Below are 144,179 nucleotides of genomic sequence, written 5' to 3'. Positions count from 1 at the left end.
ACCTATCATCAAAGTTTCTATAGCCACGCTCAATACAAATAATATATGCATGTTTTTTTAGTTCCCTATTGTCCTCTAAGTTCATAAGGAGCCATGGAGCATGTCAAAAGAATAATACATCTCTTACCAAGGGGAATCTTGGGGACAAAGATGAAGTGTTAAATATAGCAAACATGAAAAACCTGGGTTCAACATTATGAGTTGTAGAATCCCATAGAAACTATTCAATATCTAGCCAAATTTGATCCTTATGACTAAATATGGTTACTACCTACAAAATGCATGTAGTTGTCACAAGAAAGTAACAATATTGAAAAAGCTATACTTGATAAACTAGAATGTTTCGTTTTCTTCTATAATTGAAAAAATCAACCATCGTTGTCTACTATGCAAAATAGGGTATTAGGTGCCCCAAAACTCAAAGACTATTAGCTTTATGTTACAATATGAAACATAGAAAATCAAAACTACATTTGGATATCATGAAAGCCACCAAAAAAATCATAGAAGAGCTAAAATTGGCTAAAAAACAGGATTTGACAATTTTTGTAATTTGGTCATAACTTACAACTTTAACATTTATTTCTCCCTAGAAGCATCAGGACATGTTGAGGACTACTAAAGATAGTTCTCTAGCATTATAGACCTCACAAACATGAATTCTAGAGTGGTATAGTTGCAAAAAGTTGTGAAATGTTGTGCAAGGACAAGGTTAAAGATGGAATTCATATTCCAAAAAAATGGCAAGTTTTTTTCAGGTCACGAGACAACTTTCTAGACAGATAGCACCTCAAAATTCATTTTGAAACTCTTGACATAATTCAAGGAAAATGGTCACTTAACACGACATAAAAGTGTCCCAGGACATAAAAGTGTCTCATTACCAACCTAAAGTTAATGGGCCCCTTGGCATCTTGAATTGGTATCTTTTGGGAAGGGGGGCACCGCCTTGTTCTACCTCTCTCTTCTTCACTCTTTGCACTTGGGAGGGGGGCATTAGCGATGTCTCTATTGCCCCCTAGCTTTTTATTTTTTATTTTCTACCTTTCATTTTTTACCCTCTTTAGACTCACCTTATGGTGCTCAATTTTGACTTTGACTCTCTCCCTCTATCCACATCCGACTCCTCCTTGGCCCCTTTTGCTCTTTGGCTCACTTGGTCTTGCCTCTGCCCGGACAACCTTTGATTTGGCCCATTTGGCCCTACTCACATGGCGTCTGCCGCCCTCGAACTCTCTTCATCTCTCTCTCTCCCTTTCTCTGGCTCTATGCTTGATATCCGCACTGTGGGACCTTTCTCTTACCTGAGGGGGGGAGGCAATAGCGATGTTGCTATTGCCCCCTCCCTTCTCCTGAAAATTTTGGGGCCCCATGGGTCCGTGGGAATTGCCCCTACCACATCATCAACCAGAACCACGGGCGCCATTGCACCTTTCTCCGCCGCGGGCGCTCCACCTGCGCCGTCGCCCCACTCGCCAAAACTGGCCCATTTCCACCCCGCAGTGCCAGCAGCGCCGACACAGCACCCTCCGGGGTCCAAGCCATAGCCAACTCCACGAGAGCTCCAAGGCCTAGCTTCACCTTGTGATGCTAATGAGGGTAACTCGCCCCAGTCCATGCAGGGCGCACTCTTCTACCTCCTCTCCGCATACGGGTTTATCAGGCGGCCACGTGTGAGCATGAGTGACTCCCCCTTGTGATAGCTCCAAGGCCCTCAATTTTTTTAGAAAAAAACTTCCAAGCTCTTAAATTCTTTATCTCCTCGTAATCTCTTAAGCTCACATAATCAAGCTCTTAAGATCGTTAATCTCCTAATTTTTCCCTCAAGCCATATTAAACCTCTCAAAACTCCTAAGCCCTCATTAAGAACCTCGTAAGCTCTCTTTAATATCTCTTAACCCACTCTAAGCTAAGCTTCGATTCCGAAGCTCAGAAGCAAAAGCCCTCTGAGCCGGGACTACCAAGGTTAAGAGTTTATTAACCACCAAAATCCTCAAGCTTAACTTCCATTAGCCATCCTAAACCTGCTCGAAGCCTATTAACCACTCAAATTGAGGAGCAGAAGGCAGAGTAAGCAGAGTTTCATCATTTTCTTATTTAAGCACCTGGTTTAAGGGAGGTTTCTTCTTGTAAAGAGCATTTAAGCCTCCATAGTGATTTATTAATCATGGATTCTGTCAATTAGCTTGAATTAGGTGAACTGTTTGTTTTGAATACTGCTGTTTGTAATTGCATCTGCTACATCTTTTTTTCCCGCACCTCTCATAGCAAGGGGCCCGGTGCCTTCCCGATTCACCTTTCGCACAATTATCCCTTGACATTCTTGGTGAACCCGACACGAAATGAGCCGGGGTGAGCAGTGTGGTGAAGAAGGACGTCGACACCGCAAGAGGCTGCCATGCAGAAAATGATGCAGTAGTTTGCTGCTTACATGCAACAGTAGCAGGTTGCCCAATAGCAGTACAATTTGCAAGAGAGGATCCGTAAAGCTCGGCACACAGTTATCGAGAAATTGCATTGATTTGAAGGCCGGGATATTAGCAAATTTTGCAATATCTATGAACAGACAATGGAAGAGAATGGCATTGATGATCATAATGTAGTTGAAGGGTTCCATTTGATTATGGAGCCGGAACTTAGGAGTCGAATTAGAGAGATTCAGGTGCTTCAAGGCCCGAAGCGGCAAGATATCAAGAAGGGGCTTCAGGAGGAATACTTCCTAGAGGATTCGCAAAGAGTAACCAGACAAAGTTTCATGAAATGGGTGCAGAAGAAGAACAAAAATCTGTCAGCACAAGAGTTATTCCGGGAATTTGAGAAGAAATTCAAGCAACTATCCTCGACAGAGCAATGTTCAATGAGGGACAGAAGGTTGAGCTGTTCATTCAAGCTATTGATCCTCGACTTCAGAAGAGTTTAATGCAGTTGCTAGAGGATCCAACTGGAGAATTAGGCTTAACATCCAACTGGAAGGTAGTCACCGAAGCAGTCAACATGATCGTGAAATGACAAATGAGAGTCGATAAGTTGATCGTGGCTGACATCATGGATGTTGCGGAGGAGGAACCTAAAGAGAAAACAACCTCGGCAATACCCAGAGTGGAGGAGCCAGTTGTTGACAAATTGGTAAAAGGTATTCAAGAATTGAATTTGAATTTTAAAACTATTAAATTTGATGGAATAGCTACAAAGGGGTCTACATTTGAGCCTAGACAGCAGCCACCATGCAAAGGCTGGGACCGATGCATGTGGTGTGATAGTGAAGACCACAAGAAGGTTAAAGAATGTGATGATTTTGAAGAAGCATATAAAAGGAGCGTGGTGTTCTGGAAGGACAAGAAGATACACCTTAGGGCAACAGGTGAGATGCTCCGCCTGAACTTCGGTAGGGGCGGCATGAAGAAGATAGTTGAAGAAATTCAACATAATGTTGCTCTTGTGGAGGCAGCTACATATGGGCTGCAAGTCTATGGGAAGGGTGATGAAGATGGTGCAGGTACTAAGGGTCAATTATGGCCTTATGCTTTGAAGACAACAGAAACTAGACAAGTAACTTATGGAAAGCTACGGCAAGTAGGGAATTCAATTCGAGAAACCACAGGGTGGACTGATCCAGTGGATTCCCTCTCGGTGTATGCATTCATTGAGAAGTCTCAAGCTAATGAGGCTATGGTGGAGGAAAAGAGGAAAAGAGATGAAAAAGCTCCTGGGACATCGAAAAGGACAACGAGGTTCAACAGCAACAAAGAAGAAAGTCCTGCCCTTAAGCCCGCTCCTGAAGTGGTGATGGAGGAGGTACTTAAGGACAAAAAGCAAGGTAAACGCAGGGGACCCTCTTATAAGCTCAAGTCTGACATTGAATTAGCTACAAATTTAAAGAAAGTCTTTAAAGATCGAATTCTAAATAGCAAGGTGGAGCTCACATTGGGTGATATATTGGGCATTGCCAAACGGGAGTTTCATGAGGAGATAATAGATATCATCAAAAGTAAGTGGCAAATACCAAGTGAATAGGAGCCGGAGTCAATGAAGAGCTAGGCGGTATGCCACATTGAAGCAATTCCAGACGACTATGAAGAGTATTTGGCGAATCTTGAAGAAGAAGAAGAGTCGAGGTCTGTGGTGGTGTCAAATCCAACCGTACATGAGGTAAGGCATGTTCATTTCAATGAAGATGAAGATAGTGAAAGCATACCAAGGAGTCACTTTTCAAGGACTCATTGCGCAAGAGCAACAACCGAAACTGTTGTAAAGCTTGGCGACATCAAAGAACCGGTCTTAGCACTCATAGATCATGGATCGAAGATCAATTTGATGGATAAAAGCTTGCACAAAAAGGGGAAATGGCCTATTGATGTGGACCATGGTTGGTGGATTCGAGCTACCAATATGCTTACACGCGACCTTTATGGTGCATGTGCCAATGCTAAGGTAACTGTAGGGGATGTCTGTGATGAGCAAAACTTCTTTATACAGGAGAATTCCTCTTATCCTTAAATTCTAGGGCAACCATACATTACTGCTGTGCGAATGGAAACCAAAGTGTTGGATGATAGCTCGGCCTATGCCAGGGTTTGAAGCCGTGATGGTAAGAAAGCATCACAATTCTTGACTGTATGTGTTGACCATGCCAAGAATAAGGACAGTCTACGTGATCATCCAATGCCGTAGATACACAAGGAGTTTAGAGAACACAGGTTTACACAGGATTTTCTTGGAATGCCATTATAAAGCAGGACTATGGTGGTACAAGTGAGGAGAAGTTCTCGCAAAGAGAAGCTTTCTCTTTGGGGTTTTTGGGGTTAACATCTGAAGGTTCAGTCTCTTTCAAAAAAATTAATGATTTGCCAAAGTGGAAAAAACAGTATGTTTCAGGTATCCAAAGTGAATTGCAGGGTTGTGATGTGCTTGAATCCGATGATGTGATTTCAGTAGTCTTTGAAGAGGTATCTTATGTAGATACTATGTCAGAGCTTGAAAAGATCAGGCAAAACAGGTTACAAAGCGAAACTCAAGTGGTCAAGGTCCGTTCAATGGACATGTATGATGAGTTAAGTATATATGAAGCCCTTATGCATATTGAAGATGATTCAGGTGAAACTGTTGAAGCACTGGTAGAGACAAAATACAAGACTGCTGCAAAGAAAGTGAGGCCAGTGGCTACACCGCTGCCAGAAGGAAGTGATGGGATGATAAAAAAGGCTTCTTGACAACCTATACTCAGATATCCAAAGAACATAGGGCATAAGTTTACTAAGGAGACACTACATCAGCTGAAGGTTGGAGAAGACGGTTTCCTCAATGAAGAGGAGATCAATTTTTTTCAAGGTATGCGCGAAGAACATGGTAAAGCTTTCGCTTTTGAGCCAAGTGAGATAGGGTGTGTGGATCCGAGTGTTGTTTCACCAATGGCTATTTTCATTGTTCCACACATGCCATGGAGCTTGCATCCTATTCCAGTTCCTAAAGCTCACTTGCCAAAGCTCATCAATTTCCTTAATGAAAAGATTCAAATGGGAATTTTGGAGCCGTCATGTGCTCCGTATTCTAATCGATGGTTTACTGTTCTGAAGTAAAATGGTACATTAAGATTCATTCAGGATATGCAACCGGTTAACAAGGTAACAATCCGCAATGTGGGTATTGGCCCAATTGTGGATGAATTTGCTGAGGCCTTTGTAGGTAGATATATTTACTCCATGGGTGATCTTTATTCAGGATATGATCAATTCCAGTCATTCAAGATATGCAACCGGTTAACAACGTAACAATCCGCAATGTGGTTACTGGCCCAATTGTGGATGAATTTGCTGAGGCCATTGCAGGTAGATCTATTTATTCCATGGGTGATCTTTATTTAGGATATGATCAATTCCAGCTAGCTTTGGAGAGCAGGGATCTTACTACAATGCGTACTCCTTTTGGTTTGGTAAGGATGTGCACTCTACCACAGGGTGCTACTAATTCAGTAGCTCATATGATGAACGGCATGAATAAGGTATTAAGGGACTTTATCCCACATGTTACTATGCCTTTCATTAATGATCTACCAATTAAGGGATGTAAAGAAGTCTCAAAAGATGAAGCAAAAGACCAGAGGGGGTGCCGAGAGTTTTTTGCTCGACATATTGTTGACTGTGATGCTATTTATCAAGGCTTGAAGAAGTTAACTTAACACTTTCAGGTCAAAAATTGACTTTTGGAGCTAAGGAGGTCTTAATTGTGGGACACGTGTAGTTCTGAAGGAAGAAGGCCAAGTCTAGCAAAAGTCAAAGCAATCCAAAAGATGAAGGATACATGTTCTTCAGTTACTGAGGTTCATCGATTCTTAGGTGCATGTGTGTTCTATCGTATTTGGCTGCCACACTTTGCTTATGTTGCAGAGGTGCTGTATCAATTGCTACAAAAAGGTAAAAGGTTTGTTTGGGAAGAAGTTCACACACAAGCTATTAAGAAATTAAAGAAGATGCTTCTTGAGGCTCCGACCTTGAGGAAAGTTGATTATAAATGCGACATGCCAATTATTTTAACAGTTAACACTAGCCCGACACGTATTGGATGGGCTATAGGTCAAGATGATGCTGAAGGACACAGGTATGCAATGAGATTTGGAGCCAAGGTGCTCAATGCTCCTCAACGAGGATATCCATAGGTTAAGAGGGAGATTTGGGGCGGTGCTATTGCTCTAAGGACCGATAAGGAATACTTTTTTGGAGCTTTCATTGTGGTAGAGACAGATTGCTTTCCACTGATAGGGATGATTGCAAACTGCTCTACTCCGGACATTGCCATGCTACGATGGATAGCCTATATTAACTCGGTAGAGATAACCCTGTTGGACATATGTTATCAAGAGCCAGGTTTGAAGATGAAAAAGAGATGTTGACCACAAGTGATGATGTTGGCTTGAAGTTCTACACGTCTTCTTATCTACATGCCAATTGTGGTAGTATTGCTCATGTTTTTGAAGTCTTTTCTGAAGAGTTTTATGATGGAGAGTGGCTTATGATTGGCCGCTACCTAAGTACTCTCACTAGAGAAGAAGGATGGAGTGATCAAGAATTCAAGAAGATCACGAAGAATGGCTTTTTCCTAAAAGAGGGACATTTATGGAAGCAACCGAAGCGCCTAGGAGGGTACCACAACAAATTATTTGCGACAAAGCAACCCAACAACAGGTGATTAAAGAGTTTCATGAAAGTCTATGGGCTCGACACAGAGGAGCCTGGGCAACCTTTGTCAAAATTAAAGACCGATATTGGTGGAGAGGTATGTACAAAGATGTGGTTCAATTTGTGGAATCATGCTTAATATATCAACAGTACTTTAATGTGAGACATAGAGATGGGTTGCATCCCACCTATCCGCTATGCACTATAAGTGGGTGTTGGACCTTATTACAATGCCAGTAGGAGTGTGGTAGATGAGATATATTGTTCTTGCTGGGGAAGATCTTACTAATCAGGTGGAAGGCAGAGCTTTGTGTACCAAAGCTACTAGTTCAGTATGCAAGTTCTTGCTTGAAGAGGTTATCTCTAGGTATGGGTGTGTTGGCAGAATTACTGCAGATAGAGGAGAGCTGGATGCAGATGAAGCTCGAGAGCTTTTTGCTCGTATGGGCAGTAAACTCGCCCTCACCATAGCATATAATTCAGAAGGTAATGAGAAGATTGAAAGAGGACATCCGTCTATTATCAAAGCTTTAGCAAAGGCGTGTGAAGGAAATATTGGTGATTGGCCTAAACTCTTGCCATTTGCTTTATGGGCTCATCGCACTACACACAGTTCAGCTATAGGATTTATGCCGTTCAAATTGATGCAAGGGAAAAAACGCATTATGCCTACAAAGGAAGTAGTTACAACTTGGACCATAATGCCATGGGAAGAAGGTATGTCTACTGAAGACTTTCTTGCTCTACGTATTCGGCAACTTGAGAGGCGTCAAGAGGATATTGAGCAGGCTAAGAGAAGCTTAAGGAGGCAAGATTGAAGAACAAGGTAGCATTTGATGGAAAGCATAGATTACGACCACATGGTATCAAAGATGGTGATTGGGTACTTGTCTATGACAGTAGCTTGGATAACCAATACTCTGGTATGGGAAAAATGGTTAAAACGGTGGTTTGGACCATATGTGGTGCAACATGTTTTTGATAATGCGACATATCAATTATGTGAACTAGATGGTACTATGCTTAAAGTGCCATTAGGAAATTTCGGAGGTCATTTGGAGGGCCTTTTAAGAAAATGTATTTTTCACACTCTCTCTAGAAAATATGGCGAATAAAAGAGGTGGGTCTTTCATGGTAAAAGTTCAAAAAGTGTACTTTAAGTAGATTCTTTACTCTTATAAAAATTCGTTCATAATGATTGAGGAATAATCTTCTTTTCATTTGCATTGAATGAACCTCGTCAACATGGAGGGACAAAGGCGGGTGCGCCTTCGCCTATTCACTTTCCATTAAACCTGCACATTTGGCTAATGGCACAAATGTTATGCAGAAACGAGCCAAATATCACCTTCACATTGATTTGGGCAATGAGTACCAACCATTGATAAAGCTTAGTAAAGCAAACACACATATACCTCCCGCATCCATAGACACGCTCAGAGCTCAAGGAGCTAAACACATAGATATCTAGACGAGAGGCTCTCTCTATCCTAAGAATCCAATGACTAATTCATCTCCATCATTTGTCAATCCTACAAGCTTATTGACCTTTGCTGGTGATGGAGAAAAGGGCCTTCTGGGTTATTGTAAATCTCTTACAAGGGAAGCTGAAACTTATAAGGGCATTCTCCAAGCTCAACAATGTGAGATTGTTCGTCTTTCACATTTACATTCTACAGATCAGGTTACCATTTTGCAACACAAAACAGAGGTACAGGAACTGAAAGGAAAGGTACGAAGTTGTCACATGAAGGACACCATCTTGGGTGGTCGTATCCGAAAGAAGAAATTGCGCAATCTTGAAACATTGCAGGTTGCATCCGGAGGTCTCAAGAAAAGAATCCAAGCATTAAGGTGATGCTTCTTGGTTGGCTAAATTGTCTTAGTTAAGTAATTTTTCTGTTTTTTCTTGTTATGCATTGTTTCATGTGCCTAAATAGTGTTAGTGAAGTAAATTTTCTATTATTTATTTATGCATTGTCTTCATATAGAGATTCAATATATCCTGACAAGGAAAACATTGACCCCAAAGCCAATATAGGAAAGAGATTGAAGACACTTATAAGTAGAAGCCTTGCAGCACATATAGTACACGACAAGAAGTTTAAGTTCCTACAAAGAAATGTAGTGGACCATTTTATTTCAGAGAACTCAGTGTCAGCAAAAGAGATACAAGGCACACTTGATTCACTTGGTGTAAGCAAAAGAGGTTATTCGGCTATACAAAAATCTGTCTCATCCATCTTTGTTAAGAAGGGTATAAAATCCAAACTTTTACCATCAGCCTCAAGTGTTTGGAAAGAGAGGCTTCAGCTTAACGACGCACAGGGAGAATATCTTGGACAACCCGTTCATATTAAAGCAACTTATAGTGGCCATGGAGCAAACATGGCATATGATGAGTTCAATAATATTTTTATGGACCTGCAGATGTTGCAGAAGAGAATGGTGGAGTTTTACAACATCACATTTGAAGAGTCACGAGGGGTATTACATTTTGTGTTAAAACTAGATGAGTGTGAGCTTGTTACGAGGGGTATACATTTTGTGTTAAAACTGGATGAGTGTGAGCTTGTTAAAGAGAAAAAGCTAGAGCGTGTTACTATTACTTTAATGAATAGAGACCTCTCAAAGTGTCCCGATGATGATCCTTTGTATTTTAGTGTTCAATCAGAATCTAACATATGGTGGCTTGGTGCGTTTGAGGTAAGTGAGATTCTCAGGTAAGCTCAAATGTTCACATCTACTTCAGTCTCATTTATTTTGTGTTGCAAGTAAATAAAGAAGATCATGAGATTCTATATTGGGTGTTCCATCAAACTAATGTTCCAGAGGTGATTGATCGATAGACTAACCAGGGAGAGGTACTACATCTAGATGGAAGGGGAGACTTTCAAGTTTAGTGGCATCTTGCAGGTGACCTCAAAACATTAAAGTGCATGTATAATTGTGGAATGGGTGCAATGGCAAAGTCGCCGTGTTTGTTCTGCATAGAGCCTGCAAAGGTCATGGACCCAAAGTGGTGGAGAAAATCTCCAACACGTCACATTGAGGACCCTGCTTTTCGACCGGTTTTGAAAATACCACTTGTGAATGTCCACATCTGTACAATGCATGCCCTTTGTAGAATTGTGGAGAAATTGGTCTACTTATATATCAGGTTTGCTTGGAAAATCAAGAACTCAGCCGAGCGACAAGTGGCCCTGCAATGCTTAGAATTGCTGGATATGGGGATTCATGGTGGCAATGTGAAAATCCAGCGGGATGAAAAGAGATCAACTGCTGAGAAGGATGTCCTATGCAAACCATCCATCGGTGGGGTGAAGGCACAGAGGTTTTTATCTAAACCCCAAGGAATATGAGATTCGAAGCTAACAAAACATGGAAAAATATATAACGCATCTTATGTTAGCAAGGTAGATTATCAAAGCTGAAAAAAGGTACATATTGCAGTCAAAGATCAAGAACCAACTACTCGTAACGCGAAGGCTGAGGTTTGGCGATCAATAGACATCCTATTCTTGATGTGCGACAAAGATGATTGTTCACAAGGTGATTTGAACAAGTTCAAGGAGAATCTCAACCTTCTCAAAAAATCATTCAAGACAGCATGGACAAACACCCGGATTACTCACTACATGGTATTATTGTGTATTTGATTCTCTTTTATGTGTAACTATGTGAGTGTAAAACATTCTAAGTAATCTGTTTTCATATCCAGCACATCATTTTCAATCATTTACCATATTTTATACAAAAGTATGGGAACCCGGAAATATGGAATACCCAAAGGATGGAAAAGTCTCATTACATGGCGAGAAATGCTTATTTCAGGCACACACGACATGGTGGCTCTCAAATCAAGGCTAACAGTTTGAGAGAACTATTTGAATGGTTCTATCCTAGAATCATTCATCGAATGCAGGCAAAAGAAGTCTTGGCCTCTTCAGCAACAATACAAGCCATCAGACATTTACAACAACAAAAAGTTAAAAGATCAATGGCATACAACAACTCCGGTGCTCGTGAAGGTCCACGAAGGTGGAGAGAGACAATAGTGTATGTGAACCACAAGTGGAGAAAGATACTCTGAGTGGATGACATTGCACAAAATTTTTGTAATACATGATCTTATACAATTTCTACTTGAAGTGTATCAAGATTTTGAAGGTTCAATTTTTTTTTTTGGCACATCACCCTTGTAACAAATCATGAGATGTTTGCCATACTCTAAAAGTTCATATGGGTTTTGTCTGCAAGAGCTAGTGCCATTGCTGTGTAAGTGTAGTAATATGCTGCCCGACCACCTGTATAGCCCGGGCAGTAACCAAAACAATCTCTGAAAAACACTTTGTCCACAAGAATGACTTTATTTGCACTTTTGGGCAGCACGGGTCCACCCAAGAAGCGTGATAGTGTCTTTAATGTGTAAGTTTCTATTGAACCCTCTTATGACATTCCATTGTGAAAAACTACTATTGGCGACTCGCAAAGCTTTGAAAGGTACTGTGCTAGGGCCGCATCCCTTCCACGATACTCTCGAGTCTTCTGTCGAAGGAAGTCATCCTTGTCAGCAATCCAAAACTGCACATATCATGTCTGAGTAAGTGACACACACACACACACACATAGAGAGAGAGAGAGAGATAGAGAGAGAAAGAGTTACCATAAAGCTCTCATCCTACAGAAAGAGGTTTTCCTGCCACAGGTCTACAGATGTAGTTGACCCCTGACCTGAATGGTTAAACCAATCCTCCACTTCTTTGTGACTTGTTGATGGTCTTAGGCTTTGTCTTATTGCTTGGAAGGTGGCTTCATCCGGTAGTGTCTCCTTGTATTTTTCAGCTTTCTCAAAGCATCTTCGGAGGCATTCCCTTGGATTGCTGGATGTTTCCATTGCCTCATCATCACTACTATCCTCTGAAACAAATCCACTTCTCTCCTCTTAGACTCTGGAAATGATAGCTAGGGAGAAGTCCTCCCTTAAATAAAAGATGCTTTGCACATCATGTAAAAAGATATAGGTCCTGTCTCCAATCCTGAAGTAAGGCACAACAGGCAGCATCATTTGAGCATGCTTCTCAGTGAAGTTACTGACATCCAAGGGTAGTTTGATTTCTGTTGTTTTCACAGAGAGCATCTTACTTCTTTGTACTTCAATTGCCTTCGATTGTGTCTTCAACCTCCTCGACTTCTTATATATGTGTTGTCTCCTCGCATTCTTCATCTGGTGCTGCATCCTGCTCCTCTAACACCTCATCAGGATTCTGCATGAGGAATCCAAATAGGCTAATCAGGTAAATCATAAAGCCAAAGGATTCCTCAATAAGTTTGCACTCTTTTTGGTGCAAAGGGCACGTTGAATGTCGGAAGCAGGTGGTAATTCCCTATACTTCTTCAGTCCTTGTCCTTCTCCACCGTAGTCATTTAAATGAACGACAATCATACTGGGCCGAACAAACCTCCCTACCTACACCATCAATTCAAATTTGTCTCTGTAGGACTGCAAGAATTCACTGTGCTGAGCTAAAAGGTCTTCAATATCAAATTTTGGGTTAAACATAGAATGGACTAGATCATATTTGTCTCTAGCACCACAAGATGCTGCAAAATCGAACACCCTCTTATCAGCTACAGGTGGGTCTTCTAGAGAAGGCACATCCTCTTTGGCTTTACCTTTACTTGCACAAGGAATACTTGCTGGGATATCTGCATCATGTGAGAAATCTATATTTCTCTTTCTTGTATTTTTCTTGACAAGTACTGTAGATGGTGAGGGACCCTTGTAGGGTGAGGGGTCCTCTTGGCATGTTGACCTCTCTGACTCATCTTCACAAATTGACTCTTCTTGATCATTGTCCTGACAAAAGTCAACAGTTCTTTTGGCAGAAACGCTAAGCAACTGAGCCTGCAAAGGCTGGAATCCTGGCACAAGCTCTAGGTCTCATTTTAGCCTCTTCTGCCTACTAGACCTTAATCCTATTCATCAGGACACATGTCAAGTCTTTGTTCTCTCTCTCTCTCTCTCTCTCTCTCTCTCTCTCTCTCTCTCTCTCTCTGTACTAAAGGTGCGCAGAGACAACCACAGACTCTTTGCAACTCTCTACGCGTGCCTTTTGAGAGAGAGAGAGAGAGAGAGAGAGAGAGAGAGAGAGAGAGAGAGAGAGAGAGAGAGAGAGAGAGAGAGAGAGAGAGAGAGAGAGAGAGTATGTGTCTATCTCTGTGTGTATGTGTGTGTGTGTGTTGAACAATATGGGTTTTTCTTTGTTTCCACACACACACACACACACTATTTGCTACCTATTGTTAGAAATACAGAGAGAGAGAGAGAGAGAGAGAGAGAGAGTGAGAGATCACTTTTTGTTGGTGGAGTTTGCAGAAAATCCATGGAAGCTGTCTTCTCCATTGCTCTCTCGTTGCTTTCTCTCTGTCAATCTCTCTCTCTCTCTCTCTCTCTCTCTCTCTCTCTCTCTCTCTCTCTCTCTCTCTCTCTCAAAATGACACTTATAATGGTTACCCTTGGCGGTGCCCACGTGGTTATTAAAAAATAGAATATAGTTGCATGATGCCGCATGTGCGGTCATTTATTGGGCCCGTATCCTTTCGTACGTCACATATAAAAGGTATGAGAGAGAAAGTGACACACCGTGAGAGTCAAAGAGAGTGAGAGAAAGAGCGCCCGAGCCTTCTTCTGCGTCTCCGAAAGAAAGCAGGTCTGCATCGTAAGAAGGTTCGGCCCTCTCTGTCCCACTCTCTCTCTCTCTCTCTCTCTCTTTCCAAAAGGTCAGGTTGTGCTTCTCACTCTTTTTCTCTATCACCATGTCTATTTCTCAAACATATCTGTGTGTGTGTGTGTGTGTGTTTCTTTTTCTCTCTCTCTTTCTCTCATAGTAAATTTCATATATATCTCTCTCTTACACACACACACACACACACACACATTCCACCTCTCTCTCTCTCTCTCTCTCTCTCTCTCTCTCTCTCTCTCTCTCTCTCTCTCTCTCTCTCTCTCTCTCTCTCTCTCTCTCTCTCTCTCTCTCTCTCTCTCTCTGTACTAAAGGCGTGTGGACACAACCACCTCCGATTTGGATGTCTGTTTGCGCGCCTTTAGTACTGTGGAAACCCAAGTAGAACGAGTGAGAGAGAGGGAGTGTATCCGTGTGTGTGTGTGTGTATACTTTGGTCTTGTTTGAGAGAGAGAGAGAGAGAGAGAGAGAGAGAGTATAGAGAGAGGAAGGAATAGTGGAGAGACTGAGGAAGGGGGGAGAAAGAGAGAGAGAGTCTTTCTGTTCCCTTATACTAACGGTGCGCGGAGGTGTATTTTGGGGTCAAAATATCTTTCACGTGCGCCGTTAGTAATGGGATAAGTTTTGGTGTGTGTGTGTGTGTGTGTGTGTGTGTGTGAGAGAGAGAGAGAGAGAGAGAGAGAGAGAGAGAGAGAGAGAGAGAGAGAGAGAGAGTATTCTATTTTTATACAATGGAATGGCTAGAACAAAGGCCACTACAAGGAAGGCAGGCAAGGGACCAGGGTTAGCAGCTAAGGCAAGTAGCAGATCTGCAACCCCAAAGAAGAGACCTGGAAATTCGAATAAAATTTTGAAAGGTCCAAGCGTGAATAAGTTACAGAGCTGCATGGGACTTTTTAGAGAAATGAGGAAGGCACAAAAATGTGTTGATTTGTGCATACCAAAGTTGCCCTTCCAGAGGATGGTGAGGTCCATTTGTGAAGAAGCTACCTGGGGCACTAAAAGGTGGAAAGTGGTTGCATTGATGGCTCTATAGGAAGCAGCAGAGGACTTCCTGCTTAAGTACTTCAGTGACATGACCATTGTAGCAGCCCATGCACACAGGGTGACTGTAATCGACAAAGATAGTGAGACACTAAAAAGGGTAAGGTGGAGGTATGACAAACTTCTGGTCCCCAATGTCTGCAGGGATAAGAAAATAAGGAAAATTTTGCTATACCCCCCTGAGCTATTGCCACAAGTCACAATTGTAGATGTCACACATGATGTGAATACATGGGAAAGGGCAGAGATGGTTGCTCGCCAAACAGAGGACATGAGGGAAGCAGAGCTTAAGGAGAAAGAAAAAGTAGTAGTGGAGTCCTAGAGGCAAATAGAATGCAATGCGACCCTGTCCATAGAGGCAAGCAACAAAGAAACTCTACTTTCAATGAAGGATGGTTTGCTTGCAGAGATATCATTTATAGATGGAGCGAGAAAGATGGCTCTGGAAAAAGTGGACATTAATTTATTACTGAATCCAGATGCTTAGATCTCAGATACAATTATCTATGCTTGTCTTAAGTAAGTGTTACTATCTTTCTAACTTTAAAAACTCAGATCATAGGTGTACTAACTCAGGTGCACTCCCTACAGTTTGATCAAAAGTCAACTTCCACCACACACCCACATGGAGGTGTTTCTTCTTGATCCACAAATGTCAGTGATTATTAGACAGAAGAACAGTCCATTTGGCACATTTGAGAGTTGGTTTCTCCACTCTGTTATGCTGGAAGTAACTATCATCATCTTCCCATATGAGAACAACCATCACTGGAGTCTCATATGCCTTGATGTTGAGCAGCCAACAGTGTGGGTGTTCAATTCAATAAAAGGAACCCACCCTGAAATTAGGTTGTAAGTGTTATGTATCAGAAAGTGTTTCTTATAGATATCCATGTAAATTTGAAAGCCTCAAGCTAACATCTTGATACTCCTTTGTGCAGTTGTATAAAGAGGTTTTTGCTTGCTTATGGCAAGCTATATGGAAGGTATGAACTATACAAGGCCCCAATCAAAGATGTACTTGTACCAAATCAAACCGATGGAAATTCTTGCGGCTGGAGATGTCTTCTCCATGTAGAATATGTCCTGCAAAGCTACTTTGCATTAAAACCTTTCATGACTAAGGTAACCATTTGGCAATGCATTCAGACAGTTTTGGTTTTCTTTATACAATACTTCTCACCATGTATTCTTTCAAATTTGCAGAGTGTTATGCAAAACTACACATATGATTATTTGCAAAGATATCGGGTAAGTCTAATACAGCACCTGCTCACTATGTCGAACCCCAGAGAGCCTGAAGATAGCCGCTTGGACGACTGCACAATTGATATGACAATACATGACGAGCCACCACGACAAACTCCTGCATCAGATACAATGGAATCACAACGGGCTGAGGGGGTCATATCAGCCGAAGATGAAAGAGCTGAGGATGAAGAAAGGTCAAATGAGCATATGGAAGGTGCTAGTGTACAAGCAGAGGGGCTTATGGAGGAGACAATGAAAGAGCCAAGTAGGCCACTAGAGGATCCAAAAGAGCCCATGGATGAAACCCTGGATGAGGAAAGAAGGCCTATGGATGAGCTAAAGGATATGGATGAGCTAAAGGATATGGATGAGGCAAGGATGGATGAGGAAAGTAGGCCAAGGGATGAGAAAAAGGATATGGATGATGCAAGCCGGCCAACAGAGGCAGAGGAAAATACCTTGGAGAAAACCCTGAATGAGGCAGAAAGAGCCATGGGGGAGACCCTTGATGAAGATGAGAATGATGACTACGATGATGAAGCTAAATCAGAGGATAGCAACAATGACAACAACACTATAGAGACCCAGTATGGACCCTTGCTACCGGTAGATACGGTTGTTCTGGTAATGTCTATTCAAGTATGGCAAAATATGTTCAGCTTCTAACTACTTATATGTACTTGTCAACTTTTGCGGAAGTTGATTATCTTGGACATCAATGGATTGCTGCTAATGTGCGTGCCTTTGGGTATAGCAGACCCCTTTGAGGATTTGCAAACATTTTGGATGGGAACTTGTCGAGTTGTGGTTCGTCCAGGAACCAAAGAATTTATTTAGTTTCTTCTTCCGTGCTTTAGAGTTGCCGTATGGTCTTCAATGCAAAGCAAAACTTAACGCCACTAGTTACAATAGTTTGCGGTGTATGCGGTGCTCACGCGTCAGATTTTGCCTTTTTGTATGATCAAAGAAAATGTGTTACCATCGAGGGCCACTACCACCCTAGAAAACCACACCTACCTCTTTTGTACAAACTGTTTAGCCAAATCAATGTACCCTTTGATGCAAATAATACACTACTGATTGATGATACTCCTGAAGGCTAAAAGCATGCTTTGGTGGTACAAAAAGGACTGTCCTTCACAGCACCTTTGACAAATCTTTGAGCTACAATTTCTACATGTCACATGAAAAACTACCTATCATACTATATATCAATGGATAGATCTTCAAAAGAAGAATCTAAAAACACAAGGTCCGAAAAGTTTTGACCTAAACTACAAAAATTTTACCAGTCCCTACTTTTTCATTGGTAGAAGTAAAATAGGTCCTTTTTTTGTACCACCAAACCACGCTTTCACCCTGAAAAGGGAGAACTAAATCCACTAGGAACAACTATCTCACCACCCTCTTTTGAGGGGCATACCTTTGATTTTTACCTTGAAGACATTTTGATTCCATACTTATAAAAATTGTATCTCAGTCCATTGTTCACGGACGAGTTTGAACTTTCTAATGAATTAAGATGACTCTTCTATCATGTCTTTGTCTTGCCTAACATTGAGAGAGCGAGAGAGAGAGAGAGAGAGAGAGAGCGAGAGAGGTGGCAATGGCTAAAGAAATGTATTTCAAGAACACTTATATTCATAGAGCACAATTGACAAATGAGCTCAAAAAACTTCATGTATTGAAAGTCATTCGTATACACTTGGGTTCACAAGAATATTTGTTACATTGACACTATTTCAACTTGCTTTGCACAAAATATCTTTTTCCCTACGCCGCACCACCTTACGGCCAGCTAGGAAAAAGCAAAAATCTGAAAGGTACTTGTCCATTGACTCTTCAATTATGTCGTGCCGCAACTGGAGAAGACTGCATAGCTCCCTTATTGTAACCACCAACATTAGGCCTTGCTCTTTATCAATCACTTCCACATCCACAGCAGGATTATCTTCAAAACCTGCAGAAACCTGGTCCATACGAATGTACTTACCTCTGAGCATTTGTGATCGCATATACCAAAAGGAGACTAACAGTGATTGGCTTGCAATCATGTACTTGACAACTAGAGTGTCAAGCGCGACCTCGCACCGTATGCCAATCTCTTCCTTTACATACCATCCTCTGTCAAGAAGTTTGTCACACGATGACTACTGAAATGACTTGGACATGAACATAGTTTTTGTAACACGTATATTGTAGTTATGAAACAACTCTATGAACAGTGCAGCAGGACAAAAGTTTGCAATTCTTACCAGTTTGGTGGGAATAGAACTATGTAGAGACCTCTGTATATCCTTGTAGAGCTTACTTCGCATTGCCTCCACCATTGTTTCCTCAGGAACTTGGTAGTCCACAGTGTTCCAGTCGGTTGGTAGAGGCACTTTCACCAACATGCCATTCTTATTCCCTGGGTAGAGTTGGTAGAAGTGGTCATAGAAAAATATTCCTTCATCAGCCAAGCTTTTGTTGCTTCTCGCTGAATACTGTAGAGAACCAATGTGGGCATGAACAACAAGGAAGAGGCCTATTATGCACTCCACAGGCTCCCATTGCTCATAAGAAGAGGGATAAACATCTGCAAAATATATAAAAAGAGTTAAACTAAGAGTATCAACAAGTCAAAATGACAAACCTAATGTAGTTGAGATGTGAGGAATGGAGCCGTTGCTCATAAGAAGAGGGATAAACGTTGCAAAATATATAAGAAAAGTTATAATGAGAGTATCAATAAGTGAAATGAAAAATCAAATGCAGTTCAGATGTCAAGAATACTTACAATTGCAATGTGGCTGATGTATATCTCACACATTTCCACTGTTTACTATCATGTATGCATGGGTAACTTCCTTTACAGATCTTTTGCCGATTTCAACTTTGAAATCCAACACTCTGGCCTTCCATGCTGAGCGGTAAACATTGATAGCACTAGACCTCTTGGGTCTTCTTGGTTGCATGACAACCCATGAACCTTTGTTTATCCTTTGTCCAACCCATTGGTTCTCTGCACTTATTGAAGTTGATATTGTAATTGAGAATATGCTACTCCTTGGCCTTCTAGGCAAAGTGCAGATGTTGGTAGTTGGTGTGAGAGACCATAAACACCTAGAGCTTCTTGGGCAAGAAGACGTTGATCCGAGCCTATCACAAATTTTTGTTTACTATATTTTGTTGGTTTTCTTTGCTTCTAGAGGTTTACAATAAAAGAAATAGTGAGAACAACCTCTTGGAAAAATTCAAAAAATGATTTGATGGGAATTTTTCCTTGACTAGTTCACCGGAGGTGAAAGGGAGAACCTAGTGGTAAAGGGAAGGGAAATATGTAAATGTGAAAAGAAAAGATATGATGTGGTTGTGGAGCCATACACCCATGATTCAAGGGTCATGAGTGGCTCATATCATCATGGCTTTGGAGCCATATGATGATTCAAATAGATGGGACCCAGGTGGAAGACTTGGTAAAGGAAGGAAACAGACACATGATTTTGCTGGATTTTTAAAAAATACTTCCACTCCGATCCAAGAAAAGTTGTCTTCATCAAAGTTGTAGCTGATGAGCTGGAGATTCTGACCATATTTGTTTTATAATTTTTGCATCTACGGTCTAGGATATATGGCCAAAATGGCGGACGCCAATTTTTTCAACTGTGGTGGAGACCACCCCCTCTACCTTTACACACACCCCCTTCCTTTTCCACATTGAGTCCTTCTCTAAAAATCAGCCATTAGTCTTCTCACCCTCCCCTCCTTCCTCCTTTCTCTCAAGCTCAAAAAACCATCACAAATTCCTCTTCTAATCACCTCTCAAATCATGCTTAATCTTGTTGTAATTCATAAGTTCTCATTCAACCCCTTTCTATTATTACTAGATATGTATTGATTTTATGTAGATTCTTTACATTTTAAAATAAGGAAGCTCTTGGACTCAAGCTATGAAGGAAGGAGTGAAGACAACACAAGTGATGATGGAGCCAATTAGTTGCAAATTGGTCAACAAATCCCTTGGAAGGAGCTTCTTCATTGGTGGAATGTCCCTAATCAAGCTTCATTTGTACAAATTGCACTTGGATCTTAACCTCACTCCTAATCACTCTCCTGCCTATATAAAGAGGCCCCTCCCCTTTGTAATTTCAAGTCTCCCTCAGCCCCATTGAGTCTTTGTCACTCACCATGAGCCCATAAAGCTCATTTATTCACTCTATTCTTGCACATTCTAGAGTGCAAATTTTTTTATGCTAGTAACCTCCCCTCTTGTTACTTATGTTAATTAAGAGAAATCTTTTATGTGTGTGTGAGAGTGCTTGATGTGATTTTGGCTAATTCTTGAGTTGTTGTTTAGTAATCTACATGCTATTTGTGTTGGGAGTGCTTGAAGTTATCCATTCCTTGTACACACACTAAGGTTAATGCTTCATTCATAGTGATAGCTCTCTCTCTCTCTCTCTCTCTCTCTCTCTCTCTCTCTCTCTCTCTCTCTCTCTCTCTCTCTCTCTCTCTCTCTCTCTCTCTCTTTGTGTAGCGGTCCTAGTCCACGCTTCCAAGACTAGGTGGTGCCCTCATCTCATTTCCCTTGTGGCGCAATGGAGTTTGTTTTGGTGTAGAGGCCGCCATTCCAAATTTCCTTCGTCATAAATTGGTGCCCCCACGGAGGAGTTCTCAAGCAGCGCTCTTTCAATCCTATGAAGGAATATCCATCAAATTCTCCGAGACTTCCACTATGGTCTCCCCAAGAAGCTCGAGAAAAGAAGCGTCTTTATCGACAAACGACACGTATGCGGGTAAAGAGAGTTAACTACATACACCCTTCTTTGCTTCAAGGAAAATCTTGTAGTCATCAAGTCCCTAGGTCAAAGCATTGTGTTGAGTGTTTTGTGGCTAGTGTGAAGAAACTTCCTTTGAAGCCTCGACTTCAGGTGGTGAAAGCACTCTGAAACTCGGGTATTAACAAGTTTTTGGAGGGGGAGCTACACATCAATGGGGTGCGGTATTTGCAAGAGGCTACATATGGTGATGCACTCCAACTACTACTAGCAAGAAGGCTCAAGGTGGTTGCGAGGGTAGCCATTGAACCCTATGAACTCTACAAAGCTGAAGATGGTCACACCAAAGCTAGGCTAATCACTGGTGAGCAAATTCTTCTTATCTCTCAAATGGTGGGATCCAAGAGAGCTCAAATTCAATGAAGTGCTTCATGGAAGTTTGTATTTAATGCACCAATGAATAATCCCATTTTCTACAACTTTCAATCAGTTCAGAATATTAGGGTGAATGTGCGCATTGATAGAAAGATTTTTTTCCAACAAAGATTGGTCTTCTATTTTGGAGCTGAGAGGTTGAGAGAGATATTGTTGTCCCGTGACCCTATAATATTTCCTATTTTGGAGTATAATGTATCTTTTGATGTTCACATCTTCATCTTGCTTTAAGCATACTCCATGAATCATAGGGATTTATATGGACCTTTCCAACCTCTTGCTAGACAAACTGTGCATATAATAGTTAGCACAAAGCTTAGGTTCCAAAACATCATAAGGAACTTACTAGACCCTTGTCGTCTAGCTGAGATTAATGCATCTATCAATCCATTTATTCTACCCTTAATAAGATATGATTTGGGCCTAGACGTTTTCATCTTTGTGTTGTATTGAGAGGAAGGCAACCCATTCTATGATGGCTTTCCCTAATTTTTTTGAGCGTAGTGGGGAAAATGCTGGGGATTTTTTGGAGATGGCTTTCCTTATCTCTGGGAGGGATGACGAAGCATTGAAATTGAGAGCTTTTCTTTTGGTGCTCAAAGAAGAAGCTAGGGTATGGTTCCAGGCTCTAGATCCAACCCAAAGAGCTGATTGGGAGGGATTGAAGGCGGCTTTCCTACGAAGATTTCAACGAGCCAATTCGGCAGAAGAACTATGGCAACGGCTTCTGACCCTTCATCAAGTTGACCCTCATGGTTATGCAACCTATGAGGAAGGTTTTCTGAAACTTTGGGGGCAATGGTCAGACTCACTAAACCCTGGTGAGCGAGCTCCCAATTGCCTCCAAAAGGATCGATTTATCTCAGGTTTGTACCCCTTGCGAAGGGAGAAGGTAAAGAGCAAATTTCCAAATACTTTTGAAGATGCCTTGAGAATTGCTAGGGAAAAGAATAGAAAGATTCTCTATCAAGCCCAAGCTGGCCAGCTAGCTTTGGGAGGCAATATCACAACTATGGAAGCTTCTCACGTACCTCCAAATGTGCCTAATGCACCAGACCTCAATAGAGGTCAAAAAGAAGATATGATCCAACAAATAAACAATCTCACAAACCAGCTAGAGGGTTTGAGAGTAAATCTTGTGCAGGGTACAAGAAGGCCTATTGAGGGGAATGGTGGGAATCGACCACCAATGCGATGTCAAGCAAGGGAAATGTTGTGTTACAATTGTGGGGAAAATGGCCACGGCATGTATAATTGCCCTCATCCCAGAAGATATGACTACCCTGTCAGAGGTCCTCGACAACAAGTAAGTCCTCCCCGTGCTAGAGCTCAAGCACAAGAGCAACCACAACCTCAAATTTTGCAGCCACCTCGTGCTCAAGCTCAAGCCCCTGCTACTCAACCAAATGTGAGCATCATAAGGATGGATGAGGTCATCAAGGGCAGAAGCAACCAGGAAGAAATAGCTAAAGGGAAGATGAAGATAGATGAAGTAGCTACAATGCCTATCAAGCGTGTGCGTGTCCAAGATGAAGTAAGTAAAGAAACAAGCAAGGATGCAAACAATGAAGCAAGTACATCTCGGGCAACTAAAGATGAAGCCAAGAAGAGAAAGACCCATACTAGGTCTCAAATTGACATCTCTGATTTCCCTATGGGATCTCGGACACAACCTTATGACTTGACAATTGATGTGAGTTCTCAAGGACCAAAGATTACTTGGCCACAACTACTTCATATCTCCCCAAAGCTGCGACGACAATGGTCAAAAATGGTGAGCACGAGGGCAAAGCAAAGTAAGCTCGTAAGTGTAATCAAATCATATGGTCTCAACGATATAGTGCCTTTGGTGGAGGCTCAAATCAAGGGACAACGGATTCCAAAAACTTACATTGACAGTGGAGCAGAGGTTTGTGTCATGACAGAAAATCTAATGCATCAATTGGGTTTAGAGGTATGGAATCATAAAACTTTAGGGCAAAAATGGCCAATAATGTCTCTGTCACTTGTGTGGGTGTAGTGAAAGCTTTGAGAGTTTTTGTTTTTGGAATCACTACAGAGGTTGATGCTTATGTGATGCCAGTAAAGGGAGAAGGATACCCCCGTATTTTAGGAAGACCTTGGCTCATGGGTATAGGAGCTAGGCAAGATTGGGCAATAGGAGACTTGGAGTTGAGGCCTCGCGTGGGTGGCCATAGTCGAAAGGTGGTTTATAACTTGAAGAATGGGCGACAAGAGAACCTTGAACTAGAGACGTCAGCTGATGAGTGGAGCTCAAGTGCATGCTCCTCATCCATGGACGAGGAAGAGAGTTCAAGTGAAGAGAGTGATAGCACTCTCGAAGTCATGGGCGTCACCATAAAGGAAACTACCTCATCAGAAGACAACCCAAGGATCCAAATGGAGAATGTGTGGGATGCTAGCCTAGAGAAGATGTTATCCAAAGATATAAAGGAAGAAGAAAGGGAGGGTTATGTAAATGTTCTCAAGAAGCATGCATCATTGTTTATTTCTGATTACACTCACATTACAGGTGTCACTGCAGTGAAGCATCATATCCATCTAAAAGAAGGGAGAAAGCGAGTAGTACAAAAACTAAGAAGATTAGGAGTTGTGCAACAAAATGCACTATTGTCCGAGGTGAAGAGACTCTTAGAAGCAGGATTCATATACCCAGTAGAAGATTCAGAATGGGTCTCCCCAGTAGTGGTGAGGCCAAAGAAGAATGGTAAATGGCGAGTGTGCGTGGATTACAAGCCACTAAATGCTGCAACAAAGAGGGACCACTTCCCTCTCCCATTTCAAGATGAGATTCTAAATGAAGTAGCAGGCCATGAGTGATACACAGTGTGTGATGGCTACTCCGGCTACTTTCAAATACGCATTGCAGAGGAGGACCATAAAAAGACTACTTTCATCACACCATGGGGTTTTTTTGCATTTCGAGTCATGCCTTTTGTTCTCACCAACGCTCCAGCCACCTTTCAACGATTCATGAACATGGTCTTCCAGCCTTACTTTGGTAAGTCCATAAGGGTTTTCATATATGACTTTTGTATTTACAGCTCTAAAAGTAAGCATCTCGGCAAGATTGATGAAGGATTTACTCGTTTAGCTAAGCTGGGTGGACAACTAAACAAGGACAAATGTCACATTGGGGAAAGCAAGGTTACACTATTGGGGCATGTAGTGTCCATTGATGGAATTGAGGTAGATCCTGAAAAGATAGAAACATTGCTAAATCTACCTTCCCCAACTTCCATCAAACAATTAATCTCTTTCTTGCAAAAGCTAAGATATTTGAGTAGATTCATACACTTACTCTCCCAAGTGATATTTCCTCTACAATAGCTGACTCGTCAAGAGACGCTTGTTTGGAGCGAAGAAAGTGATGCGAATTTTAGAGAGATAAAAAAAATGTTAGGGTCACTCCCTGTAATCCTCCAACCTTGTTGGGAACAAACATTCTTTGTAAACCCTAGTGTGGGAGAAGAGGCCATTGGTGCTGCCCTCCTACAAAAAGATCCAAAAACATCCTTTATGAGGCCTGTGTATTTTACTAGCCGCCTCATGGAAAACACAGAGAAGGCCTACACCCTGATGGAACAGCTAGTGTTAGCTCTCATGTTTGCAGTAACCAAATTTCGGCCATACTTGCTGCCGAAGAGGTTTGTAATTATCACTGTGGAGGATATGTTTCCCTATGCACTACAACATATGGAAATCTCTAACAAAATAGCAAAGTGGGTGGTGCGAGTTCAAGAGTTTGATTGTACAATACAGGTTGAAAGAACAACTCGAGCATCCCTAGCTGACATTCTAACAAACAAGTGCTATGAAAAAGTTTTCCATTTTAAGAGAAAGGAACTTCTACCACCTCCACCTCTAGAGGCTCTGGTCAATGCTTATAGCCTCTACTTTGATGGAGCATACAAGAGAACCAAGGATAAGGCAGCTGCAGGCATCGTAGTCTTATCTCCATTGGGAGAGGGGATCCATGGTGAAGGGATCACTCTAGAAGATGTCCACTCCAACAATGAAGTAGAATATCAAGCTCTAATTCATGGCCTTTGTTGGTGCCTGGATAATTCAATTGAGAGATTAAATGCTTTTGGTGACTCCATGCTTTTGGTAAGGCAAATGAAAGGTACATGGGCTTGCAAAAATGCCAATCTCTCTACTAAAATTAGAGAAGCCAAAGCTCTTATGAGGAGATTTAGGGAGGCACAAGTACATCATGTGCCAAGAGACCAGAACAAGGAGGCAGACCACCTAGCATCATCGAAGTTAAATGAGTCAATAGTGGGAGCAGTGTCCATATAGCTTCCACTTCAGCAAGGAAAGGAGGACTTAGAAGATATTATGCACATTTTGGAGCAAGGAGAGGCTCCTAAACACATGAATGCAGGGGAAAGGCGATGGTTAGCTAGGAAAGCTACCAGGTATCGCATAGTAAATGATAATTTGTATTGTCTTGGTAAGGATGGTGTGCTTAGGAGAGTGCCTTTGAAGAGTGAAATTGAAGAGATTTTAAAAGCTTGTCACGATGATGTGTGCGGAGGACACTTTGCACACGACATCACTAGTAGAAAGGTTCTACAAGTTGGGTTTACTTGGCCAAGTCTTCATCGTGATTTCAAATACTGGTGTCAAACATGTGATGAATATCAGAAAGCAGAACCATGACGGCTCATAGCAGAACCTCAGAACCCAATAAAGGTATATGGGCCCTTTGAGAAGTGGGGAATTGATGCCATAGGGCCTCTACCACGCACTCAGTCAGGTAAAGAGTACATCATTATGGGAGTAGACTACATGACTAGATGGGCTGATGCTATTCCAACCAATAGAATTACTGCTAAGGATGTGAGTCAGTTCATCTTTGACCACATCTGTTGCCGGTTTGGCACCCCTCTTGAAATACTATCTGATAGAGGACCAAGGTTTAGAGTAGACGTGGTAGGAGAACTCATGTAGAAGCTAAATATTCAGCACCAACACTCTACTCCGTACTACCCTCAGTGCAATGGCTTGGTGGAAAAGGTAAATGGAATCATTTGCAAAATTCTCACCAAACAGGTACATGCCAGGCGCCAAGATTGGGACAAACACCTGAATGGAGCCCTATGGGCCTATAGAACCTCCTTCAAAACCGCATTAGGGTACACACCCTTTCATTTGGTGTATGGAATGGAGGCGCTTTTGCCCATTGAAGTGAAGTTAACAAGTTTTCGAATATTGGGTAGCCAGGTAGGCTCTCAAAAGGAGAAAGTACATCAAACGATCATGGATCTAGAGAGGTTGCAATTGGATCGTGAAGAAGCCATCAACCACTATTCTCAAGAAGCAGAGAAGCGCAGAGAAAAGTTCAACAAAAAGCTAGCATCCAAAGACATCAATAAGGGATCTCTGGTGCTTCGATATGATAATCGCTTCGACACTCGTAAGGATGGAAAGTTTCTTTTTCGATGGGAAGGCCCGTTCTTGGTCACCAAAAAGTTCAAAAATGGCTCTTACAGACTTCAAGACATTGATGGTAAAGTGCACAAGACCGGGACAAATGGATGGCGTCTAAAGCCTTATCACATCAGGATAAGGTCAACCCAAGATCAAAGAAAGTAGGCTAGAGGCATAAATACCCCTAGCCAGGTTTGGGGGGGCTATGATCCGAGCCTATCACAAATTTTTGTTTACTATATTTTGTTGGTTTTCCTTGCTTCTAGAGGTTTACAATAAAAGAAAGAGTGAGAACAACCTCTTGGAAAAATTCAAAAAATGATTTGATGGGAATTTTTCCTTGACTAGTTCACCGGAGGTGAAAGGGAGAACCTAGTGGTAAAGGGAAGGGAAATATGTAAATGTGAAAAGAAAAGATATGATGTGGTTGTGGAGCCATACACCCATGATTCAAGGGTCATGAGTGGCTCATATTATCATGGCTTTGGATCCATATGATGATTCAAATAGATGGGACCCAGGTGGAAGACTTGGTAAAGGAAGGAAACAGACACATGATTTTGCTGGATTTTTAAAAATACTTCCACTCCGATCCAAGAAAAGTTGTCTTCATCAAAGTTGTAGCTGATGAGCTGGAGATTCTGACCATATTTGTTTTATAATTTTTGCATCTATGGTCTAGGATATATGGCCAAAATGGTGGACGCCAGTTTTTTCAATTGTGGTGGAGACCACCCCCTCTACCTTTACACACACACCCTTCCTTTTCCACATTGAGTCCTTCTCTAAAAATCAGCCATTAGTCTTCTCACCCTCCCCTCCTTCCTCCTCTCTCTCAAGCTCAAAAAACCATCACAAATTCCTCTTCTAATCACCTCTCAAATCATGCTTAATCTTGTTGTAATTCATAAGTTCTCATTCAACCCCTTTCTATTATTACTAGATATGTATTGATTTTATGTAGATTCTTTACATTTTAAAATAAGGAAGCTCTTGGACTCAAGCTATGAAGGAAGGAGTGAAGACAACACAAGTGATGATGGAGCCAATTAGTTGCAAATTGGTCAACAAATCCCTTGGAAGGAGCTTCTTCATTGGTGGAATGTCCCTAATCAAGCTTCATTTGCACAAATTGCACTTGGATCTTAACCTCACTCCTAATCACTCTCCTGCCTACATAAAGTGGCCCCTCCCCTTTGTAATTTCAAGTCTCCCTGAGCCCCGTTGAGTCTTTGTCACTCACCATGAGCCCATAAAGCTCATTCATTCACTCTATTCTTGCACATTCTAGAGTGCAAATTGTTTAATGCTAGTAACCTACCCTCCTCTTACTTATGTTAATTAAGAGAAATCTTTTATGTGTGTGTGAGAGTGCTTGATGTGATTTTGGCTAATTCTTGAGTTGTTGTTTAGTAATCTACATGCTATTTGTGTTGGGAGTGCTTGAAGTTATCCATTCCTTGTACACACACTAAGGTTAATGATTCATTCATAGTGATAGCTCTCTCTCTCTCTCTCTCTCTCTCTCTCTCTCTCTCTCTCTCTCTGTGTAGCGGTCCTAGTCCACGCTTCCAAGACTAGGTAGTGCCCTTATCTCATTTCCCTTGTGGCACAATGGAGTTTGTTTTGGTGTAGAGGCCGCCATTCCAAATTTCCTTCGTCAACATGGAAGCCATAGCTCTGAGAGAAAAGCTTTAGTGGAGGGAGATTCACTTTGAAAGCATTCTAATGGAGGGAAAGTGTTTTAGAATTCCAATATCTTGTGCGGGCTTAATGGTCACTCTCCAGTACGTTAATGACCATAAGAGAATATCAGCAGTGGGACCACACACACACCTAAGAGCTCTGTAAAAGCAAAGAAGTTACGATGCCACAATCCTAGATTCGTGAAAGTTTTTAGGATATTTTCCTATTTTTTCAGTCTTTCCACGTAAATTTCCTACATAATGTAGCCCTGCTACTCATTGGACGCGGTCTATTTTTCTCTCTCCTTCATATGGCCCTCCAAATGACCTCTGAAATTTCCTAATACTATTGCAAGAAAAAGGATCAAGGTGTTCAAGAAGCGATAAGGCGAGATTGTTCTTAAAGATTCCCATCTAGATCTACCTCTAGAGGATCATGTTATGTACACATCAGATGATATGTATGATGATGATTTTAATGAAGCTGATTAAGTGCAATTGGCATAGACTGGAGGTTGTGCAGGTTCAAAGGGGGTGAATGTCGTGCTGCTCCGCTCCCATGCAAAGAAAGATGCCAGAAAAATGCACATTAAGTTTTTTTGAAGCTTATATGTTTAATGGATAGTGATTAAGGGCTGGTTGCCGGCCGAGTTCAATGTTGAATGTATATCAAATGCGGCTAAAAGGGCCAAAACATGCCTTAATGATGCTAAAAAGTGTTATGATTGAAGTGAACACAAATGGGGTATTGTGTCTTAGAACTATAGTGCTTGATGTGCTCCACCTGCCTGTCTTTACGGCTCGTCGATTGGAGCTACGATGAAGAAGTTATGGCAGTTTAAAGTTCAAGTCGATAGCACATCCGTGCCGGATTGGGCAACAACAGCTGAGGGGATAAAAATGAAATGAATGCATCAGACTACAGTGCTCACTTTGTGGAGCGGGTTGGTCTTTTCGGATCGGGGATTGGACTTATGGTTGCCAAATTATTGATTGTTTAAGATTTACCGGGGGCCGAGTCCGCACTAGCCCGGTCCACTCGGTTGGAGTGACATCTCGAAGTATTTGTCTTCTTCCGGGTTTTGGAATGCAAATATTGCGGGAAAAGGCCAACACTACCTTGGCCGGAATGTATACAAAATGATGTGCTTGACAATGCCTTAGCCGATATGTATGCCAAATGTGGTGCCGTTATGAAAGCACAAAGAGCTCTTGATGAGCTCATCATCCAAAATGATGTATTGTGGAGTGCATTGAGTGTAGAGAATTTTGACTTTTTTGGTGCCTTGGTTAATATGTATACTAAATGTGGTACTCAAGGGTGGTGCCCAAGGGCCAAGCCAATGCAAGGCGGCCCACTAACTTAAGGCCGGCCACCCAAGAGCTTTTGAAATTAGTGTGGCCGCCCACTAAACCATTCAAAAGGGGTTTTTTTGTAAACCTAATGGGAAAGTAAGATAAGCCATGGCGTGGCTGCACGCTGAGGGCGCAGGAGGAAAAGAAGGGGACGCGCTGGGCACCACGGTGCTCGAACGAGTCCGCCACAGAGATGAAGAATGCTCAGGGCCTCCTCATGCTCAATTCGGCATTAGTCACGTCGAATTCCGTGCTACTCACCCCGTCAGCTGCCACGTCAACAATGGCTAGGACCCATTAGCAACGTCGCTAATGGGTGCCTAGCTATTTTAAGCAAGGGAAATATGCATCCATATAAAGAAGGAAGTCGTGTGATTTGGGGGTTCGGCACCTCATCATCTTGTGTCTCCTCCTCCTCATATCTTCAAGCTCTTGAGCTCTTAATCTCTCTAATCTCCCAAGCGTAAGGAAATCTCGCCCTTAATTCATCCCTAAATCTCTCTAATCTCCCGAGCTTAGCATATTTCGCTCTTATGCCATTCCTAAACCTACTCGGATCCTCATAAGCTCCATATTCTTAAGCTACTCCTCATAATCTTCAAGCAAACCTTAAGCTCTACGGGCCCTCAAGCTTAAGCTCATCTTAAGCTCTTAAATTCTTAATCTCCTGGTAATCTCTTAAGATCTTAAGCTCTTAAGCTCGCATAATCAAGCTCTTAAGCTCGCTAATCTCCCAATTTCACCCTCAAGCCATATTAAACCTCTCAAAACTCCTAAGCCCTCATTAAGAACCTCGTGAGCTCTCTTTAATATCTCACTCTAAGCTAAGCTTAGATTCCGAAGCTCAGAAGCAAAAGCCCTCTGAGCCCGGACTACCAAGGTTAAAAGTTTATTAACCACCAAAATCCTCAAGCTTAACTTCCATTATCCATCCTAAACCTGCTCGAAGCCTATTAACCACTCAAATCGGGGAGCAGAAGGCAGAGTAAGTAGAGTTTCATCATTTTCTTGTTTAAGCACCTGATTTAAGCCAGGTTTCTTCTTGCAAAGAGCATTAAAGCCTCCATAGTGATTTATTAATCATGGATTTTGTCGATTAACTTGAATTAGGTGAACTGTTTGTTTTGAATACTATAGTCGGTAATTGCGTGTGCTACACCTTTTTTTCCCGCACCTCTCACATCAAGGGGCCCGGTGCCTTCCCAGATCACCTTTTGCACAATTATCCCCCGACAGCAGTTGATTTGCTAGCCTATCCAAGAGTGGTGCAAGATGAAGCCAAGGAGGAGCCAGATTTGGAGGATGCCTTTACAATGTGGTTCAACGGAGCATATCAAAGGGTAGTACAAAAAGCAGAAGGAGGTGTGGTGATACACAACCCACACGGCAAAGCTTTATTTTCAAAGGTGTACAATCTGGATGATGTCCACACCAACAACAAGGTGGAGTACCTCACTATACATTTAGGTTTGAAGCAGTGTATAGAGTTTGGCATTTCGAGGTTGGTGGTGAAGGGAGATGCGTTGCTAGTGATCAAGAAACTGCTAGGCCAATGGCAGGTAAAGTGGGATTCTTTGAAGCATTGGTTCTTTTCCATCAAGAAAATGCTAAAGTCTTTTGAAGAGTTCAATTCAAGAATATGAAGAGAGAGAAAAACCAAGAGGCACATTAGTTAGTAGCAAAGTGCAGGTGCATGTTGCAGGTTTATATATGGCCCCATCCACTTATGTAGGTTGGGAGACTCTAAAAGAGATTGAAGGGTTTTTGAATATAGGGCAATGTTCAGAGGGTTTGTCCAAGTTTCAAAAGAAAAGAGTGGTACAGAAGGCCCGCAAATTTACACTCGTAGGTGAAGATCTCATGAACTATGGACGTGTAGGAGTGCTTAGAAGGGTGTTGTGCAAAGAAGAGATAGGAATGGTGCTAGAGCAATGCCATGAAGAAATTTGATATCAAGGCAAAGACCACATTTTATTTTGAGTGCTTAGAGCAGGCTTCTGGTGGCCTTCCATAGTGAATGACATGCATTATTGGTGCAAGAGGTGCCATAGTTGTTAGACTATAGGTGAAAGACGAATGGTAGTGGAGTCACAATGTGCCATCATCGCACAGAGTGCTTTTGAGAAGTGGGGTCTAGATGCCATAGGCCCTCTCCCAAAGTCTAAGAGTGGTAAGAAGTATGTGGTGGTAGCCATTGACTACCTTACAAGGTGGGTCGAGGCCAAGGCTATGAAGGAAGTAAATGCTAATGTGGTGGCTAAGTTTGTGTTCGATAATATCTGTTGCCATCTTGGTGTTCTGTGGGTGTTAGTTCCTGATAGGGGTCAGGGGTTTAGAAGCAAGCTCATTGGTGCATTAGTGGAAAATCTAAAGAATCAGCACCGGTTCTCGTCACCCTATCACCCCCAATGCAATGGTCTAGTAAAGAGTGCCAATGGGAAAATTGTCAAAATGTTAACAAAGTACGTGTACAACCAAGAAGCTGAGTGGGAAAAAAATCTAGAAAAGTGTCTCTGGGCGTATAGAACGTCCTATAAGGTAGCTACAAATTTCACTGAATTCGAGCTAGTCTATGGTAAGGGGCCTGTGTTGCCTGTGCATGCACAGCTAGGTGCTTTGAAGGGTTTGTGGCGGGTCAGTGCCACTCAACAAGGAGTTCTACAGGATCGAATAACCAGTTTGGAGGCTTTGCAAATGGATAGAGAGACGGCAACAGACTACTATGTGAGGCAGAGAGAGAAGCGGGTTGCCAAGTTGACTAGACAAGAAGATAGAGGAAGGAGACCTGGTCATGAAGTATGAAAGCTACTTGGATTTCACATTACAGAAGAAGCTAAAAAAAAGTGGACAGGTCCGTATAAAGATAAAAAGACCTTTCCGAATGGGACCTATCAGCTGGTAAAAGAAAATGGCAAGTTTCTTAGGAACAGGGTGAATGGTGTGCGGCTCAAGCTGTATTTTGAGAGGGATCTAGTGCCCGAGGTACATCAAATTGTAGTCAAGGGGGTTGGGAAACCCACCTAAAGCATGCGGTGTGAGAGGGAAGAAAAAACAGAGATTTTTTGCATAGCCTGTACATAGGATTGCAGTCTTTGTGAGTGCTTTCAATTGTCAGTTTGATGTCCCAGTTTTGAAGTTCTGTACATATACTTTCGGTCGAACATAAATGTTCGACAAGGGGGCTAGGTAATGATGGTACAGCCAAAGTCAGTCCAAATTGGAAAGAGGTCTATGCCAGGTAAAGGCTGCAGGCAGGTGAAGTGCAAAAGTCTAAGGTAGGTACCAAGGTCTTGGGAAGCCAAAGGGTAGCGGAAGAGTATGCTCAATGTGGTTTTTTAGGCTGAAAGAGCTAAGGGATGGTCCAGATGGGATGGCAGATGAAGGTGCCCAAAGTGCCAAGTCAACACTCTGTAATGTAGTGTTCGGTGTGCTCTAGAAGCTAGTCCAAATGGCTCGTCAAACGGAGCCCCGGTGCTCAAGATATTGCATTTCAAATTTAGAAGGTGTTGCAGATCCCTCATGGATAGGGCATTTCAAATTTAGAAGGTGTTGGAAATCCCTAATGGGCAGGGCAGTTGGGGATAGGTGGCGCAGGTAGATGTCAACGGATACATGTGTAGAGCTCCAATTATGGAGCATGCATGTCTTCTCGGATTGCGAATCGAAGCTCGAGATAGCAAGTTATGATCAATTGAAGATTTTCCAGGGGTAGGGTCTATGCCTACTTGCTCGCATTGGAGGATGTATCATCTGGCATCTTTTTGGCCTTGCCAAGGTTCTTGGTGATAGTATGCCTCATGTGGAGCTAACACAAATTGACGGCGCATCAATCGGGTTCTTGGTCAGTAAGATATGGCGAGTCAAAGTTGGTGGCAGGTGCTAAGGAGAACAAAGCAGATGATTTTCTTGGTTTTCCACCGTATCGGTTGAAAGGACCGTCAAAGCCAAAAGGGGGACAAACCGAGAGATTTCAAAGTTAAGGGCTTGATCTTTCGGCATAAGTTTGCGGCTCGGTCACCCGATCGATGGACCTCAAATGGAAAGGGTTCAAAACGAGGATGAAAATTTTTCTTTGGGGTTCTTTGAGGGATTATAAGCCATTCAAAAGAAGGAAACCCTATAGTGCTGACACGTGGTGGGGTTTAACCCCACATGCTCAAGGCGGCCCTGGTAGTCTAGTCCATATAGGCCAAGGGGCACCCTCTATTCGGGCGTCGAAGAGAGAAAGGGGGAGCTCCCTATTCGTGGCGATGGTGGGCCCTTCTGGGCGCTGTGGGTTGACGTTGCCAGGCATGCACAGTGGCATAAGCGGTTTTGGGGTGGTCGAAGACGGCGTGGTAGTGGGATGCAGGTTATGCGTGCTGGAGGCGGGGGGCCATTGCCGACTGATGATGTGGCAGTGCTTGGCGAAGATGTCATTCTTTCAATCCTTGGGGCCCATCCATTTTTGAAGAGATGCGCCCCCCCCCCCCAATAGCAACATCGCTATTGCCTAAGGGAGGGGTTCCTGCGACCAATGACAAAGAAGAGAGAGGGAGAGTCACAAAGCCAACAGAGAGGCCAGTCCCGTGGGTAGTGAGTAAGAGAGAGAGAGAGAAAGAGCCCGAGGGCTGCCCAGTGAAAGGGGCAAGTTGGCCATTCCAAGGCCGACGGAGCAAAATCAAAGGCAAGAGCAAGGGAAAGCCAAGACAAAGCACAAGGATGGAGCCTGACCAAAAGGGCAAGTGAGAAAAGAGGGAGAGAGAAGACAGGTGTGAGCCGGACAGAGGTGGTCAAAGGGTTTTTAAAAAAAAGAGAGGGCGCAAGGCTAAGCCCCCAAAGGGGTAAAAAATGAAGGAAAAAATATAAAAATAAAAAAGTGCCTAGGGGGCAACAGCGACATCGCTAATTCTCCCCCCCAAGTGCAAAGAGAGTAGATAAAAAATGAAGCGGCTACCTCCTCCAAAGATGCCAAATGTGAATGCCAGATGGTCCAATGAAAGGGTAGTTTCCAAAGTGGAGACCCCCCCTATAAAAGTCAAATTTTAGTCAAATTAGAGGCTTTTTTCTGTGCCATTTAAAGCCTGCAAAGTGGAGTTCTATGACAAGCTAACCCCTTTGTAACTTTTTCTTGAAAATGGCCATGGTGATGGCAGTGCAAGCCTTTGTACATGCCTTTTGAAGTGCAATCAAGCCGCTGTTGCCCCATCTTCTTGTTGTTTCCCCTTCTCCCCTTCTCTTTCTCCTGCTTTCATGTTTCCCCTCAGTGTCGACAGTGAAGATGTGTGTGCCCCCCATACCGACAGTGTTTTGTGTGAGAGAGTGAGATTGAGCGGCTGTGTGTGTGTAAGGGTGGAGATAGAACGTGGCAGTAGGTATGCTTTGTGTGCCGGATTTGTGGAGTGTGTGAACAGTGGAAATTGAGAAGGCGGTGGTCTGCTAGTGTAAAGTGTGTTTTTGAAGGTGTTTTTTGAGAGGATAGAGGTGTTTTGGATACCTTGAGCTATAGAGAGGACCTTGTGTTTGTGCAGGCATGTTCCCCCCTTCCCCCTCTCTACCGTACTCACCAAAATAGTCAGTGAATCAAGAAATGATTTGGATCAAAAGCTACACACAACCTTATGGGCTTACAAAGTAGCTTTTGAAACTTACATCGGCATGACTCCCTTTAACCTGGTATTTAGGATAAATGCAATCCTACCATTGGAATTCTTAATCAAAACCCAAAGAGTGGCCACACAATTAGGATGGATGGGCCATGAGCTATCGGAGAGACTAGATAACCTGTAACAATTAGATGAAACCCGACTTAGAGCGATAGCTGGGATATATGCTAAAAAAAAAACAAATGAAGGCTTTCCATGATCAACACGTGATTAGAAAGGAGTTACAAAAAGGGGGATTACATTTTAATGTATACCCTCAAACAACACTCCAAAAAACTCACAAAGTGGCGCCATCAAGCTTGCAACATTAGTAGGTGAGGATATGCCTAATTGGACGAGTGGCTCTAGATTAAAGAAATATCTTCCTCCGTTGACACCAAAAGAACTCGAAACAATACATACAGCAGCTCAGCGCAGAAGTCAAGCACATGACATTCGGGAATAGGCACATCATAAAGCCAAAATAAGAATATTAAAGCTCAAGGAGCAATAAAACTTTCAAAGAAAATCACATCAGAACAATGATATCGATACTACTTCGATAGCATCCATACAAATGGCTGCTACATGGTTAGGAGAAATGGATCTACGCATTAATTTACAACTTGCCAATTGATCCACCGAGCGAGCATTAGTGGACATTGGGGCCAGAGCTAATGTAGTTAACTACTCCACTTTCAAAAAAATCACGCGGGAACCTCTAATGCCAAACATGATGGGGTTCAAAGTAGCAAATAAAGGCACAATGGACAGTCTGAGCCACATAAATTTACCAATCACTATTGATGGAACAATTTATCCGCATCAGTTTCATGTGGTCATTGATCGACATCTTAATGAAACAGTTACTCTAGAAGTGCCATGGATGCGCACTTATCTAGCCACGACAAACTGGCAGGACAATACCTTATAGCTCAAATAAGAGGACCAATCTTTTGCCATGCCCTTTGTACAAACAGACCATGTATGGAAACTTCTACCATCGCCACATACACCAATTCAGTGGTATTACACAACCGTGGGCAAGAAAATATGGGTTAACCACCTAAGTAGATCTTACTACACCAGATTTGACAGGTATGGCCATTAACCTTGCGAGAACATGTGTGTATGCCCCATACTGCATCAACATTGCCAAAAGAACAGATTAGAGTAGTATGAAGTCACAAAATTGGAAAACTAATAGGGCCAATGGGGAATTCCAAAACTCATAAAAAACCAAAAATATTTCACCAGTAAACCCCAAATAGCTGGTAGAATCAGGCAGCAGGACAAAAACAACATCAAAATGTGTTGGAACATGGATCAAGATCCATGTTCCTCAAACCCTAAAATCAGAGAAATTTGTATAGGAGCACCCATAGATGGCAAGGAACAAACTCCTATAATCGGATTTTCAAAATGCATCCCAACATGGATCGTGATCCATGTTCCTTTTTGCCAAAATCAGGGCAGGAGTGGCTCATTAGCTGGGGAATGCAAAAACATTACTGGTGCTGCAAAAATAATCACAAAAATTGCTCTTAAGATCATCAAATCCTCCTGGTTTACAACCTTCAGTCTGCAAATGGTCTTTTGGTCATTTTCAAAGGGAAAAAGGGTAGGATCCCAATAAAAACTCAAGGAGAGTACATATGGTGGGATGCCAGGAGAAAAACTTATGAAGAAGGGCTAAAAGCAGAGTTCTTGACAAGTTTCAAATTGTTGTTTAAGCCAGCTGGGAGACTTCACACTCTCCTCGGAGCCTATCAACAAGGAAATGTAACTGAAGGATGCTTGTACGATCAAAACCAAGCAAATGATTACTTGCAAAATGGTGAAAATTATCAAAATCAATTTTTCTCCTCAAAAGGATTCAAATTCTGATGGAATGTGACAGGGAGCCAGACAAAGCTGTGAACTACTATAGACCCAAATCATCGGGAATCAAGGCAATGACAGATATCAAGCAAAACATGTACCCAAAAATGGTTACAAGAAATAGATATGGTCGAAATGGAAAAAACATGTCCATAAACTAGAAAATGGGGCAAACTAAGGAAAAACATGTCCAAATTTGAAAATATGTCACCAATGTATTAGGAAGACCTATGGGAACATATGTGCAAAGGAATTGTATCAAAACTCTTCCCGACATGGACCGCGATCCATGTACCCTTTTGTCCAATCAAAGATGCCATTTGATCCAGTATGTTCAAAAAATCCAAGCCATGAAGTTTCAAGAGTTTCAAAATCCACTTAAAATGCCATAATTCTCTACGTCTGCAAAAGATTTTGGAAGAAATAGCCCAAGTGTCAAACCATTGATCCAAATCCAAAAACATTTTGGACCAGGCATCATCTAGATAAACCCTACCAGATGGCATCATCAGATTTCCAAAATGTTGCCCAACATGGATCGTGATCCATGTACCTCCAACCCTAAATCCAGAGAAAATTGCACAATAGCATCTCCATATGTCTAGGAATAGCTTCCCCTAGTTAGAATTTCAAAATTCTTCCCAACATGGATCACGATCCATGTTCCTTTTTGCCAAAATTCATCACATTATATTCTTATGCCTATAGTAATCCTAGATGCACTGGTGAAATTTGGTCAAATTTGGGGTAGTTTTGACAAAGTTATGCTCATTTTTTCATTTTATGGTCAAGTTTGTAACTTTTTGCAGACAGTCCTGATCAATGGCTAAAACCTGGTTTCATTGCTGAAATTGACTGTAGGATGCCTCGAAGAAAAGCACAAAGGGAGTGGAATTCTGCACCAACAGATATCTCCTCAAATGAGAAAGCTCATATCACAAAACAAGTACTTGAAGCAATATCGGCTAACATCTTCATTGGAAGGTTTTAAGCTGAAGAGGGAGAAATAGTAAAAGCCACTATCTTCCCACTGGAAATGTGGACACTGCACCAAAATTTAGAAGTGCAATCAGGTGGCAAATGCCTACAATTAGATAGCTTCCTACGATTACCTCCCTGGGGAACAGGCGCATGAGCTCATAAGTTTAATTCAGTACAATGGGGAAGCAACTGTGACCGACAAAGATGGGGTAGTAGTTAAGGTAAAGATCACAACAGAAATAATCAATGAAGCCCTCCACCTGCAACAAGGGATGCACAATCTATTGCAAAAGATAAAGGCAATAGATAATGATAAAGATCTCCTAAAGCAAAGAGGCCACAAGCTGAAATATATTGATATATTCAAAAACTGAATTGCTGTTGCGCCTTATATTGCAACAATTCAAAGTACAAAAGCCACCCAAATATACAAAACCATTGTTGCACATGGCAGTAATAATGGAAATGGGCTTGGTAGAGAGAAGAGTGGTCAGTTGCAACTTCGGAAATTATCTTCTTGACAACATTGTCGAAGCAAACCTAAGGGGGAGCCAAAAAAGCAAGGCCTACATGAATGCGGGACCAATGCTGACGCGGATTGCCTATCAGGCACTAGGGATGATTGAAGATCTACCACCCATAGAAGCAGAGATAGATCTGATTTAAAGGTCTAAAAGAGCAGTAAGACCTGTGGCTCAACCTCCGAAACCAGAAGCTAAGCAAATGAGGCAAAGCGCAACCTTAAGAGATTCTAACAGCAAAAAGATAGAGTCGGATCCTCGGAGTAGCCAGGAAGTTGGGTCCCAACAGAGAGACACTCCTTTGGAGTACCAGTCTTCAGAGGAGGAGCACGACAGCTAGTACTCTCTCGCATATACATGATTGAGGAAGAAAATTGTGCACATGGCTGAAGCTATCCCAATTACTCATGCCAGGAGGAAAATGAAAGAAGCGCATGCGTTGAGGAAAAGGATCCACCAATAGAAGCACAAAGAAAAAAGAACCCAAGGAACAAAAGCTGATGATGAAAAGGAGGAAGTAGAAGAAAAAAACATTCCACTGCTACGCAAGAAGACAACTTCTTTGGAAAGGATCAAGCAACAGAAAATGCAAAAAGTCGAGGAAAAACGAGAGATTGCCAGCGCCATGCAACAACAAATCCATAATGAGCTCAAGTGAAAGATGGAGCAAAGGGAGAAAGACGAAGCATAGAAACCACGCGTCGATAATCTCGAATCATCTGACAAATCTACTCAAAGTAAAAAAGAGCAATGTAACTCACAGGGGGAGGAACAGAAAGACACTCATGACTAGCAGGGTCACGAGTTTGATTCTCCCAAGGACACTGGGGTATCTCCAGAGACTACAATAAAGGAGAAAGAAAAATTTGAAGACCTGCCAAAGCAAGAAGAGGCAGTCGGAACAAAAGACATATCCAAAAATGGAGGCAACACAACCAAAGCCTACCACAACTTGCGTAGCTCTAGAAGATCCAAAACTAAAATAAAAGAAAATTGATGAGGCTGAAACATCAAATTAAGGCCAAAAAAGGCAGCACATGCCAAGATCACCTCAATTAGAAGCTCTAATAGAGAAAGGAGTGTAAATAATTGAGTCACTTGACATTGATGCTCACTTAGAGCACATCAAGCTCCAGTTTAAATGCTAAAGGGTTCTTTACAACCTGCGGAGGCTGGAATAAGACAATACTAAAAGAGACGCATCTAAGGTAGCAGAAGATGCTTTGCAGCTAAAGCAAAGAACAAAGGCATTAGAGAAAGAACAGCTCCAAGCCCAATCTGAGTAGAAAATGGAACAAGAAAATGCAGCCTACTATTACAAGGAGGTGCAACAATTTAACGAGGCAAACTCCGCATTGCAAGTCGAGCAGCAACGCCTCGAGGAGGAACTAACCAAAGAAAGGAAACAGAATGAGAAGCTGAAAGGATCATATGTTGTGGTTAGCAGGACTCTGACTCAGCTCCTTGCCATAGAGGAGACCCCCACCTCCTCAACGGTGACTTCAAGCTCAACCTCCTTGAACCAAGAGGTTAAAGGTTTAAAAGAAGCCCTGGCTCAGGAAAATAAGATAGACAGATCATGACAGTAGGACATAGGGCCCTAAAACGAGCCAAAGAGGAAGAAATTGAAGAATTAAAGAAGTAGTTGGCTGAGGCAAGAGGGGACTTAGACACTATGAGGGCCAATCAGGTAAAGCATCAACAAACAACCACTGTAGATTTTGAGCAAGAAGGAGGTTTTGAGCATTCCACATTTGAGGCTCATCAAACAGAGGTGCCCACTACCAGCACTGGAAAAGAAACACAAGAATCTGTAGATATGACACGACATCAACTTTGGATTCAGCCAAGGACAAAATTTAGCACTGGATCTCAGAAGTAAAGGATCCCTCACACAAAGCCTATTTGTAGTACAACTTTCAATGATATAGATGCAGCAGAGCATCCCTGGCAAATCTTTGTGGAAGGCACGAGAGGCATTTGCTGCAATATGGAGACAAAAATCCCAAGCAGGAACGTCATCATGGGATTATATGCAAGAGTCATGTTCCCGCCCTCTCATTATATGCAGACCTTTGAGGAGGCGTTCATGACCGGCTTCTTCAAGGTGAACTCCTCCATATTCAATCCCATGACAAAAGATCTGCCAGCACTTCATATCGCATATCAAAGTACTCTCAGCAACAATCCTTTTAGAGAGTTGGCCACCAAAGTAGAGATTGAGGCAAGAGTGCATGAGTTCAAACACCTCACTGTAGTGCTTGAGAGAAGACATTAGACTACACTAAGAGATGGATTGCACGAGGACGTGCAATGAATAGGAAGGGGGGAATGTTTAGTGGATATAGGCGGATGCACACCAAACCCTATAAACACTCACTCAATTTTTTGCAAGAAGCCGTGTAATTCAACTTATGACGATTTGCAATTGTAATTTAATTTGACATACCCTCTCAGCCTCTTTGAGTCTATACCCGTGTAAGTGGTCGAATGGCCGTGGTAAAGCTCCCTTAACCTTGAAGTCAAAACCCTTAGTTTTGGACTAAAGAGATATCATTAGTAAGGAGGATTCTGAAATGTTCACTGTGAGAGCTTCTTGCTGCTACAAATTGTAATCCTCTTTTCTCTTGGATTGGTAATCAGAATTCAATTCCAAATAGCACATTGCGTTCCTTGTCTCTTGCTCTACAATCTAAGTATAACCATTTTCAATTCTTATGTGGTTTGCCACGCTTTTCTTGTGAGCTAAATGCATTGATTTGAAGGTTAAAATGGTTGTTTTTTGATGTTTTGACCATGGATAAGTGTTTCTATGCTTAAAGGGACCTTTCCGAGTAGTTTTGTTTCAATTTTCTGTACATTTTTTATGATGGATCGTGATTTATGTACCTTCCTAGATGGTGATAGAACTTGGTAGGATTGTGCCCCTAGGTGTTCTCATACGTCTCCTTAAATTTCATTGCATTCAGAATTCGTTTGGATGTCGAAAAGGAGTGATGACCTAGAGCGGTGAGATTGGATGCATACTAATTTTCTGACTAGAAAGTGGTTGATTTTCTTTTGTCGTAGAATGAGTAGCCCTCTGAGCTCACTTTTGTGAGACTGAGACTCTCAATAAGTCTCCGTGCCCCATCCCGAGTCGCTTCCTTGCATATTGACATTATGTTAGTACAAAAGATTTATGCTGCAGACATCCATCATGGCGACGTGCTAACAGCAAGTTGAGTGTACTTTGGGTACAAAGCTAGAAAGAATCAAGGCAACTCTGCTTCTTTGGAAGGCGATGCATACATAAACACCGGGGAATCAAGTAAAATCTCTATGAATCTAATTACCTAATAATCGTCCTACTGCATCATCTTTATAGTGATTTGAACCAGGTGGTAAACGCTTTTGAGGTTGACCTCCTGCTCTTTGAGAGACAGCCCGAGAGATAGCGAATTCTTGAGCCCTTTGCTATTGGTGGCATTTTCTTCTAGTAGCATCTTTATTTTTTGATCAAGGACTCTTGTAGGAATTTGTAATCTGACAAGTGTATCTTTGATTTTAGTCCTCATGTATTTCATACATCTTTATGTTGGCATATTGCCCACCATTAGCATATCAAGCTGTAACCCCAAACTCCTAAATTGACTATTGATGGGTCCTTGATTTTTGGGATCACAAGGGTGCCAACATTGTTCAAGAACCATTGTGAAACCTAGTCAATACTTGAACACAATTGGGATGAGATGGTAACTGACAGATATTCACATCATGGTATTCATCAGCTTCTAGTCTTTAACCATTCTTCTAGATCCTACAAATAGCATCTAGAACCTTTCTTGATTAGTATAGAGTGTTTCATCATGGAGCAACTCCTAAATCTATAGGGTCCTTTGCCTCCTCAATTTCTTGTTAAGTATTATCATCTCAATAGAGTAATTTGGGTCTAAATCTAAATCTAAGCTGGAGTCGTCTACAATGCCTTTGCCCTTAGCATGGAATTGATTTGCTGGTATGTACTTCTCAATAGATTGCTTGTTCCCTTTTTTATTTTTCTACTAATTTTGATCAGATTATATTTTATCCTCATGTTGTTACCGATTGCCAGCCTCTCCATCCTTCTAACTATCTGGCCTGGCGCCAATGTTATTCTGATGCCCACCAGTGTCTAATTCTGGAGGTGGACATTGGTCATTATGATCGTTGTCATTGTTATCATTTTTGTCAGTGTGATGACTCACTCCAGCTCCAATCCTAATGATCTTGGTCTTCTTCTTCAGCTTTTAGATCTTCATTTGGCTCTTGGTTCTTCAGATAATCCATTAGTGCTTGGTTGACCAGAGCCGCTTTGTTTTCCTTACCTTTATCCTCCAAATCAAACTTCATAGAGTCCACTAGGGTCTATAAGTTTTCCATGTTCAAAGTGAGGTTTTATCAACCAAAGAATGATAAATGTGTTTTTTCAGCAATGGCCTTATTTAAAGTGCTATAAGCTCCATGTAGTGATTTCAAGCCAGTTTCTTTCTCATTTAGAACACCTCTGAGTATTTATTTTGCTTCAACAACTGCTTGCTTTTCTTTGTTAGATGTCTGTTGTCATTCTTGAGTGTCTCTATCTCTTTTTGATGTGTATCTATCAGCCTTGCATGCTTGTTTTGGCTCATTGTAAGCTCTAGCATCATACTTCCTAATTGATCCATTTCCTTTTTAGATTTTTCAAGCTCAGTCTTTGTTTCTTGGAGTTCTTTTTGTAGAGCAACTAGTGCTAAACTGTAAACAAATTTTTGGGCATCCATTATTTGTCCCATGGCATTCACTACGGAGTTCCATCCAGACATAATTATAGCCACATATCCATCGGTAATTGTGTCTACATAATCTTGGGTTCTTTCATACACTATCACAGGGGTGTGATAAGAAAGAAGCTCCTTGGCAGCTTTTTAAATAACCTTCTTCTTGTGGAGAGGCTTATTTTGAAACCTTTGTAGCGTATCCATCTGAATTGGTTGTATAGGTGTGTGGGTCTATAAAGCTAGCTGAGTCTGAGATGTATTGTCTTTTCAATTGTCAACAGGTGGAACTTGTTTCTTTGTAGCAATCTTCTCGTTTTTAGAAATTTTCTTTGGTGGAGTATGAGCCAATTCAATTGGTTTGTCTGCTTAGGTGCCCTTTACGTGACCAACATCAACAGGAAAGATGCTATATTCAGTTTTTTCATTTGTTGCTACACCAGATGTACCAGTTACAGACTTATCTGCTTCTGATTGTGCTGCTATTCTACTAGATCTAGATATTACTATTTCCAACTCATTTTCCTTTGCAATAACTTGTTTTGTTTCTTAGACTTCAATTGTTTCTTGCTTAGTGGTTTGCATACTTTCACCATCTTTTCTCAAGGCCTTCTTCCAGACCTTGTCTACATTGAAATGAGCTAGAATTCTTGTTGCCTAGTACAAGAACTACCAAGTATACCATGCTTGAAATACATTGGGAGTATTTACCTTGGCTATCTATTGAATCAAACTATGCAGAATGTGCTTAAATTGATATCTACCTTTGGATTCTTGATTCTAGCCTGTAGCATACCATTTTTTTTTCGAAATATATGTGGGGTGTTTTTCAGACTATGGCCTCGTCTATGAACTTGTATATTGGTTTGAATTCCAATGTCCCTATTAAAACTCCTTGAGCATCCTTTTTTTGTGTCTCTTTTTGGGTTTCTAATCTTCTTCTAGGTATCGACCGACTTTACCAGCTTAACAGGGTTTGGATTTGGTGACTAATGATTAGTGTAGTACATGAGAGAGGGATGCTACTATGACTTGCATCAATCGACTATTGATTTTTATAATACTACTGTTAGTGTCAAAAGTATGGATGACCTACTAAACGTTCCAACATCAAAGTTCAGCCTGGTGGCCTCCAACACTATCTTTAAATCCTAGAGTTTTAGAAGGCTTCTTTTTGCTTGGTGAAATAAACATTTTTTGAGGCTCTTATGGGGTATAAAGAACCCTTCTTGAGTCTGATTGAGCAATGTCTCCATTTGATCTGTCGATTGACATATATGTATCTAAAGATTTCTTGAAATTTTCTTGGTTTTGCCCATTTTTTAGTCATGTGAACATTCTTGTGAGGGAGAAGACTCACATCTAGTAGATAAGGAATAAACACAGGAAACCCTAAGGATTTTGGGCTTGATTGTGATTGCAGTGGAAGTGGAAGGAGAGGGCAAGGATGATGCCTGCTGCTTTGGATTTTGGGTGGAAGGTGAAGGCACAGGATGTGGTACATGAATCTTTGCACTCCAAGGAGAAATTTGTGCAAGGCATTGAGCGTAAAGTGTGGGATTGCACACTCTACGCATAGTTATGCGTATTCTTTCCATGAATGCTCCACACTCTTGCTTGGAATAGCTTGCCCAACAAGTAGTTTTTAAACTTTGTGGTATTGAAAACAATTCCTAGTGCTTCTCACTCTATAGTGCAGTATCCTTGTTCAGCTAAAATAAACCAGCAACTGGAAAAGTAGATTGGATAGTCCATCTTCCCATCAGGTTGGGCTAGTATAGATCCCATCGATCTTAATCATTCTAGGGTTCATATCTATGCCAATGTTCCATTCTTCTACCTCTTGATCATCAAGGAGCAACCAATTTGAAACTCCTCCCTTTTGTTTTGCTAGTGATTTTGTTTCTTTTCTATACAAATTCTAGCTACATATTCATTGAGTGGGTCAACTAGCTCTACAAGTCCAAGCTCCATCTTTGTTCTTCTAGCAACTTGATCTAAACTCTTTGTATCTGTCTAAGTTGTGCTAATGGTCTAAAATCAAACTTCTGTTGATTTGACTGTTATGGTGTGTTCCCATCTAGATAAACTGTCCTTTCCGTAGTGTTTGACTCCATGAGATGATCTAGGTACTACTTTATCTGCCTATCAGTCTACTCTTTGTCCATTAGAATAACAGTCGGGTTTATCTCTATGAGTGGAAAGATATTCATTGAGGCTAAAATCCTCTCAATTTTATCTGCTTCATATTTCTTACAAAACTCCTTTGGTCTTAAATCCTTTTCCTAGATTCTTATATTGTTTGCCTTAATCTAAATTCTCTTGGTACCCCCTAAATGGTTAATCTATGATAGGAATAGTTGTGTAGAGCCCTTGTAGCTCTGAGTCACGGTCTACCCAACAACATTCCATATGTTCCCTATACATCCAAGACTAAAAAGATGGTTTTGAATTTTTCTTCACATGTTTTCAATATACCATGTGGCCTTGACTACCCTATGGTCAGCCATCCTTACCCTAAATGGTGTTGGTTTTAGGTCCTAATTTCTTAGTTTTTGACTCAAATGTTCCCCAAGAATATTAACTTGAGCTCCCCCATCTAGCATTGCTCTAGACAATGGTTCCCTTTTTTTTTTGAGTTTGTAATCTACTTGAATTATTGGAACCTCATCATCCCTTATGGATGCCAAGCTCACTGCTCTTGCTTCCTCTTTTGCCTTCCTCTTTTGTCTAATGAACTTTCAGCTTCTGATAATGTGTGTCTGATGTCATCCAGCTCTACTAACAACTTTTGGATTCTCTCATAGACCTTAGCATATATATTGTCTTGTTCACTACCAAAACTACAATCTAAACTGGAGGATTGCTCCTCCACTTGGCTATCTTCACAAATTCATTGAGCAGACTTTCCTTGTATGGTAGCTGGCTAATCCTTTGATGGACTCTCTGGTTGATCCTTCACCAATTTAGTACCTCCAACATTGGTCAAGTCTGATATGACTTGCCTTACCTTTTCAACCAAGCTCTAAATTGTAGCTATCATGGACTCATCCAATCCAAATGTTGCTTTCTCCTTGCCAAATTGCCTGAGTTGCTTCTCTTCTTGAGCCCTTGAAGGTTGAGGCTATAGTTTTTGAATTATTCGAGCATCTAAACACTTTGGCTATTCTAGCATCTTCTTTGCTAGGTTCTCTATAATCTTGGCTCTTGTTGTTCTTGCCATTCATCAACTACTTTCCCTTTGCCTTTTTCCTTCCATGTGGATCTCTACTGCTCCCACTTCTTGGTTTCAACAGTTTGCTTGTTTTTGGGCTCTTTTGAAATCTCTTCAATTACTACACCTCTACTTCTGGTCACTACCCTCACGAGCATTGGCTTAGGTGCTTTCTATTCAGATCCCTTTGGTCTAAAAGCCTCTAGGCCTTGAACTGCAAAGTGGCCATATTCTGCCACAAGTATAGCAATTTAAAATCCTTTTTCCAAATTCATCTCTTCCTCTATCTCAAACAATACCCCCTTGGTATCTGCCTCTACCACCACTAGTACTTGTACTGGTCTCACTCTCTTTGAAGCCAAATTTGCTTTCATTGCTGCTAGGTTTGTCATCAGTGCACAAAATCGCACAAAATGTCATCATCCCCCTGTTATCTGAGTACTCCAATGAAAATTCTTTAATCAATTTATTATACAATCTCAACTATCATAATACCACCTTCTAGCTACCTTCTTCAGTGTTTGAGAAAATCCTCTCCCCATTCATCCACATCTATATCCTTCATCTCATCGTGTTATTCAAAAGCCTATATGTGTACATCTGGGTCATTGTTCTTTCCCCCCTTGAAGAATGGAAATGATTTCTTCATGTCAAATAGTGCTAGAGTTCAGTTCCCTATCCCATGGTAGCTCCAAAGCTGCATTATCTCCCATGTAACTGATTAGGGAGTGAGGGTTCTTTTGTGGCTATGTCCGCCATACTAGAGGTAGACATACCTATTTACAATGGTGCACTTCATTGTGTTGCTCACCCAGCAGGCTAGCATCAGGTGAGGCTTGCGTTCCTAGGGTTACTTAGGGTCACGGTCTCTAGCTATCTGCAATTCAGCTACTAAATATTTTTCCCAGGAGACTTTTAGTGAGTTTATATATTTATTAGCATTTTCCCCAGCTATTAGGATCATGGGGTTTTCTACCAATAGGTAGGTGCAATTTCCCAAGTTTCTTATATAGGCCAGGTAGCCCCTCCACTTGTATTATTGGCATGTTGATTTAGTGTAGAGATCCAGTGTTTGGGCACACTCTCAGGACACTCTCTCTCTCTAGCATTTTCTGTTTGCTACCATTTTGTGTACACAAAAACCTACCTCTCTGTAGAGTTTCTCTCTCCATCTGGTGTTTTTTCCTTGGATTCTCATCTCTTTTTCTAGTGCTTGCCCTCCACATCATGTGGATACCCTCTTCGATGTTCCATTGTTTGTGGTGTGTTCTCGTGCCCGTTCGGTTTGGCGAAACTCGCTAGAACCTTAATGATGAAGAGATCCATCATCATAGATACAAGATATATTGGCTGCGTGATAGAGAGAGGTGGTTTGATCATGGTTGCACACAAGATCATCACTTGATTCACCTTTTTTGTTGAACCTTTGACATAGTATTAGAGCCGCCATGATGTGCTCTTGAATCGGACATCTGTGCAAGTTTCTGGTGCTGATTTTTATGATGAAAAGAGACGATTTTTTTTTTCATTGTTTACTCTTTTGGGACTCATTTGCAGATTCTATATTCTACCTTGACCTAGTCTTATCACATGCCTAAATTCTCCAGCACCATGTAGAGGAGTGATGATTTTGAAACCAATTCAGCCCGTCATGATGATGTACATCATGAGGAGGAGACTGGTGGCGGTGAGACCATCGTCAATGAGGAATGGGGAGATTGGTCCTAGTTTTATTTTGGCGTAGGTGATCAACCAATCAAGATACCTACACTCCCTATCTTCCCCTCCAATTGGTAATGGAATGGAGACAGCTATGCCATTTGGAAAGCTACCGTTGGAGAGGGGGAATGGGGGAACACGCCCAACACAAACAAAAGGGCCTCTCTATAGCTCAGGGTATTCACAGCACCCCGATCCTCTCAGAAAACACCTTCAAAGAAACACCCTTCACTAACAGACCACCACCTGCTCAATTGTCACTGCTCACACACTCCACCAAACCACCACACAAGATACACCCACTACCACTACCTGTCTCCACTCTTACACATGCTCACAGCCACTCAATCTCACTCTCTCACTCAAAACACCATCGGTCCGGGGGGGCACACACTTCCACATAGCCTGCACCGAGGAGGGACATGAAAGTCGGAGAAAGAGAAGGGGGGAAGGGGAAACAACAGCACGGGAGGCAACTGTGGCTTGATTGCACTTCAAAAAACAAATACATCGGCTTGCAAAAGTTACAAAGGGGCTATCTTGCTAGAGAACTCCACTTTGCAGGCTTCCAATGGCACCTCAAAAGGCCAAGGAAAAAAGCCCCAAATTTGATTCATTTTTTACTTTTATAGGAGGGGACTTTAATTTGGGAATTTACAATTTAATAGGTCCACCTGGCACCTTAAATTGGTATCTTTTGGGAAAGAGGGCACCGCTTTGCTCTATCTCTCTCTTCTTTACTCTTTGCACTTGGGGGGGGGGGGGGGGGGGGGGGGGGGGCATTAGTGATGTGGCTAGTGCCCCCTAGCTTTTTTTTTTTATAAAAAACCTTTTATTTTTACCCTTTTTGGTCTCAAATGCTCCACACGCTTCACTTTGACTCCCATATTTCTCTATCCGACTTCTCCCTAGCTCCTTTTGGTCTTGGCCTACTTGGCCTTGCTTTTGCCCGGACATCCCTTGGTTTGGGCCCCTTTCACCTTGCTCATCTTTGCCCACCTGGCGGCTTCGTAGCTCATCCCTTTCCTTCCTCTTTGCCTTGCCCTTGGTCTTGATTTGGATGGCCTCTTTGGTCTTCCCCTTTGCCCGCTTTGGTTTCCTCCGAGCTTCTCGACCTCCTTCTCTGTTGCGGGACTCACCTCTTACCTGAGGGGGGGAGGCAATAGCGATGTCGCTATTGCCCCCTAGCTTCTCCTTTAAAACAAGGGCGCCCCATGGGCCGTGCCGCGGGAACTGCCCATTTGCCACGTCATCTACTCCAACTCGCACACGAGCGGACCAACGCTGCGGGTACGCCCCTGCAGCGTCGCTGCGCGCCACCGCCATAGCTCACGAGCTCCAAGAGCTCTCCACACCTTCTCATACACCCAATGGGACTCACTCCCTAGCTCATATAGCCCAGAATTTTCACCTGCACCCCCCCATGTGGGAGTTTACACTGCCACATGGCGGCCCCCGGGAGAGCCCCCCTACAATGGCCCCCAAGGCCTTCAAAACCCATTTTTTTCTTTCTTTTTTTAAACTAAAAAAACTTCCCCTTTTTGCCTGCACTGGGTACTCTGCTATGCCACACTCAATTGGCCTATGCCATCCGTCAAACCCTACCAAAATCCACCGCCTTTATCTTCAAACTACCTGCCCCTGGTCCCACTTTGAGATTCCCAAGGCTAACATCCAGGCCGTAAAAAATGCCAAAAGGCATCTGCCACTTTCCTCTCTACATTACCTCCCAAATTCGTCCTACCACATCTAATTGACCGAGTGTCCGATTGAGGCACCGTTGATTTGTGCTAGCTCCACACGATGCACCCCTCCACCGAAAACTTTGGTGAGGCCCAAAAGACACCAGCTGGCACGTTTTCCAATGCAGCCAAGTGGGCTCAGACTCGGCCCTCGAAAAATCTTCAACCGACCATATCTTGCTATTTAGAGCTCCGAGAAGACATGCATGCTCCATAACTCGAGCACTACACATGTATACACTGACATCAGCCCGGGCCACTGTCCCCAGCTGCCCTTTCCGTCGGGGATCTGCTACACACCCTTTCTTTAAACTGCAATATCTAGAGCACCAAGGCTCTATTTCACGAGCCGTCTGGATCGGCTTCTAGACCACGATGAACTCTACATTCTAGAGCTTTGACTTGGCATTTTGGACATCTTCATCTGTCATCCCATCTGGACCATTCCGTAGCACTTTTGGCCTAAAAAACCGCATCAGGCATACTTTCCCGCTATCCTTTGGTTGCCAAGGGCCTTGGCACCTGCCCTAGCCTTCTGCACTGCACTCGATTTCTGTCTTGGCCTGGCATAGAACATCCGCTAGCTTCAACCAACTTTAGCTGCACCATCATTGCCCAGCCCCCTCGTCGAACATTTATGTTCGACCAAAAGCATATGCACAAAACTTTAAAACTGGCACACCAAAATGACGATAAAAAGAACTCGTAAAACCATAACTGTATGTACAGGCTCCGCCCATTGCTCCGCCTCGGTGTAGGTAGCCTCTCCTAGGCTAATCACCCTGCTCTCGAAGTATATGGGCTGGTAGCTTCTCCCTACCTTTTGCAATAGAACTGCTCCAATAGCAACTGTGCCCACTATCATAGACACATAGAAGTTGTCCTCTCGATTGGTAGGACACACCGCTGGCAACTGACACAAAATCTCTTTGACCCTATCAAAATCCTCCTGAGATTCCTCATCCCACTCATAGCCATGCACTTGTTGAGCCCTCTTTTGAAGAGTATGCACATATTGCGACAGCATCCAAAAGAAACGTGACAAATAATTCAACCTATGAACAAATGAAGCCAAACCTTGAGCATCTGATGGCGACTGATCCATCAACACCAATGCCTTCACCTTCTCAGGATCCGCCTCTATACCGTTTTGCGACACCATATGACCTAACAACTGTGCTCGAGGCTGTGCTAACTTGCACTTCTTGGGGTTCAACTGACCTCCTTCTTCATCAAGCCTTTGAAAGCATAGTTGGAGCTTCAATAGGTGCTCCAACCTTGAACTTTAGCAGCCGATATCATCCATGAAGACCCTAATAAAATGGCCCAAGTATGGACCAAATACCCTGTTCGTCCAACCTTGGAAGGTGGAATATGCATTCACTAAGTTGAATGGCATCCTGCGGTAAGCGAAGCAACCCCATGGAGATATGAATGTGGTCTTCAGCTGGTATTCAAGTGAAATCCCTATTTGAAAGTACCCCGAAAATCCATCCATAATCGAGTACCTCTCATGCCCAGCCACCTGGTTTAGAATTTCATCTTGAAACGGCAAGGGGTAGTGATTCCTCTTGGTCGCGGCATTCAATGGCTTGTAGTCAACACACACTCTCCATTTCCCATTCTTCTTAGGGGTTATGACCACTGGCGAGACCCACTCTGACTCCTTCATAGGATATATGATGCCTTCATCCAATAACTTATTGATCTCCTGCCAAAGGGCTTCTTTTTGGATTTCTCCTAGTCTTCTTAGCTTTTGTGCTTTAGGCTTATGTCCCTCCTTAAGAACAATTTTGTGCTCCACCCCTTTTCTACCTCACAAATGCTTGTACTCCGTTGCAAACAGATTTGGATAGGACTCACACAATTGAACATAGCCCTCCTTTTCTCCTTTGGTAAGGTCTTCACTTATCATACTGGAAACCTCCTCTATGCTTAAACCATGAGCTTGACACTGCATACCTTCTTCTTTAGGTGGAGAGTCGTCTATGGTGACCCCGAACAAGTTTGTGCTAGTATAGACTTCATCATAGCTTGTCTCGGTCTCGTACTCATAGCTCGTCGTGTCGCCCTCATCTTTAACTGCCATAGGACGAGAACTGCTCTCCTTGGTCTTCAAATCAAGCACAATTTGTCTGCCTCTCTCTTTGTCATGCAAAGTGAACACTTTGCGCTCCCAATCCTGCTTTGCACCTATTGCCAAAAGCCATGGCCTACCCAAAATGATAGGGTAAGCATTATCCCCTACCTTCATCACGAAAAAGTCTATCAGGCACTCTATGCCCATCACCTTGACCCTCACATCCTGCGCCACACCCAGACACCTGGCTTTAGTATGGTTGGCCATCCTCATGCGCGCATTTGATCTGACTACTGCCTTGACTCCCGTCTCTTTCATGGTTGCTTCCGTCATGACACAAACGTGTGCTCCACTGTCTATGTAGGCTTGTACCTGCATCCTCTTCTCTATAATCGCATCCACCAATGGAAGAACATCAGTGGGGCTACCTATTCTCAAAGCCATGTTTTGGACTGCTTGGACATTTCCCTTAGCTCTTGGTAGCCTGGTGCTAACACTTGTGGACCACTGCCTTCTTAACTTGGGATTTAAAGCTAACAACTGACCAAATGTAATATTTGCCTTTTGATTTTGAACATCACTCACCAGATTGTACTGGGGATAGCCACGCCCTAGTTGGAAATCCGCTTGCTTGATCTTGCGACGCCTCCTTCTCTTGCTAGGCTCATGTTTCTCTCTGCCTTCGTACACCTTCTCCTTGCCTTTGCGAGCTCTAGTTTCCCATTCTACCTCTGTCTCCCTCTCAACTCTTGCCCTCTTATTGGCCCAAACTTTGACATCCTGCTTGTCCACCCCTATGATGTTTACTCTTGGAACCTCACCTCCGTTTTGCGGAGCTCGCTACACCGGATTCTCCACCGCTTGCTCTCTTGGGCCATTGTATTGTCCTTGACCTCGACCTCTACCAAAAAGCGGGTACATACCTCCTCTTTCTCTCTACGGTTGAGGACAATCAGGTCCATAATGCCCTTCTTCTCCACAATTGTAACACCTACCAGGTAGTGACCGTGCCTTGCCCCTTGCTCCTCTTGGTTGTCCTCTATCCATGACACTGAGCCGCAACTCCTGCATCTGCTCGGATGAATCTTGCACTGTGCGCACCCAATTTTGCAGCACAACAGCTACACCTCGAATTCCCTGATTTTCTTCATGTGCAGCCTCTCTCGGACTCTGCGGTTGAACATGGGCCATCGTCTCGTAACCTGACACACCCTGTTCTATCTTCTTCTTTATCTTTCTACTCTTCGATCGTGCAATGGCTACCGCACCATTATAACTCTTTGGGCTCTCGAAATCGACTTTTTCTCTCACTTTGGGATGCAGACACGCCATGAATTTGTCTAGCTTGAAGTAATCCCCATTGGCCAATTGCATGGTTGCCGCTAATTCTGCCCAACACTCTTCAAAATGACCCAAAAACAAATTGAACTCTTCACTTACATCTTGCTTAAGCGCCTTTATCTTTGCATCCATTTTGACTGGGGAAGTCTCCTTGCGAAATTTGTGAAGAAACCTCGCCCGTAGAGCCGGCCATGCTTGCTTCGGCTCACCTTCCAATGCGTCGTACCACCATCACCAAAGAAAAAGCTCTACCACGCATCACCAAAGAAAAAGTCTGCATTTTTTTATCATCGTTGGGCATACGTAACGATAGCATGTACAGCTCCAAAACTGACATCCACTCGTCAGGGCTCTCTTCTCCTGTGAAAATCGGTCCATAGCTTCTACGTGCCATGACTTCCAATGCAAAAACCGCTTCTTTTTTTATTAATTAGGAGCAATCAGTGTGTTCCTCAGTGGGGGCACCAGAAGATGGAGAGGGGGAATGGGGGAACACGCCCAACACAAACAAAAGGGCCTCTCTATAGCTCAGGGTATTCACAGCACCCCTATCCTCTCAGAAAACACCTTGAAAGAAACACTCTTCACTAGCAGACCACCGCCTGCTCAATTGTCACTGCTCAGACACTCCACCAAACCACCACACAAGATACACCCACTACCACTGCCTGTCTCCGCCCTTACACGCGCTCATAGCCACTGAATCTCACTCTCTCACTCAAAACACCATTGGTCCAGGGGGGCACACACTTCCACACAGCCGGCACCGAGGAGGGACATGAAAGCAAGAGAAGGAGAAGGGGGGAAGGGGAAACAAGAGCACGGGAGGCAACTGTGGCTTGATTGCACTTCAAAAAACACATACACCGGCTTGCAATGCCATCTCATGATGGTCATTTTCAAGCAAAAGTTACAAACGGGCTAGCTTGCTACAGAACTCCACTTTGCAGGCTTCCAACGGCACCTCAAAAGGCCAAGGAAAAAAGCCCCAAATTTGATTCATTTTTTACTTTTATAAGAGGGGACTTTAATTTGGGAATTTTCAATTTAATAGGTCCACCTAGCACCTTGAATTGGTATCTTTTGGGAAAGAGGGCACCGCTTTGCTCTATCTCTCTCTTCTCCACTCTTTGCACTTGGCGGGGGGGGGGGGGGGAATAGCGACAAGGGCGCCCCATGGGCCGCGCCGCAGGAACTGCCCCTCTGCCACATCATCTACTCCAACTCGCACATGAGCGGGCCGCCCCTCGCGCCGCCTCATCGGCCAAAACCACCGCCAGTACGCCCCTGCAGCGTCGCTGCGCGCCACCTCCATAGCTCACGAGCTCCAAGAGCTCTCCACACCTTCTCATACACCCAATGGGCCTCACGCCCTAGCTCATATAGCTAAGAATTTTCACCTGCGCACCCCCATGTGGGACTTTACAAGACCACATGGCGGCCCCCGGGAGAGCCTCCCTACAATGGCCCCCAAGGCCTTCAAAAACCATTTTTTTCTTTCTTTTTTTAAACTTAAAAAACTTCCCTTTTTTGCCTGCACTGGGTACTCTGCTATGCCACACTCAATTGGCCTATGCCATCCGTCAAACCCTATCAAAATCCATCGCGTTTATCTTCAAACTACCTGCCCTTGGTCCCACTTTGAGATTCCCAAGGCTAACATCCGAGGCCGTAAAAAATTCCAAAAGGCATCTCCCACTTTCCTCTCTGCATTACCTCCCGAATTCGTCCTACCACATCTAATTGACCGAGTGTCCGATTGAGGCAGTGTTGATTTGTGCTAGCTCCACACGATGCACCCCTCCACCGAAAACTTTGGTGAGGCCCAAAAGACTCCAGATGGCACGTTTTCCAATGCAGCCAAGTGGGCTCAGACCTGGCCCTCAAAAAATCTTCAACCGACCATATCTTGCTATCCAGAGCTCCGATTCGCATTCTAAGAAGACAGGAATGCTCCATAGCTCGAGCACTACACATGTATACACTGACATCAGCCCAGGCCACCTGTCCCCAGCTGCCCTTTCCGTCGAGGATCTGCTACACACCCTTTCTTTAAAGTGCAATATCTATAGCACCAGGGCTCCGTTTGACGAGCCATCTGGACCGGCTTCTAGACCACGATTTGACTTGGCATTTCGAACATCTTCATCTGTCATCCCATCTGGACCATTCCGTAGCACTTTTGGCCTAAAAAACCGCATCAAGCATACTTTTTGGCTATCCTTTGGCTGCCAAGGGCCTTGGCACCTGCCCTAGCCTTTTGCACTGCACTCGATTGTTGTCTTGGCCTGGCATAGAACACCCGCTAGCTTCGACCAACTTTAGCTGCACCACTGTGGTGTTGGTCTTTGACTCTTATGAGCTTGTGGGTTTTGTCTCGAGAAACTTTCAAGAACCATAGGAACCAACAAGAGAGAAGTTATGGGAGCATGCCAATGCTCCAATTTGGTATTTCATTATCCTTAACAGTGTACCATCAATGATTAGCCACATTCGGTTGATGAAATATGCAAAATCGATTTGGGATCGTCTTTCTTCCCCTTTATGATTGAGTTTCCCCAATAAAGCGGATAGCCCTTGAGGTACAATTGAGGACCTTGGATGCAAAGAATACTTCCATGCAAGATCACATCAACAAGATATAGGAGCTTCAACAAGAGAAACCTTATCTGGGAGATCTTATTAGTTCAAAGGATATGGCCATCTATAGCTCTTGGCCGAATCACCTCTCCAACTTCATTCTTCCTTGATTATGAGTGGCCAACTGAATACTCTCTCTTGGGATGAGATTGCTCCAATGGTATTGACCAAGAGGAACGGTTCAATAAGTTCAGGCTCCCACCGGTTCTTCCAACAAAAAGAAGAAGCAAAAGGGTAAGAAGAAAAGAAACAACACGAAGGACAAGAAGAGTGATATCAAGCATGAAGCCTTGAAGACAGAATGACATTGCAACGGTTGTGGTGAGAAGGGCCATTCTTGGAGGAAGTGCTCAAAGTGGCTTGGAGAGGCTTCAAATTCATCTACAACAGTGGTTCAAGCACTTACCTTTGTTCATTTGGAGATTTTCCCCACAAAGGACTCTCCAAGGACATCGGATGTTGAGTTGACTCATCCAAGTCAAGATGATCGTGATTGGATTCTTAAATGTGTTTATTCCATGGGGAACATTGGAGGTTGAGTTGACTCTTACAGGTCAAGATGATGTGATGGATTCTTGATACTGGTGCTTCACATCCCATGACACCTTCAAAGAATATTTTGTCTAACATGCAACGACATTGTGGTACCATCTTCATTGCCACAACGAGGGATCCTTGGAGCTCATTCTTGATGGAAGAGGGGGTATGCATACCTCCAAGGTACTTTATGCTCCAAAGTTGGGATTTCATCTTATGTCTATGCACAAGGTGTGCAAGCTTGGCATGGAGGTGATCTTCACGAGGAAGCGATGTGTGTTGAAGATAAAAAATCCAACAAAGAGGTCACACGAGAAGATTCTACGTTTAAAGGGGGATTTTTCTCCCTAGTATTTCATGACAACCCCGGACTTGTCGATACTTTGAGACCTTGAATTTGGATTTCCTCTTGATGAACCCTCTTCTCCTACCCCTGTCCCTCAGGCTTTGAAGGAGATTGCACCCATTCTCAATGATGAAAATTACCCTGGTTGTAATCCTAGTGTAGAGTTAGACAAGTTTCCAAAGTGGAAATTGGAGAGTTTGCAAGAGTTAGAAACTTTTGATTCTCCACCTGATTGGTATGACATCGATACTACAAGACAATATCATTGACTCTGTGTTGTTTAGATGGATGGGACTTTCTTACATATGAGCTATCCTTTGATGTCTATAGTATTCAAGGATAGAGATACTCTTACAATTTAGGAAACACTTTCACAACCAAAGTGAAAGTTGGATTTTTAGAAAGAACTTGATTCCATCAAGAAGAACAACACTTGAGTGCTGGTTCCACGACCCGCCAAGCAAAAAGTGATTGATGTCAAATGGGTCTACATGACCAAGTAAAGATTTTATGGTTCTTTGGACAAGAACTGTGCAAGACTAGCTGTGACAAAGGATTTTCTTACAACCCAGTGTGGACTACAAGGAGACCTTTGTAGTGAATGCAAGGATGACCACCATTCCGATGGTTTTTTCCCTTTTTACATTTTTTGGTGTGGTCAGTTTTTTAGATGGATGTTGTTTGAGCTTTCCGAAATGGTGATCTAGAGGAGGAGGTGTATGTGGAGCAACAGGGTTAAGGATCTAGACTTTGTAGACATGGTTTGTTGGTTGCTAAAGGCTCTCTAGGGCTTAAAGCTATCCCTTTGAGCATGGTACCAAAAGATAGACTCTTTCTTCCTACAACAGTACTTTCGACGATCTTTGTTGGGACTTCTCAATTCTTTCATGAAAAAAAATTCCAAGGAGCATGATCTTTGGAATTTGCAGCATTTGAAGGCGACCAAGTCACTAGGCATACTCTATGCAGCTAGAGGTACATGCTCCCATATGATTCTATGAGGATGGAGGGATTTGGATTGGGGTGGAGATCTAGATGGATGATGGTAAACTATAGGTTATAACTTTTCTTTTGGCTTGTGAGCATTTCCATGGAGCAACAAGAAAAAGCCAACAATTGCCTTTTATCCACATAGGCAGCGTACTGTGTTGTTTGTAGTGCTACATGTAAGTCAATGTGGATATAGAGGTTGCTTTTGGAGATGGAATTTCCCCAGAAGATGACCACTATGTACTCTGACAACATCTAGAGTTGTATACTCATTGTGAGGAACCCAATGGTCCATGCTCAAAGCAAGCATATAGAGATACATTACAATTTTGTTTGTGAGAAGACCCAGGATGGCTCTATCTGGCTAGATTACATCCCAACTTTGGATAAACCTACTGACATTTTCACTGAACATCTTCTAGAGGCAACATTGTCCTCTTATGCTAGCTCCCTTGGAATTATTTCCCATCCAAGAGTTGAGAGGGGGTGTTGGAGTTTAGTTTCTTATCCAATCGTAGCTTCAATATCTCCCCTAGAGTAGATTAGGGAGTGAGGGTTGTTTTGTGGTTGTGCTTGTCCATTCTTAAGGTAGACATACCTATTCATGATGGTGCACTTCACTGTGTGGCTCACTCAGTAGACTGGCATGAGGTGTGACCCCTATTACTAGGGTTACCCGGGGTCAAAATCTCTAGCTCTTTGCATTTTTGCTACTAAATATGTGTCCTAGGTAACTTTCAGTGAGTTTACATATTTATTAGCATTTTTCACAGCTATTAGAATCATGGAGTTTTTTGCCAGTAGGTAGGGCAGTTGCTCAATTGCCTTATATAGGTAGCCTCTCCCCTTGTATTCATGGCATGTTGACTCAGTGCATAGATCTAGCATTCCGGCACACACACACTCTCTCTCTCTAGAGTTTTCTGCTTGCTAGCATTTTGTGTGCACGATGACCAACCACTCTCTAGCATTTTCTCTCTCCATAGCAATCTCTCTCCATCTGGCACTTTTCGCTTGCAATCTCATCTCCTTGGACTAGCACTTTCCCTCTGCATGGTGTGGACACCCTCTTTGGTGTTCCATTGTTTGCGGTGTGCTCCCATGCCTGTTCAGTGGTAGGTACATGCTAGGAACTTAATGGCAAGGATATCCATCACGATAGATACTAGATCTACTGGCTTCCCAATATGAAGAGGTGGTTTTCTCATAGTTGTAGACAAGTTCATCATGTGATTCATCTTTTTTTTTTGAACCTTTGACAATTAGAACATTAGTGATGTTTGGATCTGGTTTTCTAAATTGGTTTCTTGTCTTTGGATTGTCTTTTATTGTAATGATCACTACCAGCTTCCCAAATATCATTATAATTAGTCTTAGTCATTGTCTCCTATGATCTAAGACTTTGCTTACTATCCTTATTGTCATTAGTATCTTCCTGCTTCAATGAGATCCATTGGATCTAGTCCGCTCGTATGATCTCTTTGCACATCTCCTCATGAATGAGTCGAGTGTTCAGAATCCCTTGATTCATCAACTATCCTTGGATCTAGAGGAACATCTGTCTCATTCCAACATTCTCTCTCAATATTAAAGATGCACTCTGACTCCTCCCAGTGGATAGTGATGACATGGTCCATATCATCAATCAATCAGGTAGCTACCCTTCGTCATGTGAACTCTTTTGGGTAGCATGGTTAATTTTAGCTAGCTCTAACATCAACTGGGAGATACTTATTTTTTCAAGAGCAACTTAGCTCAAGACACTATGATTTTCAAAATGGAATGAGATAATCCCTTACAAAAATTGCTCTAGGTTGTCCAGTTAGAGTTAGTTCAAATCAGGCAAGCAAAATCAAAGAAAGACTTTAGATATTGTACGAGACAAGTACTAAAATGAGATACAAAACTGGAACTGGAATGTAAACTAGAACTAAAATATATATTCAGATCACTGTAAACAAAGTACAATAGTATGAGCCAAATTTTGCTATGGGCTTAATTAATTAAACACTAGTCTTGTAATGGGCCACAAAAGCCACTAAAATGGATCATGCCTAGATTCTAGTATTTTCAGTATAACCTTTTCATATGACATTCGTGAAACTTCTTGAGCATCTTGCTAGGATGTGTATAAGACTATGAGAGTCATAATTGAGTTAATAATGTCAAAAAATAAATAAAAGTTTAAAAAGAACCTTTTTTGCGTAGAATTGTAATTTACTACTTAACTTGGGTGAATAGTAAATGTTGTCAGCTTTTATGTAAGCAACATAGAATTGTGATAGGCTCATTACATACCTACTGAGGGGTTCTCTAAGAAGTTTGAATTTGTAATTTTTGTTTTGGGTTTACCATTTGAGTCAATTCAGTAAAATTATACAAATTTTACCGAATTGAGTCCTTAGAGATGGCCATGCAAAGACAACTTCAACCCTTGATTTATATTCTTGACATTTTTAATCAACTCATACTATGTGTTAGGCGTATCTTTGTGAAAGGTTGTTTTTTTTACATCTAAATAGCTGTTGATTTTTATTAATAACAAAAGCCTCTTAAAGCCACAAAAGTGGATATTTTTTATAGTACTAGTGCTAATGATTAAAGAGTTACAAGAGTATAAGAGCGTAAAGAGATTCAAGATAATAGAGTCTATGATAGTGGAAAGAGTGTCCCACAAAATTAATAGTGGGTCCTATTTATAGCCATCGGACTACGCCTCTATCTTATTGTCTACTATATCAGTTACTACAATAAGTAATCCTAGTAATTACCAATTCAAGTGTCAATTTGAACAAGTAAGCCCAATTATTACTAGTTAAGGTGTTAGTCTAAACTTTTGTCTAGAGGTTGTTACCGCCATCTAAATTCTTTCTTCTAGTATGGGGTCTTAAATATACATCATTAAGGTATTTTGGAAGCCCCCCTCAAGACTCAAGTTGTATTCCTCATTTACCTCCTCTGGCATGTAGAAAAATTTGTTATGCCATGGGTACATTTGTGACACTACCGGGACAATAAAAACAAACTAGAACTTAATGTAGCAATAGAAAAAAACAACCATAAACACCAATGCATTTGCAAGTACCTTTGATGGATGACTTTTTCCTGGAGGAGCCTCCCTTTATGTCAAACAAATCTGGGTATATCGTAGAACCAGTGCCTCTGGAGCAGCTTTCTTGTCCTTCCCTGTTGGAGTGGTTCTTTTAGGAGTACCCTTCATTAGTGTTAGGCAATAACAATTCTACATAGAATGCATGATAAAAAGATATGTGAAAAGGGAAATAAGAGTAGACATGGAAAGAAGGAGGGGTATTTAGTTGAGTTTGTTTGAGCATGACAAAGGGGCAGTCACATTAATGGAATGAGCCCAATGGCTTGGATGCATTGCTTACTGAACTCTCTATGTAATAATCGCACCATAGAGTGAATTTTCATGGTTATTTCCAAATATATTTCAATGGATTTTAAAAATGGGCTTTATTCCCTCCCTTTTACCCTCCAATTATACCATTAAAAGTGCCAAAATTTGGTACCACTACTTTGCTTGTCAAAACTCATGTCTATAGCAATCCAATAACCATAATAAAAACTTGAGGGGTCGAAAAATTCTCTTAAAGGGTTTAAAATAAGGACACCTTTGAGAATATAAATTTATTTTATTAAATAATACTTAAGAAGAATCCTATTTACTAAGAGGAAAAAAATTATCATGAGAAAAGAACATCATCTAGTGAGATGTTAGTGTCCTTTGGTGTGGATTCTCAAGGACAGAGAGGGTGGGGGGGGGGGGGGGGGGGGGAGAGAGAGAGAGAGAGAGAGAGAGAGAGAGAGAGAGAGAGGAGAGAGAGAGAGAGAGAGAGAGAGAGAGAGAGAGAGAGAGAGAGAGAGAGAGAGCTACAGTTTGAAAATTAGTCTATTCATCCTCAATCATTGACTTGCCTTCAAAATGCTTCCTAGTTAACATGCTCAAGCCTTGTGCCTTTTCAAGATGTTGGCAGGCTGCTCCAAGTATTGTTCTTTGGTGTGGATTCTCAAGGATAGAGAGGGTGTGGGGGGGGGGGGGGGGGGGGGAGAGAGAGAGAGAGAGAGAGAGAGAGAGAGAGAGAGAGAGAGAGAGCTACAATTTGAAAATTAGTCTATTCATCCTCAATCATTGACATGCCTTCAAAATGCTTCCTAGTTAACATGCTCAAGCCTTGTGCCTTTTCAAGATGTTGGCAGGCTGCTCCAAGTATTGTTCTATGGCATCAGAGGTCATGGGTCATGGAGAAGGGGAATGGTGGTAATGATGTACCTCTTTGCAGGTTCTCTACAAGTATTTTGTTTTTATGTTTATTGGTATGTGTTTATTGTTGGGCCTTGGACAATTCAGTGGCTGGGACTGTCTAGTTGGTGGAAACCGTCGATTTTATTTTGTTTTTGCCATTTTTGGGATGTGTATGTAACTGGGATAGGTCTCCCTATAAAATCTCAATATGATGTTTTGGTGGTTGGCTACACTTGTGGATGCGCTGTGGTATCTATGGCTTGGTTTTAGTAGGGTAGTTTTGTATTTTATTTGTGTGGTTAATATATATCTCCACTCACTGTTGTGAGTTTGGCAAAAAAAAACATGCTCAAGCCGTGTGCCTTTTCATGTCAACAATCCATATTTAGCAACATATTTGTCAAATAATCAAGAAACTTATTATGTAGTCAGTGAATATGACATATCATGTTTGAACTTTATGTAGTTCTCACTATTGTGTACATAAATATGACATAGCATCTTTGAATTCTATGTAGTTCTCGCTATTGGAGGTCTACATTGAGCTCTTCTTGCAATGGGCATTAATTGCAAAAAGGTGAATTTAAAACAATTATATGGTCTTTTAAAAAAAAGAACTTGCAAGGTGTGATTTATTCCGCCATTATGTTTCCTCCTTCCAAGATTTCTTTTTGGTGGGGTGTGCATGTATAACGACACACACACACACACACACACACAATCTCATTGCCTATGATATATGATACCTTATCCATTAAGAGTCCTTGTAAGAGTACTAAAGTGCATTGATATAGTGAGCAATGAATTGATGACAGGGAAAGTCAATGGCAAGATGAGAGAGAGAGAGTAGTAATCTATGTGTTTATTTTTGAGATAAAATCCGTTTTATAGATACTATGAGCGGGATGGAAACACACACAATTCCTTTATAATCAACCAACACACACTCTTGGGATGATATACACACACACACTATGGGGCACCACTCAGCTTACACAACCCACCTAGCCGAGACAGGAAACACACCGATGGAGTGAGAGGCGAGAGACTATCCATTTGCCCACTCCACACAGAGAGACACACACACACATACACACCCAAAAAACTTAGCTAAAAAGAGGAGAATTTAGATACAATTGTGAGCTTGGGCCAACACCAATGGGGCAAATAGCTCACACATTATGGATGAAATATGCCAGATACAATCACAAATTGGAGCAGAAACTTCGCTCACAAGAGAACTTACACATCCAAAACAACAGAAAACTAGTGAGTAATTTGGAAAAATGGACAGCGCCATCATGTCCGGAACGGCCCAAAACCCTAGTCTACAATGTCAAAGTGCTCAAATCGGACCTCCGATAAGTAGTTTATGGCCAAAACAGGCTCCAAAAACAGCAAAAACTTAGTAGCAGGTGTTCTTCCTCCTCTCTCCACGTTTTTTCTAGTCTTCTCTCAAGTTTTTCAGTTCCCACACTTACATTTATTACTTAGGCACCATTGGTCTTTTAGTTGACCTCAAACGGACCCAAAACGTAGCCTCGCAGTGCATAGTTGTCACCCTGTTGCCTCCATCCGCACATCTGGCACTCAACTTTTTCCAATAATGCATCCCACAACCATGTGAAGTGGCCCCAAGATATAGTTCTCATGATGACCTTTTTGCAAAATAATCACAAGAAAACACCCACCTTGTGTTCGTACTTATCCACGTGCAAATATTGACCCCATTCGACCTCTTGATGCCATCTGATGCACCTGCTTACCTCATGCGTCGACTTGCAGATAGCTTACTCAAGAATTTTTACGCATTAACAACTCCTCATTATTATAGAAAAAACACGTTGGTACTGGTGATAGTGAAAATTGATGCACTATGTACATGATGTCCTACCTGTACACATGTGGGCCCCACGTAACCACCTGGCTCTGGAAAATGGACAATTCTTTCTTTGATGCACCATGCATGTGTATGCACATATTCAAAATCACTTCTTCCAGAAAACTCCTAACAGAATTTGCCCATCCCCTAGCCTACTAGATCATTCATGATCAGCCAAGCAAAAAGAGATATGAGACTCGCCGCGTCACAAGTCTCCTCATCCCTCACCAACATTACTTGCTCCACAGACAGCTCATCTTGCTCCACCATCATTAATACTATAATCGTAACATGACACTTTTATGTCCTTGGACACTTTTGTGTCCTGTTAAGTGACCATTTTGCTTAATTTATTTGAAGAGTATCAAAATGAATTTATAGGTGCTATATATCCACAAAGTTGCCTTATGAGCTGAAAAAAAGTTGACATTTATTTTGGAGTATCGATTTCACCATTAACCTTACTCTTGTACAACATTTTTGAACCTAAACTGTGTGAAAAAACGGGTCCTGTTTTTGGCTTTTTTTCATTTTTTTTGCAGCTATACCACTCTAAACTTCACGTTTGTGAGGTTTAGATTGCTAGAGGATAAGCCTTCATAGTCCTCAACATGTTTTGATGCTTGTAGGGAGAGCTAAGTGTTAAAATTGAAAGTTATGACCAACTTACAAGAATTGCATAATCCTGTTTTTGGCCAAAATTAGCACTTTTATGATTTTTTTGGTGGCTTTCTTGATATCCAAATTCAATTTTGATTGTGTAAGTGTAATGTATAACATAAATCTAATCTTCCTTGAGTTTTTGGGGACCTAATACGCTATATAGCATAGTATATGATGATGGTTGAGTTTTTTGATTGCTCAAGAATACAAGACATTTTAGAGTAGCAAGTATAACTTTCTCAATATTGCTAGTTTAGTAGGCCAATTGTGTGTATTTTGTAGGTAGTAACCATATCTAGTCATAAACTACAAACTTGGTTAGATATTGAGTAGTTTCTATGGGTTTCTAGAGGTTATAATGCTAAGGTTCCACTTAGTAAGAGATCCATTATCCTTTTGACATGCTCCATGGCTCCTTTTGAATCCAAAGGCCCAAAGTGAACTAAGAAAACATGTATATAGTATCTCTATTGAGCGTGACTATAAAAACTTTGATGATAGGTCTGCAGAATGGCAAAAGTTCAACTTTTTTGTACTTATTTTTTTTGCCCAAAAAACATTAGTGAGGTAAAAGCAACCATATGTTTTGATCACCAACCCATTAAAGTTAACAGGGCATTTTATCTCATGTACTACAAAAGTCCCCACTCTTATTTATATGCAATCAACAGTAAGAAATTGTTGTTTTGACAAAAAATGAACTAGTCCATCAACTTTGGAGACTTGTAGTGACCGAGGAATCCCCATCCCCAAGCAAGTACTTCTGAGCAAACAAAAAACCGAGCAAGATGGGTTAGATAAGCGAACTTGCTGTATCTTACTTTGTTTATAACAAAAGATCCATAATGTTAATTTGTTCGCAAACGTAGATGGAAAATTTAAGAGAGGCACTTCAACCTAGCCACCAAAAAACTGACAAAAGAAATTGAATGAAGAATATAACCCCAATCTTCAATAAGATTCTGTAGCAAACCCGTTGCATCTTACATTGTTTAAAACAACATAGTGTTCATTTTTTTTCAAACACATATGAAATTTACAAGAAACTATTAATAGAATGCACTCTCAAAACTTGTGCTGATCTCTCACAAACTAGGGCTTATCATAAGTAGACAAAATACCGCTAGGGCTTATCATAGGGCTGATCTCTCACAAACTAGGGCTTATCATAAGTAGACAAAACACCGCTGCATTTCAAACTACATACCACACAAAGCCTTTACATCTAGAGGCACTTTAACTATTGTTGCACATTTGGCCACAATCCTCCCAAAGCTTGAAACAGCTCCACCTTCGTTAGGGCTGCTTGGTGCATGAACTCATGGGCATGAGAGTCCAAACCCAAAATTGGGAGAAACACATAGTAAATATGCTTGCATGGCACATATGTCAACCTCTTGGACTCACTCTTTTGGAAGTCCTCACATGTACATCTTGGAAAATCAGACAATGTCACAGAGTATGAAACTCCCTTTGCCCTTGACCCCTCTGTGCTAATGTAGAAAACATGTGTTTCATTGCACACAACAATAACCTCTTTAACTAATGTTGTTGCCATGCATTTTCCAATATCAATTCTGGTCTGAAATTCTTTTGTCAGCTTTGAGCGCCATTTAATAACCTTGCCATCACTGTATTTGGGCCGAAAGGCACTTGTAACTCTATTTGCTGCTCGAATGCCCCCATTCACAGTTGCACATTCTACCCCATGTTGTTGTTGAAGTATAAATCCATTTGCTTGGAGCCGTTCTGCCTCATGTGGTAGTAGATTTGTACCCTCTGCGACCCTCCAAACCCCTGGTGCAGGTCTGGGTGGCCCCACCACCATGTCATGAATCTTCCATGTGTGCATGTTACTAGCATTGCAGAACCATACATAACCTTCAACAATCCCCCCAAGCTTTGATCCTGACGAGGGATATTTTCTTCGACTCCAAAAGCACGGTGCAGCTACCCTAGAATTAATATTAGGCGAGCCTTGATTAATGAATCGTCGACATCTATCTGTTTGATATTGCAAAATTCCAAAACATGTTATTTTACGTCCAGGTTCAGCTCTCCTAATTGCCCATATCATTTTTGCAACAGTCACCTTAGGCCAATACTTTGTTTCCCCATGTGCACGTGCATACTTTGTTCTACCAATGGGTTCAGTGATTGTGACATACTCGGGCCTGTGGCTATCATCCTCTAGCACAACACCAGCATCCACAAAGATTGGTCTCTTTTTCTTTACACTCTTCTCCCTTATATTTGACCTATTCATCTCTGGACTTTGCAAACCCATTTCGTCCATTGAGTAGTGTGTAAGATCGACCAACTTCTTTGCAGCAGAGGTAGTGGATGAATGATTTAAAAATCTTTGTGCAAGGTCTTGTATTCCGGGACCACTACATGTCTTTGCACCTTTAAGGTATGTATTGTACTTAACACTTTGTAGGACAACCATTTCCATATCTGCCCCTGCGGCTTCATATAAACTAATTTTCTCTTTGAAACCAAAGCATGCCCGCATGCTAGCATGTTTACTCTCAGACAAGTTAGTGTTTGGCACAAAAATGCCAGACTCATCTTGCAGAACAAATCTTCCTCCCCAATGTGAAACTCTAATATCCCACCAAGCCAACCATGTCTCCAAACATGAAACTTCACCATCAACAACATGTCCTGCTCTGAAAATGCGATGAAGCTCTCCTTTGCAAATATCTGCTTGATTCTCTGATAGTGCATTTCGCCATTTTAAGCATTTAATTTTGTGCTCCTCTTGTGAGGAAGGTTTGATACACTTAGTAGTATGCTGGATCATGAATTGTTCCCAATGAAACACGCAAGACCTTTCCTTAGATGGTACAACCTTGTTGGGACCCCCAAAGTAAACTGTTATGATTGTTATCCAATTTGCATTAGCCTCATCAAACATGAAACCTTTGAACCGAGGCTTATCAAATCCTTCATCTTGAACCACCTTATTGAGCATCTTCCAAAACTCTATCTGTGCAAACTTATTCTCCACAGTAAACTCACATGTTGCGATTGTCATAAGTTCACGCACAAACGGATCATAAACATGTGCAGACATTGTGGGCCAGCCATGCACACGATGCACATGATCAAAGTGTATCCACATCTGCTCAAGATTTCCACTCGGACGCATTCGATTAACCATATCAAATCCACTTCTGGGCCCAATTATTGACATCTTGAACACATGTGGTTGCTTGGCATTTCCAAGTTGACCAGGGAAGAGAACATCATGTATATATGGATACCTACTCTTACTCTTCAAGTCAAGCACTGCTTCTAAGCCTTTTGAGCTTATATTTTTTGATCTTTTGGCGCATTCCAAGCTTCGTTCAATCCTTCATCTACTTGAAAAAGGTGTGATTGTGTCGAGAAATTCAACAAACTCACAATCTTCAATATATTCGGTGTTGTCTGCATTTTCCATTACAAGCTTTCCCATGATCATATCCTGAGCAGTCATGCGCTTGAGCTGTTTGGCTGTAGTGAATGGTTCTTGAGCAGCACGATCTTGAAGCACTGATTCTACTTTTTTCTCATTTACTCTTGACCTCCCTTCCGCACAAGGATGTTGATGCTCACCTAGATGCAGCACACAACGGGTCCACTTTTGTTTCTCCCTTGGCATACAATAATAAATAACTGCAGGACAGGTTGCCACACACTCTGGAATTTCAGAGCAATGATTGCATATCAAGGTGCCATATTCAGGTGTCAGCATGCCTTTTGGAGATGACTTTGAAAGCCGGCCTCGCCAATGAACCTCATTGTAGAGTCCTGTCCTCGAGTAATATGGACAATCAATGTTGACACAACATAAGTGACCCGAGCATCGATTGAACCTAACGACCCCTGGAAAGGTATCACTGCTACATGTGACATATTCAGTCCACATGTGGCTATAATGTCTCTGTTCCATCCCAATTATTCCATTAGTGTGACCTAGAGAGGGCAACTCAAATGCAACATATCCATCATAAAACACAGGAAGCTTTTGAACTTGAATGATACCTTTAGCTTGTTTCAGGTCCAAGTACAAGTTGCTATGCAAAGGCATTGAGCGTATAATATCAAGTACGCTAGAGAAGCCACGTGACTCGGCATCTGATTCTAAATCGACAATTACTGGAGGAGCCTTAATTCCATTGTCAAGTTCAGGAACTGACAAGCAAACCTTGAAGAACTGACAGACATCATGATTCAGAAGGAAGACCTCTTCACCACTAATAGACTCAGTAACTTCCATTTTTACCTATCCTCCACTTTGTGTAAGTGGATGTAAAGTAAACGCATTAGCTAACTCAAAATGCTGTTTCACAGAAGAGTCAGAAGGCGCATATGTGTTGCCTTCAAAAATAAGGACAAGCTTTTGACCAACTTGTGGCCCGAATACTGTAATGTGTCTAGACATTGGAAGCAATAGTCTGAGAGAAGTTAAGGTTACTAATTAAGTTCCAAATGTAAAGTGAGTGTAGAGTCTAGACTGAAAAATAACATCAGGTACAGATGGTAGTCGTTATTTCGGGCGTCATTCTCCAAAAATCGGTGCTGACGGCTTGCATTCATAAAAGATGATCACCGAAATGTGAAGCAAATCCGATTCAAAATCTAGAAAATTCTTTAAAGTTTTGTCAATCAGTAAAAATCTATAAAATCTAGTAAATTGGTCCTCTCAGTAGCTTGACTTATGTCCAAAATCTTTTAAAATTTTTACAATTGGGCCTGTGTTACGCATTGCTCGAAAAAAAGCTAGGTTTAGTGTAATCCAAACCTACAAATTTTGAAATTTACATTTAAATTTTATATTTGAAGGTGATAAAACCTTCAAACTTTGTCAATTTACCTCTGTTGGTCCACATATGAAGGTTTGCCAAGTTTTTGGTGTAATTTGATGTAAAAACCTCGGTGTAAAAACCTTCTCAATTTACCTCTCTTGGTCCACTTATGAAGGTTTGCCAAGTTTTGGAAAAAAGTTTTTTACGAGCCCTGTCTCTGTGTAACGCCCTCTCTCGGAGGTTTCTCTATTACGCGCGTGCGTGGAGGCTTTCGCTTCTGCGTGAGTGCGTGCTTTTGCTCTGTTGCACGTGCGTGCAAGGAGCCATACATAATCTGCCCGTAGGAGCGCGTACCGGCACGCGGTAGTTCAGGCATATCGAACGAGCATAACACACGTCCAACGTAGTTCAAAAAATCATCAGCTCAGCAGCTTAGGCGGCGCAGCTCAGGTCGGGTTCAGGTCAGCGTTTAGCAGCTCAACAAATCAGCAGTTCAGCAGTTCAGAAGGTCAACGGGTCAGCGTTCAGCAGTTCAGGTTGGGTTCAGGTCAGCGTTCAGCAGGTCAGCGTTCAGCAGTTCAGGCAGGTCAGGCTCAGGTCGGGTCCAGGCAGGTCAATTTCAGGCAGGTCAACGTTCAGTAGTGTAGCAAATCGTTCAGCAGTTCAATCAGTTCAAGCGCAGTTCAAGCTTTTGAATTCCCTAGCCGTAGGAGCGCGCGTCGACGCGTGGTGTTTCAGATAGCAGCAAATCGTTCAGCAAAGTGAATCGTTCAGCAAATCGTTCATCAGCAAAGCGAGCTCTGCAAGTTCATTTAGCAGGTCCGTGGATTCCGATTTCAAAAGATTGTGGCTTCCAGCTTTAAAAAGGGCTTTGAGAGGTGTGATTGAGATCAAGGATTGACAATGGCTGGTCGAAACTCCACGTTGACTCGAAGGGGTCATCCACCTACAAGGTACTCAATGATGCTCAATGCATCCTGAACTTAGCTTAACATTTCCCTTCTATATTAGCTTGGATTTGAAGGGGGATATTGCTCAATTTAATATCAGCTGGTTCTGTATGCATTTGATGTATTGAGACCCCGGCTAATTAGGTAGTTTGTAAAACATCTTTTAATTGAGCCTGAATTAGAAAAAACCTATACATTTAAGATCTTTAAAAAAGATACATTATGTGTTGGGCTAAAGATACATTATGTTTAAGATCTTTAAAAAAGATACATTAAGTTGATTTGTGTTGGGCTAAAGATACATTGTGTTTAAGCTCTTAAATTAATGCTTGGTTGATGGGTGTGTGGCTATGGATACATTATGGACCTTAATTTATGCTTCATGAATTATGTTTATGAAATAATTTTAAACACCAAAATTTTTCAAGTGAGAAGCCATTATGGGCTATAGTATTTTTTGAAATAATTCTCTATGTACAAAGGAGCTCTGTCCAAATTTTTTAAAGATTTCTATTGTGTTTTATTTCAATATGGTGCCATATATAATTTGACTCTTTTGTAAAATTATTGTCTCCATGTTTCTTGTTGATGTTGAAACAGCCTGAAACCATGTGGAAGATCACGAAAGGGAAGGAGTAACAATGCTTCTCTTTATGGCCAGGTAGATGCTAGTGATCAAGTATCTTCAGTCTCAGCTACCGACATGATAGAGGAAATTGAGACACAGGGTGAGGAGGTTCTTTCCATGGAAATGGGACAGAGTTCTCTACACGAAGTTGATGATACTTTAGCCCCCGAGGTGAATGGTTTACAGATTGTTCCATGGGAGATAATGGATGAGGTTACCGCAGCGTCTGAGATGGAAGATGAGCAAAATATCTTTATGCATAGAGGTGCAGACATCCTTGAAATCAAACGTGTTTTTAGTTTCTTTGATTGTCCCTCCATTCCTTTATGTAAATTGATTCCATATGCAAGAGTGAGAGGTTTGAGAGATGATCTCAGTGGATTGAAGGCGGCCTTTGCAAAAGAAGGTTATATGCCAGAGAAAGGAGCATTCATTGTCTCTTTGGTAACATGCAAAAGAGAGGAGAGTTTTGTGAATGGTATGTGTTGACACTTTTCATTTTTGTATTGATGTCCATGTGCTGTGAATGTTGTTTGAAGTTTGACTTTGTGAATGTTCTAGATGAGATAAAGGCTACATGGGATCCTCTTTGGAATGAAATCAATGAAGAATTTGAAGCCGAGCTAAAAAAACAAAGAAAGTTTCAAGATCTTACAAATCACATGTTCTATGTTTGGGAAGGGAATCATCGCAGCGTGGCTTGGAGGGAAGCGATAAAAGAGAAGTTCTCCACTTCAAAGGAGAAACATTGTCGAGTCCTATGCACCATTATAGATCCAACTAAGGTGCTAGAGATTGCCTTGCTAAGCAATTTACAATGAATGAACTTGTAAGTGTTGATGTTTCTTCTATCTTTGCTAGCACTTGAATGTGAGTATCAAATGGTTTTTTGGTCTTTCAATGCAGCATGAACACTCATGATCTTGTTGTCACTCATCTTCGTGATGAGATTGTCAATAGGACACATATTTGTACAGCGGACCATGAAATGTATCTAAAGGGTTTTCCAAATAGAGATCAAAAACTCATTGCCGCTGTACGGAAGAAGAATGCCAAAGGTATAGAACCTTGGTATCCACTTACGCGATGGTACCTTGGCAGATTGGTCTATGACGTATGTGTCAAACTAAATGAGTTTTACTCTCATTTAAATGCATGATTTCAAAGCTTATTAACGTATATTTAATTTTAGATTCAAATGACAAAAGAAAAAGAAAAGTGAGTTGCTCTTATCAAACAAAGCTTGTCTACGGAAGAGCATCAGAAAGAAGAAGAGAGAATTTGTGAGGAGATTACTCACAAATATCAGGATCGAATTGTAAAGGTATGTAGATAACATGAATTCACGGAATTCTCTTGAGAAAAACGTGCAAAAAGTTACTTAAGTACTTGTCATATGCAATATTAAATTTTCCAGTTGCTTAACATTGTTGATCCCAATCTTGGGACGGATTGGCTAGCAAGAGTTTTGTCTTTGAAATGGGGTCTTGATAGTTGGGCTACGTTGGAGAAGCTAAACTTAATAGCACTTCAAGATGCCCCTCTTCAAAACAAGATTCATTGGGTTTCATTATTAGAAGCAGACAAGATTACAAGGAGTGCATATGGTCTGAAAAAGGGAGATCACGTCTTTTGCATGTAAGTATAGCTAAGATTAAAAGTACTAAATATATCATGCCTTTATATAAAAGTCTAACTTTGTCTCCTCTTTTTATTTGGGATTGTAGCTGGCTTCGTAGAGAGGGTTTCTTGGCTCGGGTTTTTTAGAGTGCATTTCAGATTGTGTCAGATCTTTTGGATGTGCCAGCCGTGGTGCCTTTGCAGCATGACTGCACTCTTGCATTCTACTTTGAAGAAATTAAATTTGAGGCGAGGCCCTATCTATTTCCAATAGAGGTGTCTCTTGGAGTGAAGACTAAGGATATCAATAAGTAGGCATTAAAGAAGGTGGATACATTGAGAATGGCAGCACAATGTTTGGCTTTCAGGTGAATCACTAACTGACTTAGATATATAATATTCATTGTTATTGTTTCGTAACATTCGTGTCACCCAATTGACCTTTGTAGATTCTTCATGTTCTTGGTTGCCAAGAGTTTCTTGCCTGCCATGCCCTTTCTGGCTAGACAGTGGACTCAGCTAGCGATCCAAGACACCAGCATGTATCCCTCTACTATGCACACATTGACTCCTTGGGAGATAGATAATTGTCCATGGTGGATAGATATGGAGAAGGGCCATGTTCTTGGACGTGAAAGAGAGCTACAAGGGATGATATCGAAGGATGCTGTGATGAAGTTTCCTCCAATAGACATAGTAGAAGAGAGTCGTGCAAGTATGTTTGATCATGCTCATATTTGCCTATCTAAAAGTTACAATGCTCTGATTTGAAGTTATCTATTTTAGCAATGCGCAACTCACAAAAGGAAAAGGAGAGGGTTGTGGATCAGATCATTGACGAGGAGGTGGAGCCACCTCCAGGTAAACTACAATTGCATTTGTTAATGCTTTCCTTCCACGTGGTTGATGCATGGCTTATTAAACCTCCTTGTAATGTCTCAGTTGCTCCTGGCATGATCGTGGCTCGAAGGGGTATCTCTTTTGTTTATATTATGGAGTCTCCATCTCATTGTCTCTCTAGTTCTATGGATACTCGATGCATGGCTATTATTGGGGAATACATTGCCATTGCTGCAGACTATAGGGCGGGGATCCGTAATCTTGCATGGGTCCCTGTACACCAGCATCTCGTGCGGGCACGCTCTGACTCCATCGTGTATACCCGCGGCGCGAAATCAGTTTCATGGGCTGCAGATTCGATCTTTTTAGATCTTCCATTTGGTGGGTCCCTCTTAGGCTCCTCTACTTCACCTCGTTGGGACATTTGCACTGAGGATCATGTACGTGCTGGCGTTCATTTGGCATTCTCGACATTGGCGGATATTGGATGGCTGTTGATCATGGTTTATTTGGCAGGTCTATCTTGTTTATATTCATGCAAAAAATTTGTAATATTTGTGGTATTTATTATTGATATTTAGTTAAAATAACAGGAGAGGCCGTTGGCTGGGTGGAGGGATTTTCTCGTGCTTAGGAGATGGTGGTTCATCGTCCCATTGTAGTGCTCCATCATGGAGCATATGGTTATGTGGAGAGTTTTGGTGGTCGTGTGGAGGTGATACATTTGTTTTTACATCAATATTTCAGCACTTTGTCTTGTTGTTTTCTCTAATCGTGTGTCTTGTTTTGCAGTGTAATTGCTCTATGCTATTTATGATTCACAGAGTGGGTATGCGTCCACCTTGCTTTGTATCAGAAAGCGCTGCCTTGTTCTCCCGTCTTGGTATGCACTCTTTAGATTCTTTTATGGTGCATCACCTTCCGAAGCTCTCTCAGGCTAGATCATTATCAGGCGAGCCATTGCGAGGAGGACTGCAACGGAGCCACTCTTTCATTGCATGTTTTGTGGAGCTGCTTTGCCGACGAGGAGGTATTTGTTTGGAGCTTGGATGTGGCACAGCCCCTGTACTAGCAACTTGCTTTGCTTCAGGATGATCATGTGTTGCAGTCGACATTGATGAGCCACTGATTTCAGGATATGTGTTACCGTTGCTTCGCCCTAGAAAGCGGGGCAGAGAGGAGGCGTCCACCTCTTTAGATATTGATGATGAGAGTGACATGCCATCGCGTGTCAATCCCTTTGACGACTAGTGAGGGCCCCTCCTACTTTTGACATTGACATTCCTCTCATCTTTTTTGTCACTATTTTTGTATTAGCGTTGGTATTTATTGATCATCGATATTTCCTATATTACTTGTTTGGTGTTTAACTTCACAATCCTTTTTTTAAAATGGAAGTGCATTGCCGGTCTACGCAGAGCAGATGGCTAGAACCATGGCAGCAGATACGTGGTACAATTCTTGCATCCCTGAGAGGTATCAGAGACATAACGTATTCATGGATGATGAGTGCGAGTCATCATAAGAACAATGGATTTATAACATTGGTGGAGGTTAAAATTCAAATTCATGTCTTGTTGTGGATAAGTAGTATGTACTGTTTTGATGGATTTGGTTAAGGTTTAAAATCCTCATGTGAGGTTCCGTGAAGGCTTATAATTATTTTTGAAATATTGCTTCATGTACAAGGGAAACTATGTCCAATTTTTTTTAAAAGTACTTTGTTTGTTTTGCTTTGTTTTTTGTGAGAGGAGGCATAATGGTTATGGCCATTTTTATTATTTTTTCAAGAGGTGATAATACCACAAATACTAATGTTCTAATATTTTGGATTGTGGATAAGTAGTATGTACTATTTTGATGCATTTGGTTAAGATTTAACATCCTCATGTGAGGTGCCGTGAAAGTTTATGGTTATTTTTGAAATAGTGCTTCATATACAAGGGAAACTATGTCCAATTTTTTTTTAAAGTACTTTGTTTGTTTTGCTTTGTTTTTCGTGAGAGGAGGCATAATGGTTATGGCCATTTTTATTATTTTTTCGAGCGGTGATAATACCACAACTACAGATGTTCTAATATTTTGGATTGTGGATAAGTAGTATGTATTGTTCTGATGGATTTGATTAAGGTTTAAAATCCTCATGTGAGGTGCCGTGAAGGTTTATGATTATTTTTGAAATAGTGCTTCATGTACAAGGGAAACTATAGATCTTCGCTCGAGTTTTGCTTTGCTCGCAAAATCTTGCTCGGGCTATGGTAGGACTCGTAGTGACCAAGGGATGAGAAATCTTACAAGTTTATCATTTTTTCCATATGTATTAGTCCTTGAACTATAAGCTCATGAAAGGATTTTTCAAAATGAGTGGATCTACTATGGTTTTAGAAATTTTTTCCAAAACCCTGAAAGGACACTTTTATGTCCTGCTAGGTTACCAATATAGTGTTAACCAAGCATGATATAATTTAAGACGCAATCCATTTACCCTTGACTTAGGTAGGTTTACATCCAAATATGTACCATTTGGGAAACACTCGACCACCTTAAAAGGGCCTTCCCACTTAATTTGAAACTTCTTTTGGAAGGTGTTTTCCAGCTTACTGTTGTAGCGCAAAACCAAGTCATGTTTCTTGATACCCTTACTCTTGACCTTTTCATTTATCTTTTCTAAAGCCTTATCTTGCATCTGCCCATAATGTTCCATTGCGCTCATCCTATCTAGATGAACCTCTTGTAATTGTAAGACCCTCTCTTTGAATGCATCACTAGGCGGCCCAAGCAACTTCTCTAACATCTTGACCACAGGAAACTCTACTTCCATAGGCAATAGTGCTTCCTTTCCATATACCAAATGAAATGGAGTAAACCCTGTACCTGTCTTCACCGAAGTACAGTAAGCCCATAATGCACTAGGAAATTCCAAATCCCAATTCTTTCCTTGGTGCTCTGTCACTTTCAAAAGAATTTGTACCAACTCACCATTGAATCTTTCATTTAAGCCATTACACTGCGGGTAATAAGGAGTGGTATGCTGGTGCCTAATCTTAAGAAGTCTAGTAGTTTAGCTCTAAATCCTAGCCCCTTATATGAAAGTAGCTCCAATGGCACCCCAAACTTGCAACATATTTCATCATACACCAATTTTGCCACATCTTTTGCAGTGATCTGTTTTACTGCTATAGCCTCTTCCCATCTAGAGAGATAGTCCACTATAGCCAAAATATAGCTTTTGCCCCTGCTTGTGATAGGTAACTGGCCTATTACTTTCGAACACATCAAACGCCATAATGGTTTTTCGTAACTGTGGCTTCAGCACTCTTTTCCCAAATTCTTGACACCTATTGCAAGACCTACACTAATGGTGAACATCCTTGTGCAAACTAGGGCGTACATACCCTTCTTGCAAGATCTTATGCATGGTGATCTTTAGAGCAAAATGGCCACCACATGCCCCTTCACGATTCTCTTCCAACACTCTATAAAGGTCCTCCCGCCAAGGTACACGTCTCAACACAAGATCATCCCCTTTCATGCATAAGACATCACCAATCAATTTGTACATGGATGCTCTACGCGCAAAACCATACTTCTTAGACTTCTGAATGTCCTTCGGAATGATTCCTGTTAGCAAAAACTCCTCTTCTTGAGACAAACGTTCACGGTCATGATAAAGAGGTAAATTGGTCCTCAACACAAATAGCTCCCCAATCATGCTTTGAACTGCTTCATGTGCCTCTCCATTTAGAGCACGTTCAATGTGTCTGATGCTCCATGATTCAAACTTTTTTAACATGCCTTTAATTCTGAAACACATTTCCTTCAATGAGGTGTTCTTGCTCTTCCACACACCCAACACTTGCGTCACAACTAACAAGGAATCACCTTCTAATCCCATACTTAAAACAAATGTGTAATTCGGTTTCCAATGTAGCATATTCTGCCTCATTATTACTATGTGCATCCAATTTGAACCCTCTCTTGTATACTAGCTTCCCCTCTAGATCATAAAGTGCTATACCCCCTGAAGCCGCATCATGGTTCTTTATATATGAGCCATCAAAGAACAACACATGTGCATTGATGATCAGTGGCACTTCTTCAACTCCCTGTCTCACCACCTCTTCCTTAACAAGAAGGGGATTCTCCTTGTAAGTCAGCAAATCAGCTAGGGTAGCTCTTGTACCGTCTTCCACTAGAAAAGAGAACTCAAACTCTTGCAGCTCAATTACCCATTCTTCACCACATTTGACATGTTAGTGCCATTAGTTAACTGTGGCAAAAAGGTAATACTTGTCAAGAAAACAAAAGGTCATGGTAGAAAGTAATGACGAAATCATCGACAAGCAAATATTACACTGGCCATCACTAGCTCTACTTCTAAGAATTTTCTCTCTGCTACCAACTTCACTCGGCTTGCACAATACACTGGCCTCATATAATGGCTACCGTTTCCCTTTTGCAATAACATGGCTCCAATGGCATCATCCCATACTGATGGATTTACATAAAAAACTTGCTCCCAATCAGGAGCATGCATGGCTGACAGCCCCCCTAACACTTCTTTTACCTCTTGAAACACTTCTTCACACTTGTCATCCAATTGCAATGGGTCATTCTTTGCCACTTGCTGTAATGGATAAAGAAGCTGTGAAGACCATGGAATAAACCGTGCCATGTATTTCACTTTGTTTATAAAGGTTTCCAATTGCTTTGTACTCGTAGGTGATGGAAGAAGAATAATAGAGTTTAACCATGTCTGGATCATCCTCAATGCCATTTTTTGACACCATCTAGCCCAGTAACTTCACCCTTGACTATGCTAGATCACATTTCTTTGGATTTAGTTGTCCTCCACATTCATCTTATCAAGCCAATACCATCTGTAGCTTCTCATTGTGTTCAACCCTACTGATGTAGACACAGAAGTCATCCATAAAAGCTTTAACACAATTACCAATGAATGGTTCCAATACCCAATTTGCTCTCTCTTGATCGAAAGATGGTCCATTTGTTAACCCAAATGTACAATACCATGTAGCAATAACAAACCCATGGTGTAATGAGAGTTGTATTTTTCTGGGCTTTAAAAGCAATTTTCAATTGAAAATAGCCTAAAAAACCATCACACACACTATACCTCTCATAACCTACCACCACTGAATCCAAGATCTGATCGATGAATGGGAGAGGATATGGGTTCTTCTTAGGGTTTAAAATCTACAAAAATCATCCACCGTATCCTTCTTTGGGATGATTACTATTGGAGTCACCCATTCTGTGGTCTCCACTGAGACTATGAACCCTGCCTTCAATAACTTGTTCACATCTTCCTGCAAGGCTTACATTTGCTCGCATGTTCAATCAAAGAGGAAGCACAATCAGGTCAGCAACCTCAATGATGGAACCGATGGTAGAAATGCTAAAACCACCTACAACAGGGACATACTGGATGAAACTAGGACAAGGAGAGGTCCACATGAGTCACATCTACTAAACATCTGGTTTGATGGTATAATGGGAGAAACACCGGCTAGAAGAGAGAGGATGGGTGTTGAGCATATCCATAGAGCCATACCAACAGACTTCCAAAAATGTGTTAAAAAATAGAGCAGATCAGGGGATCCATACGACCATTTAGGGAGCTTCAAACAGGTTTTGAGATTTGAGCGCATGACCGACTTCCATACATAGTTTGAGGGTTTTGAAAGCACCTTAGAGGGTAAATCTCTAACTTGTTTCCAGGGTCAATAACCAACTTTGGGTAAGAAATTTGTCTTTGCTTGTTCTAAAATGGGAATAAATCATAGTACGATGGCACAAGTCTACAGTTTCAAACAAAAATAAGGAGAAACTATCATAGATAGTGTGAGTCGGATGAGAAAATTTATAGACAGATTTCCGGAGCTGGAGATTCCAATCGAGGAAAGACTCGTCTCACTAGTTTTTAGAGGGGATATTAACACTAGTTTGGTACCAAAACATGACACTTAAGTGTCCTTTTCTTACACATTTAAATTGAATGCTACTTGCATTAGATGGTGTGTTTAAGAAAACCCTCTTGATATGATTAAATGTTTTAGCTAGAGGGTCTTTTAAAAATATAACCCTGCATTTTAGAATATACCATGATCGAGAACTATACTCATCAAGTTTACCCTCGTAAGACTTTGATTGATGCTTTGAAGAAATATATTTTATAAGGTGCAGGAAAAATGAAGCAAGCCTGTAGAAATTTTTACGTGACTCTTTCACAATTGTGCAATAGATAGTGAAAGTTTCATGTGCAAAAAAGACACTTTACAGTATATAAAATAATGGAAAGTTATATGTATTTGATATGGCCATTTCAAGCATATCGTTGTATACAAAGAAAAATATGTTTTTGATGTACTTGTGGGTTTAAGAAAGTGATACATTGTCTAGCAGTTCCATTGAAGACTCAAGGTGGCAAGTAGAAGGGCTTTTGTATATTACAACAACTATTGGATCATTTTAAATATACAAAACTGCGTAAGAGAAAAATTTGTTATTTTCATTCTTGAGACATAAGCATTCAAAACCTCAAATAAAATTAAACCATGTAGATCAACTAAATGTATCAAAGTATGTGGTACATACACATCTAAGAGCCTAAAACCTTGATTTCAATGTTATTATGGAGAACTCAAGATTTTCATGAGTTTTTGAACAATAAAAAATTCAAGATAGAGTTCAATCAACAAGATTTAAGTGAGTTAGGGAGCCAAAGAAAAATGTAGTTTCTTGGTTTTAGCATCATATAAAGTCATTTGTAAATGTCAAACTTCACTAGAATAGCCCCAATTCAAGAGGGGACCTTTGAAAGACCAAAATTATGCTCTTATTCAGCACATACTCAAGTATGAAATTATTTATCTAACTTGCATGTGTCTTGGAAACTAGTCTTCGAAGTGCATTCCATTATTTTGTAACACTAATTACTAAAACTTGGTTTTTATAAACATAAAAAAGGCCATCCCTACAAATAGATATAAGAATTTTATGATTTTTTTGATAAAATAGCTTGAAATTTGACTAAAATGTATGACTTAGAACTTACCATAATTCTCTCCATAGGGATTGCATTTTGACATGAATAAAAATCTAGTGTTTTCTTTCCCTCATAAACAACCTATGGTAGAAGCAAGATGTAAAAAACTTCTTTCTAGCTTGACAAATAAATTTCCAAAACTTGGTAGGAAAACAAGACACTTTAGTGTCTCAGGACACTTTAGTGTCCAATTACAGGAGTAGTGTCAAACAAGAATTTGCATTCTATTTTGTATAGTAAGAAACACATGACTTGGGAAGCGTGCAATCTAGATGCAATTGACTTGAGTGATAATTGCAAGATCTTCAATGAGGACAGAAGTGCTAAAGATACATAGAGCGAGCAAACTTCATCCAAAAACCTCAGCCAAAAAACTGAAGTTTGATCCAAAAATCCCATGTACAATCTGAATGATGATCCTCTAGCAAGATTAGAACATCTCTATTGAGAGGAAGAACATCAAAGAGAGCAAGAAAAAGCACAAGAAAAAGAGAAAACACCACCTAGGGAGGGCTCACCACTAGAACAAGCACACACTTAAGAAGCTCCACATTTTTTCCCCTCCTAGAGGAAAGTACCCCAAATGTTCGAAATTTGAAAGAAAAGACAGAGCGTTCCGAGGAACCTAAAAAGTCACAAGAAGATAAGCTAGATGAAGACCTCCCTACGGATGCTCCGAACACACAATCGGGTCACCTTGAAGCGAGACACTCAAGAAACTGGGAAATTCTAGATGACATTGACAAGTACACACAGTTTTCACATAATGTGGTGGATAAAGAGAAAGACAAGATCTAGTCTTGCCACCAATAGCTCCACAATTTGTATCAGCAATTGTAGTACTCTAATGATAGGTTCATCATTGCAAACACCTGTAATGAATCATACAAGGAAGCCATGGAATTCAAAGAGAAGGAACTACTTGAACTAACTGCAAAGTCTTTAATGTACTTGGAATCTCTCTAAACAAAGAATTAGTAGCAAGGGCAACAATTCAAAGAAGCAACCACCGCTTTACAAGAATGCTTCCACAATACAAAGGATACAGATCCAGCTAAATATTGCAAATACTCAACTCTCATAGTCAAAAGCTTATTGCCAAGAGAAAAATACATTGTTGAATCATCTCAAGGACAACCCCATAGTGACCACACTACAGGGAACATAGGAGGCCTATAAAACTGTGGAAGAGAAGGTTGAAGTCCTAGAAATGGAGCTAAAGCTAGAGCAGATGTAGAGAAGAGAGCTCTCCATCGGTTTTATGTTGTGGGAGGAAAGGTACCAAAAAGAGATTGAACAACTCAAAGACAAACTAAGCACATCACATGTATCCACATCAACGAAAGAACAAGCTGACTCAACAATGGGAGATAAATATGCCCTACAATTCATGGATCTTGAAGTAGACACCACTCAAGAGGGAAATATCCCAGAGCTATAGATTCCTCACAAAGAAGTTGGACCCCTAGCTCAATCAAAAATCCTAACTGCAGAGGAGGAAGCTGCATTAAAGAAGTAAGTACATTGGCACCCTAGGTATCTTATCTTGTATACAAATGCACCGTCAAATATCAAGCAAGATTCTTTGTGGTTCTCGATACCAAGAGTCAGAAGCTGGAAACAACACTCAATCATCCAGCAAGGAGGCCAGCCTGGTTCATTTACCCGAAGTTCCCACTGCCAGAAAATGGACCACCCACGGAAGACTATATGGTAGACACACTCTCTTCTACTATCTAGCTGGTTAGAGGGATACCTGACTTCGGATGTATCATATTGGTTAAGATTTCCAAAATGCTCCTAACCTGCTTGCAAACTTTCCACCACACGGAGCAAACAGATACAGCATGAATGTCACTCCTCAAAGGTAACAAGGGATTGTGCTATGATCTATCAGACCAACCTTCCAATGAAGTGCTCCATGGATGTGGAAGGGTGCTAAAGTGAAAAAATACAAGCAGGTGTTGATTTGGGCCCTTCAGCTATTAATTGCAATTAATACCTAAGGATGCAAATTTTTACCAAGTTAGTTTTTTGATGACCCACACTTGTCCTATACCCTTCGTAAGTAATACTCAGCTCTTGTTTGGCCTTTTTTTGAGCTTCTAACACCATTGTGGCACTTGGTACTTGGACTTTGGTGGTTTCTTGGTTCTTGCACTCTATCGTGGCCATTTTCTTCACTCCAGGTGTGTGGGCACATCCCAGAGGTTACATAGACATATTCTATCAAGATTTTTTCAATTTGAAGTTGACTTGTGAACATAGCTCAAAAATGATTCTTTGTCGACCATCAAGCCATTTTGTTTTTACCACATGCATAATATGATGATTTCTTGGAGTCCCACTATAGTACATTGGTTAGTTTACTTGTGGGGAAGCTCCTTGAAAATTCAGTATTGAATTGTGACCTCAAGTCAAAACTGAGATTATTATCTATAGACTCCTCGGACCCTGGTTAACTAGTCATCTAAACACATGGGAATGTTCTATAGGTCTTTGATATGTTCCCTATTAGGTTTGGTAACATTTGGTTGGATGAGTTGGCCAGTACGGTCATTTTTGCACTCACTTTCCACAAAGAGATTCTACTAAGCTAGGGTTTTTATGGCCCTTTCTTGACCTCAAAGACATGATTAAAAATATTCATAAGTAGGTTAGGACCTCACCCCTTATGGTGGTCACTAGAAGCTGCAGAATTTGCTCACGGAAAGGTTGCCAAGACCTCTCTCCCACACTACTTTTACCCTACCTTGACTGTACACACCTGGGCTTCCCAAGTCATTTTCTCTCAAATCCCCCAATTAGTCCTACTAGATCATAAGATATGATTTTCTCTCAAAAACTACATGATTTGGGTTTTGATTGCTTCATTTCCGAAAGTTTCGTAGAATCAAGCATTGGGGGCCTAAATTAGACTTTTCATCACCATCCTTAGAATCGCACAAGATTTGACCTGATTGTTCGTCTCTGCTTCTTGATCAGCATGGTCTCTTCCATTTCTCCAGTTGGATGTTCTGGCATTTATTTATTATTTTTGACCTTATTATAAAGAAAATTAAAATAAGATTACAAACTCAATCCAGAAAATAGAACTCCATACCTAGAATTACTAAAACACATCTAATTTTAGTGTTTGGCCATGTTTCGATGGATTGCTCCATTTTGATCATTTTTTGGCATACTGCATGTAAGACCATATGTGTACTGCAACTTCTCATAATCACCTTCAAAGATTACATTGCATGTAAGAGAATATGCACATAAAGAGAGATAGAAACAAAGTATCTGCTCTTATCAACCATATGCAATTGCATCTAGCATCTAGCATCCAACCACACAAAATAAATCATTCAAAGGTGTTAGCAGCATGCTAACTCCAATCACATTTCTTGGAGCTTTCATTGTAAAAACATTAATTATTTTGATGAATCAAAAATATTATAACTCTTATTTTCTGGATAAACTTTGTAATTGATGAGCCGGGGCTACAAGCTTCCAGATTGTATAACCTGTCTTTAGTTAGAGCTCCCAGATTATTAGTTTTGACCACCAAAAACCTTGGCTAAGGTATAAAAGCTAATTTTTGTAAGTTTTTTATAAGTTTTGGATGATAGAAAAACAGTGTGAGCTAACAGTGCTCACTTCTCTCCTTCTCACGCTTCCTACTCCCTCCTCGGTTGTCACATTGCAGTCACGTCTGTTGCGTTGCAGCTGTGGGTAAGAGATCTATGCATTGACGTAAGCATTTCACAGTATTTTGTAGCTTTTGGCATCGCCAAAAAGCGACCTAATCTCATCGTAAGTAGGAATTTAGACTTCCAAAAAAAAAAAAAGTATAGGCGGGTATTGGGGCATCATTGCTAAGCATTTTAGATGCATTTTGGGTCGAAAATGACTAGGTAAAAAACACACTGCTGTTAATAATTGTGATGTTTGCACTTGACGTAAAGTGAGATTTGAGACCATAGGCATGTGTACTTAGGTCTTATAAACATGTCCTATAATTTTTGTTACATTTGGATGTCGTTTGATGCTGTAACGGATGTGATTTGTTTCCCGATGAGCGATTAGGTTTTGGTGATTTCATTCATCTGAGTGTACTAGCGTGAGTTAGATGCGAGTTTTTTGTTGTTTTCCAAGAGATTGACAACCTCTTGTAGCCTCTATGTACTAGTCGAGTCAACTTGGTCCTATGGATTGACAATTATATTCGTGGTTCTCGCTATGTCTGCAATAAGATAGGAGTGAGATTAGACACCCATCCCACATTTGGTACCGCTGTCGGGGAACAAAGAGACCTAAACTAGGGAAAAACATGAGCGTCTTGTGAATTATCCTTTAACTTCCTCTAGGTTCACCTCGAGTCAAAACTTTCTTTTTAAACCGCATAGCTTAAGATTGTCGTCTTTTGTTGTGTAGAGGTAGCTTGAAAGTAAATCATACTTGCTAAGTACCTTTAGGATTGTAGGCTTATACAATTAAATTGGGATTTTGAGAATGATTAATGGATGACAAGTTTTAAGATCAAGGCTCAGAAAAACCATACAAAACAAGAAAAAGAGTTGTGGACACTTTCCACAACCCCATTGCAATAGAACCTAAGAGTAGGGTAAGTAGAATCTGAGGTGGATTTTAGAACATTGCTCTCTCCAAAAGAATCAATTGTGAGTTGTTATGTGAAGTTACAAAATTGCAGGTCTACGGCTAGAAATAGCACCAAAAGACGGCCAACCACTCAATCCGATTGGATAGTATGCTTTGAAGTTGTATGAACCAGTGGGTAAGCTCATGGACACATTGAGATAAAAATTTCAAGAGTTTGCAAAAACTCAGATTATTTACTTTTTCTTGACATTTTAGGCCAGATTAAGTTTTGACTTGACTGAGAGGCTTAAAGTATCTCATGAAAAGACTGTCTAGTGAAAAAGTTCAAAATAGTGTTCATTTTAGGCTTAACACTAGTTCTGTAATCGGACACTTTAGTGTCCTGTTTTTCTACCAAGTTTTGGCAATGTATTTGTCAAGTTCGAAAGAACTTTTACACCTTGCTTCTACCAAAGACTGGTTATGAGGGAAAGAAAACATTGTATTTTCTCCACATCAAAATACAATCTGTATGGAGAGAATTTTGGTAAGTTCTAAGACATAAATTTTAGTAAACTTTCAAGTTGTTTTGCCAAAAAAATCATAGAATTATTATATCTTTTTGTAGAGATGGACATTTTTATGTTTATAAAAGCCAAGTGTTAGCACTTAGGGTTACAAAACAATGGAATTCACTTCAAAGATAAGTTTTCAAGTCACATGCAAGCTATAGATATAATTTCATACTTGAGCACGTGCTGAATAAGAGCATAATTTTGGTGTTCCAAAGGTGCCCTCATGAAATTGGTACTATTCTAGTGCAATTTGACAACTACAAGTGACTTTATATGTTTAAACCAAGAAACTACGCATTTTTTGGGATCCCTAACTCAATTAAATCTCATTGCTTGAACTCTATCTTAAATTTTTTATTATGCAAAAACTCTTGAAAATCTTGAGTTCTCCATAATAACATTGAAACCAATGTTTTAGGCACCCCAATTGTGTATGTACCACGTAATTTGATGCATTTAGTTGATTTACATGGAAAAGTTTGATATTATTTGAGGTTTTGAATGCTTATGTCTCAAGAATGAAAATATGAAATTTTTCTCTTATGCACTTTTGAATATTTAAAATGATCCAATAATTCTTGCATACCAAAGCCCTTATACTTGCCACCTTGAGTTCTCAATGAAAAGGGCAAGCGATGTATCACTTTTTAAAACTCACAAATACATCAAAAACATATTTTTCTTTGTATACAACATATGCTTGAAATGACCATATCAAACACATGGAGACTTCCATTATTTTATATACTCCAAAGTCAATTTTTTTGAGCCCAAAACTTTCAATTATCTATAGCAACATTGTGGAAGAGTCACCTAAAATTTTCTACAAGGTCGCTTCATTTTTTCTTGAGCTTATAAAGGTGATTTCTTCAAAGCGTCAATTGTAGTCTTACAAGGATCAATTTGATGAGTATAGTTCTTGATCATGATAGATTCTAAAATGCAAGGTTATATTTTTAAAAGACCCTCTAGCTAGCATATTTAAGCATATCAAGAGGGTTTTCTTAAATAAACTGTCTAATGCAAGTAGCATTTAATCTAAATTTGTTAAAAAAAAGACACTTAAAGTGTCCTGTTTTGGTACCAAACTAGTGTTAAAGTAAATAATCACGATTATTTACTTTCAGCTCAAAAGTGACCAAGGTTGATATCATAGACTCTATGCATGTGTAAAAACAACTTTTGTGAAGACCCTAGAATTTAAATCACCAAACTGACCAAAAACTGGGTAAAAACTAAATTATGTACTAACTTTGGGAAACTTGAGTATAAATTGGGAAAGATTTTGTTCAAACTCAATGAAACTTGATTCATAGGCTTATATTGATGTGATAGACAAGTGTACATGTTCAGTTGACCAAAAAGATGCATACCAAGTCTGCATACCACCAACTTTACCATGTTATAATAAGCCCACAAACCATATTTGGTAAGATTTGGATCATTGAATTGAAAATTGTGGCCAAATTTGCAAAGTCAGTGTGCAAATACAAAATTGATGACCACTTGAACAAAAATTGTCCAAACTTGATGAAACTTGGCTAGGGAGCTTAGGTTAAGTTTCTTAACAAATCTGTGTCAAGATTGTTGCAAAAACTTGCAAATATTTATTTTGCAATCAAGTAAATAATCACGATCATTTACATCTGCTACCAAACTTGACATTTTTGCACATCTGAGTATACGAAAAGGTCAAGCATATCAAGTAGACCACACAAACCAGTTTTGGTGAAATTTGGATCACAAAAGTGATACTTAAGCCAAATTCTTAAAAACCGGATCTACGGACACAAAACAGTTGATAACTTGAACAAATTTGGTTCAAACTTAGTGAAACTTGTCCACAAACCTTACGAAGTTACATACATGGCAAATCAAGCCAACAAGTGCAGAAAACTAAGAAAATTAAATGTCGTGATTATTTACTACTGCTACACAAAGTGACCAGTTTTGACTTTTGAACTTGTTCAATGTTAGACTAACATAATACAAGGGCACCATGAATTTTTTGGTTCAACCGGATCCAGCATTAGGGAAAATTTGGACTCTCAAAGGGGCCTTATAAGGAGGTTTGACTTTGCCTCTCTATTCCAAAGTGGGCAACCGGGTGAAGTACATAAACGCTTTGTCAAAACATGTCAACCAGCATATCATTGGAAAGATCTTAGAAAGTAGGTTCTAAATCCCCAAACTCGGTCAAATTTAGAGTCCATTTGTAGAAGTTATGGCCTCTTCACTGAAGCTGAAATATGGGGAGAGATTCTATTTATCAGACAGAGTTGTCACATCAAAAAATGGAATCTTCTAGAATATAAGGAATCTGATAACATGCTATATGTCAATGGATAGATCTCGATGAGTACATTCTAAATCCAGAAGCTCCGACAAGTTTTGATTTCATTTGGTAAAAAAATTTCCTTGCGTCCATTTTGGACAAGAGGAAGAAAGTAAAAGTCCTTATAGGGCCCATTTGAGAGTCCAAAATTTCCCTAATGATTAGTGCATGTTCACTCAGTTTCAGGTTGCAGATTAGTATTATGATTTTTGCAAAAGTGGAATCTGAAAGTCTCAACTAATGACTCACTTAACTCGATTTGAGTGATACTAGATAGTCACAATAGTTAGCAAAAACTATACAGTCTTTGTGGAAGAATAGCTAACTTGATCAAATTTGATATAGGAATCAGCTTGCAGACAAGTAATTGGGAGCTTGACAGAAGTTGAAATCAAGTCAAGTGAAAGAATTTGACAACAAGTCAATCCGACGATAAGTATAATTCTAGGGCTACACAAGCCTATATGAACCTTAGATCTGATGGTATACTAGGAAACCAGGGCATATTTGGAGAGACCCCTAGTAAAGTATCCATCGAAGAGAGTGTGAATCAAGGCAATCCCTTGCACACTATCCTTGAAGAAGTCTCAGACACTTTTTCAAAAGCAAAATCTGAAATGTCTTCCTAATCGACTCATTCAAAAACCATAACATAAGCACACACTCTCTTTTTATAAGACTAATCACCATGGAGCTCCGGTTTACCTCGATTCTAATGAAGAGTATGCTATTTGCATTGATGACCATGGCATAGAGTTTGAAGAGGAAATTAGAGCAAACAAACAAGGAAAAATGTACATGGATAGAAATGGAACTCATTATTTACAAGTCGAAAACCCTGACGTGATAGACAAATGGGAGTTAGAGGTAAAGACCATAATTCCGGATATGGCAGCAAAAGAAGTACCACCAACTTTAAAACTCAAGGGATATGATCAAGTTGATTTGAAGCCTTTGAAATGGCTTAGTACGGATAGTCCTAGGATCGGAGTCTATTGTTGGGAGGATAGAAACGTGAACGATCTTCTATGGACTTCGCATGCCAGATCAAGACAACTAGCTGCCATGAAGATCATCTATATCTTGAAAATCAAAGACAAGGGTTCAACAGATCTACCAACCTACATATTTAGGGATTGTTACAACAATAACTTTGTTATGATGACTCCTGAGGAGGTGGAAAAACCAAATACCAAGGGTACTCCATAAGGGATTGGACATTGGGCCAAGGACCAAAAACTATTCCACGAGAAGATCTCCACGAGACAGCTTTTGAGAGTAATGTTAAAAAACAAGAAACCACCTCATCACGAAGAAAACCGGGTGACACTAATGCCAGTGCAGGGCTACATGAGTCACTATTTCCAACAGACTGGTTTGAAGGACTCGAAACAGGACCAGCTACTAGGAGACCGAGAGATTTTCAAAAATGGGTCAAAAAATACAGTGGATCTAGGGATCCATACAACCACTTAGCAAGATTTAAACAAGTGCTAAGAGTAAAACACATATTTGATTTCCATACTCATTTCGAGGGATTTGGAATGACATTAGAAGGAAAATCATTGATATGGTTCCAAAACATTCTACCAAGGTCGATTATGGACAAAAACAAATTAGCTCAAGGATTTGTAGTTTCTTGTTCCAAAATAGGGATCAAGCATAATACGGTAGCTCAAATCTATAGATTCAAACAGAAACAAGGCGAGTCTGTTAGGGATTTTGCAACTAGAATAAAACAATACATTGCAAGATGCCCAAAGCTAGAGATACCTGCAGAAGAAAGACTTGTATCATTGTTTCTAGAGGGACTACTAAACAAAGAACTCCATGCTATACTATATAGCAAGAAGCATATGACCCTAGAAGAGTGTGTGTCAAATGCTATTGACTTAGGAGACAATTGTGATATTCTCAACAAAGAAGATGTCCCTAAGGATAACCAAAACAAGAAAGCAACATCCACCAAACCAGCACAAGTGGGAACGGCTACTGCAGCACTACATTTAGCCATAGAAAACATGCTCAAAAGGATGAACGACATGATGAATAACATGCAAAAATCACCTATGAGGGGACCAAGGCAAGGGATACCTCAACAGGGACATCCAATTAGGCAGCAAAAATGGTGTGGAATCAAGGGTAAATAGACCAACCATGAGACCCATGAGTGCTAATGACTCAGGAGACAATTGTGATATTCTCAACAAAGAAGATTTCCCTAAGGATAACCAAAGTGAGAAAACAGCATCCACCAAACCATCACAATGGCTACTGCAGCATCACTTTCAACCATAGAAGACATGCTCAAAAGGATGAATGCTATGATGAATAACATGCAAAAAGTACCTATGAGGGGACCAAGGCAAGGGATACCTCAACATGGACAACCAATGAGGCAGCAAAAATGGTGTGCAATCGAGGGTAAATAGACCAACCATGAGACCCATGATGGGAATTTTCAATATGTGCCTATGAGGCCACAAGGATAGCCCATGTACAAATATCAACCTAATATGGCCCTAGATCAAAGAGCACCAATGGGTATGGAAAGACCTCAGCCTGTGTTGAGTCAACAACCTCCATATCCGGGACATAATGCAGTGCCTATAAATTACATGCATCCATAGGGAGTCATAGATGAGAAAGAACTAGTGCCTGTTACACCCTATGCTGAGCCTAGTCCATCTACAACAATGGTAGGAGGAGATTGGTATAATTCACATCCACCACCAATGGAAGAACATGTGACTTATGCTACTCCAGAGCTTGCATCAATGTACTAGGTAGCTAATCAAGGTGTTAGACCTTCTATGGTAAGACCCATGATTAAGCCAAGAACTAGAAATTGTCATAATTGTGGTGCAGATGATCATTGGAAAAATAAATGCCCAAAGCCGGACAAGAACCTTAAGCCAGCTGAAGCTTATTGCATACAATGCTGCAAAAAGGGAGGACACTTCCCTGAAGATTTTCCAAAAAAACAATGGTAAAACATTCGTAAACGTAGTCCAAGTGATATCTATAGTAGCTCATCCGAGAGTGAACCGATTGTTTCAATCAAGGTAACCACCAGAGCCCAGGCTAAGAAAAAGAAACATAACTCCTCTGATGAGTCGAAGAATACAAAAATTTCCTTTCAAAAGACCAAAATAAGCAGAAGAAAAAGTATGAGATGAGGAAACAGAAACAACGGGCTGAAATCGAGGAGAAAGCAAAGAAACTATTCTAGGAAAATGTGAAAGAAACTGGAGGCAAAGTCAAGAAAACCACAGTGAAATCTGGAGGTCAATTTTGGTAGACAAAATTTTTGAGCCTATTAATGCATCCTTGGAAGCGTACCACACAGGACTGAAAGCAGGCCAGAACATGGAAAACAAATGGAAAAACTATCCTTCTCCACACATGGAAGCAGCTAAGCTTGAAGCTTATCAAAATTTGGTAAGAATTACTCAAGAGATGCTGGAAAAACAAAAACCCAATCTGAAGAGTATGACAAAACCTGAAGAGCTTGTGGTAGGAGCCAGTAAGCCAGAATCTATTGTGCCAGACAACGAATATGCCTTAGACGAAATTCCATTGGTAGAAGAAGATTGGCCAGGACACTTGCAAAAAAAAATTAGAGAGATCAAATGATGGGATCCTAACTTTGAGGTCAGCTCCTATAGAGGAAGTTTGGTTAGACAATCTACCTCCTGATATAGACATGGATGTGAAATCCTTGTATAGGGATTGCGGATCTGAAGCTTCAGGGAGGTCTAAACCACTGAATTTGAAAACACTACCCTCTTACTTGGGAGATAACGAAGATGAATCCATAATGTGTAAAATCACTCAGATAAAGAGAGCGAAACAGACCCTAGAAGTAGACAACATTCATTCAATGATGTCTACACCAATCCAATGCACTCTTATTTTAGGGGTACTGTTAAAAATCACGCCATATTTATGGAATGATCTATAGAAACTCTAGAAAAGGTGGGGATAACAAGCTAATCGTAAAAAAATTGGAAAATTTGAAATACAAATTGGATAACAAAGAGATTAGATCTGTTCCAATGAACAAAGTTGGAGAATATTACGAAGGGAAAGAAAGGAACAAACCCTTACAGTGAGATATAATGATATAGAACCCATGGAAATATTGGATAGTAGGGCAAGCATAGCCATAGCCACAAAAGCAGTATGGGAATCATGAGGATAACCAACCATTAGACAAACTCAAATGAAATTTCAATTGGCTGATGGACACATCATAAAACCCTTAGAAATGCTTGAAAAAGTGATAGCTAATTCCTGTGGGATTGAATATCAACACACTTTTTCCATAGTGGACTTTGGAAAGAAACTCAATTATGAAATCATATTGGGAAGACCTTTCATGCGATAGGTACAACTCATCCAAGATTGGGGAAACAATTTTCTGTACTTTAACACTAGGTTGGTAACCTAACAGGACATAAAAGTGTCCTTTCAGGGTTTTGAAAAAAAACTCCAAACCCATAGTAGATCCACTCATTTTGTAAATTCCTTTCATGAGGTTATAGTTCAAGGCCTACTAAACATGGAAAAAATAAGAAACTTGTAAAATTTCTCATCTTTTGGTCACACCAAGCCTCCAAAGTTTATGGACCAGTGAATTTTCATCAAAACAGTCATTTCTTACGTTTTGTTGCATAAAAATAAGATTAGGGATTTTTGTAGGACTTGAGATAAATTCCCTAGTTAACTTCAATGAGTTGGTGATCAGAACATATGATTGCTTCTCACTCACTATTTTTGTTTTGCCAAAATAAATAGGTACAAAAAATTTGAATTTTTACCATTCTGCAAACCTATCATCAAAGTTTCTATAGCCACGCTCAATACAAATAATATATGCATGTTTTCTTAGTTCCCTATTGTCCTTTATGTTCACAAGGAGCCATGGAGCATGTCAAAAGAATAATACATCTCTTACCAAGGGGAATCTTGGGGACAAAGATGAAGTGTTAAATACAGCAAACATGAAAAAACTGGGTTGAACATTATGAGTTGTAGAATCCCATAGAAACTATTCAATATCTAGCCAAATTTGATCCTTATGACTAGATATGGTTACTACCTACAAAATACATGTAGTTGTCACAATAAAATAACAATATTGAAAAGCTATACTTGATATACTAGAATTTTTCGTTTTCTTCCATAATTGAAAAAATCAACCATCGTTGTGTACTATGCAAAATAGGGTATTTGGTGCCCCAAAACTCATGGAATGTTAGCTTTATGTTACAATATGAAACATAGAAAATAAAAAATGAATTTGGATATCATGAAATTCACCAAAAAAATCATAGAAGAGCTAAAATTGGCTAAAAAACAGGATTTGACAATTTTTGTAATTTGGTCATAACTTACCACTTTAATATTTATTTCTCCCTAAAAGCATTGGGACATGTTGAGGACTACTAAAGATAGTTCTCTAGCATTATAGACCTCACAAACATGAGTTCTAGAGTGGTATAGTTGCAAAAAGTTGAAAAAAGCCAAAAACAGGACCTGTTTTTTCACACAGTTTAGGTTGTGAAATGTTGTGCAAGGACAATGTTAAAGATGGAATTGATATTCCAAAAAAATGTAGAGTTTTTTTCAGCTCATGAGACAACTTTCTAGATAGATAGCACCTCAAAGTCCATTTTGAAACTCTTGGCATAATTCAAGGAAAATGGTCACTTCACAGGACATAAAAGTGTCCCATTACCAACCTAGTGTTAAGCAAGTGGGACCTATACAAAGGGTTAATCTAAAAGATCACACTTAGAGAGATGTCATGAAAACACCCAAACAAGAATTTGATTCACTCTCTTTGGCTAAAACTAAGCTTCCATCTTGGTTGAACAAGGACACACCTATTTGTATGTGCGGAGCCTCGAAAAACGAGAGCTTAAAACGAGAAGAGTGTATCTTAGAAAGGGATTTCACGGATGAAGCCTATGTACCTGAAACCTTTCCAGACCATTTAATTGAGCCATTTTAGTGGACTCAAATTTTAGCAACAATAGATGTATGTGTAAATACGTCTATGCCATAATTCCCGTACAAATGATCTCACATCTTCAAGTTGAAGACAAAATTCCAAAATCCAAGGACTTGATGAAAATCTCAACAAGTCTTTTCAGACCTCTACTATGATGTAACAGATGAGTTAGAAGAACATTCGGCTACTTTAAATGATTTGGAGTCGGAAAAAGAACATGTGAGAGCTAAACTACTCATGAAATGATGGAAGGAAAAGTTTGTTGACTTTCCAAACCAGAAACCTAGAAAACATAATGGTATAGAAGAAAAAGAGACATGGGAGATTTGAAAGCTAGACCTATGCCCTCAGTCTCCAGTAGAACACAGTTTCTAATGTAGATAGATGCACATGATTGTGTCAAAGACAAAATCATTGGTAGACATCCTTTAGGCAAAACGTAGAAAATATCTAAAACATTGAGAAAAACGAGAAAGAAAATTCAAGAAAAACCTAAATACCAGAACAAGAATTCAACCATGACACGAGTTGAACGAAGAAAGAAATATCAAGAGTTGAAAAAAGCTCTAAAGGAGATATATACAACCGAAATGAAAACCACTGAAGAGGAAGGTAAAGATGTTATGAGTGTTCCATCCCATTACAAGAAATATACTCTCCAAGATAAAAAAATCATAGTCAAACAACCTGTCAAGGAACTACGAAAACATGGTGAGTCCTACAAAGGACCTAAAAACGCAAAAAAGATAGATCTGGTCAAACCATGAGAAGATCCTAGACCTGCCTACATTGCAAATGACCTAACAAAAGAAGAAGAACAGCTTTTGTTAAGCTTACTGAAAGAATACCGAGGTATATTTACTTGGTTTGATAAGGATCTCAAGGGTGTTGATCGAGAAGTCTGTCAATATACCATATCGATGAGAGATGATGTGAAACCAAGCAGACAAACGCCATGCACATATATAAGACATCTTCCAGAAAGATCAAAGAAGAGATAGAGAAGCTAAAGGAAGCCGAATTCATTTATGAAATTGGACACACAGATTGGGTTTCTCCAATTGTGGTAGTACCCAAGAAAAATGGAAAATTAAGAGTGTGTGTCAATCTCAAGAAAGTGAATGCAGCTACCATTAGAGACAAATTTTGTCTTCCAGTCACTGAGCATGTTTTAGAAAGAGTTGCACGAAAATAAGCTTACAGATTTTTAGATGGCTTTTCGGGATACAATCAACTTTTGGTTGACCCCAAAGATCAACATAAAACTGTCTTTGCAACTGAATGGGATATTTTTGCCTATTGGGTTAACTAATGCTCTTGCCACCTTTCAAATATTGATGAGCCATGCTTTTAAAGAATATCTTTAAAATTTCTTGAAAGTACATATGGATGATCATTTTCTTTGTCAATCGGGGCTGATCATTTTGAACACCTCAAAAAGGTATTCGAAGAATGTAGACTTTGTAGGATTTGCCTAAATCCTGAAAAGTGCACATTCATGAATAGACAAGGAAAAAGTCTCAGACATATAGTGACTAAAAACAAACTAGCTATTGATATGGATAAAATTCATGTTATTAATGATTTTCCTAGACCGACAACAGTCAAAGGGGTTCAATCCTTCATGGGACATTGTGGATATTACAGACGTTACATGTACGCTATAATTACAAAATCCATGTATATCTTGATTACACATTTTGAATGGACTGATGCGTGTGAAGAATCCTTCATGGAGCTTAATCAAGATCTCACTTCAGCTCCAATATTGAAAGCACCATATTGGAATAAGATATTCCACATACATGTAGATGATTCCAATTTTGCCATTGGGTGTATCCTAACTCAACCACGAGATGGAAAATTTGATTTTTCTATTTCTTAGGCTATCCCGATATCAAATATGACAGAGAAAATCTATACCACCATCAAGAGGGAAGGACTAGGAAAGATCTATACCATGAAAAAGTATAGACATTATCGATTAGCTAACAAGTTTGTGTTCTTTGTGGACCACCAAGCCTTATTTACTCGGTCAACAAGCCATGCAACACAGAAAGAATAGTGAGATGGTTCATCATTCTTCTGGAATTTGATTTCACTGTGGTTGTGAAAAAGGGCACCAGTCATCAAAGAGCAGATCATTTGTCAAGGTTTGTTTTAGGAGAACCACCTAAGGGAGTAAATGATGATCTACCAGATCCCGGGGCCCGGGGCGGTCACCTAATAAAAATGTAACCTAATTGAAAAAAACTTACAGATTTTAAAAGAAAACAGTACATTATATTCTTAACAAAATTCACAGATAAGGGGTTTTACAAACATCTATTGAACGCACGTGATATGGTAGTTTTACACATAGTTAAACCCCCGAGTACTAGATGTATATCTGTTCTCCATGGAAATGATACCTCAATGGTCGGAAAACATGGTATTCTTGATTACCATAGCTCAAGTGGATTCGCAAATCCCACTTCCTATTACAATCGATTCATTAAGCAATTGGCTATGTATCAATTACTAGCTGTAAGGTTGTACAAAAGAAATCGAGATGAAATATTGCCTTTATGCATTAATCCTGAGGAGAAAACCCAATACCTAAGTCAAACACATATTATTGTAGTAGGACTTCACTTTGCTGAAGACCAAACTATGCAACGGATCTTGAGACTTGGATTAATTTTGCCACCTATAAGGAGTGATATTCATTCTTTTGTGATAAATTGTCCTCAATGTAAAAAACAAGCACCCATACCTCAAGTGACATTGTTCCAAATATTACTTGTTCCTAAGTGGAGTAACTATCTAGTTATTTACTTATCAAGCCAAAATTTTTCTAAGGATAAGAGTAAATGCCGTCAAAGAGCAATTGAAATAGAAGCAAGAGACTATGCTCTTATTGAAAACCAATTGTATCAAAAAGGTAAAGATCAACACTTGCGTCTTTGGGTGAAAATGAAGACAAATGTATTTTCCATTATAGAACAAGCACATGTTGGATTAGCTAGAGGTCACTTCTCTAGTGAGACCACCGCAAGAGCAATCTTAATGGCAGGCATATGGTGGCCAACACTTTTTGAAGATGCCAAAGAATATGTGTGAAGGTCTGATGCTTGTCAACGAGCAAAAATGCCAACTCGTGTAGATAGCATGCCCTTAAGAACAATGGTGGGGACTAGAGCTTTTGCAAAATGGGGTATATAATTTGCTGGGTCAATACAGCCACCTGCTTATAGAACCCAAGCTCAATATATCATTGTAGCTATAGACTATTTGACTAAGTGGGCAGAGGCTAAAGCAACTCAAAAGAATGATGCCAGAACTACAGCCACATTCTTATATAAGTAAGTGTTCACAAGATATGGACTGCCAATAGAAATTGTCAGTGATATAGGAACTCATTTCCTCAATGAGGTAGTTGAGTATATGCTTAATGAGTTTACATTAGGTGAAATTTGGACTCACAAAAGTGCCCTTTAAGCAGTTGGACTTTACCTCTCTCTCCCAAAATGGGTGCATGGATAAATGTTTGCAAACAAACTCCAAAGTTGGTAGAGGTTTGACAGTTAGAATGTCCTCTTCAAGCTCTATCTACTGATATATAGCACGCCATGAGATTCCTCATATTTTAGAAGATTCTTTTTTTGATTCACTTAGATTTCGACAGAGTTGTCACATCATAGGTGAATCAAAGAAAGAATCTTCTAAAATACGAGGAATCTCGTGGCGTACTATATATCAGTAGATAGAGCTTGAAGAGGACATTCTAATTGTCAAACCTCCACCAACTTTGGATTTTGTTTGCAAAAATTTATCCATGTGTTCGTTTTGGTAGAGAGAGGTAAAGTCAAACTCCTTAAAGGCCCCTTTGTGAGTCCAAATTTCACCTAATGTGGTCATCCATAACAAATCGGCTCCCTATCACCCACAAGCAAATGGACAAGATGAGCATACAATTAAAATTCTTAGCTCGGTGTTGACTAAAGTGGTTAGTTCAGGAAGGATAGATTGGGAAATGAATCTCCATGCTGCTCTGTGGGATTATCGAGTTTCATTCAAAACAGCTTTAAATGCTACACCCTTTAACCTTGTTTATGGTCTTGATGCCATACTGCCAATATAATTTCTATTGTCGATATTAAGGGTAGTTAAGGATCTCGAGTGGACTAGACATGAATTGTGAAAGAGGCTTGAAGATTTAGAAAAGCTTGATGAGAAAAGGCTAATTTTGTAGCTCACATCTATGCACAAAAGCGGAAACAAAAACAGTTTTTTGATTCCCATCTAATTACAAAAATCTTAAAAAAAGGGGACTTAGTTTTAGTCTATTCCGTTAAGCAACACATTACCAAGTTTAAGAAAAAAGGAACGGACCATTTATCATTGAAGATGCATCTCCAAGTGTAGCTATTAAGTTGTCCAACCTAGATGGTGAACAAATAGCTAATTGGATTAGTGGAGGCCGTTTAAAGAAGTACAATTTGCTACTAACCAATGAATTGCTAGAAAGGATGCATGGAGCAAAGCAACGAAAGATAAGAGGACAGCAGGTTATTGATGAAGCCCAAGAATAAGCTCGGCTTTGAGTACTCAAAAGAAAAGCTGCTCTCAAAAACCAACAAATACCTATTCCAATCAACACTCTGGAACTAGATGACCCACAATGGGAATTACAGTAGTGTCAACAAATGATGAATGGTTAGATGGAATGGACCTTCACATCAAAGTACAACTGAACAAGCATAGCACAAATGCACTGGTTGACACAAGACCTCGAATCAGTTATTTCACGTATAAGAAAGCAACAAGTCAGTCTTTGACAACAGGAATAGCGAATATCAAAGGCTGCAAAACAGGGACCCAACACCAACATTGGGAGTAGTCAACTTAAATGTGATAGTACATGGATGCTCATGCCCTCATCAATTGGTATGCTTCCTAGATGAACACATGAATGAAACAATGATTCTTGGAATCTCATGGATGCGAACGTACAAGGTAGTACTAGACTGGGATACCAATCAGCTCAAGCTATCACCTAAAGGCGGACAACTCATTGTTCCAATTGCACCAAGCAAGGAGGAATAGAAAAGAGGTTACTAGTAGAGAAAACCACGAATCAATCAATCTTCTCCATCCTATCAACACAAGTAGCATGCAAGGAGTCAGGCAAATTTGGGTACCAAAAACACAACTTAAGGACAAGCCAAATCAAATTTGGCTGCCCAAAACATCATCTACAGTACCAAAGATGGTTCCAAGGTTCAAAACACAAAGAAGAACATCTTCAAATAGGGAACCTAAAACATAATGGATTTGGAAGAAAAAGGAGTACTTGTCTTCTTCAAAGTCTGTAAAACCAATCAAGGAATGGAGAGTTAAGACTCAAAAGACTCAGCCACAACATTCTGACCAAGGGAAACCAAGATACCAATGGCGGGTGAAAGCTCAAAAACCATCACTATTGATACCGAGAACTCAGGAAATCAACATACCAAAGCATCCTTATGGTACAATAAAGAAAAGATCACACAAGCTACAAGATTTGGTCTTTGGAAAACAACCAAGGAAAACCTCGATATCAGAAACCCTTGAGTTAATTACTCACCACCTAACTCTTGCACATCATAATGGTTTTAACTGCATTGATCTTCAAAGCATGGTAGACCCAACCAAGGCTATTCATAGACACGATTGTTCAACCCATGCACACCGTCCTCCCAGAGTACGCCATCTAGGAGGTGTGAAAGGGAACTAAGTAATTAAGGGCAATGTTTGAAGAGGGAGGAGAAAAAAAAACCTAATAATTCCCTTAAAAATCATCAACAAGGGAGATTTATCTGTTAACATCTCCCTCATGAGTGTAAATAGTGTATATACTATGAGAAAATCATCAAAAAATAGTCTTTTCGGTTATTTTTCATCATTTTTCTTGATATTGGGACTTAAAAATGGAGAAATCCAACAAAAAACAATAAAGCTATGTTTTTCAATAGATTTTCTTAATTATTGGATTTTCACTTTGCTCTCTTAGAACATTTTGTTATTTTCTTTGATTTTTTTAATAAACTGGTCAAAAGTTAATAACAAATAACAAATGAACTCAGATGAAAAAATTGAAGATTCATTGATGATCAGAAGGACAAGGCCAACAGGCACAAAAAATATTAATCAAATCGATAGATGGAAGCGCGAAGCCTAAATTAGGCGACCAAGACCTACTTTTGTAGAATTCTTGCAGAATGAGCTACAGCAATCCGATTGAGGAAATTTTTTAGTCTAGCATAGATTTCACAGCCTAGTACGACTAACAAGATAATTTGGGGAAAAAAGTTTGGGAAGCCCAAGAATAGATATCTAAGGTAGCCTAAAATCACCTCATTTTCACTTGTCGCCCTTGGATAGAGAGCTTTCGACCTTCTTCGTACGCGGTTTTTGGAGTCCACAGTCGCCCGGTTATAGCGTAGTCCCACATGAGACATGAGGGGGTGAGTTCTATACTTATCAATGATCCATTCTGTATGGCTGGTAGCTAGTCTAAACCCCTGGAAAAAACCCTAGAAAGCGATTAGGGCACGAAGTCCTATGACCAAAAATTGACCATAGCGGCCTATCAACTCAACCAAATCGGATGAAACTTGAACTATAGCATGCCCCCATATAATAGAACACTTCTATTTCACTAGTTGACAATTTGGAGGGGGGTGCCAAGTAGAAAAGCCAAGTTTTTGGCAGATGCAAGAATTGGATTCTGACTCGACAAACAGCTTATAGACTGGGTCTACACACAATGTATATGGTTGGTTTCATAAAAACAATCAAGGCAAGCTCTCGAAAAGCAAAAAACAGCTCGAAGGCTACAAAGCGTCAAATTTGACATATGAAGTCAAATTGTCTCGAAATGGGCCAAAACTAGATGAGTTGCTTCAGGACTGTGTAGTGGACAAGTCCACAGCCTCAAAAGTGACTAACCAACTCCACAATCCATGTAGTCACAAAAAAGGTGATTTTAGAGTCGACAAAGCAAGAAGTGATGTCGACATGACAAAACTTTACCAAATTCAATTTAGGAATTGTTTTAGGTGTATTGAATATGTTTAGGTGAAAATTTGTCACGTTTTGCGAAAAAACTTGACTGCTGTAAATAATCACAATTATTTACTTTTTCCATTTTTTTTCTTGAAAATGGTACCATCACTTCATCTATCACTTGTGCAAACCTATTACATGCCACATTTCAAGTATGAGCCAAAATGATCAAAGATAACTTTGAAAATTTTAAAAAAACTCAAAGAAGTCTTTCCAATCCAAATTTTGAGTTATCTGTCACATTTTTAAATCTAATCACCCCATATCTCATACAGAGAGTCTACATCAAGCCTAGAACCAAGCTGCACCAAAAAATGTTTATTATGATGAAAAAGTTAATAATCGCGATTATTTACTTTTTTGCCAAGGGAGAAATTGCAACTTTGACTTCATGGGACCAAATCAAATGATGTCCCAAGTCCACTGACCAAATTTGAGCTAATTTTTGGATCTCAAAATCCCTTTATATATACTAATTCAGAGACGCCTAAAATTGGCATCATTTCCACCCAGTGCACTCAAATGAGCTCACACTTCACTCGGAGTATCTAATTGATATATATTTCAAGCCAATGATACCAAAAATGCAAAAGATTGTAAAAGTTACTTAACTGTAAATAATCGCGATTATTTACTTTTGTTGTAAAATTTTGCTTGGACTTTATGATTTTGATCTTTACATGTTTTTTATGCATCTATGCATGTTCCAAACTTGATTTGAAGCAAACTGGCTCAAGTTGTCAACAATTCAGACTCAAGGACATTCATAGCAGAAATTGCAAAAATTTTCTAACTTTGGCACTCCATTCACTTAATAGGAGCAATGTGTTGGACGGATACGCCGCGACGAACGTCAGCATTGCGAGAACTCACCTAACATATAATTTCAACTGAGGATGAAGCTCGACCCGCAGGCGCGTAGAAGCAAGCAAAGGGTGTCAACCTCTACTCGATCGACTAATGACTACTTCCTATAGAGATATCAAATCTACATGCCATCGGTTCTGTGAATGTGAGAGTCTCCTATGATGCTACCGCAAGCCAAAAGCCCATTAGACGTTCTTGAAACATTACGAAACTTGAGGGATATCCTACCAACACCAATAGGCCACTCTCCCTAAGGTTCATGACCAGAAAAACCTACCCAATATCCTCCGTGCAGAAAACGCGTAGGATGTCTGGCAAGTTTTTACAGGTCGACGTTTCCGAAAACTAAAGTGCCTAATGTGTAGCTCTACTCGCTCTGATCACGTGGATATGCTGAAATGCAAAAAATTCCCAACAGTTACTCACCAAAACTCCAAAAGTAGCTTGCGGATGAATCTGCCAAAACACAGACGAACGCGCATGATGTAAGCATCAACGCGTAGCTCTCCTCGTGGGCAACACACTGCTGCTCTCCATTTGCGATTCCGACCACCGTAGCTCCTGTAGCACACACACACACACTCTCTCACTCTCTCGCAGTCTCCCTACGACACAGAAGATCAAATTATTAGTAGTCTCTTTCCAAAGCTTTAGGTTTTGGTTTATATACTAAACCTTAGAAAACCTAATGTCCTGCCAAAATGACTTGATTTGTCCCTAGGCTTCTATAGAGCTTAATTACAACACCGTGAGCTGGCTTTGCTCATCAAACAAGCATCTATGGCCTAAATACAATTGCCGACTTAAAACATGAAGTTCCATAAACATTACAAAAGTGGCCGTAATGGCTCAAAATAATAATAACGGGATATTCGACGATGTCCATGAGCTTGTATCTTCACATTACAACATCCATCTTTGTCTTCATCACTTCATCAGCATTTTTATTTGGAATCTTTAGAGAATCTTTGAGGAATCTTTGTGGAAGCGTTGTTGAAAGGTTGACCTTTCAACACTCTCCCCCTACGAAGTCTTGTCGTCCCCTACAAGACCCTATGTCTGCAGTGGCCTTGGCGAGTACTTCATGTTTTGGGGTTGGTTGAATCTTTTGTTGTTGCAATTGATTCTACCAGATGCTTTGAATGTTGTAGAGTTACCTTTTTCTTGTACATGTAGTGTAGTTGAAGCCATAGGTCTCCCCCTCCGATCAGTTGTTGTAGCGTGAATAGGTTGAGTGAGGTTTGTTGTTGCAGCAAGTCTTTACCGTGGCAGCTCTGTATTGCTTGTTCTTTGGCTGCATCTTGCATGTGTACCTGTAATCTTGAAGCCTTTTGAATTGTTTCTAGGCCGCTCCCCTTGGATCCTATAGTTGATGAGCAGTAGTTGTTTGGGGATGTCGTTGGTCTGCTTTTCTGTGTTTTAATAAGAAAAATAGTAAAAATAAAATGTGGCGTATATTACAAAATGAAGGTCTTGGATACTTGGATAAGACTAAAGGGAAAAAACCATTGGGAAAAAAGTGCCTTTAGTCACCAGTAAATGTTAGGCTATATATACTTATGTTTGATGTAACCGAGTTTTGTTGAGTTAAAGTACTTATGGCCATATGGCTACTATTATTGACTTGATATACATTGGATAAGTGTTAGTAGCTTGAAGTCAGAGTCATTGTTGTTGAGCAAATGCTTATGAAACCTATTACCGCTTCGTCTCATCGTCATTTTGTTGTGTAAGTGCATGGGTGGAACACAAAAAGCGTGCCGAATGCAAATGTCCAATGATGGGACATTATATATGCTTGCACAAATAGATGCATGGGAAACAATATGTTGTGCAAGAAGAGTTTGAATGGGTGCTTTCAGGAGTGAATGTAGCTAGAGAAGCAAAAATAAATTTGACTTCAAGAGCTGTCGTTACTCACAAGAATGGCTGTTGATGATAGAGGTTTTTTCACTCTCCTCACTGTTTTTATGTCCGTGAGTGTTTTTTGGACTATGCTGCCACTCCACCAATTAAAATAATAGACTTTGACTCTTATGCTCACCTATCTAGCATGAGCGACTCCATTTTACAATATGCTCAACTCTTCTAGCTTGAGCTATAATCTAAATATCTAGACTCATAGACCACAAAAAATATTAAGACATGAAGCTTGGGTCTGACGCTTGCTCATTTAGTGGCTCAGCTGCCCGACTCTTGACTCTTATGCCATTATTTTTAGTTGACTTGACTTACTCTCAGGAGATTTCGATGAAGAATAGGTTTTGAAATTCAAAACTCCCATCCTCAAAGAGAGGATTTGTAAAGGACCATACTGGCAATATTGGTTTCTTTTGCGAACCCTGGGTGACCTTGGTTGTCAAAATTTATTTTTGTTGTTGTTGGTCCCTTGGTTGAGAAGATTGGCTCACTCCATTCTCCGTAACACTTTGTCCATCATGTCTTGATATTTCTTGAGAGCTAGAGATGACTTCAATCATCTTCGGTATGTGTTGTTCTTTTGGCACCCATTTGTATCTGCATCGTGTGATTAGCGTGTCTTTGCAGATATCCTTTGCCTTGAGTGTGACATTGTCCTTGGTTTTGCCTTCCGTGAAATTGCGATTATCTTTAAGCTGAAGTCGTCTGATTGAATAATGTTTACCTGGCATCTTTGGTAACCAGATTCTCCGATTTCCTTGATAGTAACCTTGTGCTTGAAGAATTGTAGATGGCACTTCCATTGATGTTTGTGATGTTGTCTTGAGATGTACAAGAGTGCCATTTTCGGGATTATTTATCAATGAAGTTTTATGTTGGTATGAAGGCCAGTTGGATTTGAAATTTCCTGCATCCCTTTGGCGAGCCTTGCTGGTTAGTCTCCTTTGGCAACATAAATATGAGCTTTGTTGCTTTTGGGGATGATTTTTGAAACCTTTATCCACCAAATAAGCCGAGGTCTGTGGTTTTGGTAACCAAAGTTTCTTTTGACCCTCATAATAGCCTTCCTCTGGTAAGCTGTAGTGGGAGGCTATCCATCCCATGTGTTTACCTTTCGTCAATTGGCTAGGCTCATTTACCCATATTGGGTCCTTGACCTTTATTTCTTCTGCTTTAATGTAGACCTTTGAAAAACTTTGGCGGCTGTGATCTCGCAGTGTAGGGTATTTCGGTTGAAAGATTTTCTTTGGAGTCCGTCCTTCATGTGGAAGCATGTGGTGAGTTGATGTCGAAGCTCTGTCTTGAACTTTTTGGGGCTGGATTGAAGACTCTGATTTAACGGGCTTCTTTTGTTAGTAAGACAGTTGTGGGCTCATTTTGGCTTTGCCTTTGTTGGCAGCCGATAATCTTGGAGCAGTAGTAGGCTGGATTTCTTGAGAGCTAGTCGTGATGACCATTGTTGAAAATTCACGTTCTTCTACCAATGGTTTTGGCCAGTGCTTGGGCAAAATCAAATGTGTACTCATTTTGGAGGAATCCACCACTAGGAATTTGTCTTTGATTAACTTTGACCGTAGTGTAAGGGTAGCTTTTGCAATCCCTAAACTTGTGACGGCTATTCCATGTGATATACGAACCTGTACCTGAATTTCATACAGTTCTGGCTTATCTAGAAGTAACCACAGCCCATAAGACATGACATTATTCGTGGCAATGCAATCTATCTCTGTTGTAAAGTTGAATTTCAGTTTCTCATACAGATCCAACGAGAATTTAATCTTCTTGTTGACTGCCAAGTAGCTAATGTCCTCATTTCTTTCGGTACTTTTCTTGGACTTTTGTGCCTTGAAGGCTTTGTCATCCTCTTCTATGTTGAACTTCTTTGTCATTTGACTAGTTGTAGCATGTCCCAAGTGCTTACTATCTTCTGCTATAGCTGCTTGTTGGTTTTCATTGCTAGTTTCTGACTGTGACGCCTTGATTCTTGATTCCAGAATCTCTCTGTCACTATTTACTTCTTCTAGCACTTGAAGGTCATTCAATGGTGACTTTTCTTCTTGGAAATGTTTTGAAGCTTGTGTAGCAGGATGTTGAGGTTGACTCTCTTCTTCTCATGCAATGGTTGCCGTGGCCTTTGGTTTCCATTGTTCCATGGGTTTTTGTAGAGTCTCTTCTCAAAAATATTCATTCATATCTTGTATTGCTTGTCCTTGGTAGTCAATCTTCGACTCATTCATTTCTTGTTCTCCTGTGCATTGTATGTCTTCAATTATATCTTCTTTTAGCTTCTTATACTCTTTGATTTGTTCAATCACCAATGAAGAGTTCACAGGAGAGAATTTATTTGGTAGACTTTCAGCTTCATCCATTGATTCTATTTGCATGTCTTCCACTTGTGGCGTCACACTAAGATTTTTTGTTACCTCTGCCACCTCTTCTTGTGTTGGCTCACTATCGTTAGAATCTTGGCTTCTTTTGCTCTCGAACCTTGAACTACGAGCTTCATCTTCATCACCTTGTGGATGCTTTGACTTGTCCTCACTGAGGTTCCTTAAACGATCTTGAATCATCTGATTCAATTGATCTTTTTTGAAAGCCTGATTCTCTATGACAATGTCGTTGACACCCTTGACTTCAAGCAACTGTGTCTTGAGCCTATATTTTGTGCTTTGCGACAAGATCTGCTTCTTTTCCAGAGATCTTGTCGGAGATTCTTGCTTCCGTTCCCTTGTTGTCACTGTCTGAACTTTGCTTTTGGCTTGTTGCTTCTTCTTTTCCATGTAGAGCTTTGCTGGGCAGTCCTTCACTAAATGACCAATGGCACATTGGTCGCAATATGTTGTTATCTCAACATGTGCACCCTTTGGACAAGGAATCTCTCCACAATATTGTTGATAATGGTTTCCTGTGGTATCTAGATACAGATATGACCTCTTCTTTGCATGCATGAACTTGTAGATTACGATTGACTTAGGTGTATCCATTGGCTTCGTCTCTTTATCCTTTATCGTCTTGTCCTTGAGAAGCTAAAAATAGCTTCCATTATTGCTTGCATACAAGATCAAATCACTATCCATGCTTTCTAGCAGTTGTAATGCTAATTCTTCCATCAGTATATGGTCTTTGACGTGGGGCTTCTGCATAGCCTTATGGCTATGTTTGATTTTGGCGAGTTCTGCACCGAGGGTGAAGATTGAACCGAATCTTTGTTTTCTGTTTCCCTTGATGGTGCTTTTGGACGGGGTCCAAGTATGTGACTTACAGGTTGCCCACAATTGCTAAAATCATCCATATTTTTCACATCGGCTATTTCATAGTGCCTATCGTATTTGTCGACCACAATGACATCTTGACCTGACCTTTTACATTGGGCATTGTGAATTTCCAGTGGTCTCTCCTTGGGCTCGGCATCTTCCAATGCTTCTTGAGATTCCACTTGGACTCCTGAAAAGGACACTACTTCTTGTAAAGCTGGACTTCTTAATCCCACTCTTGAAGAGATAGGGTCTCTTTGTTGAGTTTGAACTCCCCCCATCCGAGAGGGTTCCATATCTGATGTTGGCCTCTGTTTAGTGCCTAATGATATGACTTCTTGTGATTTGCTAAGTAGCTCTGGAGACCGAGCTAGTTCTTTTTGAAGTTGTGCTATCTTCATAGCGGGTACTACCGACGTATTCCTTGTTTGTGCAATTTGGTGTTCTTGTGCTGGTGTGGTGCACGAGACTTGTACCGTGTCTTTCCATGTTGTGCCTTGTTGTGTGTCATGTGGTGTGTCACTCATTTGTGTAGTGACAGCTGTAGGTGTCAATTCTTCCAGATGCATAGTTATAGGTAAACCCATGACGAGATGGTATACATTACCACCTTTAGACATGTAGTCTTCTCCTCTTGAGCCAACCGCTTTTGCTATAAAGTAATGATTGTTTTCTATAGGAACTTCCTGACTTGTGATAGCCCTGTAGTATCGACCGTCTTCGTCTCCATAGAGGGTACCAATTTTCCGTTTTCCATTTTGTGCTTTTTATAGAAAAATACTTGGAGGATATGCGTAGAGTTCTGTAAGTTGATCCTTGTACAACATTTCTATCTCATTGTCGATGTATTTTCCGTGCCTCATGTAAATTGATCCCAGAGAGTCTTCCATGAAGTCTGGATATGGGTGTAGTACATTTTTCGTAGTTTCAACTTCCACATATTGAGATGTCCGAGTTTCCTTTGTATCTTTCTTTGTCTTGATGTACAAATTCCGATTGTCATCCTCATAGCATGGCAGTCCTTTGTAGTATCCAATCAGATAGATCCAAATTTTCTCTCTTGTAATTTTTGTGGTTGTACTTGAAGCTTCGTCTCGGCTGGTCTGATTCCTTTGAGACACCATTGCTTTTGTTATGACTCCCTTGTTGTACCTGTTCAGTGATAGCTCTAATTTCTTGCCTCAATGCTAATAAAAATTATTAGCACCCTTGTGTCGGTCTTTTTCTCTTGAGGTCCTTCAACTTTTGGGGATGTCTTAATCTCTGAGTTATTGAACTGGGCTTTGCTTGAACTTCTTGAACTTCTTGAACTTCTTAGCTCCCTTGCTTGCCAGGGTTGATACTGTCTTGTCTGGCTGCTTGCTTTGCCTAGAGCTTTTTAGCAGGCCTCGATCTAGTGAAAGCACTGTGATAAGTTATGAAACTGACCACCATACTACAACGACTTCTCCCTTTGCAACGATTCTTGAGTCGAGCTAACCTGTGTTCACTTTAGCACACAATCTGCAAAATTCTATTTAGCTGGCAAACTTTTTCACAATGAATGCAAAAATTCTTTATGTGGCTTTGACGACCACACTTGTTCCGTGGGCTCGGAAGTGACTTTCAAGTTTGCTTTTAGCTGAACTAAACTTAAGCTAGCACAAGAGAATTATGAACAAGTTGCAATGATTTGCTAGCAAAAATCTTGTGTTAAAGTTCTCCAAAACTTGCAACTGTTGTTTGCAAAATCAAGAGTCCTTGTGTATGGTCTTACTATGCTACCAAATCATTAGGAAAAAATTGGACCCCCTTGGGGCCATGTAAGGATTCCTAATTTTAAGGGATTAAAGCTAATTTTGTAGGGGATGGAGGGAAGAAAGACAATAAATAGGGATACTTTTGTAGCTCTCTCTCTCTAACTTCTCTCTAGATAGGAGAGGGGGGGAAAGTAGGGTGGTAAAGTAGGAGGAAGAGGGGGGATAAAGTAGGAGAGAGAGGGGAGTAAAAAGAGAGAGAGGAGTAAAAGTAGAGAGAAGAACCATTCTCTCTCTACCTATCACCAAACAAAAAGAGTGAGTAGTTATGACAAAATCCACTTTTCAGTTCGTGCATCAATTCACCCCAAAAAATGATTTTTTAATAAAATCTTCAAAATGGATCTTTTAAGCTTTCAGAAGGTCCCTATATATATATATATATATATATATATATATATATATATATATATATAACATTATTTTTTTAGAAGAACCTAGCTTTTATAAGCTCCAAATCTAACTTGGGTCCCTCTCTACATTAATTCCACAAAGAGAGTAAGTAGTTATGATATCTTCCACTTTTCAGCTCGTGCATCAATTCACCCAAAAAAATGATTTTTTAATAAAATCTTCAAAATGGATCTTTTAAGCTTTAAAAAGGTCCCTATATATATATAACAATATTTTTTTAGAAGAATCTAACTTTTATAAGCTCCAAATCTAAAATTCCTTGGGTCTCTCTCTACATTAATTTCAAGAATAAATAGATAATGCCACATCATCAAAACGTCCATCTAATAAAGCCTAAAAATTAAAAATTTAAAAATTTAAAAATTTTCCTCCTTTGAGCTCAAAAATTGAACCTGTATATGAAAAAATATATTTTTAAGTCTTTTTATCCCAAAAGTTGTCTGTTTATCCCAAAAAGTATATCTTGTCAAAAAAAATTTCCATCATAACTTTTCACCATGTCTCTTCGCGACATAACCAATGAATCACCTGCGCCGTCATCTACTAGGTCAACTAATGTCAGTCTGCGTCTACCGATCAAATTTGCTCCCACAAAAAAAAAGACGAGAAAGCATCTCAATCGGCATCCCGGTTTCGAGGAGAAACCAATGTTGACTTGTGGCTTGATGGAGGGTTGTATCCAAAAGATCTGCTCGTGGGCTGTCATGCGACATTCCGTACACTCCCAACCTTAATCAAATAGGTGGGAGAAGGAGAACGTGGTCTTCTTGGGTATTATAAGATGGACTCTAATCACGCAGGTGCGTCGGCATATTTCCGACAACAATGTCAAGTGTTACACATTCATTCCACAAATCTCCAACAACAACTACATTACACAGAGAAACAACTCAAAGATCTTAAAGAGGAGATAAAAGCTACAAAAATAGAGGTAACTAAGCTACAAATTGCAATGATGCACCTAAAAGCCACTCCATTTGGCATGCGTGAGCGTAAGAGGGAGTCCATTGAAAACTTAGCCTCTAATGGAGGGGCACGTAAGAAGCGGCTCACGGAAACCAGGTATTTTTTTTAATTCACAGTGTTCATAACTCTCAAATAATTTCCATCAATTTGTAACTCGGATCACCTTTTGAAATACGGCATATATACAAGATGTGTGTGGAAGTTTTAGACAATCTTCTCCTAGGATGCATCTCAAAGGAAGATATACTTTACATCATAGGTTGTGAAAAGGCCAAACACATGAAAGATGCCATCACAAAGGAGATCCAGAAAAAGATCTCTAACCTTGTGTCTGAGGAAGATGTCCAGAGAGCTTGTGATGAGGTTGGGATCACCACAAATGCATACCATGCACTTCATGGATTGATGAAAGATGCATTACGAGAGCAAGGCATCACCGAGAATTTATTTCCTATTCCACATAGGGTCCGACTTGCAAAAAAAGCAAACAATGATCTTGTTCGGGAATCCCTTGGTGAATACAAACACATTGAAGGATCTATGGTGTACTCTTCCATGAGTGCCAAGTCACGTGGTAATATAAAGGGAGGAAATACTATTCCTAATGGGGCAAAGTCTTTTAGTTATCATCAATTCAACAATATGTTTGTTGACTTGAAACGACTACAGCGAGCTATGGTTAAATTTTATGCTTTGTCTCCACAAGGTAATACAAATTGTAATGTCATTTTTTATTTGTATTGAATATCATTTAGTATAAAAATTCAATTCCTGTGTTGTTTCAGTACTTGGAGAGAAGCTCATATTTATTCTTAAGCTAGATGAATGTCAAATTGTCAAAGGACGGAGATTGGAACGTATGAGTGTGACACTCATGAATGAGGCAATGTTTTTTTGCAAAAGTCGATGCTACCGGTGATCATTCTCAGAAACCATCATTTAGTGTACAATCAGAAAAAGAAATATGGTGGTTAGGAGCTTTTGAAGTTCCGAAAGAGACTCATGAGGTGTTGGCATGGGTCTTCTCTATGATCCCGTGGATCACAGAGGTTATTAAGGCACAACTAGAGGGAGAAAAGCTAGAAGTAGATGGAGTAGGTACATTTGATGTTGAGTGGCACTTAGGAGGTGATCTAAAAAAAATCAAATGTATACTTGGGTGTAAACACGGTGCTTCATCACTTCTTCCTTGTCCATATTGTGTAAGAGGATACAAGGAGAGTATTTGTGGCTCCACATCTTCAAAGAAAATGTCAAGGGAAGTTAGGCAACAGGGTCAATGGATGATGATGCAAGGGATTGGGTGTGCTCGGTGTTGAAGTGTCCTATCATGGAGGTCCCCAATCGGTCGACAAAAGATAAAACATGGCATCCCATTATCAATTTTCCACTTACAAATGTACACTTTTGTACTTTGCATGCCTTTATGCGTATATTTGATCGCTTGTTAAAGCTTCACATAGAGTACGCTTTCACAATGAAACCACTTTCCAGATCCGTGGAAGCCATTGGAATAGTTGAAGCAATTCTAAATTCAATTGGATGTCATGGTGGCAATGTTTCTATCATTGGTGAGGTGGAAAATATGCATTAAGTGCCACAAAAAGTATCTAAGAATGGTGTGAAAGCACGTAGGTTTTTCAAGAAACCAGAGATGCGAAAGGAGAGGGGTGAGGAGGATGCTCCATGGGAGCTATGGAAAGCGCTTTGCAAGTGTACGACCAATCAAGATTCAAATCCCGTGCTTGTAAATCTGCGTAGGCAAGTGTGGCACCACTTGGAGTTAGTGCTTCAAATCATGTGGAAACTCCGAACCACGAGCGAGCAACAAAATTTGTTCAAAATTTTGAATTTCACTAAAGCATTTGTGCAAGCGTGGTGAGAGAGCAATATCACACACTACATGGTAAGTTACTTTGTTCGGTTCAAATTTTGATGCTATACATAAATATTTATTTGATCTAATCATTTTTTCTTGATGCAGCTTATTTTGTATGCGCATGGAGAATTATTTATGTCAAAATATGGTTCATTAGACATGTGGAGCACTCAAGGAATGGAAAAATCACATTATCAAGCCAAAGGTGTTTACTTTAAAAATACACGTCACGGTGGTGGAGCTATGAGATCCAACTACATGAAGGAGATGTTTGATTGGTTCTTTCGTTGTTCTTTGGGGAGATGTCATGCCATAGAGCGAGCGCGAAAGTCAAGTCTTGCCAAGGAGGTTAGGAGACAATCTCGACTTATTGCTAAAGAGAAATGGAGAAACTCCGCCGGACCCCTTAATCATGCTAGGTGGCGTGAAAATCGCCATAGAGTGGGCAAACGTTGATTACCCAACATGTAAAACAAATGATGCTATGCAATGTAATGTTTATGTTTGTAGATGTCTTTGTTGAGTTGCATATAATACTTCTCCATTTATCCATTTTTTGTTTTTTATATTTTGATGATATTAAGAGTTTTTTTAAGTGGCCTGGTCAAGTGTGAAGAGACCTTTTTAAAAAAAATGAGAGGGCTTTTAGAGAAGAGGGAGTCTCATTTTCAATCTTGCCCCTTCTTACACAATGGCACGCACAAAGCAAACAGCAAGAAAAGATCAACCTTTTTTTTCTCACCCTCACTCATCCGTCCAAGCTGCTCAAAAACCACCTTGGATACACGAACAAGAGCTCTTAGAAGAGATGGAGAGGGAATGGTCAAGTGAAGAGCAACAAGATGGACAACCTTCATGCAAGAAGAAACGGGTAGTGACACAGAAACCGAAACGGACAATGAAGCACAAAGCCCACCATGGAGCGGACAGAAGATCCCAAGCAATCATCGAGTTCCGGCTGGGAAGACATTGCCACGTGGCTTTGGCGCTCTGCCGTCAGATCAGCCTAGAGGTGATCATGGGTTACTAAATGAAGAGGATTGTGAGGATGTAGAAGACGATCCAGTTGGAGCGCAGGGTGGAGTTGAAGAGCTAGACGGAGCACATGGTGGCCTTGAAGATGCGCAAGCTCCTCCTTGCAAGCCCTCTCGTAGAAAGAAAAAGTTTTTCAAGGTTCGCCCTCGCAAGGCCCATGTCCCAAATCCTACCATCCCTCAAAAACGGGCTCCTCCTATGAAGAAACTCATTCCAAAGGCGTTGCAAGAGATTCGTCACTATCAAAAAACTTCAGACCTTCTCATCCGCAAGACACCATTCACACGTTTGGTGAAAGAGATCATGCAAAGTTATTGAATCGCGTTTCGAGTTCAATGTATCGCTGTAGAAGCTCTGCAAGAAGCGGAATAATATAATCTAATTTCACTTTTTGAAGACACCAACTTGTGTGCTATTCATGCAAAATGGGTGACAATAATGCCCAAGGATTTAGCTCTTGCACGTCGAATCAGAGGAGAGAGAGATTGAATTTGACTTTTATGCAATTTTGACAATGTAAAGATATCTTTTTGAAATATAATGAGTCGTGGCTTTTTCAAATATAACGAGTCGTGTACATTTGTGTTTTAATTGATATAAGTAAAACTAAGTAGAGAGAGAGAGAGAGAGAGAGAGAGAGAGAGAGAGAGAGAGAGAGAGAGAGAGAGAGAGAGAGAGAGAGAGAGAGAGATGTGGATAGAAGAGCTGTCAACCAAGTGTGGTTGATTGAATAACCAAAAAAGGCATAATATCATTGTATTCTTATAAATTTAGCCTCAAGAAGGTTTAAAAAGGCTATCTAGGGGCCTGCCGACCGCAGAGGTGCGCGAGAAGGCAAAAGTAAAAGTTACTTTTGCCTTCTCGCGCGCCTCTGCGCGACAGGCCCCTAGATAGCCTTTTTAAACTTTCTTTAGGTTAAGTTTACAAGAATATAATGATATTATGTTTTTTTGGTGTTATTTATATGAAAAAAAACTCTTTATTTTGATTCAGAGAATTACACAATTGTATCACAAGATAGAACCAATCACGTACTGTCCATCGTACCATAAACTCAATACAGAAGAGGTAAAGTACCAGTTAAAATCAATTGCCATTCAAAATTTGAAATAACAAAGTACAAAGATGTGATATATCTCATTACAAATTTGAAGGAGTTAATTACAAGATTTATGCAGCTATTGAGTGCTTGAGCCATCTAAGATATGGCGAGCAATGTTTTCTCGGCGCTCTTGGGCACAGGGAAGCTGTTTGCAGCACATCCCAAGCAATTTTTTCCACATTTCTTAGACCTACAGCTTGGCTTAAGGCCACGTTACAAAGCACACGACCACGAATGTGTGTCACAAATGCAGCACTGGCCAGAGATTTATTTACAAGATATAGAACTTGGGAGGCTTGAGATATGGTTGACAAGCATAGGATGCGGCTCATTGCTTTCATCATTGACACCCAAAATTGACCACAAGGAGTGGACTCCTTGTGGATTATCGCAAAGCCGTCCTGGGGGATCTTGCCAAGGTAATGTGCAAGAGACGACTGCCATCCAAAAGTTTGGCGCCTACCATCTCCTCCCCGACCTGCATGCTCATCCAGCTCCACAACATTCTACAAAGAAATCAATAGGTAAATAAGATTTCAGAATGCAACAATGAAAATTAACATAATCACAAAACAAAAATTAATTAATACCTCTTGTTTTTCGTCGTCCTCATCGTTTATGCCTTTGCTGTCAAGAGAAATAGATGAATCGGGAGCCATAGTGACACTCTCAACTTCATCTATATGAACAGGCATAAGAGTGCGTTGGGCTTCAAGCAATGCGCGTGTAGCTACAAACTCATCCTCTGACACACGAGTGCAGTGCATCTGTCACCGCCACCATTGCCAACTCCATTGTATCTACCACACTCTCTCCAAGGGGAAGGAGGCTTTGATCCAAATGGGAAGGAGGCTTCGATCCAAAGGATCGGAGGAGGGATCAATGGCAGAGGACTCTACAGTGGCACAGAGGATGGACAGACACTCATCCATGCGGATGTCAAAAGTCTTTTCAAGATCATGTAAAAACAAATATTCCTTCCCATTTATGACAATTGGGGAGAGGTGTTCAAAAAAAACCTCTGGAGTTAATGTCTCCTCCGGTGCATCTGCAACGGGCTTAAAGGATGCTTCTGCACCCTCATCGCCCATGGATTTGGCGGCATCCATGACACCTCCTGGGTAGGTTAGGAAAATAATATTTCCCTCTTTGCTTGCATCCCAGGGTGTTGTAATGGGCTCCTTTGTGTCCTTGACGACACCCCCAAGGCGCAAATGAGGCAAACTCACCTCAGATCTTTCAGGCTCCTCCGCAAGAAGAAACACAAAAGTCGCCAAGCGACTTAGAAACTAGGTGCCGACCTTCTTCTTTTTCAAACGTGAATCATCAATGTACTGACTTGCCTCACCCGCAATTACACAAAATTGTTGAAGCCGTTGGGTGAAAGGCCGATCGCCTTTGTGTATGTAGCGAAGCAAATCGCATGGAATCCACAATTCCCCTTGTCCGAAAATTGGTACAGCATACTTGTCGATGTAGAATTCAAAAAATTCCAAGATAGGCTAAAAAGATTGGCTGTTTAGGTGAATAGTTGCGTTCACATCAGGGAATTGGGTGAAGAAATTGTGAAGATCGTCACGATCTTGCCACTCGGTTGTTTGTAAAAACGCTTGGAAGCGTTGTAACGCCGTGGCTTCGGGAGGGGTGGAGGAGGATGCTATAATGCTAGCTCTTAAGGTAGGAATGCAAAGAGTGCTAGAGCTCAAATGAGAGTGTGAACATGCTATGTAGGTGAATTGTGAAAATGGTAGGGTTTAGGAGGTTTTATATAGCGCCCCCCCCCCCCCCCCCCCCCGAAAAAAAAAAAAACAAATAACAATAATTAAAATATTAAACAATTTTCATAAAGTAACACAAATAGCAAGAAGTTATAAAAAGCTTTCAAATTAAATTACAATCATTTAACTCTAAAAACACATCACTACGACTTTAAGATAATGTGCATTGCCAAAATTTGATACAACCATCTGCTTGAACTTACAATTGTGATATTATAAGAAATTTAAGTACAAAACATAACTACTCTAATGATAAAATCAAATTATCTTCCGTCGTCCACGCCTTTTCAATTTGAATCGTGCTCTCCATGCGGCTACCAATCTAGCACAAAAAAAAAAAGAAATAGCATACCCACCTTAGAGCAGGGAATAATCCAAAGAACATAAATGTAACATAATTAAGAGAGAAAAATCATTCACCTTATGTCGTCCGATGCAAAATTTTGTATCTTCTCCATGCTCTAAACCCATTATCACTAAGTTCTCCTGCACATTGGCCAATGTCCAATGCTTGTTCACTTGGACGGTCTCAATGGCACCACTCGACAATTTGATTGCAATATCAAATACCTCAATTGTAGCATCGGTAGATTGCAATGGAATCCATTCACCAAGCTTGCATATCCATCTTTCATAGAAGTACCGCACGTAAAGGGTGGAGCGCACCTTGATGAAACGGATAGCAATGCCGAAACTTCCAACCTGACACCGAAAGCGATCTCCGTTGTGAAGTCCTTCAAGATACCCCCACTTCTCGCCAAGGATGGCTTCCAATGTATCGTATTGTAGATCTTTGCAAACATACATAGTATTTGTATGATGGAAAGGCAAGGATCCAAAGATGCTAGCGAAGACATGAGCAGGACAACACCAGCCAAACCTAACGGAACGCGAGGCTTTTCCAAATTTTAATGATGCTCTCACATCAGCTACAATCTTGGCTTTCAAAGACATTACAGTGAATGCATCTGGCTTTGGCCACTCCATGCTACGCAAGGTTGTAGCCTCCAAAGGTTGTAGCTCTCCGTAGCCTTCCTCATCTGTAGGTACAATGTACTTGTGGGTGTAGAAGAACACCCTTTGTCGTGCAAGGTTTGATGAAGTTGTGTTGGAGAAGAGCATATCCCCAAGACTTGCATGCATGGCCGTAAATGTGCCTGAAAGGCATGAGAGTGGTTGCTCCTCCACAAGGCTAGAAGGGAAAACATCTACATAGAAACAAAACAGTCCATGAGATGTAAAAAGTCCATTTTTTTGTTACCACCAAAACCATTGAAGTGCAAGGGACATACAATTACAAGGAAAATCCCTTGGGTTGGTGATCCCTCGTAGACGCATGTGTCCAAACATGAAGACATGTTGAACGATTGCCATCGTACCCTTGTCCCTTACTTGCTTGAAGCCTATTAGTCTTCCCTTCCAAGTTTGAGCCGTAGGCATGCATTTAGTTCTAGTTCTGCTCTAAGATCTGTAGAGTCGCTCTTAGGCTACGTTTTGATATAAAAACTTTTCCGATCCGATACCATTTGTGAAAGTTATGGCCAAAACAGTGAAATGCAGTTTAGAATGGTCAAAATGAGTCCAAATTCAATTTTGAAAAAAGTTATGAAATCTTCGAGACACTGGGAACACCCCTGTATGATCAAAATTACAATTGGACCCTAAAACTGGCCTAGAGACATCCTACGCGTAGGATGTCTATATGCCCAGAATTTAACAAAATTTTATCCAGAGACTCCCCTTAAGTCTAGCAACACAATGGTATGCTCAGAATTTCATTTGGACCTAAAAATGGCCTTGAGACATCCTATGCGTAGGATGTCTTTTTGCTCAGAATGACTTGAAATTTTCACCCTAGCTTCTCCTTGATATGCTGATCATAGTGGTGTGCTCATAGGTTGGTTTGGAGTCCTAAATAAAGCTGGAGACATCCTACGCGTAGGATGTCTAACTGCTCAGATTTTGTCCAAACTTGATCCCAAGATTCTCCTAGTGCTCAGCAACCCAATGGTATGATCAGAATTGAATTTGGATGCCAATAGGTCAAGATTTGGGCAGCATAAGCTTCTAGTGCTTGGTAAATAGGCCAAACAAGGTCTAAATTCACTTTTGAAAAAATTTCTAGAATCCTTGAGACACTTAGAACCTCCCTGTATGGCTACAATAGAATTTTGACCACTTTATGACCCTAAAGACATCCTACACGTAGGATGTCTTTTTGCTCTATTTCAGCTCAAACTTGCACTGTAGCTTCCCCTTGATATGCTAAAATCACAGCTATTTTTACTTTTTGATTCTGACACCTATAGGTTGGTCAAATGATCAAGAATCTGTTCCAAAAGCCTGTTGTCTGTTCTGATGAATTCCCAAGTCAAATCAACTCCAAATTGGACCAAATTATCCTAGGAGGCTTATCTAAGGCTATATGACAGCATGGTATGGTCACAATAGAATTTTGGTCTCAAAATCATGCATTAGACATCCTACACGTAGGATGTCTTTTTGCTCAGAATGAATCCAAACTTGGACCAAAGATTCCCCTAGTCTTCAGCAACCCACTGGTATGCTTAAATTTGAGTTTGGATGTTAAAAGACCCCAAAACTAGCCATTCTTGCCTTTTTCAGTCCAAAATGCTAAAGTCTGTTATATCTTCCTTTCACTGACCCAAATGAGATGAAATTTATCACATGCACTCAATACAACATTTAGAACATGCCTTTGGAGTCATCCTATGGTTTGGTCTCAAAATTAGGCCTTGGACACAATTTGGATAGGATGTCTGGCAATTCTCGTCTTTTGGCTTTAATCTGTCAAAATTTGGTCAAATTTTCACTTTCCAGGTGAGAATAGGATAGAACCTACCTTCTAAACACACTGATAACCTCAGATTTTCAAAAAAGTGCCCAGATCACTCTATAGACATCCTACACGTAGGATATCTACTGCTTATTTTTCCGGATTGAAGTGTCCCTGATGCTTCCTTATGCTCTCAGCAAGTGCAAGTATGCTTCACAATTGCAAAAACATGCAAAAATCACTCAATTTAAGCCTTTTCTGAAATTTTACGTTTTCTGACTCCGCCTTTTGGCTTTTGGTCAACAAAAATAGGAAAAAACACTCAAGTCAATATGTTACTAGGGTAAAACCTACCCTCTGAACCCACTGGCAACCACAGTTTTCCCAAATTCCCGCCAAAAGTGCCCTAGAGACATCCTACGCGTAGGATGTCTACTTTCTTAAAATGCAATTTTTTTCCGGCAGTAGTACTGCCTATGCTCTGTAGATCTCTCAGCAATAATCACAGAAACTTTTGGACTTCAAATCAGCTTCCAAACACACTTTACCGTCTTTCCTACTTAGCGTTTTCCACTTCTCTGATGAGCCTAACAACAAATAAGACATGCATAAAGTACTCTAGATCAACAATCAAGATATCCTACTTCCCCTACTCCTACTCATCAATGTGAGATGTTGATTTTGATGTCTTGGTTGCTTCCTAGCCTTACACAGACTCTCAAGTCAACCTACCACCACATCTACCACTCCAACTCCTACTCTCTACACCACAACCTACTACTACCTAAGACGGAAGATCCAGGCTAGACACACGCTCCCTAGACTCCTCCTAAGACATAGAGAGTCCACCACCCTTTGATTCTATCTAAATGTAAAATAGTACTCTGGCAAGCCAGAGAGACCTCTATCCTCAAGGACTAGTCTCGGTCACCTACTTAGGGCCCTCGTCCCCGGCAGCGGCGCCAATGTTGGACGGATACACCGCAACGGACGTCAACATAGCGAGAACTCACCTAACATATAATGTCAATTGAGGATGAAGCTCGACCCGGAGGCGCGTGGAAGCAAGCAAAGGGTGTCAACCTCTACTCGACCGACTAATGACTACTTCCTACAGAGATATCAAATCTACATGCCATCGGTTCTGTGAATGTGAGAGTCTCCTATGATGCTACCACAAGCCAAAAGCCCATTAGACGTTCTCGAAACGTTATGAAACTTGAGGGATATTCTATCAACACCAATAGGCCACTCTCCCTAAGGTCCGTGACCAAAAAAACCTACAGAATATCCTCTGTGCAGAAAACGCGTAGGAGGTCTGGCCGGTTTTTACAGGTCAATGTTTCTGAAAACTAAAGTGCCTAATGTGTAGCTCTACTCGCTCTGATCGCGTGGATATGCTGAAATGCAAAAACGGACAACAATTACTCACCGAAACTCCAAAAGTAGCTCGCGGGTGAATCTGCCAAAACATAGACGAACGCGCGTGATGTAAACATCAACACGTAGCTCTCCTCGTGGGCAACACACTGCTACTCTACGTGTTGATGTAAACATCAACACGTAGCTCTCCTCGTGGGCAACACACTACTACTCTCCGTTTGCGATTCCAACCACCGTAGCTCCTGTAGCACACACACACACACACTCACTCTCTCGTAGTCTCCCAACAACACAGAAGATCAGATTATTAGAAGTCTCTTTACAAAGCTTTAGGTTTTGGTTTATATACTAAACCTTAGAAAACCTACTGTCCGGCCAAAATGACCTGATTTGTCCCTAGGCTTCTATAGAGCTTAATTACAACATCGTGAGCTGGCTTTGCTCATCCAACAAGCATCGGTGGCCTAAATACAATTGCCGACTTAAAATATGAAGTTCCGTAAACATTACAAAAGTGGCCGTAATGGCTCAAAATAGTAATAACAGAATATTCGATGACGTCCATGAGCTTGTATCTTCACATTACAGCATCCATCTTCGTCTTCATCACTTCATCAACATCTTTATTTGGAATCTTTAGAGAATCTTTGAGGAATCTTTGTGGAAGCGTTGTTGAAAGGTTGACCTTTCAACACAATGCAAGTTGCAGAGAAGGCGAAGAAGAGGGTCTCTTAAAAAGAGAAGCTGCAAGAGCTGCCACCATACCAACCCACTTCAGTAAAGATGGCCAAAGCAACATATCGATCCACAGAACAGCTTGAAGAGAACAACACCACGATTTTCATAGTTAGGTTTAAAAGTGAAGAAGGACGTCAAGTAGAGTTGCAACTACTACAGAAAGAAATCTATGATTTCACAACAAAGCCAGACACAAAGGAGGCCAACAGAAGGCTCGGCCTCAAAGATTTCTATGACCAGGACCAGTGTGGCATAGCCTTCTAGAAAGCGTATGAGATCTTGTCTACAATTAAGGAAGATGGATCAACCCAAACTGCTGACCAACAAGGGCAGAAAGTTGAAGTAGTGATCACAAAGGAAATTGTGGCCGAGGCTTTGAAGTGCCAACAGAGGGGATGACAATGAGGGCTCGTGAAAGGAAGACAGCAGGTACCCTCACCAAGGAGAGTGCTGCGACAACCTTTGCTAACCTCATTCAAAAGCAAGTGGAAGAAACAACACCTCTTTATCGTTAGCACTTCCATTTTCTACCAAAGAGACCGCCAATGTACACAACACCTAATCATGCTCATGCGACTACATTCACATAAGTGTGAATGCTTGGTTGTTGAAGTCAACAACCAAGCAATTAATTTACCACGCTCAATATGTGCTATTAACACTAAAGGGCACTAGGAAAGAAAGTAAAATCACGTATTCGGGTGCACCTAAAGTATTGACAAGAATAGCATACTATGCTATTAGCATGGCAGAGAATTTTTTGCCTACCCCAGATCAAAATACATGGATTGTGTCTGCACATCCATCTCCAAGAACCACCTGCTTGTCGAAAAGAGTTTACAAATCTGACAAAGAATCTGTTGAAAGATCCCATGAAGCTCATACCAGTGAGAGTTCAGACAATGAAGAGAAGAGATCCAGAAGAGAAGAGATGAAGAAAAAAGCAGTGGCTGGCACACCAAGAGGAACATCAGGAGAAGAAGGTGAGGTTTGAAAGAGAGAAACACACTTACGCAAGAAGCCGCCAAGCTGCAAGTGAGGACCCGACAAGGTGGCTACCAAGAGATATAAAAGGCCCCCGAACCAAGAATCCTGCTAGAAGAGACCGATAAGATCTCAAGGATTCTCTTGAACGCATGTACGTGGAAGCAGAAGCCTTAAAGCAAAAAGAAACTCAAGAAGTTGAAAGAAAAGAAAAGGAAGATGTGGCGGAGCAGTAGAGACAAGCTGAAGTGGCCCGACAAAGTGAAGCCCAGCATGAACAGGATGAGATGTCTACCAAACCATCATCACCATATACAGAACAGGAAGACCACTCGATGCCAAGCCCTCCACCTTCACCAACAATTAGACCCACTCAGGGCGAGCAAGCCAAAGAAAAGGAGCCTGAGCCTGAACCAGAGGAGGCAACAAAGTTTGAGCAACCCAAGTCAGCAAAAAATAAAGCACTCCTTCTACAACCACCCACCAACAGGAAACAGTTGAGGCATCCACAAAGCCTCAAGAAGACAAAAGAGTCGAGGCAACCGAGCAGCCTCAAGGAGAGATAGAGACCCCGATGCAAGGACAAACAACCATAGTCCCACCCAAAATGTCACACACAGAGACTGGTGAAACATCTAGACAACCCATAGAGCGTGGAGATTGGCAAACAAACAATGAATTCATGATACAAGTGAATGAATATGCCAAGTAGATGCAGGAGATGACTGAGAAATTATGAACAACAGCACTTAGCCATAGTGTTAAGGCTAGAGAGCTAGAGATGGTTATCAATGCTCTACAAGGAGAATTAGATGACATAACGACTGTCATCTTGGATCTGTAGAGACAAATCCAGGAGCTAAGAGCTGAAGCCGAACAACACCCGCTAGCAAAAGAGAAGCAACAAAAGGAAATGGAGGAGCTCGACGAACTTCCCAACAAGTTAACAGATGCCTGCAAGATCAAAGACCAACAATTAGCAGAGGTAACAAATGAACTCTTAACCACAACTCTGTGAGTACAAAAGATCCAAGTGCAGATCGACGTAGCAAATGCTTCACTACAATATTTAGAGAAAAGGATCAATGATCAGGCAGCTTTCTTGAGACAGATAAGGGAAACTCCCATAGTTGCCTCAATTAAAGGTACCGATGAAGTATATAAGGCTTTGGAACATAAGAATAAAGATCTTGAACTCGATCTGAAGCTAGATCAGTAGTCACACCGAGGAGACCTTGCATTGATGCGGGGGCAAAGAGAAGAATAGATGCTCAAGGAGATAGCAGAGCTCAAGCGCGTCAATGAGTTGCTGCGAGAGGGTCAGCCAAAGACACAAGAAGAAGCCGGTACCTCAGAGAAACCAAGCATTAAAATTCTCTCAATCTCTTTCGCTGAAATGGAAACACAGCTGGCAGAAGGGCTAGGAGGAGAGGAAGATTTCCAAGAACCACGAACAAATGCTGGGCAAGTGTCAATGATCCAACTGTCTAAAGCTGAAGAATATGCACTCAAGGATGAGGTTGCTAAGGAGACAAATGAACAATGGAAAGCAACAATGGATTGGGAGTTGAGGGTTCTCTATTCAATCAACGTCACTCAACTCACTCCCAGCCAAATCAATGCACAATGGCATCAACAACCACTACCATATCCTTTGATAAAGGTAGAGCTTTTACAGGTCAAAGAAAGGTTATACAAAGATATGCAGGTTGAAGGTGTAGAAGAAGTCCACCCCAAGTGGAGAAAGAGGTGGTTGAACAAGAATCCATGATGTTTGATTTTTTTCACAAGAGCACCTGCAGTCTTTCAGAAAGACCCGACCTTTTGTCCTGTACCACAGGTAAGTACATGGCAAGCACAAGATGCACTGAATAAGCAGGGTCCTACATGGCTCAACTATCCAAGATTGCCAGCTCCAAAAAAGGACACACCGACATAGGAATACACGGGAAAACCATAAAGGGTGCCATGACATTCTTCAAAAGTCTCCCTGATCTCTCATGTGCCATGCTTTACAAAATTTGTTGAATGTTGCACACAGCATTGAAGCTTTTCACGAGCCAGAGCAAGCGGGAGCACCATGGATGTCATTCCTCGAGGGCAATAAGGTTCTTTGCTACGACCTAAGTGTCCAACCTTTCGAAGAAGTTCCTTATGGCTTCTACGCTCGATGCATGTTCTTACCCTCTAGCAATATGTTGGCATTAGGGGAAGCATTTTATACAGGATTCTTCACTTGCCGAACAAATATTTTTGGTCCAGTGATCAACAACCGAACCTCCAGCTTTGTTGGCTACTCAGCCCCATCGAGCTCAAAAACAGGGTCACCATGCAGTTCTTGCAAGTTCGTGACAAAGAAAAAAGACTCTGACATGAGAAAGCACTCCATGCACTAAAAGAACGCCTCGCTAGCCGTCAACCCAAAGATTACTTCAGCCCATAAAGCTGTGTCAAGAGACGACACGGGGGAGGAGGGGGGAAATGTTAACAGCAGCCTAACTCGGATCACATTTTTCGGAGCTTTCATCGTAAGAACATTTATTGTTTTGATGAATCGAGAATATTATAACTCCTATTTTCTAGATAAACTTTGTAATTGATAAGCCGGGGCTACAAGCTTCCAGATTGTATCACTCTGTCTTTAGTTAGAGCTCCCAGATTATTAGTTTTGACCACCAAAAACCTTGGCTAAGATATAAAAGCCAATTTTTCTAAGTTTTTTATAAGTTTTGGATGATAGAAACACAATGTGAACTAATGACGCTCACCTCCCTCCTTCTTGTGCTTCCTACTCTCTCCCCAGTTGTCACATTGCAGTTGTGTTTGTTTCATTGCAACCGCAGGTAAGAGCTCTACGCATTGACGTAAGCATTTTACGGTATTTCATGGCTTTTGGCGTCGTCAACCCATGGCCTAATCTCATCATAAGTAGGAATTTATACTTAAAAATCAAAAACTAAGTATAGGCGGGATATTGGGGCATCATTGCTAAGCATTTAGATGCATTCTGGGTTGAAAACGACTAGGTCAAAAACTCTCTGCTATAAATAAAAGCGACTTTTGCACTTGACCTAAATTTGAGACCATAAACATGTGTGCTTAGGTCTTATAAACATTTCCTAGAATTTTCGATGCGTTTGGATGTTGTTTGATGCTGTAAACGATGTGGTTTGTTTGTCGATGAGCGATTAGCTTTTGGTAATTTCAGTCATTCGAGTGTAACCTGAGTTAGATGCGAGTTGCTTTTTGTTTTCGAAGAGATTGACAACCTCTTGTAGCCTCTATGTACTAGTCAAGTGAGCTTCGTCCCATGGATTGAGAATTATATTCGCGGTTCTCGCTATGTCTGAATTAAGTTAGGAGCGAGGTTAGACACCCATCCCACAAAAGGCTCTTCTCAACCCAAAATGCCAAAAGACCAACACATTGAAGACTTTCAATTTACCCCTATCATACACATAAAACTGCATTACCTCATTTGAAAAAGAACTATTCTCAAAATCGTGAAGATCAGAATGATACCTCCCAGCATATCTATCATATATCTCATCATAAAAGAGAGAACATACAATGAGTTGGCTACCATGTTCATAACGATGCCAGACAAAGCAGTTTATCTCTGACAAGCTATTGGCCTCATGATTCATCAAAACATTTTGCAAAGGTATCCAATATGTTTTTCACATAAACATCACGGCATCTCTCACTCATGGCACTATACATATTAGCCTTTCTTGGCATAACTAGAGACAATAGAGGGGATGAGGATATACTCTATGAGTTGGACCAGATTAAACAAGGGAAATTTCCTGTTAGAAGCTATGTAAAGAAAATCAAGGAGTTGACAAGACGATTGCAAGAACCTCCTTCTGAAAAGAGAATGAGAGCATGGTTTTTGGATGGATTTTGTAGTAAGAAACTTAGAGAACAAGAAGTATCTGCACTAATAAAGAAATTAAATGACTTGGTTCACAAGGCCTTCAAATTAGAGCAACAAGCAAAGAGAGGAAAACAACACAAGAAGAGAAGATCCATTAGCAGCCAGTAACTGTTAAGGCCAAGAAATGGGAACAACTGAGAGAGGTTTGGAAGGCCAAGGTAGTGGATGAGTAGTAGGAGTGGCGAGAGCTGGCAGCCAAGATTAAAGAGAATTTGGCCAAACAGCTACCTCAACAACTAGAGGGTAGGAGCATGGTAATGTGTCAGTGAATATGTTGTCCCAGGCAGTGTTAGTTACTTGTGCTTGTTAGCATATACTGAAAACGGATGGGCAAGTCCTTTGAATTTCAAATGTTCCATTTTTAAAAAAAATTCCCTCCTCATGTACTCCTGTTTTCAGTTAGTGGAGATGCCATGGGGAGTCTCTCTCTCTCTCTCTCTCTCTCTCTCTCTCTCTCTCTCTCTCTCTCTCTCTCTCTCTCTCTCTCTCTCTCTCTCTCTCTCTCTCTCTCTCTCTCTCTCTCTCTCTCTCGTTCTTTCGTTCCTTGCGTCGGGCATCCTGCCTGTTGGACGGATACGCCGCGACGGACGTCATCATAGCGAGAACTCACCTAACATATAATGTCAACTGAGGACAAAGCTCAACCCGCATGCCCGTGGAAGCAAGCAAAGGGTGTCAACCTCTACTCGACCGACTAATGCTTACTTCCTACAGAGATATCAACTCTACATGCCATCGGGTCTGTGAATGTGAGAGTCTCCTATGATGCTACCGCAAGCCAAAAGCCCATTAGATGTTCTCAAAATGTTACGAAACTTGAGCGATATCCTATCAACACCAATAGGCCACTCTCCCTAAGGTCCATGACCAAAAAAACCTACTCAATACCCTCCGTGCAGAAAACGCGTAGGATGTCTGGACAGTTTTTGCAGGTCGATGTTTCCGAAAACTAAAGTTCCTAATGTGTATCTCTACTCGCTCTGATCGCGTGGATATGCTGAAATGCAAAAGCGGACAACAGTTACTCACCCAAACTCCAAAAGTAGCTCACGGGTAGATCTTCCAAAACACAGACGAACGCGCATGATGTAAGCATCAACGCGTAGCTCTCCTCGTGGGCAACACACTGCTGCTCTTCGTTCGTGATTCCGACCACTGTAGCTCGTGTAGTGCACATACACACTCTCTCACTCTCTCACAGTCTCCCAATGACACAGCAGAGCAGATTTATTAGAAGTCCCTTTACAAAGGTTTAGGTTTTGGCTTATATACTAAGCCTTAGAAAACCTAATGTCCGACCAAAATGACCTTATTTGTCCCTATGCTTCTATAGAGCTTAATTACAACAGCGTGAGATGGCTTTGCTCATCCAACAAGCATCTGTGGCCTGAATACAATTGCTGACTTAAAATATGAAGTTCTCGTAAACATTACAAAAGTGGCCTTAATGGCTCAAAATAATAATAACGGGATATTTGATGATGTCCATGAGCTTGTATCTTCACATTATAGCATCCATCTTTGTCTTCATCACTTCATCAACATCTTTATTTGGAATCTTTAGAGAATCTTTGAGGAATCTTTATGGAAGCGTTGTTGAAAGTCTTGTGGTCCCCGACAAGACCCTATGTCTGTAGTGGCCTTGGCGAGTGGTTCATGTTTTGGTGTTGGTTGAATATTTTGTTGTTGCAGTTGCTTCTACCAGATGCTTTGTATGTTGTAGAGTTACCTTTTTCTTGTACATGTAGTGTAGTTGAAGCCATAGCTCTCCCCCTACGATTGGTTGTTGTAGGGTGAATAGGTTGAGTGAGGTTTGTTGTTGCAACAAGGCTTTATCATGGCAACTCTGTATTGTTTGTTCTTTGGGTGTCATCCTACATGTGTACCTGTAAACTTGAAGCCTTTTTGAAATTTTTCTAGGCCGCTCCCCTTTGATACTGTAGTTGATGAGCATGCAGTTGTTTGGGGATGTCGTTGGTCTGCTTTTCCGTGTTTCAATAAGAAAAATAAAATAGTAAGAATAAAATGTGGCGTATATTACAAAATGAAGGTCTTGGATACCTGGATAGAACTAGAGGGAAAAACCCAGTGGGAAAAAAATGGCTTTAGTCACCATTAAATGTGAATCTATACGTACTTATGTTTGATGTCACCGAGTTTTGTTGAGTTAAAGTACTTATGGCTGTATGGCTACTATTAGTGGATATACAGTGGATAAGTGTTAGTATCTTGAAGTCAGAGTCATTGTTGTTGAGCAAATGCTTATGAAACCTGTTACCACTCTGTCATCCTCATTTTGTTGTGTAAGTGCATGGGTGGAACACAAATCGTGTCAAATGCAAATGTCCAATGATCGAACATTATATATGCTTGCACAGATAGATGCATGGGAAACAATATGCGATGCAAGAGGAGTTTGAATGGGTGATTCCAGGAGTGAACGTAGCTAGAGAAGCAAAAATATATTTGACTTCAAGAGCTGCCGTTACTCACAAGAAGGGTTTTTGTCGACGAGGTTTTTTCCACTCTCCTCACTGTGTTCATGTGCGTGAGTGTTTTCTGGACTACTCTGCCACTCCACCATTTAAAATAGTAGACTTTGACACTTATGCTCACCTCTTCCAACATGCGTGACATGACTTTATGTATGCTCAACTCTCCAGCTTGAGCTTTAATCTAAATATCTAGACTTATAGACCACAAAGAATATTAAGACATGAAGCTTGGGTCTAGTGCTTGCTCATTTAGTGGCTCAGCTGCCCGACTCTTGACTCTTATGCCATTATTTTTATGGTGACTTGACTTGCTCTCAAGATCTTTCGACCAAGATTAAGTTTTGAAATTCAAAACTCCCATCCTCGAAGAGAGGATTTGTAAAGGACCATACTGGAAATATTGGTTTCTTTTGCCATACCTGGGTGACCTTGGTTGTCAAAATTTCTTTTTGTTGTTGTTGGTCCCTTGGTTGAGAAGATTGGTTCGCTCCATTCCCCGTAACACTTTGTCTATCATGTCTTGACATTTCTTGAGAGCTAGAGATGACTTCAATCTTCTTCGGTATGCGTTTTTGTTTTGGCACCCATTTGTATCTGCATCGTGTGATTAGCGTGTCTTTGCAGATATCCTTTGCCTTGAATGTGACATTGTCCTTGATTTTGCCTTCCGTGAAATTGCGATTATTTTCAAGCTGAAGTCGTTTGCTTGAAGAATGTTTACGTGGCATCTTTGGTAGCTAGATTCTCCAATTTCCTTCATAGTAACCTTGTGCTTGAAGAATTGTAGATGGCACTTCCCATGATGGACATTCTAACTGTCAAACCTCCACCAACTTTGGAGTTTGTTTGCAAAAAATTATCCATGCGCCCGTTTTGGTAGAGAGAGGTAAAGTCAAACTCCTTAAAGGGTCCCTTTGTGAGTCCAAATTTTGTCTAATGCTAAACTAGCTTTCTTGTGTTAGATGTCCAAGGAGCATATGGAATGCTATTGGGATGACCCTATCTTAGAACTACAGGAGCCATTCATGATTATGCAAATTAGAAAGTCATTATTCAGTTATTAGGTGGATCTAGATCCAAACTGATAATACCAAAAACTGGAAACAAGCCTTAAGACTTAAAGAATTATGCAAGAAGTACAGTGCTAGGAAGATAGAGAGAATGCTTGCAGCAATGAATATATTTCCATTAGCAGAGATTGATCTGGATGCAATGCTAATGCATGAGGTGCAGGCTCACAAATAGAAGAGACAATCCTATACCAGCTCATTGAACTACATGCTGGACAAAGGCCAGTTAGATGGTCGGCCAATGAGCTAGTCTGAGTTTGAATAAGACAATTTTGATTTCAAATCAACAATAAACACTAGTCAAGAAGGCACTGAGAAATAAACCAAAGGTACTAGTGTCCAAGGTGAAACTCTAGAATTAGGAAGTCCATTCAAAGATTATGTAGTTGGAATTTGTTATGAAAAGGAAGCAGAGCCATTAGCCAAACGGAAGGGAGGTGGCCATAACTGGTTACTTCAAGATGACCAACAGGTAGAAGAATGGAACCTTGGTCCAAAAGACAAACCCCAAATGATCAAAATCAACAAACACCTACACTCAGAGATGAAGGACAAATCAAAGGCTCTTTTCCAGAAGTATAAAGGTGTGTTCGCTTGGGAACACACTTATCTAAAAGGTGTAGAACTAGAGATCTGTCAGCATCAAATACCACTGAAGCCAAATGCCAGACCGGTACAACTGCAGTGGTACAAAATGAATCCTAATTATGCCAAGATAGGAAAGGAGGAGATAGACAATTTTTTTAAAGCAAGCTTCATTACTGAAGTGGACAATAGTGACTGGTTATTCTTGATAGTGGTGGTTTTGAAGAAGAATGGGAAGTTGAGGGTTTGTGTGGACTATAGAAAGCTGAATGCGGACTATTAAAGATCCATTCCCATTACCATTCACAAATATGATTTTGGATGAAATTGCAGGCCATGAAATGTACAACTTTTATGGATGGATATAGTGTCTATAACCAGTTGAAGATAGATAGAGCCAAGACTACATTTATCGTTGATGGGGAGCATTTATGTATCTAGTAATTCCATTTGGTATGTGCAATGCTCCGGCAACATTTTGACGGTGTATGATGAACACAAGTTTCTAGCCATCTTTATGGATGGTTCTATAGTCTCTTCTAAGGAAGAGATGCATTTATTATTCCTAGAAAGGGTCTTTGAAAGGTGTAGGGAAAAAAGAATCTACCTGAATCCATTCAAGTCAGTCTTCATGGTTTGGAAAGGTCAAATTCTAGGACATATTGTATTGCGGAATGGTATTGAGATGGACAATGATAAGGTGAAATGTGTCCAACAAGCTAAGGCACCCAAAATTGTGTCTAAACTAAGTTCATTCTTGTGCTATAGCAACTTCTATAGAAGGTTCATTCATATTTTTGCAACCAAATCCCTACCTTTATATGAGATCACTAAGAAAAGAAATAAGTATATTTGGACCACTAAGTGTGTGGCCGAAAGTTTCCAGTGTCTAAAAAATGTGATTATCAATAAACCAGTCCTTCAACACCTAAACTGGGATGTTAATTTTCATGTCCATGTGGATGCTTTGGGACTAGCAATGGGAGCTATACTGGCCCAACCAGACAAAAAGACCGACTACCTAGTTTACTTTGCCAATCACAGGTTCAGTAAAACCACTGCAAAAAGAGAAGCACTGGGAATGGTGTTCAACGCAAGTAAGTTTAGGCACTATCTACTAGGGAAAAAAAATCATTTTTATGTGGATCATCAGGCATTATTGTTTTTGATCAACAAAGTCATTATTCAGGGAAGACTGATTCATTGGATGATGTTCCTAATGGAATTCAAATTTTGCATTTTCCACAAACCCGGTAAGGCACATTATGGCACTAATTTTTTGTCCAGAAGCACTGGAGGTTATTTTGAGATATCCGTGAGAGATGAGCGATTAGATGGTGAGTTATTCCAAGATTTAGCTAAAGAGAATCCATATCCAGAATGACAATAAGTATATGGTTTGTTTTAAAAAGGGGGATTCCCAGACACTTGGTCTCAAAATCAGAAGAAGGCATTGATTGTCAAAAGTGAAGTTTACTCTTATTAGGGGTTTACTGTATATGTTGGTTGTGGATGGTATTCTCCAAAGATGTGTATCGATGCATGGCAGAATGCAAGTCATTATTGAAGCCCATAGTGGTGATTCACGAGGTCATTTTTATATTGACATCACTTATAAGAAGATTTTGCAAGCAGGACTATGGTGAAAAACTATGCCAAGCAAACGTCAAGGAATTTTGCAAACCTTGTGATGCATGCCAGAGGATGGGTAGACCTACAACAACAGATATGATTCCTCTCACTCTCGTACAAACTTTGGGGGTATTTATGAAATGGGGTCTAGATTTTATGGAGCCATTTAAGAAAGTCACTCCCAAAAAGAATCGATACATTTTAATGGATACCTATTATGTTAGCAAATGAGTAAAGGCCAAGTCTCTTTCAAATAATACTGCTAAATCTACTACTATTTTTATTTTTGAAAATATAATCTATCGGTATGGCTACCCTATCAAAATTGTATTTGACCAGGGTACACATTTTCTTAATGATACTATGGAAGTATTGATGGACATGCTTTCAGTCAAGCATAGAAAATCCACTCCATATTATCTCCGATGCAATGGTCAAGCAGAGAGTAGTAATAAAACCACTAATAATATCTTGACAAAGACATTTCAGAAGGAGCCACACCAGTGGGATGCTAAAATTTAAACTGCTTTATGGGCATACCGAACAACTTATAAGGTTACCACTGGAATGACACCGTTTTGAATGGTATATGGAATAAAAGCAGTCGTGCCAATTGAGTTTATTATTCCCAGTCTTTGGCTGGCAGTGGAGCATGGCATGGACTTCAATCATAATCTTCAACAAAGATTGGAATAATTGCTATGATTGGATGAGTTAAGACAATGGGCAATGTTGGAACAAGAGGTGGTTTAGCAACAAGGTAAGCACTGGCATGACAGTAGAATCAAAATCAGAGAATTTCACAGAGGAGATTTGGTTCTACTTTACATGTCTAAAATGAGACAAAAAAAAACCTCAAGATAGCTTGACTTGGGCCATATGAAGTAGGTTGGGTGTTGTCCAATGGTACAATGAGAGTGCGAGATCTGTCTAGATTACTTTTTTCGGGAGTGTATAATGGGGCCAAAATCAAGCTTTACTATTCTAGCAGTGAAGGGGTTCCAGAGAATGCTGGTACTAGTCCTTTTGAGACATCAGTACCAGTAGACTAGTATGAACCAGAAGTAGATTCTCTAAATCTTTTTCCTATCAAGCTAGTAATAGCATCACTTCTAGAGCCAGTAGATATTCAGGACCAGACACATCCCAAGTCAGTCTTAGGTAACTATCAAAAGGGAATCAGTGATTGAATCATTAAGGGGATTATGTTGGTAGAAGTGACCAATGAATGTGTGCCATGTCAAATCCGGTGCACATAAACCCAGAAATGGAAAGTAGTGGAGCTTTTATCGAACCCGTATAACAATGAGACGTGTAAGCGTTTTCACTCACAATCTCCTACACGACGACTTTCTGTTGTTGTCCATTCTCCATCGCCAAGCTCCGAAAATTGTCTGCTACAGCACCTCGTCTTGCTTTACCTGACACACCATGCTACGACTTTGAGGATACAAGTGAGTCTTCTTCTCCACCACATTTTGTCTAGACACAATGTATGGGCAAATGAAAGATGTCAAAAATGATGAAAGAGAAAATGGATGAATCTATAGAACAATCAATACTATCACAAAATCTTTGCCTTTCATTCAGTACAACAAGATTCACAAATATGTATTCATAGAATAAGTAGTAAAGATCCGTGATCTTTGGGATTTGTAGGTAGTGGTTGAGGCCACAAAACTCAATTTTGATGCAAAAATCATTAAGCAAGCTCTAGATACATTTGATGCTGACCATGATACTACTATAGTCAATGGAGTTTAGATGCAAGTCACAATTGGTGAGATCTCTTATGCTTTTTGACTACTTGATGAGAAGAAACCCTGTCCAACTACACGGGAGCAGGTCAGTAAGGCACTGAAGGAAGATGAGCAGGCCAGAAAGAAGAGGAAAGATGGTGGCCAAAAAGGGTTCTAGTAGCATCATTGGAATGCCCTTGAATTTATCAATTTACTGTGTTGAAGCCGTCAGTCTGAAGAACAATCCCACCTATGTCTCTAAAAATATATTTGCCATGCTACTGCCAAAGATACTGAAGCCTCATGCTCCTTTCAATCTCAGTCAAGTTTTGGCTACTAGTATGTTGCAGCAAACTACCAAGCTAGAATCACAAAATCTATTCAAAATTTGGTATGTTTGGAAATTTCTCTATTGGGCTTAAGGTCCAGATACTCATCAGAAAGCCAAACAAACCTAGGAAACATCACTAGGTGCACCACCTAAAAAGGTTACAATATCTTCTAATGAGGAAGAACTAGACCAGGATACACATCTAGACCAACAATTGGTTGTTGTGGGTTAGAAAATAACTGGTGAAGATACTGCGACCAGTATCCCTAAAAAACCTAGGACCAGTTTGGCTAAAAGATTTGAGGTACTGAAGGATTTGCACAAAAGATTTGGCAAACCAACATCTTCCATTGTGCCTCCATAAACCCAGCATACTGAGAAGTTAGTGCCAGTAGATAATATTGACAAAGGAAAGGGTAAAGTATATACCATTTCTCCAAGTCAGCAAAGCAGTAAGTCAATTTTACTAGTAGTAAAGTGTGACCAACTCCAACGTTTGTAGAAAAATCTTCTGAACTGCAGGATGGTACTGCAGAGACCAGATTAAGTAACGCTTCCATACCCAGCTCATGTGCTAGTTTATGAGCCATAAAATTTTGATATAGCCACTATTACAGATGGATTCTCTATTGCTATTCACACATCTTGGAATACTATTGTACACTCCCTTAGACAGATGATGAAAGCATCAGTGTCTAGCACTGCATTAGAAAACCTCAAAGCAGAACTAGCCACAACTAAAGCTGAGACTCGGCAAGCTCAGAGGGAACTTGCTGACCAAGCTCTTTGCCATTAGATTGAAGAAGCCCAGACAACTTGGACCATCAATGCTCTGGAGACTAAGCATTATGGTTGGAATATGAAAAATAGCTAATTTTTGAAGCAAAGGAAAGAGCCCCGACTGATGCTGATCGATTTTGAAACCTGCTAAGCATGAAGTGATTCGATTATAAAGAGCTACTGAAAATGCAGTTTGAAACCACTAACCAGCATCCTCTACATTTGATTACACTCAATAAAAGATTAAGTCATCAAGAAGCACCCATCACAAGGAGGTTTTGGGAAGAGGAAATTGTTTTCTCTGATTTAGAATGCTTCCAGATGCTCTATGTTGGGGCAAGGCAGATGGTACGAAACTAGAAATCAGCCAGTTTCTATGATCATGAAGTTTATCAGTTACCCCCTCATCCCAATAGTATTCAACTTCTAGACAGTGTCTCTGAATGGACACTGACAATGGATGATAAGGTTGTTAATCCATTTTTTCAAAGGAATTCATTGGGTTTGGAACTTGATCTACTGTTAAGCAATCGGCCAACATGAAAATGTATGAAAGAGACTAGAACTTAGTTCAAACAAATTTTGATTCAAATGTAGAGTGTAAGGGGAATCTTAGACCAAAGAGTGCAAAATATGATTGAGGATTAGGTTACCACTGGCCCAAGACCCCACACTCAGATGGCGGTAGGAGCTCAAGAAACTATTCTCAAAAATTTCTTCCAACTTGTAAGGATTACTAAGAAGATGATGCAGCAAGAGAATCAGGTCATTCTCAGTTTCCTTGAGTTTGTACCTGACTCTCCAGTCCTTTTATATGCTTTACCCGCTAAGGGAATCTGAGTTGCCAAAATTTTCCCCAGCATTGTATCCTAAGTATCCACAACCAGTTGACTAGTGATGTATCTTAGCATTACAGATGAGATTTGTGATTGGTATAACAAAGCCATTGTTGACTGGAGAGCTTGGAAATTAGTAGTAGAGACGACACTTCAGAAAGACATTGTACGTGATTTACAAGCTGCCATCCATCACTTCAAGCTTTGCATGGGTCAATGGCGGGTCCAACTCTGAGGATTGACAAAGATCACAAATCAGCTTGTTCAATTAACAGTCGAATCATTAAAAAAGTCCAAAAAATGCGTCACTACTAAGGAAGCCTTAGACCCATAGTACACAGAGATGGTTGAAATTCTTTTTGAAGCTAGAGTCAAGAATAATCAGCCGCTCTCACAAGGATAGATTCATATTGTATCGCATTGCCATAAGTTTTCCAGAGCCCGTCTCACTAAAGGCAAACAAACCTTGTATGACCCTGACACCAAAACATAGAACGCTCTCACGCCCTATGAACATGAGATGACTACAACAAGGAAGGATCATCTTGAACAAGAGGCCTTTTACAGACTCATTTAGAAGGAAAATGCTGATACTGGTCCTTCTTGAGGAACCAGAGAGTAAAGGCAAGAGCAAGCGGGTTCAATGGAAGGATACTGGGAAGTCCACTTCCTGATATCAAAATCTGGAGGTGGATTTTCTAGATGCACACATCAAGAAGGACCCTACACTTTTGAAGGCAGAAGAAAGAAGGGAAGGATGTAGATGTAGCAAGCGAGAACAATTCCTTAGGAATTACCAACATTGGGAACAGTTCCTTAGGAATTATTGATGATAACTTCTAGAAGTATCCGATGTGCAGTAACTGTAGTAATTACTATAGTAACTCTACACAACCCTATAAATAGGACCCATTACACATTATAAAAGGTTAGTTGGTTGCGGGTTGGTTGTCATGTACTGTTGTTAGCCTCTATACTTCTCTCTGAAGTTCTTGTATTAATCGTGGGAACCTTTTGGGCTTGGAGCCATTTGTACTTTAATGCTTATCTTGTACTATTATGCATATTGATTTGAATATACATTATTAACTCCAGTATTCAAGTCTTTAGGCTTTTTAGTTTAGTATTATGTCTTAGTTCAGTTCTATGTTCCAGTCCAGTACTTCGGTTCCAGCTGTCTGATCTGATAGGCACTGGATCTGAATTACCTGAATTCACAACTAGCTCTGAACTCCAACACTAGAATAGCTACTTGAAGAGACTAGCTCATTCCAATGAGTTTGTGTACTAAAGTTAGAGTACTCATATGCTTAAACCATATTGTATAGTTTTTCTTAGCTATTTCTTTGTAATTGCTTGTATACTTTTATATTCTATAGTGCCTTTCCTTTAGCTCTATGTGTTCAAAGGGTCAACACTTTTACACACACCACATTGATGAGCATCCAACCACCATGGGTTGTGGCATCATGGGCAACTTTGACACAAATGGTGATGAAGCAAGGTACCATGGGATTATTAAAATAATAGTAAAGGTTGATTTTAGAAATTTTGTACATTCATCTTCTAGTGAAAGTGGTTTTCAAATGTGTCTAGAGGACCTGAGAATGGGCTCTACATGGTGAACTCTAGTGTGCATCACATGGGGAGGTACAATAGCTTAGATTTTCCACGTAATTGTGAGGAAGTAAGTGGTTGATTACCTTATTTACCTTTATTTATGTCACTCACTTTGAACTTATCTTCTATAGGTCATCTATATCCCATCAATTCACAAACAAAATTTTGGTTTGTACTTCCAGTAACACCTCATGGGAGAACCATTTTTTCTACTAGTGAAGTGGAGACCATCTTCAACCCTCTCGCACCTACTACTTTGGATGAGGATGAGACAAAGGAGAGATAAATTGATGATTCAAGTCTCACCAAAGTCAATCTTGGTGAGGAGGATAATTACCATGATGAGATGGATGATGGTAAGCTCAAAGATGATGAAGCCAACAAATCCACAAATGAACATTTAGTTTCTCTCTTTATGAGCCATGGGTATTGGAAATAGGGTTCTTCGGAAACACATATAGCTTGGACAAGATGAAAAAGCTCAAGGCACACAAGAGAGAGTATAGTTTTTAGTGCACATTGGAAAGATAAGTTAGCCCTAGAATGATGGGTGTCTATACAATGCATGGTGGAAGAACACTCCTGGTGAGAAAATAAATACCCCAACAATCTTATGTCTATTCACATACATCACTACTACATATATACAATGACAAATACCCCCTAGGAGTGATGTGGCGAATAAGAGCTAGCACATAATCTATAGGGAAGTACCATGCCTTGTGTGCATGATCAATCCACAAAGGGAAGCAAGCCCAAATATTTGCAGAAAGCTTCAAACTTCTCACAAGGCAATGCCTTTGTGAATAGGTGAAAGTTTGTTAAAGTGACATGAATCCGAGATAATGATATTTAGCACAATTTTTACATATGCTAGCTAGAACAATAACATGAGGTAGACCTCTAAGATCTATGATGCATGATATATAGGCAGAAAGCTCCTGAAACAAGGATTCCAAATGTAAAAACTCGGAGAAAGTTTGATATTATTTGTGAAAATTTTACCATGCATCCAAGTTTTTGAGATGAATATGCTAACTAGCACACAAAAAAATCACTTTAATATTCTTTCACCCGAACATATCTGCAAGGTTGTCTTGTGCTAGCACATAAGCCAAGATAATCTCTTCGATTGAGAGTCTCTCTCTAACATAGCGATAATACATCTCAACGTGATTTGTGCGAGCATGACATATGGGTCTCATAGCAACTGCTGATATGCTCTGACTCTTAGTGTAGATGATGTTGGCAGTGTCGTTTTAAACACCCAAATCAACCATAAGTCATCTAAGACATACAGACTCATCCGTAGCTGTGAATATTGCATGCATTGTAATTAGCTTCACAATTCGAAGTGGCCACAATAGGTTGCTTCTTGTACAACCATGATATGCATGAACTACCGAGCATGAAATAAAAACCACTTGTTAACACTCGCGTGTCATAACAACTAGCCCAATCTGAGTCCAAAAAATCATGTAAATCTAGTGGCTATTATCCCCCCTTGGGATAAAACAAGCCAATATGTAAATTGTCACTCAAGTAGAGAAAAATACTCTTGACAGCCTACCAATGATAGATCTTGGGCCATGCATAAATGCGTTGACCTGTGAGACTGCAAACTGAATATCATGCCTTGTATTTTATACATAAATAAGGCATCCAATAGCAGTTTGATAAAGAATGACATTGGCAAATCATTATCATCATGAATAATTAATTTGAAACATGTTCATGGGAGTCACAATAGGCTTGCATTCCTCAAGTCCAAACTTACATAGTAATGTGTCTATGTAGCTTCTTTGATCGAAGACAATGCCACCATCACACTGCTTAAATTGTATGCCCAAGTAATGATGCAAGAGCCCCAATTCTTTCATCTTGAAAGGAGCATTCAAATCCACCTTACATTCAACAATATATGTCTCATTGGAGCCGATAATCAAAAGTCATCTACATATAGAACAACGATGAGAAATACATCTCCGTCTGCTTTACATGAAAAGTGCTTTCTACTGGAGTATTACAAAATCCCCGTTTAACCAAGCATGAGGAGATTTCTGCAACCCATACAAAGATTTCTTACGTTTGCATGCTTTATCTTCTTGTCCTTTCTTTACAAAACCACAAGACTAAATTACACAAACTTCCTCAAATAAATCATCATTAAGGAAAGCAACAACAATGTTGTATTGATGTACATCTCATCCAAAGTGAGCCTCCAATGCACATAGAAAATGAGAAATAGTCATACAAGAAGTGGGAGCAAAAGTCTCTTCATGATCTATGTGTTTCTACTCTACATAACCTTTTGCAACAAGTCGAACCTCATAGAGATCAATCTCACCATTCAGCTTATGTTTCAAATTGTAGCACACTTCATAGCAATGGACTTTTTGCTAGTAATTTTCTATAAGTACATCATATTTTGATCGCATAGCAAAAATTTTATTTTTTTGCATTTTTTGCTTTATCAAAAGACAAAGATTCCTCCACATTACATAAACTAGAAACAACCAAACACATAACAATTTGATGCATAAGATGCATGGTGAGAACCTGGACGCGTACAACTAGACATAGTTGGAACCAATTTACTATCATGCAAAGTATGCACTAGCCATTTTTTCATACCTCTAGCCTACTCATTCTTAGCCCTTTCCTCATCAAGTACATCATGTACATCTTTATCAAGTAAGTACAAGCTCATCGGTAATGTTTTGAGAACCCCCCAGTGGCTATACATTTTCCTCAATTGAATTTACCTTCGAGTTTCCACCATAAAAAAGAAGCAACAATGTGTTATAAATGTCCTTTGAGCTTACATTACTGTCTCTGGTACATGATAACAAAGGCTAAACAAAATCTTCCACCTCTTGTGAAACCAATATAAATTTTTTTCTTGGATGATATAACTTGTAACCTTTGATTTTAGTATTGTAACCAGCAAAGATGCATTTAATAGCCTTATCATTTGATTTTCTATGCTACATTTGTGGCACCAAAGCATAAGCCAAACAAAAAAGCTACATAAGTTTTCTATACTACATTTGTGGCATCAAAGCATAAGCCAAACAACAAAGCTACATAAGCCAAACTACCAAAAATGTGCATGTGATCAGTAGATGGCTTCTTATCATGCCATGCTTCATAAGGAGTCATAGATTGCAAAGCTTTTGTAGGACACATGTTAAGCACATAAGTAGCACACTAACATGTACATAAGTAGCACACATGAAAGAACACATGATAGACCTATTTTTTCTTTTAGAAACACCTTTTTTTATAGGTATATATGGCACTGTACATTGGTGTTTTATCCCACAAATAACCAAAATGGATTAAACTCAAAAGACATATAGTCCATGTAGGGGTAAAGGTATGTATGCCTTGCCCGATCACCCAGACTATGGGCGCCCGCTCACTACTCACCTTATTCTTGTACATATTCCAAGAATAAGGAGTAGCTCATTTTTTAGTCTTGCTCCATCCACACACAACGTCTACTCTCTCTCTCTCCCCTTCTCGCATGTACACACTGGATCACATCCACACCATGCACGCACGCATTCGCATATAGGCACTCTTCAACTGATATCAGATATTTGTAATGATCGTATGCACGCATTTCCCCTTTCGACAATCTTGGTAGCTTGGTCCTCACGGTCGTTTTCAAATCGGGAGCGGATGATTGTAAATCGCGAATCTCAAAGCTTTGCGATGATTGTAGATTTTGTGTAGGAGACAGATCACGGGGCTTGATCGGAGCGGATCCACAAGATCAGAGCCCCAGCGTGCACAACCCACCTTGTACTCAAGAAGGAATCTTGAGAGGTTTGGAGAATCAAGCACGGAGCAGGGATCCGCAAAGCTTGAAGGAGTCAAGGTGTTAGGAAATAAGACGTAGCTAAATAGATAATTGAGTAGATTACTTAATTAAGAAAGACAGATTTACATACACGAGATTATAGAGTAGAGAGAGAGAGAGAGAGTACACACGATATACGTGGTTCACCCAATGTGGGCTACGTCCACGGGAAAGTAGCCACTCAATGGCTTTAGTACTTCAAAACAAGAAGTAATTTACAAAGGGATTATACCCTTAATGGAGCTCCCGCCTTGCTTCACTCTCACCACCTCACACTCACCTTGTTGCATCAACTTCACACTATGAAATGTGTGTAGAAATGACCTCCTTTTATAGGCCAAAAGGGCTGCCCTCTCTTATGAGAGACAGCCATGTGTAGCCTCCCTTGTGGGAATAAGTCCAAATCGGACCCTCCAATCCGCCCATGTGTGGCCGCCCTTGAGAAGACAAGTCCGCTTTTGAATTCGGCCACCGGCCATTGAATTCGGCCACCGGCCACCGGCCATTGACTTCCGACCACCGGCCAACCGACCGGTTGTTTTCCGACCACTTTCCGGCCGCCGTCCGGCCATAATATTCCGGCGAAAAAGAATATTCCGGCGAAAAAAAAAGTCTCGGGGGCCTCCGCCCCCGAGGCCTTTAAAGTTGCCCCTGATTCTTGTCCGTGAAAATTTTGGTTTCCGGTGAGTGATTTTCCTTCACGCACGATGGCTTCTCCTCATAATGGGGGCCTTACAAATTTGCGCTTTTACCACTGAAAATTACAAGGGTAAATCGGGCTCCATACTTAACAATCTCCCACTTGGAGACTGATGATCTCCAAACCAAACCTGTGACTGCTTTCCATTCTGGCTTCTTATCCTTGAATGCCGATTGAAGATGAGCAAAAGCTCAACTTCTCCTTGTTGACCACCTTTGTAAACATGTCTGCAGGATTTTCACTTGTATGCACCTTTCCTAGCTTTAGTTGTCCCTCTTCCAAAAGAGTGCGTATGAAGTGATATCTCACCTCAATGTGCTTTGTCCTTGAATGAAAGGCTGAGTTCTTCGCAAGATGGATAGCGCTTTGGCTATCACTGTACAAGACACAATTGTCTTGTTTGAATCCAAGCTCTTCTAAGAATCTGTGAAGCCACAGAATTTCTTTGCTTGCCTCCGTCATTGCTACATACTCTGCTTCCGTGGTAGAAAGTGAAACCACTTTCTGCAGCTTTGAAGCCCAGCTTACTGCTATGCCTCCAACCGTGAACACATAGCCAATAGTGCTCCTTCGAGTATCTTTGTCACCTGCCATATCTGCATCAGCATACCCTTCTAGAAAAATATCAGTTCCTCCAAAATACAAAGCATTTGTTGTTGTCCCTTTTAGATACCTAAGTATCCACTTCACAGCTTGCCAATGCTCTTTACCTGGGTTGTCCATGAACCTACTCACAACTCCCACTGCATGTGCAATGTCTGGCCTTGTCCAGACCATAGCATACATTAGAGAACCTACCGCTGCAGCATATGGAACTTTAGACATATAGGCTATCTCCTCTTGTGTCTTTGGACACATATCCTTCGTTAGTTTAAAATGACCAGCCAAAGGTGTAGAAACTGGTTTTGCATTTTGCATTGCAAACCTTTCTAGTACCTTCTTGATGTAATCTTCTTGAGATAGCTTTATTGTTTTCTTCGTCCTGTCCCTTGATATTTTCATACCAAGTATCCTCTTTGCAGCACCTAAATCTTTCATTGAAAAAGATTTGGACAGCTCCTCTTTTAGGTCTTTGATGTCCTGCATGTTAGCACTTGCAATCAACATGTCATCAACATACAACATTAGGATGATGAATTTCCCATCTCCCAAATTCTTCGTGTAGACGCAGTGATCCGAGTTGCATCTTGTGAATCCATGATCCAACATCCATCGATCAAACTTCAAGTACCATTGTCTTGATGCTTGCTTTAAACCATACAAGCTCTTCTTTAATCTGCAAACCATTTTCTGCTTACCTTTTACTTCATACCCCTTTGGTTGAAGCATGTAGATTTCCTCCTCTAAGTCACCGTGAGGGAATGCCGTATTTACATCCATTTGCTCGAGATTTAGATCATGAGCAGCCACAAGGCTTAAGACAAGCCTAATTGAGTTTATTTTTACAACAGGAGAAAATATTTCATTGAAGTCAATACCTTTCTTTTGAGAAAAACCTTTTACCACAAGCCTAGACTTGTACCTTTTCTTCCCACCTTCTTCTTCCTTTATCTTGTACACCCATTTGTTTTGAAGTGCCCGCTTACCTTTAGGCAACTCAACCAACTCCCATGTTTGGTTGTGATGTAGTGAGTCCATCTCCACTTGCATGCTCTTCGTCCATTCTTCTTTGGATTCATGTTGCATAGCTTCTTCATATGATTCAGGCTCTCCAGAATCTGAGATCAAGAGATGGTTGAAGGAAGGAACAAACCTTTCTGGAGGTCTACTTGCTCTTGTAGATCTTCGGGGAATAGGTTGAGGCTCCTCATTTGGTTGACGTTGTTGCACATTGTCACCGTTTGCAGTCCTTGAGTCTTCACTGTCCTCAAGCTCCATGTACTCATCACCTGTTTCTTTTGTTTGTTTTCTTTCCAAGTAATCTTTGTACATATTTTGTTCGTTAAAAATTACATCCCTACTCCTTAAGATTTTACCATCTTCAGGATTCCATAGGCGATACCCAAAGTCTCCTTCTCCATAGCCAATGAAGAAACACTTTTTGGACTTTGCA

Source organism: Adiantum capillus-veneris, chromosome 13, assembly GCF_014529385.1.
Source record: "Adiantum capillus-veneris isolate H3 chromosome 13, ASM1452938v2, whole genome shotgun sequence".
In the NCBI taxonomy this organism is placed as follows: domain Eukaryota; kingdom Viridiplantae; phylum Streptophyta; class Polypodiopsida; order Polypodiales; family Pteridaceae; genus Adiantum; species Adiantum capillus-veneris.
Note: the sequence above shows the minus strand (reverse complement) of the source record.